This window comes from Micropterus salmoides, unplaced genomic scaffold, assembly GCF_014851395.1.
Source record: "Micropterus salmoides isolate LMB-PRFRI ecotype aquatic unplaced genomic scaffold, ASM1485139v1 Ms_hic_scaffold_9, whole genome shotgun sequence".
Lineage (NCBI taxonomy): Eukaryota > Metazoa > Chordata > Actinopteri > Centrarchiformes > Centrarchidae > Micropterus > Micropterus salmoides.
The window spans coordinates 15,137,421-15,269,219 of record NW_024044681.1 but is presented as its reverse complement, the minus strand read 5'-3'; the positions used below and the strand labels follow the sequence as shown (position 1 = coordinate 15,269,219).

The following is a 131,799-nucleotide window of genomic DNA, read 5'->3' as shown; positions in this document are numbered from 1 at the left end:
AGTAGAGGACAAGAGGAAAGGATGAGCTCATAAAGCTCATCGTTGACCTCTAGGCTATATGATGAAAGTCATTCACAACCTGCGGGTTGCCTACTACAAAGCTTTTCCAAAAAATGTGACTTCCTTTTTAACTATAGTATAATGTCACTCTGAGCTATATAGTATCATTATTTCAGTTCTCAGTGTATCTCACTTGCCAAAGCTTGTTAATGTGATTGTTTGGCTCTGACAGCTGCTGTTGAATTATTTGAGTGGAATGTGTCCAAAAGCATCAAGATGAATTTCAGTGAAAAACAATGTCGCCTACTGTGACCTCCTTACTGACCACCATTCATGTGTAAGAAGACAAAACTGATTTTAGTGGTGGAATGTAACTAAATACATTTACCCAATGACTATAGCCCACTTAAATAGCCAACAGCTCTAAGGTACTTTGCTCCAGTTTTAAAATTATCTGCTACAGTAGGCTATATGAAGTAGTTTAATAGTTTTACCTCCACTGGTTAAAATCAAAATGCTGCTGAAGTGTCAATGCAACCACAATAATAATATGTTCTGCTGCATAATGAGTACTTTTACCTTTAAAGGTCATTTAGCTGATGCTCATACTTGAATGCATGGCTTTTACTTGCAACACAGTGTTTTTAAATTATAGTATTTCTACTTTTACTTTTTCCACCACATTCAGATTCATATTTATGTGTCATATACAGTATCCTATAATGTTAATATTACAACCACAAGATCAGTATTTTCCTTGAAACAGTTTTGTGCATATTATATATAAAGTTTTTTATATAATCTGAATGTAAACATCTTTGTCACAAGGATGGTTGTGGACAATCATTTGTTAAAAGACTTGCTGTAATCATGACAAGGATACCCTGTTATTTTGAATTTTTGCTATTGATTCTAGGCTGATGTTACACAAATATCAAATCCAAATCACAATCAGGTTTATTGCCAAGTTTTTGCATACAAGGAATTTGTCAGTGGACGTGGTAGAGGATTTCACGAAGAATCCAGCCCCTCCCACACTATTTCCTGGGTACCTTAATCCTTCATGCAGCAGCTGAAGAAGTTCAACCTGCCAGGAAATGATGGCACACTTCTACACATCTTGCACATCTTTTGGGATTATTAGGTTGCACATTGCAAAAATTCTTTATACCTCACACTGTGAACTTTTGTACATTCAGTGGTCAATATTTAGCACATTATTGCACAAAACTGTTTTTTGTTATATATATTTTTATAATATGTTTTCAGATTTTATTGTCAGTTTTCTCTTGACGCTTCTTGACTTGCAGTACATGCTTACTATCTTTTTATTTAAATTTTCTCTTACTATGTTTATTGTTATGCATCAAAACAACAAGGCAGGCAGGTGAGTCGTATATTCGTAAGCAAAATAGAGGGTAAAGCAATTTGTACTGCCTTACCCTCCTGGTTGTGAATACAGAGCTGGGCTATGAAATGTTTTGCAGTTTGGTTTAATTTTACGTGTGCAGGATTTCGCAGAAACACAGCAGTGTGGTTGAGTTATGGGAACATTGCCAAAACCATAGGTGCTTCCTTTGCAACTGGCACAGCTGGCAGCAAAAAGACACTGCCTACTTCACCAAACCTATTTTCACCTAATTTCATTTTTAATTGTTTTCTTTGTTTATTATTTGATATACAAGCACCTCTGATATTTCTTTTTTTGTTGTTAGCCTACTATACAGTAGTAACATCTCTTCTCATCTATCACATACCAGAATGACTAAATTAATGAAAACCAACTCAAACCCATGATAATTTAAACTTCCCCTGATTGATATAAGAGAGGTCACTGGAATCCCCTAAGGACTTTATGAGTTTGTCTAACAGGTTGAGGGTAAAAACTCATAGCAACATTCTTTCTATCTTCTGAACAAATACAAATACGGGTTCCTGCAGCGACTGAGCTTCTGCTTGTAGAATTAAAAAAAAAAAAAAAAAACACAGATAAGGGTGAGTTGAATATGAAGACGATGTGATCAGTTTTAGCCAGTAGATGTCAGTGTTGGTGACAATCTGAAAAGAACTCACTGCTGTAAGTTTTCATGAAAATTAATGCACTGCGGTTTGACAGAAAACTTCACCTCTGTCTGTTTTTAAGAATCAAATTTTATTTTAGTCTGTTATCCACAGTATGATTTATGTTTATGTTTCAGACATATTTTAAATGTAATTCTTTAAATTTTAAAGATTTGTGAGTGAAGATTTTGATGAACTTTTAAAATTTAAAAACATAATCATAACAGTATTTTGCCAAAACACCAACTTTTAATGAGCTAATATAAACAAGTTTTCAGGGGTTTTTTTTCTTCAGATAATCAAATAATTAATAATAATCCAATAATTAAAAGCAGATAATCCATGTTTCAAGAAACAAGATAATTTTCTCAAGATAAAAGGAGCACGCGGACACATGGTTTTCACTTCAACAGATTTCTTCCACATACATAAACACATACTGAACACACTACAAAGTTTTTGTGAAGTACTATATTTCATTAGTTTTTTTGCTTTCCTCAAGTGTTTCCAATTTATCTAGTTTAAGACTCAACTGCATGCAAAATATTCTACTCAAAAACATTCAAAGTCAAAGAGCTTGCATTTACTCGATTCTTTATGGAAAAGGATTAACATGCAAAACATTTAGTTTATAAGATTAACTTAGAGAGAAAAGTCAATGCCAAATATTTTATCCCACTTGCCAGGAGGACTTTATATTGAACATGTATTTTTTTTAAGTATATTGAATATTAAATACAGATTAGTGCATTTCTCCTGTCACTAAACTATTGACTTGAGTTACTTTTACCTGTGACAGGCTACAGCAGACAGACAAATCTGCTTTTTAAAAGCTTTAAAAGCGAAAAGTGTTACTTTTTGGATCAGTCTTCAAACAGTGCCGGCTGGCTTTATTACATATGTTTGAGGTTTTTCCAATAACACCGCAATTTTTGACACATTTTGATGCAATAGCATCAGAAAATGTTTTGCTGAATTTAATGTTTCATGATATACTGATGGCAGCTAGTGATTAATAGCATTAATTAAATCACAATTGCAAACAGCATGGCTCATAAATAAAGGAGTGTCTCATGATGGATTAGAAGAAGAGATATCTAATTCTTTACTCACTCACCACCATCCACAGCTTGTTGGCATTAAAAAAAAAACATATTTAACTTATTTCCTGATGTGTATTTAGAAGTTTTCATCTCTGTTTTATGTTCTTGCATCACTGAATCTCAAGTAACATTTAATCAACAACTAGTAACATGTTTGTCGCCTGTCGGTCGCCTTCAGAGGCAGCCAAAATTCATTTCTAGATTATCCTCGAGTCATATCTGGATGCTCTGCTTTCATCCCCCAAGCTTCAAAGCCAACGCTACGCTCACTTCAAACAGCCATCACCGAGTGCCAATCAAATCCCGCTCAAGAAGACAACAAACACTACAGAAAATGTTAATCAACCCAGCTCAAGCATCACCAAAGTAAATAAAATAGATTGTAAACAGATGCCATAATTTGCAACATATGGATAAATAAGGCAGTATGTCATCTTTTTTTTTATTCAGTGGTTCAACCAGGGTCCAAACTCCATCCATCTCAAACCCTCTCTTATGAGTCAGTGACTTTACTGCATGCTGCTGCTTTTTCCAGCTCACAGTGGAAGTCCATAACCCAGGGTCTGGTTAATCCAGGGGTATAAATCACTTTACTCATGTTCCTGGGTTCAAACAGTCTGAGACCAGTAACCTTTTTACCTTTGTCTCTGCGGGATCAAATGCAACATTCAGCATGTTTAAAAGGTTTTTGTAAAAGATTTAATGGTTCGAAGTTTCCACTCCCTCAAATTTGGAAGGACTTATGCCATCAAATGGGATGGTGAAAGAGATGACAGGTCCAAATGGATCAATAAAATCACTCATTCAGTCACTGGGCACAGTCCAAAAGTATCAAAATGGAAAACTACCGAAGCAATTTGGTTTTCATGTCATGAACTGACGTCTTTCAGTGTGAGATGCAATAAATATTTGTGTAACTCATAAAACAGCCTAACAAAATCTCCTGCAGTACTGTCTTTGTATGAGACCTCTGATGAAAGAATAGCACAGATTTTTGAGTTGTCTTCACAGTTTATTGTATTTTTTTTTTTTAAATAAATTATTAGACAGTCAGTCAGTTAATTGCAGCTGTTGATTATGTGCTCATCGCTCTTTGCTCAGAATAAATAACCAACCACAACTTGTCCGGCGACCATCCCAGTGATGTAATGTCTAGAAACTGAAACAATGTGAATGTGTTTCACTAAACAATAAAGATATGTTGTTCTTTCAGTATTTCTTCCTCTTCACATTGTTGAGAGTGCCATCAGTGAGACATTGTTCTTCTGTGAAAAAAAATCTCTAACTGAGTCAAAAGCAATGTAAGGCTTTGTCTTGTGTATTGACTCAGAAATGTTCCATTAGTGCCATTGAGTCGATGGAGAAATCAGGTGGTTGCTCAATTATTGAAGTTCACTTCAAAGTGGAAAACAAGTTGGAAACAGGCAGTTTATCACTGTGGGTTTTAATTAACACAACTTAAAAAATCATGTGTTTGTTTGCCTTTTTGTTTGTTTTGATCAGTATCGTTCTTTATAAGTGGTTGACATAATAGGAAAAGTGAGAGATGCATCCTTCCTGTCTGAACTTTGGTAAATAGATTGGAGGCATGAGAAAATGTCAAGGCTCGACTGTGGTCAGAGTTGTGGAGCAGTGACTCATTCTCACTTTGATTGTGAGTGCATGTATGTTTGTGTGTTTGCGCGTGTGTGTATGAGAGAGAGAGAGAGAGAGATGTAGCACTTGTGTGTGGCGTGTTGTATGTAGCAGATGCAGCGATCTTTATCTCTCATTCATGGCGTCCAAGGAAATGTAGCGTGAACTGGTTAACAGTCACTTTCTCAGTATCTGCGTGGCATAGATGTGCTGATAATCACTGTCATGTCGCTCATGCAGCCACCTGCCGCCTTGTTCGTGGAAACTGAGGTGATGCTGAAGCATTGCCCAATAGTGCTCATGTTGCCCACGCGCTGTTCAGTTCACTGATTGCCTTTTAAATTCTACATTGTTACTCTGTGCATGCAGTGCTATTCAATAGGGTAGAAATGTAGGGTAAGCCTACTGCAACTTCGTGGTTTAGTGACAGAAGTTGTATTCTTTCGTAGATAAATCTCTTTTACATATTAAGTTTTTCATCTTCCTTAACCAAGTGTTGACTTAACACACATCTGGTTGTGTTCTAAACTAAATGTGGATGTGACTTTTACACACTGACACTCTCAGAGTTAAATGAACACTGACCATTTTGCTTCATAGCAACCTTAAAGATAGCACCTTTAAAGTCAAACCTCCTGTGTTAAGTAAAGACAGAGCTCTACTATGAGGTGGGATGGGCTGCCACCCGTGTTGTTTAAGGCACTTTGGATAAAAACGTTCACTAAAACACATGCAATACTCCAAATAAGTTGAAGCAAAGACTATATTTTTGGCCACATTGATCAGGAAAAGCTTATAGTCTGATTCACATCTGTCGTTGATGATCACAATATGAAACCACAGGCTTGGCAGAGAGACACGAGCTGTGGCCCTGCCAGCACTTTCACCACAAACTATCAAACTGCCACGCCGAGCCCCCTGCTATACACTACCTCACTGCACCCAGCGTCAATGCGTGTACTGAATACAGGACCCTGTAATCAACAAATTCTCCATATTCTCCCCCTCAGGTGCCTCGCCAACATCAAAGGAGGTAAAGGATGGTGTGGTATCTCTGTGTGCCTGTGCCTTCTACTGTATAAAACAGCCCGGCTTTGAGCCCCGAGACACAGGCGGGGAGCAGCCGAGGAAATTTAATTTCATGACTACCACATTGCTACCTGGCAGGTAGGGCTGTGGTTCATGCGTTTTGTAGGTTTTCGCCTGCACCCAGTTAAAAGATGATCACACCAAACACCAGGATCAGATATGAAAATCTCTGTACCAAAGTTTTTGTTACCATGGTGAAAATTTGGGAAATGAACAGTGTAGAACTCTCATAAAAGTAAAATTTACTCAAAGTAAAAATTGAAACAATGAAACCAATGAAATGAAACAAAAATATGCAAACAACAACACATTGCCTAATTCAAGCAATATTCTTTTGATAAACAAACTTACAAAATACAGCAAATAAAGTGAGATTACTTTTCTAATCTCAGATGACTGACAGTTCACTGATGGAAGTACAAGTGCACAAAAGCTTCTTATTCAGTTATTCTTGAGTTCATAACTTATATGAAATGTTTATAAATATATAATATTTCTTCTGGATTACAATTGTTATCTGTTTTTATGTTATTTGGTTTATATCACACTAGATTATATGTGTTTTTAATACTGATAAATGACAATTAAAATAACTTAATTTTCATTCACTTACACCAAAAAATGGGTGTTTAACATTGTTCAGCAGATAAGTAGATGGAAGTATAATGTTAATTAGTATTAAATAATTGAATAAAAATGTTCTCTAGAGTTTTGCTGCATTGTCTGTCGTCAGTGGAGTTTGCTGAATGATCACTGCTGCTCTTTGACACTTTGCTCCACATTAAAGTTACCGGAGTTAATTGCTGGAGCAAAGGCCCAGAGAGAGAAGCTGTGCACCAACTGTAAAATCCCTGGCACTGAACGCCAAGCCCCGAGCCAGTAACCTTGGTGTGCTTTTTGATCCTGACTTGAATTTCACATCAGAAAAATCACCAAAACAGTCTTTTATCTTCTCCGGAGTACAGCCAGCTACTGAAAGGCAGCTGCTTTTATCACCAGCTGACTACTGTAAGTCTTTCTCTTCTGGAAAACTCTAGATAAACTGCAAATGCAGGCACAGATGTTTCATTAGTGCCCATGCATTTTACATTTTAAGGATCTGTTATTGGTTTTCAAATCATTCAGTGGACTAATGGCCTAAACATGACCTGCTTTTAACTAATGTTCTCCCTAGATCATTTCCACTGCATCTGTGATTTCTGTTTAATATTTTTTTCTGAATCTCAACACATATTCTAACATTTATAGATTTCATTAATCAAACTGATTTATTCCATTTTAGCAATCTACTGTATTTCATTCACTTTATCTAACTTATTTTACTATTATTATTTCTTTATTTTGTTTTATCTCCATTCATCTTTTATTAATTTCTCTTTGAAGCACTTTCTGCAATCTTGCAGAAAAACATGCTTGATTTGACTTGATTATGATAAAACAATCCACAAAAGGTTCAGAAATACAAATGAATTATATGAAATATTGCAGGGAATTACAAAGGTTATAATTCATGATGATTTAATTTTCAGGAATGACATCCTTTTATTTTATGTCAGTCATGGCACCTGAATAGGCCTTCAACCAAAGCTTTTCCTTTTTGTTTCAAGGGTATTTTAGTGACATTCTGAACTGTAGTTGTTTGCCTATTGTTAAGATTTGATAGCAAATGTCAAATAATTTATGTCATGCTGCTCTGAGGTTGAGGCCAGGAGGTTGAAACAGATAATAGAAAATGTTTGAATGAGAATCTTTACACATCTTCATCGTCAACCGATAAGCGGTTGACGATGGATGGATGGATGAAATATAGATGTATGATTCTAATCTTGGATGTGACAACTTAAAGTCAGTGGAAATTTGAAGCCCCTTAAGATTTTGTTGTTTTCATGCATCTGTACAAGAAAATATGTACTGTGGATTAAATGGAATTATTACATTGATTGTAATATATTGATGTTACTGGTCTGTAACACTGATGTATACACTGCAAATCATTTTAAACTGATTCAATTTAAAAACCTAACTTTTCCTGCTGCCTTAAAACTGTTAGGTGAGTGAACTAAATCTGAATAATTAGTTTTAAAAAATGTAAAACCAATTGAGTTAACTTAACTTATCTAGAGAAATCAAACACATTGTTCAGTCATATTGTCAGACATTCTAGGCAGATTTCCTTTACATTTCCTCAGTTTTAAAGGTTCATTTCTTATTTTGATATGAACTTAACCTATCAACAAGGACCAGAGTTAACAGACATGTAACCAACTGTATTCACTCATCTCTTTCTGTGAGGAGGAACTGAATTTGGTACTAACCTTCATGAAACAACTGTGACTTATCTTAACATACTGTATTTATAAGACACACAGCAAGTTTCCGTCAAACTACAATAAAACAGAGATCTCTGCAGAGTTTTAACTCTCAAAAATGTGTGCTGGGAATCCAGCTAATTCCTATATTTATATATTCCTTTTACAGTATAGGCAGAAAGATCCAATTAGTTTTCTATTAATAGGTTTCAAAGTTTTTCCCTGTCCACTGTCAAAGTGCTGGCTCTTAGTTGGGTCTCTGTAAATAATATTACAAAGAATGCAGTCTAGACCTGCTCTGTATGAAAAGTGCAATGAAAACATTTCTGTTATTAATTGGCGATATATAAATAAAATTTAATTAAAACAGTGGTGCAATTTTTTCACCTTACAATCAATTCCATTCACAAGATGAGGTTACCGTTTGCAATACTGAAGTGGTAAAAAGACATTTTCCACAGGGGTGTCTGATCAACGCTGAGATCTTTCAGTGGTTGTGCAATTCTGTAGGCCTTTGTCCTTAAGAAACACATGTCAGTGTCTCCACAAAGCATCTACCGTAGACGTGAAGCGCTCTTTCAGCTGAAAGAGATGTGAAGAAATCAGACAAAACTGTTTGTCTGGGCGTAAACGTGTTATTTGTTGAGATGCTGGCGGTTAAATCTAAATGCCAGGCCCACCTCAAGCTAACGTACAGACAGCCACACACACACACCTACAAACACACAATAGCAAGACCCTCACACTCCCACAGAGACACACACACATACGCATGCACACATACATACTGTACATCTACACTCAACAACACACACACAGAAAAAGACACCACAGCTGAACTCTTTGACTATGTCTTCATCTTTGAATACCAGAACGTTCTCCATTAAACAATACACAGACATATTTTTTCAGATAGCTGTCCGTTGGTCACTCTTTGCATGATGAAATCTGAAACCACCGTGGATCATTAGCCCTGTGCTTTCATTGATATAACTTCATCAAACTGAGAAAACTGAAAAGTAAGGTGTCAATTAAATAACTATTTAATGCTTGGAAATCCATCTGACATAATAAGCATAAACAACACTTGATGATGATGATGATGATGATGATGATGATGATAAATGTATTGTGTGATGAACTACTGTGTATTATGGTAACATTCACAGTGAGGGATCACAAAGAAAGCTGGAGGGAACAACTTATATTTACCCAGACACATTGCACTGAGAACAAACGTTCCTTTGCAGCTTGTTCACAATCAAACAGCTTCACACATTCACACCTGGAAGCTGCCCAGTCTGATCTGATTTGACACTGAGCATTACTGTCACACAGCATAAAACCAACAGTGTCTGAGCACTGAGCAGCCACACATCATTGTCTGGAAAAGTTAGGTTTTCCTCGACCACTTTAAAACACACAATGTTGTCACTTACAGTAGACAAAGGCCAAAACAAGAGGAAAAGATGTATTGTGGATGTGGTCAATTTGTATAGCACCTTTCTTACAGGTAAGCGCAATTCAAAGTGCGTTAGAGGTGTCTGTCTGACAGACAAATACATACAGTAAAACCATTGGAGACTAACAGAATTAAAAATAATAATAAAAATACATTTATAAAAACAATCAAAAATTAAAAATAAAATAAAACAGTCATTAAGACAATACATTCATTTAAAAACAGGAACACAATGAAAAAGTTTAAGTTATAAGTTTACATTTTAAAATATCAGCTCCTCGGGCAAACTATTCCAGCAGTTCTGAGCATAAAAACTAAAAGTTGCCACACCAATGTATTTGTCCTGCACTTTGAAACAGAGGACATGAGGGGCCGTCTTGGTTCACAAGCAAGACCATGAATCAAAGTCAACAGGATAACTGACAATCAATGTAAAGACTTTAAATTGTTTTGTAACACTGAGTGAACGTGGTTTTAAACACGAGGAAGTTTCCAGTTTTTACACTTTTGGTTTGTTTTGCTTTTTGAAAAATGAGCGAATGCCCTCTTTTAGACACCTCCTGTTCCTCCAGTCTTTGTTTCATAGTTCATTTTTGTACATTTCTTTTATCAAATCTGTTTTTTTTAAATAACAAGCTAAGTTGTAAACCTCTTAACTCTTAAATTATGTTTTGACAGTGTTGTAGTTGTTGAATGAATGCCCTGACAGACACCTAAGCAGGAACTGTAGGTTTATGTGCAATGTATTTACACTAATTTGCACATCTTACAATTTTTTTTTACAGTACTCAACATAGTTCAAAGCCAGTGCTGGAGCCAACACTCTATCAGAGACTCATGAATATGTTGATGTCTAAATGTGCTTATGATTTAACAAGTAATTAGACCTATAGACCAAATCTAACAAAATCTTAGTCTGAATAAACTTTTCCATTGTATTTAAGTTTACTCACAAACATCCTAACTGCATCCAGAAACAGTTCTCCTTAGGGCACATTTTAATATAAAAACTTCAGTTATAAGGCATGTTGTTCAAATAAGCTTTCTAAATGCCTCCAAAAAGAAAGCTGCAAATTAAATAAATGATAAAAAGAGTTTATAAAAGTTTAAAAATGCAAACAGAGTTATATTAGAATCTGGCTTCTGATGTTTTCCCAGGGCAAACCTTTCTTTTTTTTTGTTAAGATGGTTTCATATATCACAGCCAAATGTTACTTTAATTACATGTTGTGACAGATGTAATTCATACAGTCAAAGTCACATCTCCATTCAATCAGGGCCAGTTAGCTGTGATGTAGTACATTTTTATCTTTCAGTACAGTCAATGAGAAAAGACCAGCTTTGCTTTTCCTTGATCCCACTGACTTTATTTCTGATGATGCAACCTCAAACCTCAGTCACTTTTCCCAGACAAATATATTTTGTCAATCACAAAACAGTTCAGCTACACACCAAAACCCCAAATAAAGGTTTGATGCAAAAATGTTAAAACCCTCAACAGCTATACATCACCACGGCATTCAAATTAGTGCCATATCATCCTAAATCTCACCAGAGGCCATGCCTCAAGAAATGTTTCCAATTGTTTCCTGTGTGTGTTTATAATAACCAGGAGACAGAACCGATGTGGAGATATGTGTGGTGACACATTTGTCGCCATCGCAACAGGGGCTCTATAATCTTCCCAATCAGGAAAACCAGAACAAATTGGGTTGTGCAGCGCTTCCAGTGTGCCATCACCATAAATCATCATCATGACCCTGTACATGTATAAGTACACTCTACAACAACAGGGCCTGGGAGAATAATGTTTGTTCCCAAGATTGGTCCACAAGTATTGGATGATATACTGTGAGAAGAGGCCCATTCATATCTATTTCTCACACACTTATTGTATGGTGAAAAGTATTTCACAACCATAGCTTACAGGATCTGCAGGGTTTGGCCCTTATCCTTTTTCATTACAGGGTTTGTTGGCTGTGAACAAGCAACACGCAAATCAGTGTGATTGTTTACTGTTACTGTGAGACAGCATGGAGCTATAAAAAAAACACCAACACAAATGCAATGAATGTCATGTAAACAACAAATAATATTACACTTTTTTTGTTTATGCAACTTTTTCAGAGGCTAAGAGTCTAGAGCCATGCTAGTAGCTCTTTGAGACTACACATGCTCATTCTAGCACAATGACAATGCTAACATGCAGATATTTAACAGGAATAATGTTTACTATGTTCACAAATTTAGTCTAGCGTGTTAGCATGTTTACATTTGTTTATAAGTACAGCTGAGACTGGAGGTAATATCATCAGTTTTACAGTTATTTGGCCATAAACCAAAGGATTAGAGAAACTGAAAAGTAAGAGGATCATGAAGGTTATTTGGATATATCCTCTGGGGAGCATGAATGTTTATACAAAGTTTTGTGCCAATCCATCAAGCAGATGTCAAAATATTTCTCAGGATAAATTAAAACTCTGATCTGTTGGTGGTGCTAAAATCATTATGATTAATCCTCTAGGGGCTGCTACAAAATGTCATGACAATCCATACTTTATAATAGTTGTCAAAACATTTCACTATAAACCAAAAACTTCAACCTGCTTGTGGCGTTGCCAGAAAAGTCAGGTGAAAGTAAAAAAGATTCCTCCTGTGGGGATCAAAAATTGAATATAAATGAAGGAGTACAAATGAATGAGGTAGAAGAACATTTTCTAGGTACTTGTTGTATTAATATGCAATGCTGTTAAGGAGAGATTTAGGAGATTAGAGAATTTCAGACAAAAAAAAAGAAAAGTTATTCCATAATCTCCAGATCAGTGTCACGTCTGTTTTTAATAATTACAGTCAAACAAGAAAGTACATTTTATTAATGAGATGAGCAAACATTCAGTTTATGCTGTTTTCAGTCATTTGTTTCCTCCAAATGTTTTATAAAATAAAAACTTTAATAGAGAATGAAATAATTAGCTTACAGAAGGAGAGATGAGAAGTGAAAGAGAAAAAGGCAAAGAGAAGTAGTAAATGGCAAACAAAAGAAAGAAAGCAAGAGGTTGAAGAAGAGAGGAAAGAAAAATACTGAGAGGAAGAGAGATGCAGAGAAGAGAGCCAGAAAGGACCAGTTCCAGTTGGTTATTCAATCTGTGTTCTCAGTCTCGGAGTCAAGTAAAAACCATCAAAGCTTGAGGTTTGGGGACTCAAAAGTCGGTTCAATCTCCAACCATTTCCCACAGCCTTTCAAAGTCTGCCAAACGTTTATTTGTTTTGGATTAATGTAATTAACCCCCCCTTTCCCGGTGTCGCACAGAAGAAGGGAGTCACAGTGAAAAGATTACAAGGCCTCTGTTTCTCATACATCCAGCCCAACCAACCCAGCACAGTGGCTCCAAGATTTCATATCAGTGGATTTTATTTTGCTTTAGGTTAACGTGTAAATCGCCCCGACAATTCTCATGAGCACATCAGCAAACACGTTGCACCCCGTGCAATAAAAGAATGAATTGCAGCATAGGAATAAAGAATATTGTGCAAATTCTCAGTTATTCTCCAGTTTTGTTGCTTTGTTTGTGAAAGTTAATATTTTGAAATGTATCAATACTGTTTTATTTAAGTTATTTACATCAAGTTTTTTTAGTGCAAATAAAGTTTTGATAATAAAATAATAACAACATTCTTGTAAAAGTAAAGTAACTTGACTCCTCTTAAGAGGAATTCTCCCCAGAAATAAATGTCTCAAACACTATCAGTGGCATACAGTAACCTGGTTACCATTATGTTGTGCCCCAAATTATAATATGAAGATTGTTATTTATGACCCTAATTGAATACAAAAATCTCAGCATGTCTCATGTGGAATTCATATGAAGAAAAAACCCCACTGTGAGGGTTTCTCACATACAAATAAGATTTCCAATTCTGCATTGCACCATAATCCAGCTCATCGTGCAGTGTTGAGTCATGTGAAAGTCTTTCGATTCAGAAACTAGAAATCCCGGCCAAGTATTGCCGTTGACCATATAATGCAAATTCTGAAATCACACGGTGTGTTTTAAGTGGGTTTTAAAGGTCCTTGACTTGGATCATAAAACTTACTCACTCAATAACAGTCTGTATAAAACTACATTTCAAGTATAAACTAGGTTTTCACAAACCAACTCATAAGCCTCTCCAAGCAGCCCAGAGCCATAACTCTTCTGGCGTCTATATTTTTCCATGTGACAGAAGTCACAGTAAAAATGATGTGTGAGTATGTAATACATTAGTGTTCCAGCTATAGTAAAATGTCCCATAAATCCTAAGGGGCTTCTCCTTTATATGCTACATGTCCCTTCATGGGCAGAGGAAGAAAAAAAAAATCTGAAAAGTATTATGAAGATTTGTCGATCAAACCCAGATGAGACCAAATAATTTTTGAAAGTCTGGTGCAATGAATAATGTGCTTTCTGATTTTGCATAACTTAGAATAATGAGAGGTTTTTCTTCAGGCTAAGAGATGCAAGTTGTGGTTTCACCATTTTAACGACAATTCACATGATGGAACTCAGACAGTCCCATTATTTTTACTTTTGAGAAGTCATAATGCAGATATTTAAAAAGAATTGTTTGATTAAAACAAATACTGTTTTTGTGAATCAACATCCAATCTCACAGTCAACTTGTCATCATCTGTAATTTTGGTTCTCCTCATCTCTTAAGTGCATTTTTAAGAGTTTTGCCAGCACTGAAGACAAAAAAGATGTTTTATTTTCTGTGAGGTACACTTAAACAGTCAAAAAGCAATTTCAACATTCAACAGAGAATAATGCAGGAGCTACAGCAGTAAACCTCACACCTTCAACTGACATTAATTTCCATTTTGTACCTCAAGAGGTCAGTCTAGCTCCCTGTGCCAGCAGCGGCTGACCACCTGACCAACACTGAAGCTTGAGAAACAGGCTGTTTTCAAAAGAAGCACAGCAGAAATCTGAAACTCTTTGTTACAATAAAATATTTATCAAAATCTGCATGTGTCAAGGCAAGGAAACAGAAACTAGTTTGTCTTTAGAAGTGCATGTCATTCAAATGCGGGAGCTTACCCCTTCTTCACTAAATGATAAATTTAGTGAAATTCACTAAATGATAAATTTAGACTAGACTTCTGACTACTAGGACAGCCTGGCAACTAAAACTGCTCCCGGGGCACACAAACCTGTCACCAGCAAAATAATGAAATGAAGGAAAAATCATAAAACACTTTGATACTGTTAAAAATACATATATAATGTATTATTATGTAGGTGATGTTACTACAAATTAAGAAAACATCCGGTCAAATTTGTGTACTTTAACTGAGTGTGATAACAAAACATCAATAGCAGAAACAGGTTTTGGAATCAAATCAGGATAATGGGATAAACATTTTCCTCTGATGTCCAACAAATGTACAGGCAAAAATCAATCCAAGAAAAAGCAGAGAAAGACACGTTTCCACCCACGGCATCTTTGAAAGACCTGAATGCAATGCATCCAAAAGACTTGTGACAGTTGGGGATGAAAGCTGCTTGTTTTTGTCTACAAATCTTTTGCTCTGATTATCCTTCCAAACTTCCGGCCCATTCAAACAGGCATTCTGGGAAATGTAGGAAAGGAGATTTTTCCTTTAATTTTCCTTCTGCTACCACTGCCTTCTTTAAACATGTATGTGGTTAAACTCTTTATTTAGAATTAAATGAAATGAAATAACTACATTTATTCAGTGCACTTGATGGAAATTACAGTTTTTACTGTTTCTGTTGATGAGTAGAATCAACTTGTGAGCTCTGGGATGCAAAAGCACTTAATAATCTGTGCCTTAATTTAAAAGACACCCATAAAATGCAAGCTTTCTGTGCTTTTCTTAAGGCAAACGAGTAAGCAGAAGTCCTCTCTTTGGGTCTTCCCTCCTATTTCCATGGCTGTTGCAAAAATGCCAGGATGTTTTCATTGTCCTGCACAATACTCCCTACATTTGACCTTGGCTTCAGATGAGGCTGTTGGTGCTCTGTGTGATGCTTAGGAAGCAGCAGAGAGAGCCAGAGGATTAACAGTTTTTTAAACTATAATGATAATGAGAATAATAACATTATTTATATAGTATCTTTAAAAAACAAAGTTACAATAAAAACATGTAATAAAAGCAAATAAGGTCCAGATCTTAAGATATGAACATGATAGAAGAATTAAACTAATTGCAACAAATATCATCAATTAAGAAAAAGCCATGTGATGAAAGTGAGTTAAGAAGTGATCTAAAGGAGGATGCCAGAGAATTTCAAGCAGTGATCAGGGAGTTAGCAGATCACAGATATAGGCAGGAGTCAGACCATTTCAATGCCTTAAAAACAAACAGGAAAAAGGGCAGCAAGGATTGTCATATTGCTTCTTATAGTACATGTTAAAAGCTTGGTAGCAGCAATTTGTATCAGAAAATATTTGTAATGTCAGGACATTTTTGGACATCAATTTTATGTCAGTGAGACAGGATATAATACAAGATGCCTCAGTGGTACTAGGCTTAATCGAGACAAAAAAAAATTGTGTCATCTTCGTCGTAATGGAAGTCAGTGTCATCTCCATGCATGATTTGCCCCATTTGCCCGTATATGGTAATTAAAAGGGGAACCAAAATAGATCCTTGGGGGACCCCGCAAAATAGAGGATCACAAGAGGAGGAGGCATCTCTAGTCCTTACAGAGAAGGACCTGTTCACTGATGCCAACATAGTTCTTCAGATGGCTGATTATGGTCTACTGTGTTAAAGGCTGAGTGAGGTCTAGGAGAAAAACAAAGAAAAAATAGATTAAAGATCAGTATTGGTGCAAGTAGGGAATGGAAACCAGAAAAAATTGTTTTAATGTTTAAATGTGTTATTTGTAAAATCTTTGATGAATATGGCACTTAATAATGGCTAAAATATCTTGACCAACTGTCTGAAATACATTGGGATGTATATGCTGCAGATGGTTACAGGAAACATGACAAGAAGATTCAGACCTGTAAAACTAACATGTCCCAGAATCTTCAGTGCAACTAGAAAATATACTTTCTCTTTTTTAGTTCTCACATTATTAACAGAGATCAAACCTGAATTTATGGTCACTCTCACCAACATACATCCCTCTTCCTTACCTTTGCCAGAATAACAGTATTTTAAATTCTCAAGTAAACCAGGGTAGAAACAGTGGCAGCTCCAGCTACTGGCTCTGCTCTACATGACGTAGAATCATATTTTCCTGAGTAAATCATCCTGATCAGCAGGATCAACTCTTTAATTGGTTTCTCTGTTCATATAAACACTCCACAGGGTGTGTTCATTCTCTGGTCTAAGCTTTTACTCATATCATTACAGTCCTGCAGAATCCTTTGCATCTCCAAATATCAGTTTCTCAAGAAGAGAGATGTTTTCCTTTTGACTCTGACTGTGGATTTTGACATTTTGCAATGTTTCATCAGTAGCCTGACTGATTAACTATTTTCTACATGTGGGAGACAGTGTGAAGTGTCAATCACTATAAGGACAGATTAATTTCTGTGAACAAATAATGCAATCTGAACAGATGCAAACAGCATCCAAATTTTTACTGTAATATTTTTTTTCCATTTCAGTTGACACATTGTGCCACACTGTTACACACACTTCATCCCAAGTAACTCAGTCATGTTTAGGCTCAGCATCAAGAATAGACATCAATAAACCAGTTTAGAAATCATACAAAACAATCGTCCTCATAACTTTAGATCTTCAGTCAGTATTCATTTTCACCAGATGTGTTGTGTTCTGATCTCATTTTCACCTGACTTATTGAAGTCTGGCACCTGAGGCAAATTGACAGCAGGTGGAAAATAAACTGAAGTAAGGGACTGTCTTGAAATGCATGCAAAATGGGAAAGAGACCTTTTTAATTATGTATGCTTTTTTATCAATGGGATTTGTTTTGTTTTTTCATTACTGACACTTCACACCAATTTTTGTTCCCATACACTTCAGGTGTAAATTCAAATGCATATATTATTTTGTTAAATAAACTAATATGGATACAGACAGTAGCTTAGTGTTTTATTCTTACCTGTTTTACATTTTTTGAAAATGTATCTTTTAGAAATTCAAGTTGTTTTTTTAGATGTTTTTATTAGCCTAAGACACAGGAGGATGTTTCTATGGGTTTGGTTAACTGACAGACTTTCTGACCACTAGCCTAAAATTGATTCTGGGGGACTTGTTGTTTGATGTATTTTTGTATTCCTGCTACTATGACAGCACACATTTCCAGGCCAACTTTAATCAAGTTTGATAGCAAAACAAATTTCAAAAGTCTAAAATATCAAGAGCTTGGACTTTTAAAATCATTACGCTAGCTACGTGGTTTTCATTGGACAGGACTGTGTTAAAAATGTGTTTCAATTCATCCTTGCATCTGATTAATGTTTAAGTGTGTGTGTGTGTGTGTGTGTGTGTGTGTGTGTGTCTGCACATACGTGGACATGTATTGTGTGTAGTGTGCAAACTAGTACATATGTTTGCTGCTTCCATGCAGATGTTTGTCTGCACATATGTATGCTCATACTGTGGGGCAGATCCTGAATCCTTGATCTTCAACTGCATGAACTGCCGTGGAAACACTCACAGACATACACACACACACTCACTATCACACACACACACACACACACACACACACACACACGCACATAGGCTCACACACCCACTCCCCAAACCTAAACAATGATCCATCATACAAATCCACATCCTCCTCTGGGCCACATCAGTCCCTTTGCTGCGGAAAAACTGATCCCAGAATCGGCTGCTAACTGTCAACTGCAGGACTCTAAGCCGCCCACTCACCACTAGAAAGAGACCACTGTGGACGCATGCATTTAATAGGCCTGCCATCAGAGTAAATGGAGGCTTAGTTTGATCTCTCCCTGGATTTGTGACGTTCCTCTTTTTCGAAAAACCCCAAGGAGAGCAAATACAATGGTGGATTTGTCGAGGCTATAATTCTGATTTTAGTTTGTTCCTTGTCATTGTAGGTGAATTGTCTGGCATGTCGCAGCTGTCATCGAGGTTTGTGTGTGGTGTGTGTGCTTGCATACATGTAGGTCTTCACTATTTCCTCTGAACACATGCAGCAATTAAAACTAGCTGTTGGAAAACATTCAGTGACTTTTGATCCAAGTAGAGATGTGAAAAACTGTGCCACCTGGTTTCCCATTAAATACACAAAATTAAAAAGTGATGTTCACAGAAAATACTCAAGATAGGATTTGATAAAACAAAGGTGAATGTACAAATCAGATGTTAGGATGTGTGTGTGTGTGTGTGTGTGTGTGTGTGTGTGTGTGTGTGTGTGTGTGTGTGGTCATCTTCAGCCACCACTACCATTGAGCTGCCCACTGCTTCAGTATGGACTTGGCCACCCACACTCTGCCCTGCTCTGCCATTTATATCAAACTCCACATAATGGACCATCTGGGGACTCTGCATGGCTAACGCATTAGCATCAAGCACCACAAATTCCTCTTTGTGCCAGTTCCAAAGTGATTTTTTTTTTTTACCATTTTGCAGCCTCTTGGCAGTTGAGTCGACCAACATGTAAAGGTGGACGCAGCTAAGACAAATGTTAAGATTTGGTTCAGTGACCATTTTAAACAACATGGTTTTCATGGGAAGTTGCAAACAGGGAATGAGCGTGAAGGCTGCAAGTGAGTTTATTCTAAACGTATTATAAATGTGTTATAGCTGTAGCTCTTACAAGGCCGGCTAACTATAATAAAAATGTATGAAAGAAAGTCAGCTGTTACAGCTAAAAGCCACTGTTCTTTACTGTAACCTAACAATTTGTCCTCTGCAAAGTACCTGAATTTTTACCTTTTTCTAAAGAGAGCTACACTGTTGCTTTACGTTACAGCTAAAGGAGGATGAGTGTGTCAGAAAAGAGCAGTCTCATTGTAAACTGTGCCACCACCATCACAAATTTTGTCAGTTTCAAATGGTCGCACCATTGAACGCAGAGGACTGTGTACTTCCTTTTTACCTAAATCCATCAGAGCCCAAAACCAATCAGGCAAAATCATGCAGAATCATAGAAACAACATAAAAAAATCTAATTTCAATGAGAAATTAAAAACTGAGCAGATCTCTGACATCAAACAGTAAATAACTGAGACCAAAGTAGAGGAGAGAAGCTCAACAGATGATCAGAATAAGGCTTTGATTATTGACGTCCTGTTTCATACAGTGTGCTGTGTTCTGGTAGATGAAGCTCTGGGCAGAACCTTCATCAGAGACAGAGTCGGGCCTCTCTGGCTGTGGTGAACACACTAACCACTAATATCAGGTTGGTTCAGCAGAGGAGAACAACAGCAAGGCCACACTAACCAGACAGCTGCAGCTTCCTGTATCACAATATGCTCGATGGGGGATTAGCCACTCAGCTAGCATAACAACAACAGCAACAACACTGAGGACAATAGTACAAATAATTATCATAATTACTGTAAGACCACTTTACAGCCACAGCTGCAACCATGGAAATACTGTGTATTATATAGAATTGCAGGGTTTTTAAAAAAAACACACACACACAAGTTATTATGGTGTTTTACAGAGACTAAAAAGATACAATAAACAAAACTAAACAATGTATCACATGAGGGTGATTTTATTAATGGAAAGTGGAAAACAAGAGTCTTCAGCCACACTTTAGGCTCTTTCAGGCTACACTGGGGCACAGTGGTGCTATGAGCTAACACGCGGATACATTTACAAAGTTCTCCATCTTAATTTTGCCTTTTGGCATGTTAACATTTGCAGCCAAGGTTAGTTTGATGTCTCATTAGTTTTGCAGGTACCAAAATGTTGGGCAAATTGATATTTTGACCTGATGGTAGCGCTAGATGAAAAGTCAGGGGGTTGCTAAGGTTATTACAATTTGTCACCTAAGGACCTTGAATATGTATCACAAATTTCACAGCAGTCCAGCCAGTGGATGCCAAGATATTCACTGAAAACCAAAAATGTCAACCTCATGGTGGCGCTAGAGGAAAAGTCAGTGGTTCACCAAAATCATGGACTGAAAAACAAATTACTATTCCTAGAACCACTTGTGTAGAGGAATTTCTGAGGAAGAATATTTCCCATCATGGGGGTCACGTAGATTTACATCAACTCCATGATTTTCTCCTTTAAATTTAAATTTAATTTAATTTAATTATGTTACTGTTGCTACTACTACTTAACAGAATTACAGTTTTCAAACCACACAAGACTTCTTCATTTTACAAGCTAAAATGAACTGTTTCCTTGCTTAAGTAAATCGGTGGGAAAAGATAGAACCATTTCACCGGTGACAATGTGTGATGGGGAAAAAAAGTTTGTTTCCATCAAGCCATGCTGCCGCTTTGTGGTTCAGTTTAGCTCAGTGTGTGAGCCTCCACAGTGTTCGCTGATTCAAATCTAATGTATCAAGCTTTAAATAGCAGGTTCCTTGCCTTAACTCAGGGAGATTACACTCTTTTCAGCATTTTCCTTTTTTCAGAAGTGTGTGTTTGAGGCGTTCTGTGGTAAGAGGCTTCATGTGCGCATCCTCGAGTGTGTCTCACGTGTGTACACGTATGCATGTTTCTGTCTTTTTGTAAATGTGTGTGTGTGTGTGTGTGTGTGTGTGTGTAGGTGTGAGCATGTGTGTGTGTGTAAGTGTGTGCGTGAGGAGCGAGGAGTGAATGACTTGGCTCCACATCAAAGGCCCCTGCGAGTCTCTGCATTAACGAGGCCCTTTGTTCCCTGCCTCCCAGATTACAGCACGTCTCTCCCCATGCTGCCAGTGAACAGAGTGTGTGTATGTTTGTGTGAGTGTGTGTGTGTGTGTGTGTGTGTGTGTGTGTGTGAGTGTGTGGGGGCACAGTAACCTGTAGACCAAAGGCCAAGGTCTGATCCTCCTCCTCCTCCTCCTCCTCCTCATTATTAGCATCTAATGTTACCAAAAAATTGATAATCCAAGGAAACTGGATGATTTTTTTTATTTCTGGAGTTACACGCTCTCATTGAAAATAAAAATGTTGTTATTGCTGTTTTATTGTCATACATTCAAATACCCCGTATCTATGTATCTTATTGTCGATCTCATTTTAGCGGTAAAGACAAAGCTACACAATGAACAAGAAATGCTGCAGCAACTGTCTGTCTGTTGTGGCTGCTGTGGCCCTTCTGCAATACATGCAAAGTGAACTCAATAATTATGGCATGAAAAGTTTTTTTCAAAATAGTAGATGTAGAAAATAAAAACAGCAGAAAACAAACAGTGATTAAACATTTGTAAATGATCAATGATTAGTGTCTTGTGTAACTATTCCCTATCCAGTACAAGCCACATGCTGAATCCTGACTTGGATGTTAGAGGAAAAGGGGATGAAAGAGAAAAAGTGTATTACTGGGTTTGTTTTCGTTGAGATGTATTCAACACTGAAAAAATTAATGCAATCTCTTTATAGAATTTTTAAATAAACTGAGTTTATTGTACATTTTCTGGATTACTTAGAAACATGTTCAAAATAAGTGTCATCTTATGTGCTTTGAAAATGAGGAAAGAAACTTCAAGATTCCGTTTGACTGAAATAACAGTCTACCCCCTTTGGGTGTGAACTCAAAGAATTGAAACAGTTGACACAATTTTAAGCAAGTTATCAGCAGCCTGTCACGGATTTTATTTCAAAAAATAATCTTCCAGCCACTAGGCCTGCCTTGAAATCTGATGCTTCAACTCGCAGATCACCTCACCTCACCTCAATCAGCTCAGCAACACACTGAGGCAAACATGTTTGTGTGGTGACACGGTGTGGCGCAGAAGCACTTTTGCTGCTATTTCCAGTCACTATCAGACCTGTTTTTCATAAGCCGGGGCATGATTTGTTAATGTACGTCTTTAAAAAGTTCACGAACTGAAGCAAGTCTGATTGAAGAGTGGAGTTGTTCCAACCACAGCTCGCTTGTTCTTTCCTCTGAGCACACAGGGAAGAAGAGAGCTGGCTCAGTGCAGGCATTTGAAGCTTTTTGTTACTAATAAAAGATATAGACAGTTCAAAATAAAAATGTTGATCTCCTCATACATGGTGACAGATAGCACAAAATGAAAAAAAAAGGATGGGACTTTAGAAGACAATCCTTGGAACAGTATTGGTGAAAATCAGTCAGGTCCTCAGTTGCCAAAGAAACGAACAGTTTAATAGTTTGGATCTTCAGTATTTTATTAGTTTTTTCCCATGTGTGCTTTAAATTTGGCCAAATCTGCCATCTAACTAGAAGAGCATGGTTTCTTGCAAAGATCCATTAGCATTTTTTCAATACAAATGTATTGGAAATGGATCCTTTGTTTTTAGTTTTATAATGTGATCTAGATTAGCACCATCACATGTCAAAAAACTATGTCGCTGTCTTATTAACTATATTTGGGATATTTTTGATGAAGTTGCTGAACTTACTTTTTTTATTTGTTTTACGTTGCCCAGGATAAGATCAAATGTGAGTTCATTACATTTCAGATCTTGCTGGACTCAAAGTCACAAATAAAGTGTTTGCATCTACGTCCACTGATCCTCTACTGAAGACCAGCGATGTGTTTTCAAAGCTCTTTTCCTCCACTGTTTATGTTTGTTGATTTCACCCCCAAAGCCCTCCGCAGATCTGTGATATCATCTCATAAATGTTTGATAAGGAGCTAACGAAGAGGTAAAGGGACTGCATTCTCAGAGGCAGACCCATTGAAATCCGCAAACACTCAGCAAACTAGAACTTGAACAAGCCTCATTATCCTGCACAAGATATCAAGTTCTGTCACTCTTTTCTCTCACTTGAAAATTCCTCTGTTTTCAGTATTCACACAGCTCAAATTGATCAGTTTGAAAGTGATAGAGAAAATGGTGATATAAGTACAGCCCTTCCTTCAAGCAGTTACCATAAGCTGTCCTTGAGCAAGGCACCCAACTTGCACCGTCTCCTGCAAAACCGCTCACTGGTCGACAACACAGGGACTGGCTCCTCTGTCTCAAGATGTAACCTTAATTCTTGAAAAAAAATAAAATAAAATGTGTCAGAGCTGCTACTCATGTTTCCACCTGTGTGTACCACTTCTCAAACAAGTGTGTGAAATTTTGAAATGATTCAAAGGTTAATCAGCCTCCTACAGAGACCCAACTTCATAGGAGCTATGTGGCATCACATTGGTGTACAACCTCTTTTTTAAATGAAAAACACAAATTTAGAGTGGTGTCTACATTTCAAATACAAACTTTCTCCATAGACATATCTCAAATAATAAAGAAGAGGACAAGCAGGACAAAATATCTGGTGAAGGACTTTAAGACATGTGATTAATTCTATTTTTTAAAATGCATAACCGTTGCACAGAACTTAAACATCTCTTCCTTAACTTTTTAATGATGTTTGCATGCAGATTGCTGGTTTTCTCGGTCCACTTAATATCTAAAAGCAATTAAAATAAAGTCAGTTGTAATATTTAATCTCACTAAACCCACTTTATTGTTGAAAACTTTGTGTTAGTGTAGATTAGTTTAGCGTGTCACAGCAGAAACTTAGACAAAAAATAAAACTGTTGAAAAGATTTGTTGAGCTTCCACATTGCTGGCTGGATGCTGCCCTAAAGGACATGGTTTTGATTGTAGGAAAACTACCAATAAAAAGCACACAAGTGGTTCCAGTTAAGAGCTGTTCGCTTGGATGTGGCTTAACCCCAATGAAAGGACATGATTTAATTACTCTGCAGCTTTAATGCGCCTGATGTTTCTTTAGAAAGCACAGTATATAATCTTTTTTTGAACTGTGATTCATCTTTGGAAAAAAAACACGTTAAAGGAGGAACATTTTCCCCACCAATGACTGAATCATTGAAATTGTCTTCTCATATTAAATGAGTCCTTTACACGCTGACAGTGCAGCTGATCTTTGTGTATTTTGCACTAAGTAGCATCATTCATCTGCATCTTCATCTTTTTTTTAACAAATGTTTGGGTTCATGAAAGAGCACAAGATGTACTGTAGATCCTGTTTCCCCTCATATTTCCTATCACCACTGTGAGGACTCCAACCTTTTTGGGCTTGTGACCCCTTAAATTGAAGCAAAGTCTACCGCACTCATCACGGGTTGCATATGTCAGCTGTGACCAGTTCAACCAAAGATTGTTTTATTTGAATAACTTTGAAAGGCTTGAGGAGATAAAATTATCCAGTAATTCACAAAAAAAGCAAAAGTAAACAATTTTGTGTGGCATAAATTTGTTTTTGCTATTGTCCTATCCTATTTTGTGACCATTCAGACCTTCTTGTTGGAAACCATGGTCTAATACTACAGCATATAAATTGTTTTAGCTGATAGCTATTAGCTATTAATCACTTTTTGTTTTAAGATTTTATGCTTGCTTTTCCTTTTGAATAGTAAATTAAATACCAAGAATACCCCATTTGCTTTCTTCATGTCTTTTAAATTTCAGCATTACTGCACAGTCAGGGTTGTTTTGCTCTGCTAGATTTCCATAAGCTTTAGATGAATAAAAATGTAAACATCTTTGCATCAAACACGTTTCCTTTATCAGAACAACCACAGTCTTTATCTTGCTCAGATATAGCACTCGTACCTGTGAAAAGTTTGCCTTCTGGGGCCACAGTAGCTAATGCATCCTTTTGTTTTCTGTGTGGGCTGCTATCTTTTCTATCTTCTCATGTTTCCTTATTTGGCCTTTCCTGCCAACACATGATTTCTGATGTCACAAGAGTTCAAGATAAAAGATGATGAGAAAGGATGCTCGGGGTGTACGTGAGTCACAAAAACTCTGGACTGAAAAGGCAGTGCGGTGTGAACTTAAAATACAACTCTGATCTGACAAGAATAATCTGACCATTCATAGCAAAGTGTGTGTGTGTGAGGAGAGAGTGAGTGGGTGTCTGTGTGTGTGTGAGAGAGAGAGAGAGACAGAGAGAGAGAGAGAGAGAGAGAGAGAGAGAGAGAGTTTGTAGGTCAGAGTGCCTCTTTCAAGGGGGAGTGTGTTCATTTCTTCCTTTGTTTTTTCTTTCAGTGTGAGAGAGACAAGCAGGCTGACTGCAGCCTACAGCTTTAGGTGAACCTGTGAACCCATATGATGAATGCGCAGACCATCAACACAGATATTCATGGGAAACTGTGTTAAGATCAGTGCGCTGCGGGCTCACATGGTGGCGTGGCCCGCGCAGGAGAGGTGCTGTCTCTCTGGAAAAACAGCTGTCTATATTTAATCAAGGCGAATAAACAAGGAGTTTAAACAACTCATTTATAATTTAGATTTGCATACATTAAAACTGCTCATTTTAATCTTTTTATTAATATGCATTGACAATATTGTATAAATATGCAGTTTTATGCAAATACCAGGCCCCTTTTCTGTTTGTATTTAATTCTGTTTCCCAGCTGTGGATCATCATTTTCATTCAAGGCAACCGACTCAGATTAAGTCACGTATTAAGTCACAGCATGGGAGTGTATAAATATTTCTCAATTAAAAACTCTGAAGACCGGCTATGCTACTGTATCAGCATTAAAAATGCATTGGCATTGGGAGGAAAATAGGGAAAGGCAAGTTACGAGTTGGATAAGAAATCAGAACTTCGAGTCTACATCTTTGAACTATGTTTTTTCGTCTTTCCCTCCCTCAATCGAGTAGTTGCAATAGCTAACAGTTTTTGCTGTTTTGGAGACTGTTACAAAATCTGGGGGATGTAAGGACCAGCCAAAAACATGCTGTGTATCTGTTATTGATGAGCATGCCGTGCCTTCTGATGTTTTTTTAACAAAATGTCCTACATTTTGCTATGTCTTGCCTGAGCTGCCACTTTTCTGTGCATACAAATGAGGAGTTTTGTTCCAAAATGTGAAAACTACCAACTGAACAGTGTGACAACAGCCGCTACAAAAGGACTGGCTGGGTTAGGAGTAAAACTCACAGTGCATAATTACCAAAGTTATTAACTAACTTGATGATGAAGATACCCCCACAAAACAGTAACATTTGATACCAGTAGTATCTTTGGCATTTTAAACAATGAAAATATTGGTTAAACTTTTATTAATAGCTGTATAGTAGCTATGAATCACTAGATGTAAGAAAATGTCAACTTTTAAATGCAGCACTCATGACAAGACACATGTTTAATGCGACCAAATCACAAGAAAGAGAGGGCAGGGTTTCACATACAAGAGGCAGCTGATCCATTGTCTCCATCACCACAGCTGACACAGACAGTACCAACTCACATTTTTTGTGTTTTATGTTGTGTGTTAATCTACATTTTACACAGCTACCTGAAAGGTTGCATGTTGAACAGCTGAAAACACTTAAATGTATTTAATGTTTATTTCTATAAAGTAAGTATACATTATGGAACAACGCTGCATACACAGTACTTTATTTGCTACACCAGTCCCTAGATGGACCGTGCAAACTGAGGATGCATTTGATGGGAGTGTAGCTGAAACAAAGGAACCTATTATTTGTAAATGTCATGATCCTACAATTAATAATTATGCATATTGTGTTATCCTTTAAATTAAAACCTTGGTGAATGTGCACTCATGTGACCAAATCTACAGTATGCTAGGAAACCATCTTTGGAAAAACTCATAAAGAGCAGCACTGATAATAATGAACTGGCTCGACATTAGAGAAGAAAATCCTCTTCCACACATTTGAATGTGAAAATGAGTTCAAAGTGCATCATTGTCATTTGAAGATAATAAGATCATTTTAAACCAGCTGGTGAGAAAAACAAGAGTACAGATTCTCCGCAAACTTTGCTTTAGGATTATGGCTGAGCTCCAAAGTAATGCAGTAGTAATTATCGTTTCAATATGTGAATAAGAAATAAAATCAGAGTAAAACATAATGAAAAGGCAACTCTAGATGCAGCTACTTTCATAAATATTCAGTAGTGGAGGAAAGATTCAGTTCCTTTACTTGAGTAAGTGCAATATCACACTGTAAAAACACAAAATGTAAACATCCTTGATTTAAAATGTTACCACTATACTACTTATAATACTTTTTAAGTTATTTTTGATACATTAATGTGCATGTTGTGTTTTACATTCAAATTAGCTTCACCTTGCGTAACTGCCAAGATGAAGCTAATTTGAATGTATTCATATACTCTTGGGTGATTTATTTTAGAAGCTCATCCTATTCTTTTTTAATGCAAAACCTTAACTATTGCTGTTAGATAAATATTGTGAAATTGTATGGTGTAATTGTATAAAATGGCATTAAATGGAAATACTCAAGAAAAGTACCTCAAATGTGTACTTTAGTACAGCACTGGAGTAAATGTACTGTGTAACGCAGCAGCCGTGTGCAGCCAGGGGACCGTGGATAGTGTGAACACGCCCCTGGAAGTCATGAATAATGCCTGTTCAGCCGAGCTCAGAGAGGTGATGTCTCTTTAAGAAGCTCTGCCGAAACAATCGTACAACCCCCCAACAAGTCATCGGACCTGTCAATCATCCGGTCGGCGCCCTTTGATGTCGGGACTCCTTGCTCTGTCTTGGGCTCAAATGAGCTGTTCGCTGTTGTAGGGAAACATTAGTCCTCTACCAACAACCAGCCGGGGGACGCCACAACTCAACTTTTTTTCTGTATGTCGTGGGGGTTTCTGCACTTTGGAGGCGCCCCAGACTGAGGAGATTTAACAGAAAAAAGTCCCTTGATTCTTCTCTTTATTTATACTTTTTTTTTTGCTATAGTTATTATTATTTCTCTAAAAGTGTATAATCTCGCAGGGGTGGGGGAGAAGTAGACATGCCTCAGCTCAGCAGCGGCGGCGGGGACGACCTGGGAGCGAATGATGAGATGATAGCGTTCAAAGACGAAGGGGAGCAAGAGGAGAAAATCCAAGAAAACGCGTTCACGGAGAGGGACCTGGCCGACCTGAAGTCCTCCCTGGTGAACGAGTCGGAAATAAATCAAAGTCCGAACGCAGCGGTAGGTGGCTCGGAGTGTGTGTGAGTGTTTAAAACACAGAGAGAGAGAGAGAGCGAGAGTGTGTGTATGTGTGTGTGTGTGTGTGTGTGTGTGTGTGTGTGTGTGTGTGTGTATGATGAAAAGGTTGTTTTATTTTACACGCTGCTGACAAGCGTTGAATGAAACTCAAAAAAAAAAAATTGTGAATGTGAATTTCCTTCAGGCTTACAGTAGTAACGTTCCCAGGCTACCAGAGGTTCACTACAGGACAAGTGATGCCGTATCGTAGCAGAATTTAAAAAAACATAAGCTAAAGTACGGTTAGGGTTTCTTTAAACATACACTCTTTGACACTCTACAATACTTGTGTGGTTGTTCTGTCTTCGGGGTGCATCGCCTTTTTCTTTACTTTTTATTTATGGAGTATGTGACTGAGTATGTTATCTGTTGTTGGTCCTATCCAGGCCGTCAGACGGGCACAGCAGGGCGAGCAGAGGGGCTTTCCGGAGAAACACCGGGAGCATCTCGACGTGGGTAAGAAGAAACATTCACACACTGTTCTCTCATCCTGTTCGAGTAGCCAACACTCTCTGAGAAAACAGCTGAGAAGCTACTGTGTCAACGTGAGGAGTATTTCTGTCACGGTGACACGTGTCGAATATTAAAGCCAACTTCATAGAGTTGTAATCAGGTGTACACTGCAAAATCTGTCCATCGTGTCGTAAATTCTCCAGCTTATCTCTCGGATCTATCATGCATGTCCTCAGTGTCTGTTTCAAATTAGCATGCCCCCAGAAAGATTCAAGTAAAAAATGGCCTGCTTTAAATGTCTTAATAAGTTATTTGGTGAAACATGGACTCTGAAAGTCTCTTGGCCTTATCAGGATGAGGTAAGGTCACTGTTCTGCAGCTCAAATCAACTTATATCAAACATTTTCAATATATTGTGGTCATACTGCTAATATGAGCTGCCCAGAGCTCATGTATCTAAATGCATTCTTGGATTTTTTGCAGTGTAGCTTATGCCAGACTTTGCCAAAAGTGGGGTCAACCAGGGTCCTTAAAAAGGTTTATTTGAACTTTTTTTGGTCTTAAATGTTGCCCCCCAAAGGTACAAAGAAATTTTACTTTTCCCTCCCTCAAGAAGGCACATATTGAAAATGTATGCATGGCAGTTTTAATTACAGGTGTCACTGTGGGCTTTACTCTATTTTGTTAACTCAATTCAGTCATTTCTTAAAGGAAAACGTTCTTTTGAGCAAAATCTTCCACATGTGAATCTGTGCTTTCAGATGGAAAAAAACATTACAGCTCTGAATGATGGTGATTGCAAAACTGCATTAGTTTTGTATTCTGTCACCTTGGTTCTGGCCACATTAAAAGTTGTGGCACATTCGCTTGCAAAGCTTGTAATGACAACGCTGGAACAGTAATAAAAAGTTTAGTGTGTGTCTGCGTGTTTCACATAGACCAGGTATACCCTAGTTATAACTGGCCCCACAGAGAGGCCTCTGATGCTTAATATGGGTGGTAGAGAGAGATAAATTAACACATAGGCTACAGGAGTTCACGCCTCTCAGGTTAGGTGACGGTTGTAACGCTTTTGTCTCCTGTCAGTGCTCATACAAGGATATAACATGTAGGAACCAGAACACTTGTAAATACTTGAGCTACTTTGTATGCACCTTTATTTTATTTTGTCAGGCTTTCCTTTTTGTTTTGAGGCATACAGCTAAATCTTAAAGCAGTGTTGTGGGAGTAAGTATCTGATTTTTATTTAATTTTAATCCTAATAAGGTGCATACAATGATTCATGCATAGCTTCTGTTATTCCATAAGCAATTGTAACTTATAATTTGAATCAAATTTACAATTATGCCATACTGACACACGTCCTCTCAGAGACCAAACCAAAGGAGTTTCGCTAGGAAATTATGAAAAAAGTGACAACTTCTACAAACTGGCATTATAAATGGTCCCAATAAAAGTGAATTTCAAACTCATTTGTTGTTTTTCATGTCTTCAGTGTCGAAGCACCAAGATGGAGGCATGTACAAGACTCCGACGTATCCGGGGTATCCGTTCCTGATGCTGCCTGACCCCTACCTCCCCAACAGCTCGGTTTCTCCATCTGTAAGTCCACTTCTGTTTTAATTCTCCTGCTGGCTTTAGAGCACTGGTCACTGTTTGTGTCCTCATTGTTTCTTGTGTCAGCAGCTGAGGGCAGGCTGAGGTCCTTATCTGCCCCTCTTTACATCTTACTTTGGACTCCAGTGCAAGTTTGTGCACTTCGGCTACTATTTGTATTCTTTGGCATCACGTCCAAATGCTGAACACATGGTTTTGTGCTTCAGGAGTGAAACATAGTTTTATTTGATTAACTTTTTAATAAAATTCTACGTTGGTGGTGATGCTCTTGCCATAGTAGCTAACCCCTGCTGAAGAAATAATCAGAAAGACAAAAACATACACTCAGGCATGGAAATATTTTGAGCCTGGTAGCTGCTTTTATTTTTGGCTGAAGCAAATAGACCCTTAGTTAGTAGCCAGAATTCAATAGTAATAAACAGAGACAGCATGGACATGAGAGACAATAAGTGATAGTGATTTTTGTTTCTGGCATAAACATTTCTTCTTTATATTTTTGCTTTTTACTTTGTTGTGCATCTAGTCCTGCAAATCAGCAAACCTCCACTCACATCAACCTATTGGATGGGATTGGTTTACTATGGCATCAGCTATAATATTTAAAACATTATACTTCTCACAAAAATAGCATTTTCTATCTCTATGTACAGGTTTCTTTACTGGCTCCTTTGTGGATAAATCAAATTTTCTGAGGGAGTTGAATTAAAGTAGATTAATCTCAGTTTCCTGCCTCTTTTTCTCACATTTGTGAAATACAAATAGTAGTTGGGCTACTCTTGGGTTTTTCTGCTGTTATGCTTCTTTTAGGTTATGAAACCATTTATTTCAGTACACTACTCGGACGAGCCTGTAGTTTAGTACAGTGATGGTTGATTTATGTTCGAAAGAGGCAAAAAGAAGCAGTGTCAGCGTGAGATCCCAGTCGCACATCTGCATCAGTCACAAACTTTACATGTGTTTTGATTTGCCTTTGAACTGCACTGTTTCCCCCCTCAACTGCCTTATGGAATAAAGCTGTATTTAGAATGTGCTTTCCCTCATGAGCCTCAAGAAGCAGAGCAGAAAAAGAGCTTGTTTTTGTTTATGCTTTTGCTGAAGTTGGAATATGATTGATGTCGTCATAGCGACTCGTTTCACACGACATTTTTCATCTGTTTGTGAATGACAAGAGGTTTGTTGCTGCCTTAATAACTGTTCTGAGTGTTAAACCGCTAAAACAAACACCAGAAAGACTCAGGGAGGGATTTGAAGTATGCAGTATCACTCATCTAGCCAGACAGCCCCTAAAAAATTAATCATAAAATCCCTTCAAGTCACCCGTAAGAACCAATATCCATGGATAGGCTGACTAATTGCACCAAACATGAGCGGTTGTGCTTAATTCATTTTTCACGTGCTGTGTAATCCTGTTGCCTGAATTAACCCCCTGCTCTAGCAGGCGAGACATTGCTAAACAGCAGCTGCCTATTTATGAGATCACATGTACTGTAGGCTGATCTAATGTGAGGCACAGTGAATTAGGAATTTGCTGTATCACAAAATGGCCAGAAAATGTGATTTGCTAATGACATCTTTTAAGTCTCTGAGAGTATTTTAGCCCACCGTCAGCCCAAGTCTGGGTCACGACCCAGCAGTTGGTCATGGGAGAATTTAAATAGGTCATTGAAGGGTCAAAAAATAATGACTATGACATCTCCTAGTAAAAATAAATCCATTAAAAATACCTCAAGATCCCCACATAAAAAAATTAAAGGTCTCGTCTATAAGAAAATAAACTTAAATTTCAATGTTATCGCTTCTGTGAAAGTTGCTTCTTTTCTCGACCACAGTTGCATTGCATAAAGTTAAATGAAATATCAAATAGAGCTTCAAAATAAATGTAGGGAACTCTTTTTATGCCCTCGCTTTGACAATAAATAGCTTTTGTACCCTCTCGTTGACCTTAAACTTTGAACTTTTAGAAAAAATCACTCGCCTGAGAAAAGGTAGCAGTGTGTTCTTACAGTGTTTTTGTTTTTTTTGGAAAGAAAATCTTAGACTATTCCTCCACCTTTTTGGTTCTTGGATTTACACGTAAAGGTACATTGTTTGTGAGAGAGGCAGGTCTGTTCATAAACCTCCACTGTGATTGAGAACATAATTGAATGAACTACTCGTACGAGAGAGCGTACTCGTATTTCCTTAAACATCTTTATACTCAACAACGTATAACACAGCACATCCGGCATCGTGTTAGACAAACACAGTGAGCGAGGGTGCTGGTATGTGTGGCTCATCAGTGTGTCTCCTCTTCTTTCACCCTCGTTTCACAGTCTTCTCTTCTCTTTCTCCAACCCTGGAGTGCCAACCGCAGAGCCTCTCAGAGATTGTTTTTGTTGAGGGTGGGATAGTGGGGTGGGTGGGGGGTTGGTGGTGGCAAGATAAAGAGCACTTTCTTTCCCCGTGTGTCTTCGAGACTCCACACAATGCTCACTTGTTGCTGCTTCCCTTGTAATTAGCCCGCTGGTTGTGAGGCGGTAGCGCCGAATCAGGCCCCGTCTACCTGCCACTTGAAAGGGTTGAGAACAGTGGTTTAGAGGGAGGGGGGGTGATGATTATGGATGGAAGAGATGGATCGGAAACTATAGGTCTGGGAGACCGTTTGGTATTTTCCTAGTGTTGTGGTGTTAATATAGGACAAGGCAACACAATGTTACATGTCTTGTGTGTGTCCATGTCTGACTGCTGTCTTTCTGCCTTTATATTATGATCTGAAAGTTTCCCTCTTTACTGCTAGTTTCTTATAGTCTTGGCAATTAGTTGTGAAGAAGCTTGTCCATTTTATGTTTTTAAAGAATCATTTCATTTGTTAAATGTCAGATAATATTGAAGATTTCCCAGAACACAATGTGACGCCATCAGATTGCATTTTTTTTATTTGAAAAGCCTTACAAAACCCAAAGATATTTAATTTAACAATGATGTAAAATGCAGCAAATACTCAAATTCAAAGAGATAGAAGTGATTAGTCGGTGGATAATACTTGGATAATAGATTACCTGCTTAAGTGATTTTATTTTAAGTATGTTTTTATATCATTGGAAACTGGAGATCTTTGAGTTGGTCAGACATCACAAGGCATTTGAAGATGTTACCATGGACATGGAAAATGTGAGGGATAGTTTTCTGATGTTATAGGCCAAATACTGATTCAAAATAAAATGTAGATTAATTGATAATAAGTTAATTATAGCCCTAATTCTGTTTCTATTATGCGAGGAAAAATCTTTCTTGGTTGTCCAAAATTGTGAATAATGTTTGCAACCAGTTTAAGAGGCAGTGACGGTAATCTTCCACAAGTCAGTGGGAGACATTCAGCATTTACCAGCTGAACAAAAACAAGGGCAATTTCTGAAAACCTCCGTGGGTTCCTGTAAACTGCTTTTAACTGTTTAAACTCATTATGAGAGCATCAGCTGAATGACTGCAAGTCAAATATTAATTGTAATATTTGTCTGTCTGTATCATTCCCTCCTCTCCCCTGGGTACACTGTGTGGGTTTATCTCTCGTTGTATAAGACTGATCAAATAATTTCAAGGTTTTTTCCCAGATTTTTCAAATTTGGTCATTCTACCTTTTGAAAAAAATATAGTTTTTAATTTTCATGTCCCATATTGAAGGATTGAATGAGAATCTGTCCAAGGACATCAAGCATTTGTCAAAGTTTGATCTCGACCATCGGGGGTCACGTTGCATTTCGGGCAGAAGCAAAAAACATCACAATTCCCAGTGCTTTTTGTTGTTCTGAAAACATATAATTTGTCATATTCACCCGAACCGTTTGAAAGAGACAAAAAGACGGATAAATGACACCCCTTATTGTTCTGGAATTAATGTGAACATAAAAAAACAAGCTCCTAATCTCTGTCGAGAAGTGAAGACTGCACACTGGAGAGTCTGCTGCAAAGTGTTTCCCCTCTTTCTTCCATTCAGCGATAATACTCCTATTACAGCATTTCATGGGACATTTCACTGTTGTTATATAAATGTAGATATCAGCTGTCCTTTCAGAGGAAGTGGCCAAACAGGGAGATTTGTGGGATTCGGAGATATGGCTAAACTCCCTCAGCTTGTTGTCTTTGGATAAAGCTTTATCCGGAGTGTGTTTGTGTGTGTTTGCTGTTTAAGTTCATTACACTAAGTAATTTGTATGTATCTAAGGCTCTGGCATGTTTTCTGTGTGTGTACATCTGCATGTTTTCTCGTCAAGTTTGTTGCCGTAGGCTTGTGCTATCCAGCGTTCATGGTGTGTTTTGTGTGCTAATGTTTGCTGTATGGTGTGTGTGTGTGGGTATGTGTTTGTATCCAAAGTTTGTGGATGCAGATGTGTGTGTGTGTGTGTGTGTGTGTGTGTGTGTGTGCGTGCGTGCGTTAGACCTTTCGCTGGCTGTGTGTATAATGCTGTGGGTTACCAGCAGACAGTGTTTTTGAAGGGATCATGAGTCTTTGTCATCTCGAGGAGTCAAACCCCCGCGGAGGAGGGATCTTCCTCACATCTTTCTCCCAACTCCTTTTGAGCTTTGCCTTTTCCACCTATTCATCTCTTTTCTTGCCTGTGTTGCCTTCTTCATCCAAGCTGATTCTAAGCATCTGTTTGCTCCAATTCACATTTTCTCACTGTGTTAGATAACTTCATGGTATTTGTGAACTATGAAAAAGGAGAAGGCCGGGAAGCGACAAAGCTCACTCACTTTGAGTTACAGGGTGGTATGTCAAGCAACTTACTGAATAATAGATTGTAAAGGTATTTTTTATGGTGAGTGGACAGAATGAGTCAATGGAAGAAGGAATAGAGGAAAGCAGAGAGGAGCTGGGAAAGGGGTAGATGAAGAACTGACTCTTAATAGATGTGCATCACGTGAGATTTTGGTTATTGCAATGTGCATTAATATCGGCTTACAATTAATCAAATGACCATACCTTCGTGCATACTTTTGCATTTACACAGATGACTAAGAGTAGTGTTTCCCCTAAAGTTTCTGATATTAGTGGGCAGAATTGGTTATTAACAGGAATGGTTAATAGATCAAACTTGATAAAGCACTTATTTATCTAATCATCATCTTCTATCGTTTCTCCCTTGCACCATTTCATGCAGATAAATGCCAGCATCGTGGGGTAGATTACTATTAATTGAACAATGAGTTAACAGTTGGCAGTTGGCTTCTATAACTCAAGGTGCACTTCCTGAAGCTGCCTCACAATAAAAGCCTATCAGTGTTATGCAAGTGGAAGGCTTTTAATGTGAGACACCATGTTACCATCACCTTTGCTGCAGTGGACAGCGGATCAGAAAACAGCAAGGGGTCTGTGGGTTAGATCAAAGTAAGAGCAGAAATAAAGTAGTAGTGGAAGTCACATTGCTGATTTTAGATGGTAATTGGTGGGTGTTTGGCTCAAAATTAGTAGGTGGCCCCCTTACTAAAACAAAAACAGGGGTTGTACATTTTTCTGAAGTGGCCAGTGATTTCCGCAGGAGTAATTGGTGGTTAATGGTTATATTTTGACAAGTATTTAGACTACATTTTAATCAATAACCATTACGACCATATTAGTTCAGCATGTCTGTCCATTGTTTAGCTTAAAAGAAGCACGGCTTTTTAAATTGAAGTTTGCATGTAGAGCAGCTTTAACATGTTTCTGTCAAAATAGATTTTGCCTCTGAAAGCCCAAAGAAGAGTGTTAATGTGATAAGGAGTGATGAAGCTGTCAGTGGAGTAACAGCTGATCGTTAGGACGCTTTTTTGTCGGACTGAGAGACACGGTCAATTTGTCCTGTTTGCAGGTTATTGTCTGAAACCTGACATGCAACCAAATCCTAGCTTCTTATATTTGGTTGTATGCAGTTTTATTCACCGTCAGAGAGGCTGTGAAACTCCCTCTGATGTGGAAGCTGTGGTCACACGAAGACGTCAACAAGCTCCGAAGGCAACACGCCGCTCTGAAACACTTTCCCGCTCACTGTACCTGGATACTAACTGTATAAACCAGTTCATTTGGGAACGCAGTGAAATTTTGTTTGTTTTAAAAATGCTGTTTGGCAGTATGTAAACTTAGTCACTGGAATTTACAAGTCGGCGTTAGCAGCTCAGTGTGCAGTGACATTGTCTTGTTTGGGGGAATTTCCTGCTCATTTGACATTTCGTTTCACAGACTAAAATTGAAAATTGACAGGAAGGCCGCTGACAGGCAGTTTACATTTTTGGGAAGGGTAGGGGTAAAACTTCGTCATTTCTAAGACTCTAAAAGTTCAGCTGCAGTGTGTTTTTTGAAAATTTGAAGTATCTCAGCTTTCAAAATGTCCCTTCATGGCTTTCTCTAAACCAAACCAGAATTTCCGAATCAAGCAAGGAAATAGCAGTTAATAATATTTACCCACTTCAAATGGCAGCTTGTTTGCTTTTTTTTATTTTTTGTGGGGGAATGTTAAAGTTTCATGTCTTTATAAACTTTTTCATGTGCCTCCTCCGCTTCCTCGTATCCATTCAGAAATCAGCTGCTATTGCTAACAAGTTCCCCTCCCCATCCCCTTTTCCACTTTCTTGTATCTCCCAAATAATACAAAGTCGATCCTCCAAGATCAAGGGAATGGCATGTGTGTGTGTGCAAGTCTCTAGGATCTTGCCACTTCCTTGTTTCCCATTGTATTGCGGTGTTGACAGGGGGGTTGTTCAGCCAGCCCCTAGTCTCTTGGTAAACAATGGCAGCAACACAGGCTGAGGCCTCCCTAATCCACCCTTCATACAGACCCAGGGGCTGGGATGAGCGGCACTGGGGCCTCCCTGCCTCTGACTGGCTACGATAAGGACCCCGCCACTCAGATTTAAGAGGCCTAAAAGAAAAGCAGCTTTCACTAGAAGGCAGCAAACGCTGGGGTCAGATGGAAATCTTGCATCTCCAAATGTCTGTTTTGTTTTTTCAGACTTCAGAAGTTTAAAGTAACATCCATGTTACTTTTCCATCCATGCTGTCAAAGTAAAAACAGTTTAGTTACAAAGCTGCTAATGTTGGAGTTTCCAATGTGCAAGAGCACTATAGGATAAAGGAACTGGCAGAGTCTCAACTTGCCATTGTTGTGATGTATGTAAGTGCAAGATTATGGCTGAATATAGTCTAAGATTATTGAGTGGAAGGAGGTTGATGATAGGACCACAAATCTCCATCGTTGCTCTCTGCCAAATGTACAAAAGTCCTTTTTCTGTGTTCCTTCCTTCCTTTACATAACCTTTGTTTTATATTGTCGTATCATTATTTTGCATTTGTCATATTAATAAAATATTAGACACAAATATGCATTTAAACTTTAAAAACCTTTCCTAACCTGAGGGGGAGCAGGGCTGTACCAGAGCATAATTTCCATTATCGATTAATCCGTAAATTATTTTCTTGATTGATTAACTGTTAATTGTTTTGTGTGTAGCATGAAGGAGCTACAAATTTCGTTTCGTTATGCAGCCTTGTGCTGTATAATGACTAATAAACAACCTTGTACCTTGTATTTGTTTGTCTATAAAATAACATGAAATGAGAGTAAAATTGTTTGTAAATTGTTTTGTCTGACCTGTAGTCCAAAACCCAAAGATATTCAGTTCACTATCTAGAAAACAAAGAAAAGCCACAAATAGTCACATTTGAGAAGCTGTAAGGCCAGACTTTTTTTGTTGTGTTGATCAACTAATCGATTGATGATTGTTTCAGCTCTAATCAGTGGTGAAACACCAATGAGGCCATTGATGTCTGCATTTTAACCAAAATCATTGCTAGAAGAGAAATGCTAAATGAGGGCTTTCTCCTGCAGGGAGCAACATCACAGATATACATTTAATTACTATATAACTGAGTATCTGCGTGTGTGGCCACAGGTTGGCAGGTTCAGTCATTCTCAGGTAGACTGAGGCCCCCGCTGCTTTGAAAAGAGACAGGAAATATGAGCAAGAGATAAAAATAGATAGATAGACTGTAAAGAGGCAGTTTAAAGAGGGAGGGCTAGAGCGGTAAAGAGAGCATTGTAGAGAGAGGGGGGAAGATTAAAATACAAATGACCATAAGAGCGTCCCCATCGCCCTGTCGGCTTTGAAGTGGTGGGCTGTGAAGGCACCTAAAGAGAAGCTGTTCAGAAGACTATTTCAAGAGGCGGAAATGTTTAAAAGAATATCAGAAGAGGAAAAAACCCTTCAGATGGCCCCGAGGTGTTTATACCTGTAATTATTCATCCACTTATTTCTTTCCGGCGCAGAGGAAAGGCGGTATGGGTGGGGGGGGGACTGTAGAGCTGTAAAAGACAGGTGTTGGCGAAGGAACTGTGGGCTTGTTTGATAATATTAACTCTGATTTTCTCATTTTACACATCCACACACAACAAATTGATTTTGATACCTTGCTGGAAAGAAAAGAGAACAAGACATTGAGACGGTTGGTGACCTAAACTTGGTGTTAGTGCTAGTGTTTCTCTAAATTAAGACCACATTTCCCATAATGCCTCCCACGCTTCCTGTCACCAAGAGGGTGCTAGAGGTCAAACATGGTGGAAGATGTTGTTTTTTTTCCATGTGCCTTTCACTTTAGCTGCCATCAACTCTAATAAGATTGAGCTCCATTTTAGTGGCACTCTTCCATTTTATTGTCGTAAATAGGGTTGCAGCTGTATACTGGTTCCACAGTATACCAACACTCCTTCTGTTTTCATTCCTTCAAGGAATTGTAACTGAAGATGCTGCTGTTGCTAATGACAATTATAAATATTGTGTAATACCATATACCGTGTGATATTTTGAGACAATTGTTGTACCATGAAAAGTGATCTCCCGTTGTTCCATAAAGAAGTATGTCGGGTTAACTCCGACCCGGTGTAATGGATCATGCGGTTCAGACAAAATTCAGATTATGATTTTTGATAATCAATTGATCATTTAAGTCATTAATCAAGTAAAATTGCCGCAAATGTACAGGTTCCAGCTCCTCAAATGTGAGAATAGGAGATAATTGGAATAGAAACATCCTCCACTGTGTCTGATTTAAACAGTGACAGTGATTTATTGAAAGTTTCATAAGAGACGCTGGGAGGGACAGAAACAGAGACAGGAAAAGACAGGGGGCAAGTTTCAAGAAGCAACTCATTGTTTAGGCTCCAGTGTTTGTCTGTGAGGTCTTCTTGAGGTGTGTGTGTGTGAGTGTGAGTGAGTGAGTTGCGGGATGTTTCACCCAGGTGAGTCACTGGCCTGTGGAGCGAAACCGTGCAGTTTCTCCTGTGTCGTTGTTTACAGAGTGAGCTGCCCTGGCATCCCAGATGGGTGTTCTCAGCTCGTAGTTAATCAGTGACAGCACTGTCTCCCCCACACACCAGTAGATATCCACATACAGCCTCTCATTCATGCTGCAAACATGGTTTGTTGATGATTTAAAAATGTGAAAACAATGACAAAGTCTGCTAAATCTGTAGCCCCATTACATCACCCGGAGACCTTTAGGTTCTGGATCTGAACAGGTAAGAACTGGAGAACTTTTAAATGCTGTGTTTTGTTTCCTAATTGCAAATTCTGCATTCATAACCTGACCATATCTAAGATGTCGTGTTTATAATGGGAGCTAGCTTAAAAAGTGCTGTTAAGCTTCAGCAATATTCAACAAAAATGATTTCATGCAGAGAGTTTGTCTAACATGATGAGGCATGGTATCAAAACTCAGCATTTTGAATGTCCTCAGTCAGAGTTATAATGCCCCACATTCAGCTAATGGTGACGTGTCTAATACCCAATCAGCAGTAGTAAGTAATTAATTGGAGCTAGCTAGTGTGGGATCTACTCTGTCTTGTTTTCACATTTGGACGCTGAGCTCCCCATACGAGCATGTCGCTGCTTTGTTTAGCTTCAGAGGCACAGCACAAAGTTTGTATGTTAGTGGGCCAAACTCACAACCTGTAAACATGTTGAGTCCCTCCTCCCTCTTGTGTTCCTGGTCAGCGAGGAGTTTCAAAGTAAACCGTCGAACAACCGGCTGCAACTGTCCGCCCATGAGCTCGCCTGTATCCACATAGAGCAGGTTAAATGGCATTTAAGGTGGAGATACTGGCTTTGGTTATTCAAAAGTGTGTGTACAATGTATTCAAAAAATAAAAAAAGATTTCAGCCTTGTGCGATCTAAATTTAGACACTTTTGCTAATATAGTAGAAAAAATAATGTTTCACTATCTTGATATGCATTGGTCATTTGTATGTAGATTTGAAAACACAGATTTTGTGCCTGCAGATGTATATCAGGGTTCAGAAAAAAAATCAGACAGTTGTCATCCCATGCACTGATGCAATGAGCATCCACTTTGTCTAAATCAAGGCAGCGCTTGATTCTTTCCTGTTTCCTTATTAAACACACAGCACATCCATTTTGTGTAAAATACAAAATTCATCTCTATTTCGTCCAGATCTGAAGCTGTACTCATTCTGCATTCACTCAACGTCTGGTTTTGTCTTCTTTGAAACATCAATGTCAATGGGAAATCCAATTCCTGACAGGTTTGCAGTTGTTTTTGTGGGAAATTGATTGATATTGATATTGATAACACTGTGTGGGTTTCTGTTAGAGTGAGAGAGGTTTTTTTAAACAAGTCATGTGACCTATAGGAATTAAAGTTTTGTTTCATTTCCTCTTTATTACTGTCAATAATCAGGCAGTTGAACAGTTTCACAAAGCAGTCACTCTCTCTCTAGATTAGTAGAGGTTCACACTCCACATATAGCAACACACACACACGTACGCACGCACAATCACCCTGTACTTCCCGAAAAAAGAAACCAAATCATGTGTAATACCAGATTTTTTTTCTAAGAGAAATTACCAAAATAAATCTCAAGGACATTAACATAACCAGGAATGTTCCTTAATGAGCTGTATGTTACATTATTTAAACTAATCTTACATAAAGATGAGTAATGAAGTTTAAATATCCACTGTATGAAATTTAAAGATCTACACAGCACTAAATAATTAGATTCACGAGAATATTATAAATACCCTAGATAAATGGTTCTTGCCAAAGTATCAACAGCACATTGTCAACTCTATAAAACGACCCAGGTCAAGATCAGCATGGAGACAAAGGTCAGATTTAGCTTCAAATGGGGTGAAAAGTTGAGTGTGTAACTTTGGTCATGGGGCCACATCTCTGCTTGTACATGCAGCAAACAAGTATGACTTGCATTATGCAAAACTGTGCAGGAGGAAGTTAAGACAAATTTAAAACGTTGAGACAGCAGAGAAGCTAAAAATATTTAACAAAATATAGAAAGAAGAATAAAAGAAAAGCAAATATTTGTCAATACCAAATATGCACTTCAGTTTGTCTTTACACAGTTTATCAGTACACTATAAACTGTACTGGACATTAGTCTACTAAAGCGACACATGGCATGTAGTGAGTTACCTCCACTTATGTTGACTTTAACATTTTATAAGCCTGTAGTCTCAGCCACACATGGTGTGTTTTCCCGTGTGCTGGCGCTTCTACTGTTTGCAAACAGTGTTGTCAGTGTGACGACCAGAAGTGATCGTACATGACAATTTGCCATGTGCTCTGCCTCTTTCATCTGTCCCTGTAAGGAAATTTTACAACCTGTTTACACTCTGTTTGCAGATGGATGTGTGTGTGTGTGTGTGTGTGTAGGATGGTACTTGTGATTGATTCTTGTGTGTGTCTACCTGTGTCGTTTAGTTGGTGGGTACTTATTGTTCTTCATTCTTGATTATTCCTGTACCAACAGTTACTTCCAAGGTTAGACATAGGGATGCATTCATCCCATCTACAGACTTCACATTCCCTATTTCCCACTGTCTTCTCTTTAGGTTTGAGAGAGCAATGTGCCTTTCTCACTTTTTTTCTTTCTCACTCTGTGCTGCTTTTGATAAGCATTAAAATATATTCTACTGTTGCTTGAACTGTGAGCTTTTCAGTGCAAGTGCCGTTTAAGTACAACAACAGAAACCCAACAGTCAACTATGAGATCAATCACTATCAACTATGAGAGTGTTTTGTAGGAAATATTAATCACTGCATTGTTTGTCTCAAGACATGTTCAAATTGCTTCTTCTGTCTGACCAATGGTCCAAAACTCAAAGATATGCTTTTTAATGTCAAAGAAGACCAAGAAAATATGCAAATATTCACATCTGAGAAACTGTAACCAAAGAATTTTTGGCCTTCTAATAATGATTAAAAACTTAATCAATCATCCATACAATTTCCAGCTTCCACCCAAAACCACATTCCCTCTTTGTAGTAGGGCTGGATATACTGAATTTAATGAATTATTGACAGCCAACAACCGTGTACTGTCATCACAGGTATAATGCAATTGAGAATAGAACCAGTGGCCTTACGGTAAACCAATCAGCCCAAAGTCCAAAACGGTTCAGACTTATAGTACTTAAAGGAATAGTTGGACATTTTGGCCAATGTGCTTATTTGCTTTCTGGCGGAGAGTTAGATGGGTACCACTCATGTTTATCCATTAAACATGAGTGGTACTTGTACTCATATTCTTGTAAAATACCAATTTCTCAGCTTTGAAAATTTGATAATTCATACCAATCTGTGTTTGATGTATAAGATCCTTTATGACAACGCTGCTCCTCTAAAACAATTTATCTCTTTGGGCTCTGAAACAACAACTCGAGCCACTAGATCTACAGTGCGAGGGGAATGCAGGATCCCTAAACGCAGGACAGCATTTGGAAACTCTGCTTTTTCTTGTGTGGCCGCTCGTCAGTGGAATATGTTACCTACAGAGTTGTTTAAAAGTACAAGTTCTTACACGTTCACACGCCAGGCAAAGAAATGGCTTTTATTAAATCAATTTTGTTCCCATATGTGACCAGATGTATGTATGTGTGTATATAAGTGTGTGCTCTAAGGTCTGTATATGAAAGGTGTGAACATTTCCTTTTGTACATTTTTATTTTGTCATTGTAAATCTTATTATTCATGTATGTTTTTTATGTATCTTAACTTAACATCAGCCTGCCCAGAGACTACGGGTGAAAATTAGCTCTTGAGCTAAAACCCGGTACAATGCATCTTCCCCTTTGAGGTTAATGTTTATTGTACGTTGTCTCTGTTTCTCTAAATAAATAAATGAAATAAATGAAATGAAAATAAGACTACAGCCAGCAGCCGTAAGTCCACAGATAACAAAATCTACCTACCAACCTACCTTGGCTAGCTGTTGAGCGGCATCAATCTTCCCATCTAACTCATTGCTTTAAGTCGTTGGTTTAAGTCATGCAGAGAAACCAGCACCAGGAAGAAAATTTAATGCACTTTAAATAGAAAATCTTCCATTAAATGGATAATTACAATTTAATTGCTATTGGTACGCCTTATGGGTCTTGTTGGTATGGTCCAAGTGACATGTCATAATAAACTGAGTGGTTTACCTGATTGCTGACTCAAAAACAGACAAGATAATCATTTTATCATGTGTGAGTTAACATCATGTGCGAGTAAACATCCATATTTGGTGTGTTGACATTAGTAATTGATGATGTTCTGTGATGACGTTTCCTCCAACACCACTCATCTCACCCTCCAAACCTCAGCCTCTGCTGCCGGCCTTTATCATCATTTTAATGTGCACTTTATTAAAATAGTGTTCATAAAAATAGTCGACGAAAAGAAACTCAAACCCTGTTCTCCTCCTCCTCCTCCTCCACCCTATGCCCGTGGCTCTGCCCAGACCAGCTGGAGCCTCCACAGCCGCATGAGGCAACCTAGCACACATGGCTGTGATCACACACACACACACACACACACACACACACACACACACACACACACACAAACAGCACACATGCAAACACAGGGGCACAAGTCTAATCCTCCCTCATATGATACTCATCTGTTCAGGGAAGGAAGCAGCCTCCGCCATCATTTATATACACACGTGACTCATAAACATACATACGGAAGTCTAGCACACCACTAATACTGTGCTTACGTAATTCTGTAGTCACACACACATTTACTACACAGAGAAACACACTTATGTACAGGACATACCCTCACCCTCACATACACTCACTATAGTGTTAACTTTATGCCTTCACTTCCTCCTTCCTCTTCATGCACTGACACACTAACATACATCATACACACACACAGCACAGCAGCAGCTTAACACACAGCATTGTTTAAAAACAAGTACCTACCATACGTTATGTTTCATTCTTTCTGTTTCTCTGGTGTAGTTAAGAGATCTTTTAGATTTAATTGTTAAACTTGTATGCATATTTTATGTTGCAATTTGCTTCTTGTCAATAACATTGTTGCTGTCTTTTACAACATGCTACATAGAGTATATATTTTAGCCATCAAATTACTTTAGATGATCCAGAGGAGATTTTGGAGCGACATGGTAGACTCACCACCACCACTCTCATCAAAACAGTCAAAGAGGCACATTTTGTTCTCATAGACACCTTGATTATATACTTGATGTTGCTTTTCCTTTATTTTGTTACCCTTCTGAAAAATGAGAAACAGTTTGTAGATAAAATAACCTGAAATTAGCATTAGTCTACTCATCAGACAAAAGTAATTACTCTGTTACTCAGCATAGCTCTGTCAAAGTGGTCTTAAAGTAAGTCTCCACACCCACACATCACATTTTTAAATTGAAGACATTGTGGTTTAACAACCATCCAGGCTAAAACTTAGGGGTATTTACTGACCATCAACAGCCCCGCAGTAAATGTACACAGCTCCCCAGAAGTCTTCACAGCAATGCTGCAGAACTCACACATCCTCCAACGTAAAACAACTAATTGAAGGCAAAGCTACATGGCAAGCTGGCAAGAAGACAAAACATGTAAATTACAAAGGCACATTTCTTGTCCGTGGAGCCCAAGCTAACATGTCTTGGTCTAGTATGTACAACAATGTACAGAGACAAAATTGTTATCAACCCTCCGACCAACTCTGTTAAGACAGCAAACCGGCCAAGAGGGTTACTGGGATTAGGAACTGCAATGCACTTGCTGGCTTTCAAATTGTAACCAATTACACCGCAAGTTACTAAATTAAGTGATCACATGTACTGTAAAGTGTTGCTAAGTAATGTGTTATTGCCCAACACAGGATATGAATGCTTGTGTTTGGTTAATCCAGAGTATTAAAACCTGGAAAACTCAAGGTACTTCACCACACAGATATAGAAATCCTCTAAATCCAATACTGCAACATTGGCCGCAATGACCCAATGAAACCTCTATTAAACGATGTAGGAAAACTTAACCAGTTTGTAAAATGATTGTATATATTACAAGTGCTTGTTATCTAAATCTAACACTACATTTCCCATAAACACCATACATACATAAATAATACTACTTGTTTTCACTGGTGTCCTCTTTGAAAGCTCTGACTGCGTAGGGAGGACCAGTGCCCTGTTCCTGCTCTGTGTTGTAAATCAGATTTCCCACAAGGCTTGTCGATGCCAAGCGTGTCAGTGACTGTGTTGTTAGTTTAAGGTAGTTACATCAGTGATGTTAAAATGACCATGTTGTGCCGTCAAAGCACAGCACACAGAAGGAGGAAAATGAGTCCCAGGTGAATGCGTTGCAGCTTACTGCCAGAGGTGTGTGTGCTATGATTTCTTCAGTCTGTGTAAACTCATGTGTTTTGGCACTGTATCCATGTGTTAATGCCATTTTTAAGCCAGAAAAGGGAGAGGGAGGAATTCCCTCTTCAACAGGTTTCCTCAGAAGGAGCTGCCATGCGTCAAATAGATTTCCTACCTTTGTTTTGCCCTGTTTTGTAGAGTAAGGAAAGACACCCATGACCACAATTTGTGGTCATGGGAACCTTTTCTGTTGGTCTTCTGAGAGAAAACCCTCAGGCTTTCAAGAGATGCAACACTCACGCACATACGGACACGTGATGAGAGCGTATTTTTCCCACTGGCCTTCAATCAACGATGGAGAGAGAACACAAAGACATAGACAAAATGTTGATCGTGCGTCAGGATTTCAGAGTTGATGGAAACAAGAGGCGAGGAAGAAGAGGTGGCCTTGAGGTGATGGAGGGGTGATGTTGTCTCGACAGAGGAAGGGAGGTGAAATGCTAAAAGGAAGACGGAAGGAATCGAAACAAGATGATTTAATGACACAAAATTGTTGTCACCGACATCCAAAACTTAATATGTTTTAGTTTGAGGAAGTTATGGAGTTCATAAAGCGTTTTTAATCAGTGTGTTGAGTTGTAGTTTTGTGAGAAGGTGTTGCAGTAAATCGGCCTGTGTGAGCATTTTTCAGGGCCAAACAAAAACTAGAGCAACTGTGATGTGCACTGCAATGCGGTCGGTGTGTGTGTATGTGTGTGTGTGTGTGTGTGTGTGTGTGGGCGTGCGTGCGTGACTGTGTAGGTGTTGCACAGTACAGGGCATGTATGTGGGAAACACTGTATGCACACCAAGGACAGATGAAAGGGAAGAGGTGGGTGGGCAGGAAGTGAAGAACAAAAGAAACACATCATCTGATTTATCAGACGGGTACAGATTGGGTTGATCAGATGGAGGAAAAAAAATGATGGAGAAGAAGGAGAAAGTGGATGCAAACAAGTCTGAGAGAATTTGAAAGAGGTATAGAGACTGATAAAATGAGAGAGGGGGAGAGAGAGAGAGAGAGAGAGAGAGAGAGAGAGAGAGAACAATGAAGGAAGAGAAGAGAGCTGCAGTAGCGGAAGGGAGTTAGCAGTAAACAATGAGAAGCGGTTACCGCGTTGTGCACCTGGTAAAACAAAACCACAGCCCCAGTTAACAAAGACACTGACACCTTAAGAACACCTTTAACCGTTTCACCACTGTACTCAAGGAAAAGAAACACAAATCCAGGGCTAATTCAAATCTCGAAAGTCAGTTTTTACTTTCAACAGTAGGAAGTGGATTTGTTAGAAGAAACCAAAGTGGGCAGCAGAGTTGTCACAGCCAAAATGAGTATTTTCATTTGTTTCTTTCCTTTCTTTTTTCTTTGCCTGTGCTGTGTGACTGGATGCTCTTTTTTGTAGTTTCTGTTGTTTATTACACAAATATTATCCTTTTATTAATATTGGATAGCAAACAAATCGTCTTGCCTCATTTTTAAATTTTGATTGTTATTGTTTATTAACTTTTTCAACCATGTTTCTTCTAAATTCATTCTTCACGTGCAGATAGTGTTGGCTCTCACCACCTTAAGGCGGAGATAAAGGGACATCATTTGAAATTTTATCACTAATGGTGCTGATAAAATTCCTGAAATACCTAAAATACATTGGCACAGACACCAATATTGTGATTTTGTAACACTGTTACAGTTTGTAACGATCTGTTTACATTCCTCTGTATGTGATGTAGAGTGAATATGGGCTTCAAATGTTGTACTTCTTTCTAATGTGAACAGACATTTTAAGGGGAGCGTTCAACAGGGTTGCTGGGGGCAGAAATCACAATTACTTTTTGAATAAGATGCATTAGTTTTGCATACGTGACATACCAAAATACCATTAGTAATATCAAACTGAGGTGTCAGTGTTAAGCCTTTTTTGTGTGTGTGTTGTTGGAGTGCAGCTTTGCCATTTTTGTGCTGTTGTTCTTTAGCAGAGTGCCCAGTTCACTCAAAATATGAAATTTAGGCATGCTAAAAATTGACTGTATTGACTAATTTCAATAAAATATAAATAACAGTCATATTGATCAAATACCAGGCTGTCTGGTTTCTATGAAGAGAAAGAGTTATCTTTAACACAATTTCTACGTGTCCCTCAGGGTTACTAGAAATTTGGGGAAAGTACAGTATGAAAAACAGCTTGTCTGGGAATTTTAATAGCTGAATTAACCTGTAATGTCACATTAACAGCATGCTATAGATCTTTTGAAGCACTAATCAAAACCATAAAAAGTCTATCAAACAATTTATCTGAGCTAGAAAAAGACTGGACAGAATCGATAGGAAAATAAACCCGAGCCTGTAGCATGCATGTCAGTATTTGCATGCCACCGTGTAGGCTTTCAGTTCACCTCTGTTACGCTGCTGAAATAATTTTCAGTTCACAATTATTGCGTTGGGTCATGTGAACCTCTAAAGGAGTCATTGAAAAGTTGTTGGTGAAGAGACAAACAATAAATATGACACATAAACTGTGTCATATTTGATGACATCCATCATCCTGCAGACGCGCCATTGATTGGGCTTTTCTTTCTTTCACTCAGAGGGAATGGGAGACAGACAGACATGCTGTCAGTCAGACAGACTCCATTGATGACGTTTTTATGGTCCCCTTGCTGAATCCCCCTTTAGACAGAAGCATATTTACAGCAGGCACAGGCACAGTCAGTCCATTGTCAGGACCCCAGAGGACTCGTTCGCCCCCCGCTGCGCTGCAGAGCAAGCCGACTGTCACTCCTCCCCAACTTTCCTTCTGTCTCGCATTCGTTCTTTTGCCCTTTGTCTCTCTCCTTCCCCTCATCTCCCGCTCTAATTTACTTTCTGTTTGCCTTTAAAAATGCGCCCAGGGTCTTAATGCTGCCAATTAAAGACAGCCATAACTCTGACACTGTCACAAACAAGCAGCGCAGCATGAGTGCCATCCAGGCTCCAGTTGATCCCCCTGCAGAGTCACATTAATCCCAGGCCAGTTAAGGGAATGCTGGTTTCAATTAAGCATCCATTAGCTAAACATCAAGTCAGTGGTATGCTGTTTTGATTAGAGGAAGCGAGGAAGAAGACTGTTGAATTTATTTTTCTTCTTCTTTTATTTCTTTTGTGAATTTCACCACAGGGAGCGAAAGTCCCCAAATGTCCCTGGAGAGTCCCCGCTGCCACCTAGTTTGATGAGAAGATGAGACATCCTCATGCAAAAAAATGGGACCTACATTAATCAGTGATTATTAGCATGAGGAATATATAAAGTAATAAATAATGACTATTAATAATTATTAAGACATTGTAGCCTCTATAGGAGTATCCATAGAGGATTCATCTTTTTTTGAATGACAAACTGAAAACTGATGTCCATTTTGAAACTAAAAACACAGAACAATGTTTTTTTCGTTAGACAGACATAACATTAGAAATATGCATATATGTATGTGTGTATATATATATATAAAGGAACTTAATAATAGTAATAAGAGACATGATGAGCATACAAGATTCCTATCTAACACATTCGTAGTATTTAAATTTTAAATGTTGTTTTTAGGATTACTTTAAATATGAACACAGGAACCGGTAAATGGTAATGCGCGTTACTTTTATTTAATTTTTTCCCAGAGTGACCTGGAGCTTTTATCTCTTCAATGATGGACTGTTGCATAAAATATAATCTGGATATTACACTGTCACTATTCTTTTTGCTTATGGCAAGATAAACATTATTAACAACTTCAATAGAGAGTAAAGAGTGTATTTAAGCGATATCTGAAGCTCGGTGAAAAGAGCGAGACTTAATATTTGCAATACAAAAATGTACTGAGGGCAAAATCATTACTCTGTTTTGACAATAAGGGTCTGAAGTGCATCTCTGTGTGTCTCTCTCTCTCTCTCTCTCTCTCTCTCTCTCTCTCTGTATGTGTGTCAAGTACGTCAAGCCTGTGTGTGTGTGTGTGTGTGTGTGTGTGTGTGTGTGTGTGTGTGTTCGTTGTGTACAGTTAGGCGAGGTTAAGCCTGTTGTGGTTTACCATGGAAAATAAAGGCCTCGAGTCTCATTGTCACCTGAACAACACACACACAAACACACACACACACATGTGTGCTGCTCCTCCCTTACCGTGTGCTGCTCTTCTGTTGGTGGAAAATTTTAAAGCTTCACTTACTCAACTGAATCTCCTTCTTTTTTTCCCCCCCTTTTACCACTTTAAATGGAGATGTTACTGTTTGCAAAAGCATCTGACCTACAATGGAAAAATAATTCAGACAGAAAATAGAACATACAGAAAATAGAAATAAAGAACAGAAACAGAAATACATAAATAAGGCAATAGAGTGATGTGTTTTAAATATATGATAAGAGAAATTACAATTTCAGCTTGAATCAGCAATTTTAAAAAAGTATTTTTAGGGGGGAGTCTAAAATCTAAGATGGTTCTGAATTCTTAATACGATAAATGATGGTATTTAAACATGCAACTGTAGATGATTCTGCCCTTGTTGTGGAAAGATCAGTTCTTTCTCAGACTTATCAACCAGGTAAGGAAGGCGGAGGAAACTCATACGGCCCAAATAAGCACATTCATCACCTGCCGTCATGGAAAGACGTCACATGTGAGTTAACATTTCCCAGGTGTTAAAGTGTTGCATGAAAGAACAGATGAGCAGAAGATCAAAACAGACATCTTGGAAAGAACCTTGTTGTACAACATGAAATTATCTTCTAACATGTTGGCTGCAGATGAGCTGCATCGTCATGAACCAGTCGTGGAAAAATAATGGAGTTTGATCAGTGAAGTAATGAGCTGAAAGCCTGTTCATGCTTCACAGTGGCATCACATGCAGTAGCTGGAGGGAGGAAACGAGGGAAGAAGTCCAGGATGGGAGCAGTGATCTCTGGTTTGGCCTCCATCGAGCTGTTTGGTTTTCTGGTTTCCAACCATGTTTCTTTTGGACTGAGATTAAACGAGTGAGGGAGAGAGGGAGACAGAGATAGAAAGGAACTTTTAGACTAAGAAACAGATACAGATAGACCAAGACAGGCAAGTTTGATAATTCAAGGAAGGAGTGGAGGTCAGAAAGAGCTTGTTTTATTGGTCATTTTTTGCTTAGCATGTATAATAATGCACCAAAAAGTGTACTGTAAGCTTAGTGTTACTTATTGCTGACTGACCCTAATGTGCAAGTTCTTGATTCTTGCACCGAAAACACCTTCAAACTAATAAAAGCTCAGTACTTCCACTAATCCTCTCAAATAGCATAGAATTGTAGATGTTTGCAAGACAGTCTCTTGTCAAGGTCCATTTAGTAGTTGTACTGGAGCTTTCAGTCATATCACATCATCTTGATCTTTCAAAGTGTAAACAAGCATGGGTGAATTGTGTGTTTTGTCAACTGCTGTTTCCAAGGAGAAGAATGAATGTTGAAACTTTGTAGATGTGAACTAAAGTTACCATCACAGATTAAGCAACCTTTGCCACCACAGCTGGAACATTGGTGTGAGGAAAATACTGTGAAAAAATGCGAACAAAAAAGTTTCAAGTCTCAGATCTCGAAACAAAGAGTTTGACAGTAGTGTATTCAGTATTTAGCAAAACAAATAAAATGGTGCTGTAACAATTATTGATTAACCAAATAGACAATCAACGATCATTTTATAATGACTGAATGTATTGTTCTAAGTTGTCCATCAATTAAAAATGGCATACATCTTAGCTGGTCAAATGTTCTCAGTTTTATACTTAAGCAAAAAGAAGATGTCCCCTTAGTCTCCAGCAACTCGCGATGGTGAGGCATCCTTAATATTTGACTTTTTTTTGATAATAGAACAAAGTATCCAAAATAACAAATAAGTTATTCATTTGTTGCAACACTAAAATGAAAAAAAAAAGTAGTGACAGTCACTGAAGACCAAAAAATCAGAGGACCTCCAACATGGTTGCCGAAGGCTGTGTTACGTCACCTGAAAGCTCTGTGGTTTGTGGATTATTAAATCATGTAAATATGCATCCTTGTTTTCGAGTGTTGTCTGTGCTGTGTGTTGAATCTTCTGCGGAGACTATCGCTTCCGTCGGAGGGCAGTTGGAGACTGGAGGCAAAGCGAGCCATAAGGGCTGCTGATGGTTAGCCGCTTGGCTCGGGTGGACAAGAGCTGAGAGAGCAGAGGCCCGGGAACAATTATGGCTTAGTAGGAGTAACAGAGCTGAGCCAGACAGCTGCTGGTTGTTCTCTGAATATGCAATATGTGTGTGTGTGTGTGTGTGTGTGTGTGTATGACTGTGTGTGTTCAAGGGGCGTCCAGAGGGAGCGGTGCTCTCACACGCAGCCACATATTTACATTACAAATCACAACTAAACAATTCAGCAGACCTCAGACGCAAACATCAGATGTTTTCATAGATGGGATGGATGGATGAGAACGATGGAGGGATGGGTAGAAGAATGCAGGGAAGACGATGTCCTGCCATAACAGGCAGCTGTTGGTTTCCATTTTTTTTATCAGACTCTTTAAAATTATGCAATGAATGCCAAGACTGCATTTGTTCAAATCAGTGACTAACGATTACTTTCACTATCGGTTCATCTGCTGACTATATTTTCATCAATTAATTGTAAGGTCTATAAAATGTCAGAAAAAAGAGAAAATGGCAATTAAAATTTGCCAAAGCCCAAGGAAATGTAAAACCCCCAAATATAAAATTTACTTTTATAGAAAAACAAGAAAAGAAGCAAAGAGTCACATTTAAAAAGCTGAAATCACTGAAATGTTTGGCTCAAAAGATTGTTGCTGATTTATTTTCTCACATAATTGACTAATCCTTTCTGCTCTTCATCCAGTTTTTGTCAAAGTTACATTATATTATATTACATTATATTATTTGTAAAGTCTGCACTTCATTGCCTCAGAATGATAATGCAACTCAGACAAAAGAAACGCCAGAGTTGAGATTCAGTATAATGGATTATACAAACAAGTTTCAAATGTTTGCTGACTGATTTTCATAGCTTACTGCAGTGAGTGAAAAACCAGTGGCTGTATGGAAAAATACATTCAGATGTCTAAAACACAACAGCATGGTTCCCCAAACATTTACTGTGAAGTAGCGTATTTGTTAAATTGGGCTAAAACATGCACAAATACTGACAGCAATTCAGGCTTAAGTTATCCAGGTATGGTAGTGTTTTATGACATAGGTCCCCTGTTTCCACAAAACATCATGCTTAGGGATAAATTAGTCTGTCTATGTGGGTGACTTGGCTAAAGAGAAGTCATAGCTGACAGCATTGCAAGGTTTTGCACTTTAACCTGTGACATGTGACTGCTGCTTCTTTTGTTTTGTTTGTGGAGTAAGCTTTACTGAAATCTTACAACGTCCTGAGACGGAAAATTGTGGGAGCGTCTGACACAGAAAATCATCTACGGCCTCAATTCCCACATGACACCCACAGGGAAAATTATCTGAGGATGTACACTTAAGGCACATAGAGTGAACTATGTTGTAGAACACCCCCATTTTTCTATTTTATTGAAATATAAGAAGTTCAAGTCCAGTGAAAAACCTTAAATGGTACAAAAGTAAGCCACAGTTACAGTGTTTACATCACCAAAATGACACATACTAACCAAAGAAGGTAAGACAAGGTTTAGGTCAGCAAAGCTGAGAAATAATGTAAATTTCAGAGACAGACAATTTTGAGAGATATACAATTAACAAAAATTTTGGTGACGTTTTTAACTTTGGCAGTTTGCTGCTTTGTCCTATTTAAGGTTTTCACTGGACTTGGACTTCTTATATTTCCAATTAAAACTACAACTGGGGGTGTTCTCAAACTTTTGACTGGTGTGTGTGTGTGTGTGTGTGTGTGTATGTATATGTATATGTATGTATGTGTGTATATATATATATATATATATATATATATATATATATGATATAATATAGCACAAGAAGAAGAAAAGAGTGAGCAGATGACAAAAGCTGATTTAAAGGCAGAGTCCCTAAGTAGAGCCAGCCACTTTATTTTGGGGTGATAATTACACACTGAGGGCAAGTCACCATGTTATTAGTACACATGATCGATAGCAGAATATCAACCCCCTCTGTTAGCCAACAGGGCAGCTTGGCAGGCTCTACCTAAACCACAGGCCTTCCCTGCTCTCTAGGGGACCCTCTTCCACAAACACACACACAATCACATGAAGAGGCATGCAAACTGAATCATAGATGCACACATTCCTAAAAAAGGGAAATAAATGGAAACATATACAAACACATGAACATGCACGTACGGTTCAAACACATAAATACATGGAAACACATGTACACACATGGTATGGCAGAGGGAACATTGTGCCCCAGTGATGGCGAGTGGTGACAGGCGGCCTCTCTGATACTGCTACACAGCACGGCCCCCTGGGCCTGTGCAAGTAGCTCTGTGGTGGAACGGACCAGCACTGGCTCTCCAAGGGTATTGGACAAGCTCCACATGTGGTCAGCTGGATGGTAGCGCCCTCGCTTCACTCTCCCAACGTACACAGATGACTCCAGCAGAGTTGTGCCATGTCAAAATCCTAAACACTCAACTCAGAGATCTCTGTCTTTTCTCTTTACAGTATTCTCATCTACAAGGCTCAGTGCTTACTTTAGCTTGATAGTATTCGTAGTTCCAAGGAGGGCTGTAGAAGCTAGCAGTAACATAGGTTAGTATAGGTTGATGTGAGAAAACAATGGTTAAATAGCATCAGTAATAACATTATAAACAGTACATTTCAAAGTTAATACATCATCTCTCGACCCATATCGAGGGCTCCGACCACCCCAGGATAAGAGACTGTCTGGTAGGACAAGCTAGAGTCTGCACAGTTAAACCTGGTGGGGAGTGTATCTCTTTTCTTCAACACCTCTTTGAGTTCCTGGAGATAAAAGCAGCTGGCGCAACATCAAATCAATAGGCCCATCAATGGGAACATCTCCCGAAGATTAAAGAGAAACTCGCTCAGAGACAGAGAGGGAAGGTAGGGTGCTAATATAGTGCAAGACCTAGCCAAGGGAAGGGGATTTAATTGATGTGTAGAAGGGAGATGGATGAAAAGGTGAGGGCTGACGGTGTTGTAATGGGGGCGGTGTATGTGTGGAGCTTCCTTTTGTGATCAGTTAACACACTTTTTTGTATCCATCCATTAGTAAAAGTCCATTTGTCTAAATATTTATCAATTCCAACATCTCAATTATTTATCCACCCTTTTTAAACACGCAGTAGTATATTTACCTGTGCATCATGCTTGTATCCTCATCTCTGTCTTCCTAAACCCTGTACAGCACTCCTTTGTAGTTTTTGGTTTTCTCTCCCTCCACATGCAGTTCTTGCCCGGTGTCCGCCCTACTTTCATTATTCTGTTTATCTGTTTTTCAGATTTACTGTGTTTGATCCATTAAAGGGCATCAAGCACATGTCTGCTAAACAACATTATCACCCCTCCAATGATAAGTAAGTTGCTCACCACATACTGTGAGTGCACATTCTGTTTTATGCAGAGGAGATTCAGATTAATTTGTTTATTTTTCCTTTACCATGACAACCTTTTGACTTGTCCAACACAGGTGTAACTAATAACAAAAATCATGGCTGAATACCATTTAGATATTCCAGTTCCAGTGCCGTGAAAATGTGTATGGTGGCCATCGCTAATGTTATTGGTTATACCTGAGCTTTTCCTGCCTTGACAAGCCAATATGTTTGCAGTGAAAATTGTACAATACAGGTACTAACACAACATGCTGCAGCAAGTTTTATAAGTTTTCATTGCTTCATTTGATAACTTCTTCAAGTTTGTAATCGAGCTTCAACAATTAGTCGACAGTCTTTGGTTCTAGCTTCTCTAATGTGACTAATGAAACAAACATTTTGAATACATCCCCTTGGGCTGAGGTTAATTAAAACATTTTGTAGACCGATTAATCCATTGAGAAAATAATTGGCAGATCATTCATTAAGGACATTAATCGTTAATTGCAAAAGGTCGATAGAAGGATTCACATATATCAGGAAGTTTGTCCTTGTCATTAGTGCCACACATTTTCAAACGATGGATATTTTATTTTGGAATTAATCTAATCTGTACCTGTCTAGGTAAATGCTGCGCATAAGTTGAGACCAGCCGTTCTTCTTTCATTGGGTTTTCTTAAGTTTGGTTACTTCTTGAGTTAGCTTACAGTCTGAGAAGAAGGATGTGAGTCTGTAACAGTAACTCACTTCCTCCCTTCAAGAAACAAAACAAAAACTCCAATCTGCTGCTCTGAAATTGATTACTCTCGGCTCTTTCCAACTCCTACCAGAACACACCAGAACCTTCTGTCCAGAAGTGAAACCCGATGAAACGCCATGTGCATCCCTTCAGAACAACTTGTCACAACCGCCAGCATTAGCCCCCACCCCATACAAACCCCACCTAAATGAGAGCAGCATGTTGGGGAGGGGATACAGTTAGGGAATGTACAAGGCATTCAAAAATATTCTTTCATAGCGGGTGAGACCGCAGGACTGGGCCTGCACTGAGCTGGTCTGTGTGGTTGTTGGCCGGGGTTTGTACGCTCTGTCTAAAGCCACATCACAGCCCTGAGCCCTGTGTAATGTGATCTGGATCGGCAAAGGAGGGTTCCCCCTTGGATTCAGAAGAACCGCCACTGAGGTGCAGTGCAGGGAAGGGCGGTCAGTGATGTAAGGCAGCACTTGGTAACAAACAATTATGGCTGCGGGTGTGGTGACTTCTTAACAGGCTGTTTTCTGCCACCATGATGGCGTGTGTTTCTGGGGCACTCGCTTTTGTTTCTCCATTACTAATTCTTGAATCTGTTTTCTTGTCTTCCCTAATCTATTTGTTGGCGTGGCGATGTTGCAGTGGATAAGACACATGTCTTCCCGCTGTGACACAATGTGTCCCTGAGTAAGACACTTAACTCCTAGTTGCTCCAGAGGAATGCGACCTCTGACATATACAGCAATTGTAAGTCGCTTTGGATAAAAGCGTCGGCTAAATGAGTAAATGTAAATGTGTTAGCAATTTTTGGTCCACATGATGTGACTTGGTGTCTAGGAGCCCAAGTTCAACATCAATCTCAAAACCTTTGCCAAATATTACTCCACTACACTAAAACCCCTCTTAAAATCACAGTGCAAAACTGCTTTTAGCCGATAACAGACATGCCACCAAACATTAGCTGAAGATACTATAGTTTAAAACTTTTGGATTTCATGGATGTCTTTGTATCATCTAGGATTCAAACTCTCAGTGCTAATGATGTTCCTCTCCTTCTCTGTTGTTGTCTTGTTCCATCCATCTTTCCCCTGTCAGTCCAGTCTGTCTCTCCACCCCCCCCCCCCCCCCCCCATCTTTTTCTGCTTTTTGTCTACTATGCAGTCGCTCTCTTTCTTCTTCTCTTTTTTATTCATTATCCCCTCCATCTCCCTCTGCACTCTTCGTCCCATTTATCTCTCTCTCTCTCTCTCTCTCTCTCTCTCTCTCTCTCGTTTCTCTTGCATTCCCTCTGCTTACTCAAAGTCTTGAAACAAACAAACAAGCAGCGGTTGGCTCGCGTCTCTCCTATCTATAATTCAAGCCAGTCAAACTACAGCGAGGATGTTTGCCAAGCGCATGAAGTGCATCTCTGTGCATCGTACGGAGGGAGAAAAAAGGAATATGTTTTACCATCATGGCTTGGACTCGATTCACAAAGAGCATCCCAGCATTGAAGTGAAAGATTAAAATTATGTTCATGGCACGTCTGCTTTTGTTTTGATTGAAAACACACCAGGGATGGGCGGGGACGATTAGAATAGGGAGGGTATTATGTGATCAAATTTGTGAGCAAGAGTCAAAGCCACTGTGCTTTGAGGATGAATTGAACATAAACTTTAACAGGTTTCCTCATAGAAAAAATAGATCTGCTTCTTTAAGAATTGTCTTAAATCACAATAAAATTTACCCGCAGTCAAACATAGATACAGTCTGTCAGTGCTTTAAAATCATCAAAGAAATCAAATGTATAAGAATATACTTTTTTTTAAAGAAGAGGTTTTTACTTCAGGGCTTTGGTGTCTTGCTCAAGGACACTGATGCAGCTGCGTAACAGTAACTGACTGAAGGTGTTATCCATCATACAGAAAGGCATCATATCCCCCCTGAGACCAAGCCAAACCACTTGTGGTAACAACCACTTATAACCATAAATGAGAGCTGTGAGGAAAACTGAAGCTGTTTTTCCAGGTGTTTGGACCAAAACTCTAGAGAATAGTTTTCAAGTTCACTTCTGGAGAAAGTGTAACGTTGAAAAACTTTTTGAGCCTTTCAAACACATGGAATGTACACATTCACAGAAGCAATTATGTGTGTCTTTTTAAAATTCTCTTCTGGTTTAACTGTGAAATCTTTGTGAAGTTTCTATCGGTTGAGTATAAGCAGCGTAAAATTCAGGCTCATTATGGACACAGCGTTGTGATCACAGCAGTGCTCATTTGGACAGGTCACCATGGTCACAGATGATTCTTGTACTCTGACTTCATTAACACATTTCAACTCCTGCCCTCTGTTTCACTCAGAGTGAGACTTTGTTTGACTCTTATCGTTTGATTGCAGCTCTATCACTGCAGCTCTATAATAGACTGTGCGTAGAAAGAGCTGGTTTGAAGGGTCAGATCTCACTTAGAACTATTATTGACAAATCAAAACCTTGTTACATAAAACCTAAACTATCTTTATGAATAAACTTAAAGTAAAATGTGTGTTTTTAATTTTTGTGTGAATTGACCCTTTAATAACTAAAATCTGCATTGTTTGTGTTCCATCCATATAAATAAAAATGAGTGGAGCTAACAGATCTAAGATCAAGAGCTGGGACTTTTTGCGGCCTTGTGGTCTGGGGGGATCTTATGGTTGCCATGGTTACGGCATGCCTGCTCTGTGTCCTCTCTGCTGCATGCCGTGTAGAGAGGGGACCAGCCCAGCAGGTGGGCCATCTGAGATAGAGAGAAGAAAAGCACAGTAGAAAAAAAGAGAGCGAGAGAGAGAGAGTGTGAGAGGAGAGCAGGGCCTGCTGGGAGGTGGGGCACACTACACATCCAGAGGTATTGCTCCAGCAGCTGGGGTAAAAGGAATTAATCAGACAGAATAAATTAGGACATGAAAGAAGATCCATCTATCCATCTCTTCTTCTCGTCTTGGTCTTCTTCTTGTCTCCCTTTGTGGTTCTTCAGTCTAGAGCTGAAAAAATTAGTCCATCAACAGAAAATTACATAATATGCATATGATGCATAATATGATTATTGATGTGTGAACATTTTGCTGGTTTTCTTAGTCATCTATGACAATATATTGAATTCAAGCAACATGATGACATCTTTCTTCCATCTCTATGTCTCCTATTACCAGTGATCCCTTCCTGAAGTGTTCTTTATCGACAGGAAAAGTACTTTTCCCCAAACCAAAAGCAGCACACAGCACAGATTCAGTTTTCAGCCTTGAGAGTTGGACATTCAGAACATTTGATTCAGAAATATATTTGTAAATCAACTGTACATATGAAAAGACTCAGCTGATCCTGGAGCCTGTTCTCTGTTCTGTGGAGACCTTCAATCTCTAAAACCTTTTAAGAATTTCAGGAAAATCTTTTAATAACTTTTTCACAATTCAAATGAGTGTTTAAAGGTACAATGTGTAATTCCTGGCCACATGCTCCAAACAAAGAGGAGGCAGCATTTCACCTCCTCCTTCACCCGAGCCAGGCTACTCTCGGAGCAATTCAGCTCCTCTACTCTTTTCTAATCACATGAAACATTAGAGTTTATCTTTTTAATAATCTCATAAATTGAGCTTTTTATGTGTGCCTGGATTAGCGGTTAGCATGGCTTCTTCTGAAACAATAAAGTTAAAAGGACCATCGCCTGGTGAGATAATCTGCATAATCTCTGTTTCGACACAGCTGACATATGTGGAATAAGTGCGTAATTTACAAAAAAACACTAACACTCAGTGATACTAAATCTTACACTTTGCACCTTTTTAAGGTTGAACTCTCTGAAGGACTGTTGCAGGGTCCGGAAAGTCACAGTTTTGTGAAGAATGAATTCAAAATAGATGGAAAAAGTAGGTGAAGCACGGGTCAGTGCAATTTAAAAAGAGAATTAAAGCCAGCTGTCAATTGTTGTTATTTTGGTCTTTAGTCATTTTGAAGTTAAAAAGCTTCAAAGGCTGCCACTTTGGGCATTTGCTGTCCTCTAAGATGAAGAATAGACTCTTGCAGTGTTTTGTGTCAGTCCTCTGTGCGGACACTGGTCATCAGTGATGATAAATAACCAGTCCTCTGGAGTGTTTGCTGTAACAACCGTAATCTTTGGAGAAGGATGGGCCTTAAAACTGAGTTGGACTGCTTGAACTTTCTGAGAGACGATGAAAGGAATGGCTCTCAGGAACGGCCTCAGGGCTCTGGTTCGTCCCTGATGTCATCTGATGACTTGCCTCTTCCGGAAAGTTTATATGTCTGTTGGTTTGTTTGTCTTCTGACTGGGTTTGGGTTTGATGTCCCTGCTTTTTCTACACCCCTTTACTCCTAAATTGTCTTTGTCGGTCAAATAGATAACACACAAATTGTCTTTGAAAAGTGTCAGGACAAAGGCTAAGTAGAGCTGAAACGATAAGCTGAATTGGTTCCAGGTTTCAGCTTCTCAGATGTTAGGATTTAATGCCTCTGTTATGTTTGATAGTAAACTAAATATGCTTGGGTTTTTGACTATTGGCTGAATAAAACAAGCAATTTAAATAGATCACCTTGAGCTGTGGGACATTTTCATGGGCATTTTTTAGATAATTTTCTGATATTTTCTAGTTGAATTGATTCATCAAGAAAATAACCGGCAGATTAATCAATGTGGAAAATTATCATTAGTTGCAGCTCTAGAGTTCATTCATTCAGTTTTTCTGTCAAGAGCAGCCTCAGCCATGCCACTGACACAAGTAAAGCAGGATAATCTAATGAAGATGGTGTTCACAGTCATTACTGTCAGTAGCTGCCTTGGTGAGTGTTGAGCAAGGAATGCACAGTGGCTTGGTTGTACTATCTCAACACAGCTGTACGACAGAGTGAGAGGTCAATGTGCTGAATAAAGATTACACAACAGACTTTCACACATCTGCTTTCAAGTATCCTTCAAAACAGTGTGGAAATTCAGTGACCTTATGACCTGCTTTAGTGTCAGGACTTTCAAAGTTTCTTTTACATTGGAGTACCAGTTCCTATTTTTGTGTTTTTTTAGAAGTGATATGGGAAAGAACTGGAGATTTGAGAGAAAAGTTACTTACAGATTGTATAAATGTTTTGACAGTGTTCTCGGAGAACTACTCACAGTCCTTCTGTGTATTTAGGCAGCCTCAGTTACATGTAATCCCAGACAGACTCGATCATGTTGAGATCGGGGCCCTGTGGGACCCATACCATCACTTCTTCTTGTTCTTCTTTATGCTGAAGCTAGTTCTTAAGGAACTTAATTCTTTCTGCTACAGCCAAATATTTAAGTCCAGAGCACCCACTGCAATTTCTCTGCACCGCAATTTTTCTGTGTTTTCATGCATTGTTGAGTTGTTTGGCTTTGTTTCTTTGTGGAGGTATAACTTTCTCACCGCACGTGTTTTATGAAGGCCACTTCTGATCAGACTTCTCCGGACAGTAGATGGATGTACCAGCTCTGAGCTGGTGGCACTGCTGGACATCTTCCTATTGTGAAGGGAAGGCAATTATTTAGCCAACCACAGCTTCTCCAGTCCTCAACGGAGCCCGTTTCTTTGTGCTTCTTTAATTGAGCTTGGACAGCACATCTGGAGACCCCTGTCTGCTATGAAATTTCTGCCTGGGAAAGACCTTGCTTGCAGTATTACTACCTTGTGTCTATTTGCTGTGCTCAGTCTTGCCATGGTGTATGATTTTTGACAGTAAACTGTCTTCAGCAACCTTACCATGTTGGCTGGGTTTGACTGCTCCTCACCCAGTTGTATTTTGCCTACACAGCTGTTTCTGTTTTAGTTAATTATTGTGTTACCTGACGATATGCCTACAAAATCCAAATATAGTGGTCACACCAATTATTGATTTGATTTAGATTTTTCTTCTCTTCATTCACTGTGCATTTTGTCAATTGATAAATATAATCTATTAACATCTCTACTTTTGAAAACATTCTTACTTTAAAGCATTCCACACCAGCCAAAAACTCCTCCACAGTACTGTAAAAACTGTTTGGGTTCGGGGATGTTAAGGCCATTCAGCACCCTCTGCCCCATAGGTATTTCTTTTTCATGGCCTTCTATGCTTCCATAACATGCAAACACCCAGGGATGAGATTATTTTGATACAAACATCAAAGCAGCAGATCAGACAGAAAGCACTGTGCACATGAGTAGAACCAGTGGCCCAGAGGGCATAAAACATGTAAGCTGATTGAGTTGTCTACTTCCCCAAAACTTGACTCAACAACAGTTGGCGTACATGTAGAGCCTGCCGTGTACGACCGCCTGGTCCACGCCATGATTGCTATAAAGTCACATTAACTTATTGACTGAATTTGTCCACATAGCAAATTGTGTATTTACTTTTTTATTTGAACCGTTTTCAAATAAAAAAGGGCTATCCCCGACTAAGGATTTACATAGTCGAATCAGAGTCTATTTCAAGAACTAAAAACGCTATAATATTCTTTATGTGGTTCATCAATAGTGATAAATGATCGTCCCGCGAGGTGCAGACAACTCGGCACAACACCGGGGAAGCTGGGGCTCCGTCTCTCTGCCATCAGGCTACACCCACACTTTAAGGGTCATTTCAATTTATTTACGCACTTTAAAAACATTTATTAAAAGCTTTTTTCTTTTTAAATGTTTATTTACAGCATTATATGTTGGAATTTATATAGCAATGGGCCAAAGTTGCAATGTATATTAACTTATTGGGAGAAAACTGGTAGTTCTATGTAAAATGAGACGCTGAGCACCCCCATATAGCCAAAATGGCTTGGCACAGCACATTATGATCCTCATTTGCTGCGAAGCTTCGACTATGAGATTGAATCTTTGACTATTCGGAGTCAGCCCTAAAAAATATATATATGGATGTTTTCTAGATCTGTCGGTAATAGATTGATCTTTAAGCCTTCCAAAACCACAAAATGGTGAAAAATGTCCAAGTTCTGGGAGACCTAAGGCTTTGTCTCAAATGTCTTATTTTGGCCAACCAACAGTTCAAAACTATTTGCCTTTGAATATCTTTGATATTCAATATAAAATGATATGAAACACATAGAAAAGCAGCAAATTCTTACATTTTAGAAGCTGGAACCTGCAGATATTTGGCATTTTTCCTTGATAAAATGAATGGAAAGATTAATTCATTAAAATTTTCTGTAGCCCTACTATTTGAATATTCAAATAATTGTTTCAGCTCTTAATTGTTTTACTTATTTCAGTAGCATTGCAGGACAGTTCCTGACTGTCTATAATAAATGTAAAGATTTTGCAGGGAAAAAACTAAACCAAACTTTCGCCTTGTGATTTTTTTATTGTGGTATTCGGTGGCCATATTTGTGTAATAAATAGGTACTGGCGCACAGGAAACGTGTCACTGCAGGGTTTTTTTTTTTATGTGTGGCGGCATTTCCCATTTGGGCACATGGTCTGGTATTTAGGCTGAGCTGGTGAGTGAAAGCTGTCCTCGGCAGCCGCACAGGAAAGGTTTCACAATGACTGAGCGATAGACGTTTTCAGTCATCTCAGCAGGGGGCCAGACCACATAACCTGCGGACGGCATCGCAATCACACTGGGGATCTTTAAGAAGAAGAAAACCAAAGGTCTGAGGCCTGTCAATTCTGTAGGTAGGAGGAGATTCAACCAAAGGTCACTCACGGTTGGGTTAAACTTTCATCCCAAACCGCAGCCAGCAGATAAAGCAGGTCAGATAAACACAGTTGTGGAAGTTTGACATTTCACACTGGAAACAACCAGCATATCTGAGAATAAATGCAAACACAAACGCCTTTTCCACCACGACGAGCCCTATTTGCCTTTTTGACTGTACTGTGATCAAACCACTAGAAATTTTTTTGCTTCTTCTAACCAGCTCCCACAAGACAGACAAATATGGATGTGGCCTGAAGCAGTTGTAGTATCTATTGTTTGAGTAAACCAGACCCTGGAGGAAGTGTGTGTCAAAGAGGATTTATGTCTTCTGTGGTCGCCTCATTTCCTCCCGTCTCCCTGTGTCAATATTTTTGTTTCGGATGATTGCCCAAATGTCACAAACAAGTTGTTAATTGTGGAACTTTCTGATTGAAATAAACAAGTACACCATTAATTAGCTCTCTTCAGGACCAATCATTAGAGGTCATTTTCTGCACAGTGAAACTGTCACCGCAGTCGGGAGGAGAAAGTTGCCTGCTTGTCTGTCTCCGTTCACTCATTAAGAGAGTGATAACTCATCTCTAAATGCCATCGCGCTGGTTGGATGTGATTTTGCACGCAGTCTCGACGATGGCCCAGAGCCAGCTGCAGCAGAGCCGAGTGGAGCTCAGAGGTTTTCTCACCACATTGAGCCTGAGCTATGATGTCAGATTAAGTGTGAAAAGTGAATCTCTCTGTACTCTTTGCTGTCTCCTTTCTCTCTTCCTCTCAAGTCTGGTCAATACTACCACTTACTGTATTAAAAGTACTACTGCTATCATGTCCACATGTGCTGCTGCTTTTGCAACTCTGTTATTATTTACACTAGCAGTGTTGGTAAATTGAACAATTAAAGATAGTATTATTATATGTATACATAATACATTATGCACAAAAAACTAGCCCTGTAGGAGAGCTAGTAAGCTCAAGGCTTGTACAAAGATCTGTCTTTACATTAATCATTAGTCAGAACAGATGGAAAAACAATTAGTCTTTCAACTGCAAGTCTGAAAATATGTATCAACCCTTAGAACTGTTTCTACGGTAGTAGTAGTAGTAGTAGTAGTAGTAGTAGTAGTAGTAGTAGTTGTAGTATTTGCTGATCTAAAACATGTAGATATGTTCCAAAGCCTTCTTCACACTGCCAGGAACAAAAATTTGGTGGTGAAATGCTGGAACAACTGCTAATTTATTTATTATTGCCTTAAAAGTTTGTATATATTGACTAAAAATATTGGAATCGGCTCATAAAATGTCTACCAACTTGAAATGTAAACGTCCCTGAGATTGCTGAAATGCCCAGATTCCCCCCTAAAATAACACGTGACCTCACTGTCCGCGCTGGTAACTAGCAGAAGAAGGAGGGTGTCACAGTTGTCCTAACAATTTTGATCCAAACAAAAATCATTCTCCTTATGAAAAATAGAAACGATTTGTAATTCTTTACTTCAGTCATTACATCCTTCCTGATCCACATTTGGGATCATGTGTCTGTCCTGGCGGCGGGGAATAAAAAAGTAAAGATGCTGAGTAAAAACTGAAAATCATTCTTGTCTGCAAACATTTCAGTTTATTGTGCATTGCATAGTAATATATACTCACACACAGACACACACAGTGTTTCTATCTGTTAGTTACAAGTAGTGGTTACTGATTCACCATTGCCACGACCCAGATGTTCCAGTGGTGTGTGGCAGCAGTGGACGATGGTGTGTGTGTGTGTGTGTGTGTGTGTGTGTGTGTGTGTGTGTGTGTGTGTGTGTGTGTATTTTCATGCACACCACTGGGCGTGTCCTTGCATACATGCATTCATGCATGTATATGAGCATTTGTGTGTGTGTGTGTGTGTGTGTGTAATTGGGGAGTGGGCGGGCTTGGTGGGGGGGTGGGGGGGTGTTTGGCCCTTTTTTTAAACATAGCTGCGTTGTTATGGTTGCCTGGGCTTTGATGTTACCCAAACCTCCAACTAAGAGGCTCTCATTTTGGGCTCCTGACTCTGGAGAAGGCAATGACTTCCAGATTGGGAGACCTACTCACCACTCAAGACTGACTGCTGGGGTGGGACTGGCTGTGGGGGGTCATGACGGGCAGAGCAGGTCACCATGGTGGTACTGGGCGCAGTGGTGGATGTACTGAACACAAGTGTAAATGTAAATCTACGCAGCGCTGGACTCTGATGCCAGGGTCTAGGGTTTGCATCCTGCGTCCCATGTGTTTGGTTAAAGTTGGGAAAAAATAATGGTTTCAGTTAAAAATGCATCTTCAAGTCTGCATTGACTTTTTCTATATTTTACGAAGCGCACAATCTTTTCCTGAATTGAACCATGTTTTTTTAAGTTGCCTGAACATAAGCATGAAAACATTTCCATTGGTTACTAAGGTCCATTTGTATTGCGTTGAACTTCTTCTCAGTATCAATACAGCAGCATTACATTTCTTACATAACTTCTTTACTAATTTACTAAAGTACTCTGATTGAAGAGTTACGTTATGAGACATGTTCCATTTCAGTGTTCAGTTCTTATGTAAACACAGCAAAATATTTGACAAAAAGTGAAAGTAACATCGTTATTTATAAAATGTGATTCATATTAATGACATAAAGCACGTTTAGACCAGGGCAAAATAGCAGGTCTTATTTATTAAGGGATAAAGGGGTGACATACCAACTCAAAGGAATTACTTAAATAGTTGAATTGGTAGATTTCCTTTTACATAAACTCATATTTTTTTTTTTTTAGGTCTTTCCATACAAAGCTGACGAGGTTTTCTGGCAAATAATCAACATTTTTCTTTTTCTTTTCAGAATCATATCAATCATCAGTGTTTCTTAGTCATACAAGAGAGTTTCACAATTGGTTTACCCAATGTCAAGCAGTTCAGGTGTTTCCCACAACTGTGCCTTTTTTATGTCACATACATTAATAAACCTTGCTCTTGGAAGTCGCTTCATAGTCGCCTCTTGCTCACATTGTTTCTTTCTCTTTCGGTGTATATGGTCTTTGTTTCTTTCATTCTCTCTTTTGCACTTTCTTTCTGCACGCAGGTGTGGGGAATTTTACCGCGCTTTTAGACTAGTGAATTTTTTCCCCCCTGTTTCACTCAAAACCCCAGCACCCATGTGTATTTACAGTGAATGTGTGTATAGAGGGGGGTTCAACATTGAAGCAGCTGACCCTGTCTTCTGACCTCACCTGTTTTCAGGTGTATTGTATTTAAAGCCTCTGACAAAAAAAACTCATTTGTATTTGATAAACACTACTGCCTCAGTGATGGCACTCCAGACTGTACCAGGCTTTGGACACAGCTACAGCTTTCTGTTTTATGTTAAAGTCCTGATTCTAGTCTATTTAGTTTGTCTCAGAAATACATTATGCATAAAAATGTCAGCAGTTACACATCAGCACATCTGGCCTGAATGTGTCACTCAGGTTTGACAAGGTGGGCTGAAGTGAAACATCAGAAGCAGCAGAGAAAGAATGTAGCTGAGGCTGCACATAAAGTATTGTACTATATACAATCAAAATCTCCACTTTGTGATAAAGGTTTAGATGTTCTGTGAGTATTTGACCTGTCGCATCTGTCTGGTCAGCGGGGTTGGTGTCAGCAGTTCAATGTGGCCGCAAACAAACTGAACTGATGCTTATTAGAAAACATTTCAAGAGAGTTAAAACTGTGTGAAAGTGAAAAGGGACACTTCATTTCAGAAGTCCTTTTGTCTGAGTTAGTAATTTTATTTCACTTTCATGGGCCAGGGGGTGAAAATTCCACAGTTGGAAACCTTTGACAACCAATTCTTGAAATATTTAAATGATAAAAAAACTGTACTCTATTAATAATCATTGTTACTTGAATTGTAGTTTTCATAGTCACTTTGAGCTTAGTTTTCAAAAATAGCAATAATGTAGAAACGATATTGGAGAGAATATTGTGAAGAATGTGAATAACCTCAAAACAGGAGATAATTTTATCCTCCAAATCATAAATTTATAATATTTTACAAGTTGCAACACAATTATTTACTAAAAGGAGCCATCAGTTTCATACAACTCAAACGGCACATTTGTTGTAATAGTTCATTCACAAATCGTAGAACTTAAAACATGATTTACAAACGGTTGTTTTCATTTGTCTTTGACGGATATTTTTTTTATTAAAGTGCAAACTCAATTCATTTGATGACAAAACATGACAACGTTGCTCTCAGATCTCTTTGTTAGAAAGCTCTTTCCTGCAAAGCAGTTTGATTGCAGCCACTTGAAAGGATTGCACAGAGCAAGGTGAAGCCACCGTCAATCCCCAGCGACTGTCCATATTTTAATTTTTTATTGTATTTCCGCCACACCAGGGCAAGGATGACTGTGAGAGAAAGAGAGTGAATTAGTGTTTTGAATGTGCCATCTCCGTGAAATTAGATTAAAGACATTAGACTCAAAAGCACTCTGGAGGGGGGGGGGACAAAAGAGAGGACGCTTTAATTTCCGCTTCAAATATAAAAAGACACGGATCTACTTAGTGTGTCATCTGAAAACTAAAGAATACATTAGAGGTGTTTTATCAGCAGAAGGTCCTCTAAATGAAGGCGTGTGTGCGTGCACGCATAAGCATGCAACTGCGTATCTTTGCGCGCATGTGTATGTGAAATGCATACGTACGTGTGTGTGTGTGTGTGGGTCAAGGTGGAGGGCCGCCATTACAAACAAGTGATGTCTGAGATCCCATTAACTCTTGTATTCAGCAGCAGATTTCTGTTCAAATAGGGTGAAGATAAAAGGCAGCAACAATATGCTGATAAATCAAAGGCCTTTCAAGTGAAATTAGACTACAGAGAGACTGAGGGCTACATTTACGATTTCCTGACGCACATAAAGAGGTGTTGATATCTAATTGGAATTTTTTAAGTAATCGCATCTTTGAAGTAATTACATCTTTGATGTAATCAACACACGGGAGATTTATTATTCAGCACTGCTGCAGTTGGTGTTGGCAGAGGGTTTCTTCATGTGCATAAACGCTATATTTTATGATCCTTTAAACAGAGTTGGTATATGAATGCATCAATTACCAATATGCTTTAAAGACATCTTAACCTATGAATATTCTTGTAGGCAAAGTTACATTTTCGTTCAATGTTTCTCTTGAAGTCATGACATCAGTTCCATACTATTTAATAACGGTATCTCCTGCAGAAAGGGTTTAAAGGAAGCTACCTCACTCAAATTGCTCACCACCTAAACATCACAATTGCAGTGATAACTTGAAAGTTTTAGGTTAGATGTGTCTAAATAATAAAATGATTATATAAAATTTAATTATTAATTGGAAACTGAATTTATTGATACATCATGATATATCTATTTCCCATAATCAGTGCATGTAGATCCTGCAGTAAAGCAGCTGTTTTATCACATTTGCTCCCCAGCTGTGCTTACTGCTTTTTGTGTCTCTGTAGTGCCACCAGTATGTTTTACAACTCAATTCTAGACAAAGTGGCTGATGCTGGTGTTGACCTTCAAAGACTTGATTTTCAACAGTGAACATAGATAGTGTGGGGGGGCGGGAATCAGGAATATGAGGGAATGTGGTGAGAAACTTTGTAGATTGCTTGGAGCTCCACCCATTTCCAGTCAGGCACACCTGGCTAGTCGCTGCAGAAAGGGTGTGACTGTCATGTTGTTAATTTCAGAAACTTTGTGTGAAGCAGATAATCCAAATGAGCATCTGAAAATACCTTTTCACCAGTTCAGATTGTCCTAACAACCTCCAATTAAAAAATAAATAACTCAAGGTTCAGTCGATACAGTTAATTTGTCCCATAAATGTATTCCCTGACGATTTATGTCAGTCTGCAAGGGTGGGTAACTCTACTCTTGTAAATTAAAGGGTGATTGAACTTTGCCCTCCAAACGCATCTGTGTGTGTTTTTTTGTGTGTGTGTGTGAGCGTGTGCACACGTGTACACCTTAACATATGTGTAACTCTTCTGGGGGGTTTTTTAAACAAAAAACATAGCTGTGTGTTTCTGTTTCAAAGATGCTGTTAGTGTTATTCGATCTTTTGCGAGTGTGTGTGTCCCAAACATGCATGTACACACTTGTCTGTTTCAGCTAAGGTAATTATGTGTAAGTTGTGTGAGTGTATGTGTGTGGTGGGGGATTTTTTTTAAATACAGAGGGGTTGATAATTATGGGTTAAATGAGTGCTCTTAGTCAGCCTCCCTGAGTGTGTGTAAAAAAAGGAAGGCGCAGCTAAAGCCACTTCAAGGCCGGCTAATTACCCCGAGGAAGAGAGGAAACATAAATGGACGATTTTGCGGCTATAATGTTACAGCAAAACGGCTACATCAACCTCAGCACGTGAAACGGAGCCACGGCTACTTTTGAAGACTCCTAACAGCCCTGCACAGATGTGTGTGTGTTTGCATCCATATGTACAAAATCTGTCGAAGTAAAACGTGTGTGTGCATATGTCTGTACATGCACTGTAGGTGAGCGTGATTTGAATTCACACTTCTGTATATTCTGTATGTGTGATGTGTGTCTGTGAATACCAATGTTTTTGCAGATCCATCGGTTCAGTCGGTGTACAATATAATAGTCTTTTTATGTAACATGTGAAAACAGTTTTTTACATTCAAGGTTCAGTCAGATTTTAATGTCATGTAACCTCATGCACGCATGCATTCTGATGGCGCTCACTGCTGATGCTAAAACCCAGTTTTGGGATTTTCCCTGCAAAATGTCATTGCAAATGCTGAAAATGTGAAATTGGATGATTTCCTTTTCCCTTGACAGAGCTATGTGAATCTGTGTGTTTGCAGAAATTAATTACAAAACCTTTTGATATGTGTTATATCAAATGATGATAAAGAGCAACAAAAGATGTATCTGAAAGCTGCAGACTCATAAGAGTCAGACAGGAGAGAAACTGCTGGGTATCTATGTGTCTGCCTTTAAGGATTGCAGGTAGAAAAGTGACTGTAATTTTAGGCATTAACTCTGGAATCAAGCCTGTCATATTCTGCAATCTGATATCAAATTTAGAATCTTGTATCCGATTAAACAATCATGCATTGGTGTCATGTTGGAGTTGCCTAATTACCAGTTTCTGATTTCTAAATAGCCCATCATGTCAACATCCAAATAAAACATTTTTTGAAAGCGCCAATACACCTGACTTAGTGCTGATTAATATAGAGAGACACATTAAATGGAGACACGCCAAAGAGTCGGTGGGGTTGAAGACATTAACATCACGTACCACTCCTGTACCCATTGTCATGGATAAAGTAATGATCTGTCGTATACAAAACACCTTAAACCCTGCTTAGCGTAGTGTTTAATAAAGTGTTACCATGAGAATGTCTACCAGGGACATTGGGATGGTTTTGTTGCCTTTGTTCTCATCCTGTAAGGTGACCAACAATCTTTGCATGTTCCTTAACCTGCAAGGCTCCTCCTCCATCTCCGAGTGCTTCTTCAGATTATTATGAATGCAGACCACCTTATATAAACCTCCCCACCACCTCCCCCGCACATCCCCTTCCCCTCAAACCTCCCACCCTTCGGCTCTCCGGTATAGAGGCAGTGCGTTTTGTTTTCATGTGTCTCGACATTAAAAGCGGTTTAGCAGTTTGATCTTAGCTCTACAGCCGGTCGTGTAGCATACACATGAGAGTCCGTGTGTGTGTGTGTGTGTTTTTGGCCAATGAGAGAGTTGGAGATTATGATGGATAGGAAAGGAGCTGTTGAAAGTGTGTGTGTGTGTGTGTGTGTGTGTGTGTGTGTGTGTGTGTGTGTGTGTGTGTTAATGTGGAGTGGAGCGTGTGGAAGCTCTGACTTTAAGTGATAAGGTATTCACTTTGTAACTCAGCAGGAGGCACAGCAAGTAGCACCAGATCTGCCCCTCTGTAGTGCTGATGTTACACACTTCACACACGCACGCAGACCTGTCCATCTCAGTGTACAAAATAAAATAACTTTTCTCAAACATATTCATAAACATGAAAATCAGCATCTTTGCCAAGCTTTCAGAGACTTAATACAGATTGGAGACGCACACACACACACAAATATATCAATGGATACATATCTGTCCACTCACAAACACACATTCACACTTGCACGGGAAGGCAGAGCATATTTATACTCGCCTCCCACAGAAACAATTACGGTGCCCAGTCAACACACACACACACACACACATACACACACACACTGGTTCAAACATATGCAGTGTAACTCCGTCCAAGGCTGCCTGGTTAGCTGCCTCCAACATTGCAAACCGCTGTGACATATCGTATGTCAGCCGGCATGCTGTGAGCATTAGCAATAACTGGATTTAACGCAAGTTATTGAAAGCCATTTGTAAACAGAAACATGAAAGAAAACAAGCTCGCACGCAGCCTCACTTGATCATCAAAGGCTTATCGATCAAAAGTACCTCCTCCTCCCTGCTTCACTGAAAACCAATGGGAGCGAAGTACGGCCCATCTGCCTGTTCCAAACCATGTTTAAAATGTCCAGCTTTCTTCCTTTCTATCTTTCATTCTTGTACATTTTTGTGTGTGTGTGTGTGTGCATGTGCGTGCGTATGTAATTCAGTTGGATTTTTGTATCGGCGAGCAAAATGCAAATGTCCACACAGGAGCAGAAAAATGCAGAAAATATTTTGAAAGAATGACATCGGCATCTTTGTGTGTCTGTGTTAATCCTGCATCTTGAAACCTCAGTGATTCAATCAAGAGAAAAAAAGAGATACAAATTGAGATTTTTCTAAATCTGAATCTTAATAGTACAGTTGCAAATCGTCATTAGTACTTGCAGTGAAAGTTGTTGTTTATTTCATTAAAGTATTTTAATCAGTCCTGCATCCTGGATTACCTCAAATATCTTTTCTTATTTTTAAAGGTTTACCCACTACTTTGTCTCTTATAACATTTCACTTAACAGATCTAGAAATAGGAAATGTGTCCCTTTGAAGGTGCAATTATTACCTAAGAAAAAAAAGGTGCTATATTATAGTAGTTGCTGCACTTGCAGGTTTACACTGCAATACATGATTGCAATGAGTGGGTGTAAAAAAAAAAAAAAGAAAGAAATAGAGGAAAGGAAGGTGAAGTGAAAGCCGCTACATTTTGAACCCCTGCCACCCAGTATCTCTACAATTCAGTCAGTGTGAAAAATCTAGGCAATTGCATAAAATAATTTTTATCTCAATTAATTTTGTGTCTTTGTGTCTTGTCAACAGTCCAATAAAGTGTCGGTGGTGCAGCAGTCTCACGGGATGCACCCGCTGACATCTCTCCTGCCCTACAGCAACGAGCACTTCAGCCCGAGTCCTCCACACCTGCCCACAGACATGAGCCAGAAGACAGGTGAGAACACACACACACACACACACACACACACAAACACACACACACACATATTCAAAAGACAGCATAGACGGGGAGACACACCAACTGTCATTACTTACGTTGAGTTCTTGTCAAAATACTGAATTATACACGTTTAAGAGGACACACATATATACACACACGCACACACACACACATAAACAGAGACATAATCCAGACAGCTGCTGAATTGTTGCTGAAATCCTCGTTCACATACACACTGCGATCTGTTTGTGTTGTCGACACATCATTCATCACATCGACACAACTGCAGCACACACAACCATTTTACCAGAAAAACACACACACATGAAATGTAATATAACAAATGTAATATAAGTCTCTTTCTTTCATACACACCCACCTCCCTCCTCTCTCCTCAAACATGGACACACACACACACACACACACACACATACTGAGGCACGCACACAGTGTGTGAAGTGGCAGCACCGGCTCTGTCAGCCTGTGGCGGTTCCATGGCTGCTCTGAAGTGGCCTTCTCATCTGAAGGGACCGCCAGCCACACACACACACACACATACACACACACGGATGGAAACAATTAGAGTGACAATCGCACAAGCCATCGCTGCAGCACACACAAGGTTCTCCTTAGCAAGCTCTGTACATACAAACACACTGTACTCTGTTTGAAAGTCACAAACAAACACACCCTGACATTTAAACACTGAAGGATTTTTGCCTTTCAAGCAGGGCTCAAAGGGTGGCAGTGTTGGTTGGTCCATCCATCTCGCTGTCTGTCTCACACTTTGCTCCAGTGCAAGATATCTCAACTACTGACCACATTACTGTTGAATTTGCTGAACTTGATTTTTTACATCAAAGTCTGTTTTTAAATCTCAGGGAGTACATCTGCATATGTTAAAAAAAAGTTTCAGAGGGAGCTGTGCAAAATCTGATAAATTGCTTGGTTGGTGCTGTAGACTACAAGTTTGAAAATGAAATAAATGTGGGGGTGTGGAGTTAGAAAGAAGTTGGTTCACCAGACCTCTGTAGCCCCCTCATCTCTGCTTGAGGCTAGCAGCTCGAGGCTGCAGCACCCGCTACTAGCATGACACAACAAATCTCTAATTGAACTGTCAAGTTGCTTTGTGGGTAATGTATCCATCAGGTTTTGGTGAACTCTGGCGTGTCCTGTCCACATGTTGAAGTGTCCTTGAGGAAGATGCTGAATGGCAAATTGCCCCCAAAGCCGTGTGTGTGTGTGTGACTGGGTGGATAAGAAGTAATTTACTGCAACACCTGTAAAACCAATACAAGACACCTGAAGATTCAACATAGCATTCTTTTTGTCTATCTGTTGCGGGACATTTCCTCAAGGTACAGTCTCTGTTACAAGCTAGTAGGTTCAGGAAAAGAGAGAATAATGCACATGTGCCGTGGGCCGCGCAGCAAGGGGGGTCAATCCTGAGAAAGAGAAGAGAAACTTTTTTGAGCATGTAAGCAATGAGTGGGGGCTGCCTTGGAACACTTTATCCACACGTTGAGTAGGTCCGCATTATGCACACATCTCCTGTATGAAAGGCGTATAAAAACACCTAAATCATTTGTGTGCTGTTTGTTCCACCCACTTGTTATTTTGTGTAATTAACATTGCAGCTCTAGCAACACACACATTTTATCACTCAAAAGCTTGTTGGACAAAAGCATTCTTCGAGGTGCAGTCACAAGTTGCTGCTCAGTTTACATGATGGATTACAAACACAGTGATGATGAAAACATACTGGTGATGGCTTGATTATATAATACTGGTAATGATGATCTAATTTAAACGAGAGTTAAATCAGAGGGCAGGCAGAGGTTTGCAGTAACTCTGTAGTGTCAATTTGATATAGCGAGAATTTGACAGTGCTAACCGCCATGAAATCGATCCATGATATGATAAGGGGAAATTCATTGGCTCTCCTGGGTTTTCCTCAGGAGTCTGAACGAGATAACTGAAGGATTCGGACAGTGATGATGACAACAACAGCGAGTGCTTGTTTTTTCATTTCAGAGAAAATTAGTAAACAGAAAGAGGTTGAGAGCAAAAGAAGAAAAAAATGTTGAACAAAAGTCTTTTCTTGGCTCTGATTAGATATTGGAGCGTGACCTCCGGCAATCTTCTTCCTCCTCCGTCTGGAAATCCCCTTTATCCTGCGAAAACACTCTCCTTGTCTGGTCTTAGAGTCTGGTGTGTGTGTGTGTGTGTGTGTGTGTGTGTGTGTGTGTGTGTGTGTGTGTGTGTGTGTGTGTGTGTGTGTGTGTGTGTGAGACACTGGCATAGTGACTCAGCCCTTAATGACAGACTGAGCCACCTGCTTCTAACCCCTTACACACACTCACACACACACACACACACACAGAGCTAACACCTGGCTGCTGCAAATAACCTTTCTCATATCATCTCACCTGAATTCTGACTACGTTTCCGTTCAGGAACATCATGCAGTGCACACAAACACACACACACACACACACACACACACACACCACCTTACCTCACTCCTCATATCATTCGTCACCTTGTCAGCAGGTAGGGGTTACCTCATCAGTGATGTCATTTTTCGTGCACACCTATCTTCTTCTCTGTCCTCAAACAGCTCTCATGCATCGCTGAGCTCAACATGGATCAATATACTGTAGTTGTATGCCTGTTGACAGAAATTCAGAGGATGAAAGCTGAAGTACGGAGAGCAGGCCCGAGGCACTTCATTTGCTGTTGTACTGGGTCTCTCTCGCAGGAGTGAAAATGTATAAAAACCAGTTCATCCGAAGAGGGATTTGAGAAAAGTCAGAAAAAAATAGAAAGCAATTGTTTGTTTGTTTTTTGCTTTTATCTCCTGCTAATCATCTCGTGACCTCTCCGATTTAGCTCGTGACCCCCAGGCTTGGGAATCACTTGTTTAGATGCTACTCGTCTATATAGAGCAATGTCTATCAGGGGCCTGTGCAATACAGAGTCATGCTTTTGCTTTGATTTGGTTGGAGAGAGGCTATGCTGGCCCTCAGGGACAAAGTCTGAGAACAGGCAAAGGCAAAACACTCAGCTGAGGCATTCAAAAGTCTGAATCATGCTTTCTATAAGGCTATCCAGTGGTAATATGAACGCAGATGCACCATTTGGTCTTTCTAATCAAAACATTTGGTACTGCATTTGAAAAGGTTTTTTTTCTTCAAAACTCGCGACAAAAAATGCTGGTATCTATGTGCGTTGTTGCTTCATCTTCATGTAGCCAGTCTCAGCCAGGTGCATGTTAACATAAGTGCAGCACTGTCCATGCAGTTTCTGAATTCATTTTGAACAATCTGGCTAGAAAATTTGTGTACCGTCTACTCGGTTGGTTGGTATGCCGTTTTTAGTGTATTCACATGTACTGTGGAGTAAGCTGTAATTTCAGTGTTTCTTTGCCACACATTTGCCATGTGACCATGTTTTAATATTTACATTCCACCGTGTTTGTTTGTACGAGAACCATGAATCACACTTTTACACTATTAGCTATTCATCAATGTTTCTGTGTGACCATCATCATCTTTTCTGGTCACCTGACAGTATCTGTGCATCCTCACACCATGTTAGGGCTCTTGACTCTTTTTAAATTCGCACCTTATTCACCCTCTCTTAGTGCTATCACCATCTAATCACTCCATCTTCACATTTATAGTGTAGAAAACTACCACCATTGTTTTTTTGTTTTGTTTTTTGCCTTTGCTGTTAAATCTGGCGTTACCTTTTGACAAGTAGCCAAGCATCATTTGGAGTTTATTATTACTTCTTCTTAATAGACACTCATCTAATTGTTCATTGTCTGTGAAAAATGTTCAGATTATAGTTAAACATTCCCTTTAGGTTCACCTTTATATACCTCTTAAAATCTATAAAAATGACCTCTTGCTCTGCCAGTTTTTTCTCTTAGCCTATAATTATACCACTCTAACATCACGGACAAGTAAAGGTTAAAGGAAATTCAGAGATGTTATTACCCTTTTTCTTGTTCTTTTTTTGTGGTCATGTACCTCTTTCCACATCACCACATCGATGATAGGTGGTGGTGACCTTTAGTATACCATCAGTTCATCATTTAACTCCTGTTACTCTGCAGTCAGAGGCATTATGTTGTCCTTCCTGTCCTTAATGTCATCATGTTGGTGACAGCCAATAATTTACTACGTTACCTGTGAACGCAGCCCCATAGTAGATGACAGCGGCTTACTATAAAGTCTTATAGTCTTATATATGTGCTCAAAGTTGACACCTCTCTTCCTTTAACCTCCTTTGTTCTCACTTGATTCTCACTGCACAGTTTACTTCCTGTGTTGTTTCCATTAGAACCCACTGTCTGTTTTAACTTCTGCTTAAAAAAACGTTACTGGAGGACCTTTAGTAGTATTTCAGCCCCCAGCCCCCCTCATTTTCCTATTTAATGTCCCCTTATAGTGAAAGCCGACATTAAAATAAAAATAAAGAAAAGGTTATGCGTATATTGTAACATCATCCTCTTAGCATGTAGCATTTCATTTATCAGACACAAATGATCTTCTTTCACTTAAGATTGGCGTTTGAAGTATACGGTACTCTAAGGCAAATCAATTTCACTCTTTCGGGCATCAGAAGCAACATAATAATTCAGCCCAGTGAAAATATATTGACTGAAAGTTTGGTAAAATAAAGATTTTCTTAATCCCAGCTCTAAATTTAGCTGCAGTGCAGTTTCAAAACATGACAGTGGAGGTACAGACTCACTAAGCCCCCCGCTTTACGTCATCACTTCACACCGATACTGCAAGAGACTTAGAATAAGAGACTTACAGAGACTGTGTCTGGGATGCAAGGATGCCAGTTCCTGTGGTACCCAGATAGCTTGTGTTCTCATGCAAGCTCACTAGTTAGCCCACAGCAGAGTAAAGGCTACCCTCTGATATCACTGTTATACCTGGCAACAGAGCAGGACAGCAGAGTGGAAAAAGTGGAATGGAGATTTACATTTTTTTTGCTATCAGAGAATAGTAAACATGTTGTATTTGTCTGGCAGATTAAACTTTATAGATGTATATAGATTTTTATAGTTCATTTTTACAGTTTTCAAACTTTGCAAAGTGTATATGTATTTTAGATTTGTTTATTACATTTATCTTAGATTTACCAAACTTTTAGATAATTGTAGTTAAGAAATAATCACTAATATAAGACTCTATAAGGCTGTAGTGTTGATCATGCGACCCAGCTGGTCCGTACAGTCAGTTCAGTAATTTCTTCAATCAGCCATAAGACCACATTCAACATGTTATTCAAAAGTAGTTCATCGCAGTCAATCCGGCACGTCATTTTGCTTTGAATGTTTCTCAGATATGACTGTTGGCTCGGACAATAGAGCATAAAATACAGATAGAAAAAGCAGAAATGAAACATGCCTGCTCGCTGTAATACTGTACTGTGCAAGATTAACACTTACTGTATAAGCTCGTATGGTCTTCAGATATTACTGTATGTGTGCTGCAAAAGAAGTGCAAACAGCATGCTTCAGTTACCTTAGCAGCATTTCTGCTATTTTAAAAGTATTACTTAAAGAATAAGGCTGGTGATATTCTTTATTTTCTTATTGTCGACAAATCCATTAAAAGACCAAAACCAAAAAAGGAAGTAATGCTCCTCACAAGTATTTTGTCTGTGTAGCTAAAGTCTGTTAGATCTTATTGCTTTGTGCCATTGTTGTCCAAAAACTATTAAAAACGCATCAACGAGCCACACTGTTGCACTGGTTAACATGACATTACCATGAACACAGACAGTTTATTTTGGGTCAAACCCACATAACACCATCCTGCTGCTGGAACTACTCACAAGAGCACCAAATGTGTAACCGCGGCTGAAAATTGTCCCGAACAAAATGCACTTTTTATCCCTGTTTGAGTAATGTTTTCTAAAAATTACATTATATCTCTAAGTAGGAATCAGTTGGATTGGTGCATTGAGAGGCGGAAAAATGCTTTGTTTGGATTTGTTAAAGAATATTTTTATATTTTCTTTTAGCTTAACATTGCTTAAGGCCATAGCTTTTGCATTTATAATCACATTAAAGTAACTACCTTCCTCAGTCATTTCTTGCATTTTAGTTAACTCTGCAGATGATTCTCAACTCTATGTGTTTAATTTTTGATAGCAATCATCACTTTATTTTTCTGCAAAGGGGTTGGACAAACAGAAATAAAGGATAAAACAAAGCACAAAACACACCAGTTGAATACAATTTGAACTCGAAGAGCACAAGTTAAAACAATCAAATGATAAGTCAGATTTTGACTTATAAAATCTATACAAATCATAAGATATTTATCCTGGCTGGATACGTGCTCATGTTACCTTTTTCTTTTACATTTTTAAATTGATGGTGAGAAAAAGGGAAACTGTGTACTGGAAATGAAATGTGATGAATAATTAAACAACAATTAAGAGTCATATTAGACATGGCTTTTATGATGTATAGTTTTACACTGTAAATAGTTTACTTTTACTATTACTGTGACTTTTGATGTTTGGTGTTAACAAAAGTAACTGTTCCTATACTTGAGTAAAATTTGTTAGCACTCATTACCGCCCTTACTGTAACAAAACACTACAAAGTTTCTTCTGGTCTTGGGCTCTTTTATGTACACCACACAGTCGGGCTGTCAAGTCATTTAAAGGCTCAGATGCTGCAGCACTTGCACTCTCAGTGGTTATAACCACCACAGCACATTATCAGTGCAGGAATACTATTTTCAGCTCCTCGCCTCTCGGTTTAACATGCACACGTTCTGATACTGAGCTCACTCAGAGCCGAGTTTGACTCAAATGGTTTCCCTTTTAAGTGTTTCCCTAGACGCTGACATGGAGACCGTGAGATAGTTGCTGTAGTTGTCATTAGACGGCCTCTTTGAAAGGGGCATTCCAAAGAAAACTGCCCCATTACTGCTGCTAATTTTCCCCTTCAGGTTTCCCAACAACAAACAGGGCTGATAGTGTCAGAGCTGAAGCAGAAACGTGACTTACTGAAACCAGCGTCATGTTTCCATCACACTGACGTGTTACAGATTAACGGTCAAAATAAAACTTGTGTACATTGTGTTTTAGGATTTCTGTTTTGATGTTAGCCCTACAGTCATTTCAGGGTATGTAGGTGGTTTGGAAAAAAGGACGTTAAGTTCACCATCTCGTTATTAAAAGAGGGATTAAGCTTCAAGGTACATTTATTTGTCATTCTACAACACAGGGCTGCAAAATGAAAGTTGTAGCATCCTCCATTCTACACACAGAGAACATATATACACATTTAAAATAGGATCAAAATAAAAACAATATATACAGTTAATTATATACAGTGCATATACTACACAAAATATAGAATGGCAATCTGCAAAAGCACCACAACAGAAAGATCCATGTCATTTATTTATGAGTGCAGAGGATGAGGTGGAGTTGAAGAGTCTGGTGGTGCGGCAACAGATACCTTTGTGTCTCTTGCCAGACTGCAGCAGGGTGAACAGGCTGTGGCTGGGGTAGGTTCTATCTTTTAGTATCATTTGGGCTCTGCACAAGCACCTCACCTTAGTGATATCACTGATGCTCAGGAGATGGGTACCAATGATCTTCTGAGCAGTTTAATCACCTGCTGCAGAGCCCTCAGGCCCTGGGCCGTGCATATCCAATGCCAGTTTGTGATGTTTCCAGTCAGGATGCTTTCCATTGCTCCTCTGTAAAAGTTAACAAGAACTTGGCACGGGAATTTTAAGTTTTTGTCATTATCTGATGTCTGATCCATGATGGTGGTGTTGCAAACTTCACAACAGAGTTCTCTCTTTGTCAGGGGTTGCAGTCATGGGTGTGTAGAGTGAAGATGAGGGGGGCTGATCACTAGAGTGGAGGAGGTGTGGTCACCAGTCCAAATTGTCTGGGGTCTGTTTGTCTGTGAATTAACATTGATTGTTATTAATGATGTAATTTGTCAGTATTAACAGTTAATGTCTATTTTTAACAGTTTAATGGGGCAATGTGTTGAATAATTTATCCTTTACAATATTAACATAGACAGAAAAATCTATACTAGCCTAAGGGCAGATTCAGACTGACGGTAGCCCTCTGGCAAAACAACAAATGGCCGATGATGGTGCATTGGGTGTGTTGGAACAAGGTATCTGTAAAAAGTCCAGTTTGTAGGCAGATGCTGTTTATACTTAATTTTAGAGGCAGGAGTACAACTCTTTTTAAGTTATCATGCAAGCAAAACGTTTTTCTGTTTCAAAGTCTGCAACTTTAAAGGTTTTGTCCATCGGTTAAACAAGGCAGATGGCTCAAACTACTACAATACCCATGAGCCTCCACTACCGTTGCTATGGAGAAACAGCCAGTCAGAGGCATGAATCGGCGCAGTAGAGGATTCAAAACTCTTTGTCTTTGAACTTGAGAACAAAACACAGCGCAATAGTGCACTGAATTCTTTCAAAAGCTGCAGGTTGTGTTTTCAGTTTCCTCAACAGAATAATCTTCTTCCCACCCTTTGGTGGTGCAGGTAAAAGAATTTAATGCTCAGATGTTTCTTACCGCAATGCACCTTGGGAGTCATAGTTAACTCACACCTTGAAAGTTTTATGTAACCTTGACCTTGTATCAAAATACCAGATATTTTCAAACTCAAACTTAATCTTTTGATGATTTAGCCAGGAGAGTTTTATGCCCATTAATTCACTCAGCTGTGATATTGTCAATACGAAAAATAAATGTCTCTTCTCACTTCAAAACTCTATAGACACGAAATGCTGCACTTATTTGATTGGCCGACGTAATTGTTGTTCTGTGTGTGTATGTTTGTTTGCTTCAGCACGTCGCTGCACCAACTCAGTGCTCTGGTGGAAATAAATTAGTATTTTCCGTGTTTTGTAGTGCAGTGCTGTCAGTCTGAACATAGCCTGAGGGTAAACCCAGTGTACACAATAAGAGGAATCTTTATGAGGTGTTGAAGAAGAAAACTCCTCCATGATATGAAACATGCAGAACTGTGATGGGAAGATGTTTCAGCAGGGGTCTGTAGCCAAAAGTTCCCTCTCTCTTTTTAAAGGCATTTCTATCACATGTCTATGTGATGTACTATATACAGAACTTCCAGGTGAAGCCCTCAGCTGCTTATGTTTGTCTGATGAACAAGCTTGTGGTGGCTTTTATAGCTAATTTTGTTAGCTGTGTTTAAATACCAGTTAGCTAGTTATTTCACTTATAATATCTGCTCAGCAGACCATTTCTGTCCAGGAGACAAATATGATTTATGCACTAGTGATACCATTTTTAAATGTTAATTGGTGTGCTCAATTGTTCTTGGTATTTAATTTAAAGATTAAACTTTTAGTTAGCTTTTAGTCTTCTAAAGTTTCAACTTGTCTGGTTTTGTGGAGGACTGAAGAGTTCAGTCAAGTTAATTTTATAACCTAAGCTACGTTATTAGTTATTAAAATAGGCAATACATGCAATAAAGGCCTGATAGATATATATGACTAATGGAAAAATGTTTGTTTGACAGGACAGCATAGGATTTTTTAAATTTAATTTAAACATTTACATTTTACATTTTATTCATTTAGCTGACGCTTTTATCTAAAGCGACTTACAATTGCTATACATGTCAGAGGTCACATGCCTCTAGAGCAACTAGGGGCCAAGTGTCTTGCTCAGGGACACAATGGTGGACAGGTCACCTGGGTCTCTCACACCATACGGTAGAGAAATAATCCAGGGGAGGCAGAGGTAAACGCGAGAATGCAAGCGGGAGAGACCATAAAAGTAATATTGGGGGGGTAAATTCTGGGAACGCACAAAAGGAAAGATAGGAGAGGGAAGGAAAAGAGTTGAGGTCTGTAATGAAGGAGGGACTACAAGGAGTAAGAGGGTCTGGGCAGTGGAAGGGCGGAGGGCTGTAAGAAAGGATGAGGGAGGAGAGGAGAATGGTGAAAAGGGCGTGGTGGGACAGACAGAGGAGGGTGAGACAGGTCGACTGACTCAGTCGCATTCCTGTCGTCCAGATTTATGGTGGCTCGGGGTCCTGAAACAGGCCTGGAGCCGCGGCCAAATTACAGTCATCTAGAGCATTCCTCTGCTGCAAACACAGGTTAGCAGCCGGGCTGCGCTAAGTGCTAGGTGCTGCCTGTTGACAAATGACTTCCTTTGAAGGGCACAAAGAGGGAGACAGGGAGAGACTGGATATTTACTGTATGAGGGCAGAGAGTCGAGCTGTCTGTGTTTCTTTTGTTGGAAAACAGTTTTGCTAAAAGTAGAGATGAAGAATGTGTGATGGTTTGTTTGTGTGCATGTTTGGGTGCCTGTAACTTGGGTTGAATAAACCAGTGAAACCAACTGGCGACATGAGCTCCCAGTGGAGGGTCGTGCACACACACACACACACACACGCACACACACACTAAATCTTCTCACACTAACACCCGTACACTCGCAGGCACACAATGTGACAGGATGGGAACACAACTGCGTGACCTGTGTTAAGGGCATCTTTGTATTTAATACCAGGTTCCCAGACTACTAATAGCGCTAATAGCCCATCTGACCTGGGGCCAGGACCAGGGACTGCTGACCTTACATAACGTGTGTGTGTGTCTGTGTGTGCGTTTTTGTTTAAGAGGCAAAAAGACAGGAATTGGAAGTGTACTTGTGGGTACTTGTGACGTCTTTAGTGACAAAATGCGAGTAAAAAGAGTGATTACAATTATGTTAATTTGTTTGTGTTTGTGTGTGTGTGTGTGTGTGTGTGTGTGTGTGTGTGTGTGTGTGTGTGTGTGTGTGTGTGTGTGTCCTCCAGGCGTTCACAGGCACCAGTCCCAGGACCTCTCAGGGTACTACTCCCTCCCTCCGGGCGGTGTCGGTCAGATCACTCCCTCCATGGGCTGGTGAGTTCCTCTCTCTCTCTCACACATACACACACACACACACACACACACACACACGCACACATATCTGTTCATGCTGTGACTCACTCAGTCCTTTGTGTACTTGTGATGACCTTGTTCTGACTCCCTATACTCCCCTCCCTAAATTAAAGGAATACACCAGGTCAATCTTTTACATGATAAGAACTGACATAGCTGTGAAACTAATAGACAGTTAATTGATTGGTAGGCAATTATTGTTTAATCCAAAATGCCAATAAGTAACTGGCTCCAGCCTTCAAATGTCTTTCCTGGTTTGGCTTGGCCTTCTCTGACAGTAAACTGAATATCTTTACATTTTGGACAACAAGCAATTTGAAGCCGTCACCTTTGGCCTTTGGGAAAGCGCTATGGACATTTTTCACTATTTTGACATTTCGAAGACCAAAAAATTAGAGGATTAATCAAGAAAATAATCTGCAGATAAATCGATAATGAAAATAATTGTTACTTGTAGACTTAAACTGAAGGCTTATTATTAGGATAACTAATTACAGTTGCTGTAATATGCAGCAGTTTTCTGAAAGTCTAGAAACATTACACAAAATGGCGTTTGTCCCAGCCCTACAAACAGTCCTTTGCTGTTTAGTCCAAACTCTGGTGTTTTTCTGAAACAGAATTCACACCATTAACCTGTATCTAATGTTACCTCTAACCCTCAAACATTCCTCTGCTAATCTACACAACTCACTTTGACCTACCCAAATACTCTCATCATCATTATCTCACAGCATGACATACAACACAACACAATCACATACACACTCTGACCCAGGTCAGTGTTACATACATCACCGTCTCACCTGGTGTCAGAGCAGTTAACCTAAGGCCCTTGTTGGCATGGAAACCGCCTCTGTGTTTAGGACTCACCTGTGGCCTTTGGTCAAAACAAAAGGAATGTGTTCAATTACAAAAGAAGTGCTGATATGTGAACAGTGTAAGAGACACTAAAAGTCTTTATCTATCTAGTCACAAGAAGAATACTGAGTACATGTTTTACTAACTAAAATCAAATTATCAATAAAGAACTTAATGTGGTTTAAAACTTGATTTTTTTGCCAGGAAATCATCTTTGGACTTGCTTAAGACAGTACCTTCACATCTAAATATGGAACTTGCAGTCTTCCTCTAGAAGTGGTGGATTCAGGGAAATGTTGGCAGGTTCAGGTCTGGTCTCGTCTTAAATAAAACTAGCAAAAGTCCCAAAATGAAACATCACAATTAGCTTGTTTTTGGCTTTCATCCACTACATTAGGAGGCAATGGCAGCAGTGTAGAAAGCTCTGTGGGGTGTCTGCATTGGCAACATCTGTTCCATATTGAATCATTTCATTCAGAGTTTCCATCAATTCTGATTGTGAGCTCGCAATGTCATGCTGGTTGATTGTGAACTTATAATGTCAGACTTTCATTGATTTATGGATCAACACAAATCCATTTATTACAACCTACAGTATCTGTGCCTGGACAAAATCCCCTGCAGAAACAGTTAAGGCTTACATAAAATGTCACAGAGATTTGAAACGGAAGCTTAAAACGTTGAGTGTGCATTTGCTTACGTGTGTTTTTTCATATTTCTGTAGGACGAGCTGTCTGTCCCCAGACATTTCTCAAGTCTGTGATTTACAGACGTTTTATCTTTTTCAGACAGTTCACTGTGGATTTTCACAAATATTATTAACAGCTAATCTCCTTTAACCCAGATTATCTTCTTGTTTTGGCCCCTTGTAGTGGGCTTCTTTGTTGAAGTAGGAGGAGGGGAGAACACAGAGAATGAGTGGTTAAATGTCAAACTGCTGTTTTCTGTTGTTTTGACTATTAGCCTGGTCTCTCCTCCTGTCCCTCCATGACCACCTCAATATGTCCCCCAGGCTTGTTGACTGGTTGGATAGTTGCCTCAGATCAGGAGGGGGTCAGAAATTATTTGAGATGTGTGTTTTATTGTTTGTAAGGATGCAGCTTTGCAATGGCGACCCCCATGGTGGGAGCATGAGTCTCACAAACATGCGTTATTAAATACAGAGTGTAATAAAATATATAAAGCCTCTGTGACATCTATTAAGCAAAGCAGAGTGAGACTTTAACACAGTCTCCTCCTGTCCCCTTAAGGAATAATGACTTGTAAAGGTTTATGTAAAGGATTATTCTCAAAAAGAACTATTTCGTACAATGTGTAATGTGTTTTCTGTTCACACAAAAAGTGACAGAAATAGTTCTGTGACAAAGGACAGCTGACCAATCACAGTGTAAGGTCGACGTGAATGGCGGATTGTTGCTTTTGGAAATTTAGAGAAATTGTAGGACACAGCCCTCCTAGTTCCGGTGTCCTAGAGGTTTGGGTATCAAAACCTATGTGACCGTCTAACCAGCAGTTCTGGTGGAGTATACGGCCGCTTTAAGTGACTTTAAATAATTAAAGTTGGCAATTAGAAAAAATATCGATAGAAAAAAAGATATCACATCACCATACAAATTTATTGCGGAAATATGTTATTTGCATATATATCTGACCTCCATCATTGCGCAGCTGAAATTGCAACTATCTGGAAGGTTGAAGATTAGGTGTGCCTAGAATGTCCAGTAACAAAATACCTGGAGAGAAGAAGAGCAGTCAGATGTATTTTTAAGGCCTTTAGTATCAGAACAAACAGTTGGGAACAAAGCATGAAAGATTTTCCCCTTAACATCATTAGCTGACATTTTCAAACTCAGTTCCTTTGACTGAACCTATCAGTTTGCAGGGTTGTAATTACTTTGTTGTCACTTGTACTCAAAGCGTAACCAAGAAAATTCTCAAGTCACTGACCAGCACAATAGAGCAGGTGGCCTAGTTTTTCATTTCATTCCCAGCATACCTCTGTCCAGCCATGCCTTTCACATGGGAGGCATTTTACTGAGTGTGGCATCACCGTCACTTAGGAGCTGCCGCCTGCAAGGATCTTGATGTATCTGTATGATGGTGTATTTGAGGGCTAGTTTTTTCTTTTTCTTTTTTGGCTATGTACCAAAAATAAATCAACATTGACTGATGGATTGATTAATTTATTTATGGATTCTGAGACCTGGTAGTGCTCAGCTTCCCGGCGAGATAAAAAGCAGGCCGACCGTTTAGTTTGAACTGCCTTTATCTGAACAACACTTGACTCGTGTTGTAGTGTGACCTCAGTTTAAAACAGGATTACAGCCTGAATGGTCCTCCAGGAGCAGAGCCCAGTGATCTCTGGATCTCTTCCGAGCTGGAAGGCCTCTGCTGCTGGGCTTCACTGTATGCGTAGCGCTGCCTCCTGGGGCTAAAGATTGGATTCAGTGGAGTTGAAGAGGAAAAGATGAGACGTGGAAGTGTGTGTGACGATAATGATGATTGTCAAAGTGGTTCAAATGCTGGATGTGGATTGGAGTGCGTGTGTCTGCATACGTTGAAACACGAGGATGAGTCAGTTGAAGGTGGTTGTATTGTAAATGTGGTTTTATACATATCAAAGGCTCTTGCTTACATCCCACCCCCACCCTCGACCTCCCATGGTGTGTGACTGTGTGTGTTTCTACTCCCGGTAAGCCAAGTATTGACACACAGCTGTCAACAGTGCTGATCCCGTGTCTCCACGGGGGATCACCGTGCATCGCAGCATTACAAGAGCTTCTCCAACAGATTCGTCTATAGCTGTGAAGTGTCTAAAGAAAATCAAGTATTAAATCCACGAGATTTTTGAAATGTGCTGGTGCTGATGTAAAAGATAAATACACTCATACAATAAAACACACTTAAACATACTCCTATATTTCTGCATATGCATAAGAAAGACTACAGAAGAGGTGAGAAGCTAAGGAAAAACAAATAATTGAATGAATAACGGGGGACAGAACATAAATGAAAAGAAATAAGAAAGAATTGTAAAGAAAATTAACCATTATTTTTTTAATTCCAGCTATCTAACAATCAACATTAGAGCAAGATGTTTTCAATGAAATGAATTTAGTTCTGTGTCACAGTAGAGTGATTTTAGAGTGCATAGACATTTAATGATGAAATTTCATTTAAATTAAGATTCTAGTAGAATTAAATTGACCTGAAGGGCTAAACGTCCCCCCAGCGATCAACAACATTTTACCTGTAAAGCTAAAAGGCACCAACTGTTGCCGTCTCTCCCCTCTGCTGTGCTGTGGCAGGCAGAGCCAGCCAGTCTATCCTGCCCTGTCTCCCTGTGGATTCAGGCAGCCCTACTCCTCCAACCTCTCCAGCGCCTCCTCCTACTCCAGGTACCGTAGCTGGCTGGTCGGACCAAGCCGGACTGAGCCAAGAAAGTAAAAGCAAAAACAACAAGCAAACGCTCTGCATCATCGACTTCTGTTTATAGCACATTCAAAATGCCTGAGCAGGAGCTGAGCAGGAGCTGTACATTCACCGTGGCAGACTCACGTTCAGCCTCTGTGTCAGCTTTCATTGGGCAGCTGCTGTAAAAGGTCCTATTGGAACCAGTGTGCTATAAACAGGACGAGTTCAATGTTTCGCCAACACAAGCTGAGCCGAGGCAAACTGAGTCAAGCCAAGCTAGTTGCTGCTGCAGAATACAAAAGGCTGACATGCATACACGCACAGAAACACACACTCTTCTCCACCTTGAGCACCATCAGGACATGAACTGCTTTTTCCTTGCTATCGCTTTTTATTATTTGTATGTGTTCCTGATCCATGACACTCATTAATAAAACAATTTGTTTAAAAAGCAGCAGAGCAGGCATTTTTGTTTTTCATGGAGGCACAGGAACACTAAAAACTGACTTTGCTGTGAGTTTGAGAGAGCTACAGCATCTTCATATTGTTCACCAAGGTGGTTTTTTTTGGTCTGTGTGTGTGTGTGTTTGCTTGAGCTGTGACTCTAATTTGACACATTTGATGCTTTTAAAGATGTAAGTCTATGCTTGCAACAGACACATACTTTCTCGCTGCAGCGCTTTGCCAGTTACTGAGGTTTTCTGCCGGGTCTCAGTCACACAGCATAGGTCAACCAACCTTTGTTATAGTTTATATTTAAACCTGTGTCTTCACCTAAACTTAAAAGCCAGTATACATTCAAGAAGCCAAAATGAGAAAATGGTCAGTTAATGCAAGTCAAAACTTAGTTGTAGACCTCTTTAATCTATTTTTCTTGTGATTATAAATCACATTATCTGGATCTTTTCTATCACACCCTTTAACATGATGCTCACGTATCCTCTATATTTACTATTCCCGAGCAGTAAGCATTACCTAGTCTTTATTTATCCATGTTGTTTATTATGTATTTCTGTTGCTAGTGCCTAAATTTGTCAAGTGCAGGAAACCCCATGTATGAGCTACAGGTTTAAACAAACATTCTGAATATTTTTTGAGTTAATATTTGACCCATACACTCACTCAGCTGCCATGAGCTGCCAGCAGCTGATACTTATTGCTGCTTCACTGTGAGTCAGACTCTATTTTGCCCCTTTTGTCTCCACAGTCTGTAAAGATGCTGAAATAACCTGTTTTTTTAGCCATAAAACATGTGTTCTTTTGTCTGAAAAACTTAGTAAATGAATAAATTTCCTGTCTTTTAGACTTCAGTTGATATATTTGGATCAAATAGTGGATGTTAAAATTAATTTTAGACAATTAAGATAAAAGTGAATTCAGAACCTTCTGGTCTACAAACCTCTCACTCAGTAATGCTAGGACGCCATCTAGTGGTGACAAATGCTCACAGCTTCAATAACACAAAGAACAGAATCACACATTTGTGTGCTGTGCTGTATCAACATTACCACCAGCTATCAGGTGTATATTTTTTTACTTTTTAAAGAGCTACCTATCTGTTCACACAGGCAGGAAGTTTAATTTCCAACCGTTGTGGACACTTGGGAGAACCTACAGATTTGTTCTTCGGGTTGACCCCAGTGAGGGAAAACGTTCACACATGTTCACTTTCCGCACTTAAATATAATAATAATATATTAAAATATCAACCTACAGGCTCTTCATGCTTTCAAGCCCATTGCTTACCAAAACTCCCGCTTTTGCTTTAATGCTCACCGTCCCCTCTGCCCCTGACTCAACACATTTCTCTGAACTGACTAAAGTATTTCTGTTGCTCTCTGTCTCATCTCTATCTGTCTTCCTCCACACTTCTCTCCTCCCCCTCCTTCTTTTTGTTCCATCTCCACCAGGTTCCCTCACTCTCTGATGTTGGGCCCATCAGGCATGCATCCTACAGGGATCCCCCACCCGGCCATAGTGCCCCCATCAGGCAAACAAGATCACGACCAGTATGACAGGGGCATGTACGTGTAAGTATTGTCTGCACCTTACGCCACGCTCATATTTCTGTTCAGTGTTTCCATTCTCTGTCTTTCACATCAGCCTTTTGTGTATTTTTATACTGTTTCATACTCGGTTCTTGAGTACTCAGATATTTGTCTGATATTTTAATTCTTGACTGAGAGAGGCAAAGATGTCCATTGTACATTAGGACATTTAAAGAAATGAGTATGTTGTAAAAATATAAAATATAAAATATAAAATATAAAAAATAGGAAAGCTTATCATATCAGCAGTGGTGTACATTGACTGTTTGAATTTTAATTAACCCAAACACCCAGTTTTCCTCTTTTATTTACCCTTAACGTATACATTTGAAATTTTGGGAAATATGTATATTTGCTGTCTTGCTGAGAGTTAGACACAATTAGATTTGCTTAAAACAAAGACTGGAAATGGGGAAACTGCTAGCCTGGCTCTATCCATTGGTTACAAAATGTGCCTACCAGCTCACTAATGAGCACATTGTATTTAGTTTGTTTAATCTGAAAAAACAAGTTATAGTGTTATAGAGGGTTATGTGCTGGACTTTTCTTTGGCCTGGTGCTGCTTCCTGGAGACCTAGAGTAAAAAGCCTCCCTATGTTGGGAAACCCCCCGCTGACATCCCTGGTCCAAATACTTAGGCAGGGGAATCAAACAAATGCAATATAACATGTTAATTGGTGAGCTGTAGAGGTGCTGGTAAGACATTTTTTTATTTTCAAACAGAGCCAGGCTAGCTGTTCTCCTGTTTCCAGTGTTTATGCTAAGCCAAGTTTCTCCTGGTTCTATCTAACATACATACATGACTGTGCTATCAATCGTCTCCAATGATCCTCTGTAAGAAAGTGAATGTGTATATCCCAAAATTTCAAGCTTTTGCTTTAAATTTGTGTATGTCTCTTTTGCCCCCCCCAGGAAGCCACATGTCGAGGCCAAGCGGGAGAAGGAGCCCAAGAAACCGGTCATCAAGAAACCCCTGAACGCCTTCATGCTCTACATGAAGGAGATGAGGGCGAAGGTCATTGCCGAGTGCACATTAAAGGAGAGTGCCGCCATCAACCAGATTCTGGGACGAAGGGTGAGGATCCACACACATTCACACAGCCAAACACACACACAGCTCAACGGAGACTAATCCTGTTTCCAGGTCAGTCTGTAATTTCACACATGAGGAACATGAGAGGACTATGGTAACGTGAACTCTGTTCCCCTCACATACTGATACTACTGACTTCATAACAACACACTGCTGACTGGTAGTACTGGGATCCTGAAGAACAATAAGACAGTGGAGTATTTTATACCATCTGCACAGTTCAGATGCAGATCATACCTTATCATACACTTCAGCTGGCAGACAAAGCTCTTCTCACAGTTGTCACAGGTCCTAACTCTAGATTTGCAACAAAGGGTGCATTTGCTCATAATGTGTAAAAGTACACATTTTGGTTTTCACCTTTTTTCTGTTCCTTTCTGTCCTCTCTAATGTCTCCAGAAAAAAAAGCCTTGTTTTTAGTGTGGTAAACATTTTATTTTGATGTTAAAGGATGGCAAATAACTTCCATCCATCCATTGTCAACCGCTTATCCTGCGTACAGGGTCACAGGGGGCAAATAACTTATGTGTGATAATTAGATCAAAATACTAACACAACTAATTTGTGTGTGTGTGTGTGTGTGTGTGTGTGTGTGTGTGTGTGTGTGTGTGTGTGTGTGCGCGTGTGTGTGTATGTTTGTTTGGTTGTTTGTTTCCAGTGGCATGCACTGACCCGGGAGGAACAGGCCAAGTACTACGAGTTGGCCAGGAAAGAGAGACAACTCCACATGCAGCTCTACCCGACCTGGTCTGCCAGGGATAACTACGTGAGTACACTCTTCATCTCTCCTCCTCTTTTCTAATCTTCCTCCATACTGATTGAAAAAAGAACTGCTTTTCTGAGCTGATTTTAATAGCTGATTTGAATAACGTAACCAGGGGGATGTAAAAGTTTTAAGTCGAGGAAGCGCTCTCATTTTATTATGGAAAACTGTGGAAAAGTCATGATTTTTATGCCGGGGTTGTAGTGGGAATCCTCTCTGGAGTGAAGAAGTCATTTGGTTGCTTTGATTACAATATTGAGCTTGTTGCAACTAAAAATGTTATAACATGAATGATAACTTTGTATAGTGTAATGGGTATATGTTATTACATTACTTAACAGTTATTACTTACTACAAAGGTGTGCTTTTGTAATTATTACATCAATGAAAAGAACCTAGATTATAAACATGATCAATTATTCTTAGAAGGTTTAATTTCATTGTTGACTCATGCCAAGGGAAATATTTAAAGGTAGGGTACTATACTTAAAGAACATAATTTCCCATTTAGACCGATTCACCACAGTTAAACAGTATACATTCCTTTGTGGTGAAATGGAGGGAAAAATGGAAAAACTAATACTTTGAGAAAATGAGAACTATTTATACTTTGATAAGTTATTATATTATGCAGTATTATATATTATAGACACGCCTCATCAAATGCTGAGTTTGACATTAAGCAGTTCCTGGCAGCATTTGAGAAAAGTATAAAATGTTGAAACCTGTGAAGAGTAAACCAGAAACCGGTCCAACCACTTGACTTCTTTTCTGTTTGGTTTGATTCCCTGTAAATAAAGCCAAGATGAAACAAAAATCTATTCACTAAACCAGAACTTGTTGAACTGGGTTTGATAATATTTGTTGTTTTCACCTCAGAGCTAAAACTTACTTCCCTTACTGGCTACTGTCTCAACAGCCTGCATGATTATTGTCTCTCATACCTGTCAGTCTAAAGTCATAAAACATAACATTTATGGCATGGAATTATTAAATAGGCCTCCCAGAATACAAAAGGAAGTCAAACCTGTGTGGTGCATGTGTTTTAGTCTTGATGTTTTGGGGATGTGCTGTATCTGGGCTGCTGTGTGCCTCTGACTTGTCAGTTTGCTGTTGAACTCTTGCAGGAGGCGGGCCTTAGCGGGGTCGCAGGGGAAAAGAGTAAAGCTGATTGGGTAGGGACACGTCTTATGGTGGATTTATGCCTCTGTGGTGGGAAAAAATGACTATGTGAAGAGCTGCATGAAAGGGGTTGTGGGTATTCCTGTGCAAAGTTTGCATGCACCTTCCCAAAATCTTAATGACTCACACACATCAGCCTCACAAACAACACGCAAGTAACAGCAGCGGCAAAAGCAGATCTGATTGGTCAGTTATGAATACCTTTTCACCAAGTCTTGCACGTTGCCATGGTTATCACTACTAGTCAGTTAAACTGTAAAACACTGAGTCACACAGAGGTATAAATCAACCCGTTTTGCTCAACTAACAGAGCAGGGGCGCATGGCTGGCCTCGCTGCCTTAGTTATATATTTATTTGTTATTTTGGGGGGCATCCCTTTAAAATTCAGCACCTTTTTATTAGTATAGCAAAACAATAATGACACATGTTATGGTTAAACAGAAACATAACCTTTTAACACGGCACTTCGTGGTGATTTTTACATTTAGTAGTCATTTGTTTTTCTAACAATGCTAGGCTTTAGAAAATCCTGTAATGTATGAATGTTTCTACCAGAAATCGATGAGGAAAATGTGTCAGGTGAATTAAAGGCTTTGGTTGTAACAGAGGCTGCTTTTCAGTCACTTTAGATACCTGTCAGAGTGGTAACCTGTTTATGCTTTTCTCTGCTCTACTGTCTTGTTTCTCTTTACCTGACTGAGCTGAACTCCGTAGATGGGCAGGCATGACATGCGGAGTTATGCTGACACTTTGCTTGTGCTGTGGTTTATAACACGTTTGTGACATCTGAAAGAGCGATTCATGTCACTAACGTGAACACTGATTCCGTTCTAATGTCATTTTTCATTTGGTTTTTATTTCATTTTAAAGGCTGTAGCTGACGGAGCTGCACGAGACGTTGCCAGTTTATTGAACCGATATTTCAAATTAAAAGTCCTACCCCCACACGTAGAGGGTTAATTTCTAAGCTCAATGTTCAAAAACATCCTGAACATCCATGATGAGCATTTTCTAAGCAACTCAGCAAGGCACATTGGACACTGTTTGATAAGTGCGTATAAACAAATGGTGGATTTCTGACAGATATCAGTATTTAACTATAGGGGCATTGGACTTCATGCTGTATGTCAAACATTTTCCCAACAATTTTGAATGACAGGAATGCATTACACTTTGACTATTAAAATTAAGTGTGTGATCATTCTGCAAAAGTTCTGCATTTCATTACAACTCCATGAGTGAAATGAAACCAAAAACAAATGATTTATGCAAAATATTCCTCACAGGGCAACAGAGTCCAACAGGCTCGGATGTGTAGAAAAGATCACCTTGTGTAATGACAACATTTATACAAGCATGCAGGGCTTCTTGGCTGTGTTTAAAATATTGTCTGCTGCATTTAAATAAACCCCCTTAATCCCCCATCTCGACCCCACACTCTTTCTGTGGTTAAAAAAAACAGTCACTGGTCCTACTCACAAAACAGGAAGCGAAGTTCCATATATCGCCCCCGCAGCTGTGGAGGGTTTCTCCTCCGAGTCCTAAATAAACCTACATGTAGTATATGGACACACGTACGCCCACAGACACAAAGCTTCAGTTGCAAGAAGAGTTGTTGTTGTAACCACATAGACAATGCTGACAGCGAGCCGAGGAGGGCAGACATCGAAGCGTAGGCGGTAGATCTCTCTCTACCCACATCCTTCATATCACCAAAATATGAGGCCTCACTTCACCATCACCAGATCTGTGTGAACAACTCTGATGTTTACCTCAACAGTCACATACTACAGTCTAGATAATGAAATATTAACCATCGATAACATTTTGACGACACATCTGGTTTTGCATGAATTGAGTGCACAATGACATTAGTAATGGAACATATTTTCTTGTTTGTCTTTTACTGTCTTGCTTTTTCCTTGCTTTTGTAGAGCATTTAAGATGGTTGCCTGACCTGGTTGCTGCTTTCAACTTTGCATTTGTTTTCATTTAAAATGGATTGACATTTCACATAAGAATCCTCCATTTTGCATATGGTGCAGATTTCTGTTGATAAAAGATTACAGTCTGAGACTACATTTCATCATGTACATGCACTGTGAACATCACTCTCAAAGGGGGATTGCACCCAAGGGTAGTAAACAAACATATTAAGCTAACTGGGAAAGCAAAGAGGAATCCAAAAATTCTTTATGGAGGCATTGCCAGACTAAGGAAACAGCTAATTGGGCTGATATTTTGTTTTTTCTTTCTCCCACAGGGCAAGAAAAAGAGGAGAAAAAGGGAGAAGCTTCAGGACTCCAATACAGGTAAACATCTAAATGACTTGCCTTTGTCTTGTCAGACAGATTTCATGATACCTTGTTTCAGTATAAGAAAAGAAATGGCCAGTGTCGACTCTACAGTATTTGAGAGAATTCAGTTGAGCTTGAATTTGCGTTGGCGCTCTGTAGCACATCTTGATGTCTTTGAGGCAGGATGTGTCTCTAACGTCAAACCACCCACCCACTCTGCTTTCCACGTAACCTGAATTATAAACATTGTGTACAAAACTTTTATGTCCTGATCTTTGCTGTTCACATTTAACATGTCAGACATCATGGCATTTTCCTTCACCAAAATTGAATGCAATCATCTCTTATCTTCACCAATTCAAACACACGAACACAAAAGTTCTCCACGTGTCCTTAGTGGATCACTTACTGTACATGAGTGCTCATGCTACCACTATAGTAGTAAAGATAGTATTAGCAGGTAGCGTCAAAAGTAAGAAAGTAACAACTTAGCAGTTCCAAAGCTAAATGATTCAAATGTCCTGCAGGCAATTCTGCTATTTCAGGTAAGAGATTCTTATAAAATATGGATGATACTTGATGTAAGAAGTCAGCTGGTAGCCACTAATGAATAAAGTGCCTCTCCTGAACTAAAGCTAAAAATCTATTGATTTCAATATTTTCCAATATCAGGCCCAACTTCAGCCTCAAACAGAGACATAATAAAGTGTATTTCTGGATTTCAAGAGTCTCGATCTCCTGAGATAAATCACTATATGACTACGTCTTTGCCAGAAAGTGAAAACCTTTTAAAATCCTGCACTAACAAGAGTGTCACAGCACGGCTGCCCTCTCTGAGTCTATCTGTATGTCTCTGTATGTCTTAACAGCCTATTTTCAGGATGTCTGACTTGGTTGTTCTGGTGGTTTAATGTTTTGCTGTGCTATAACCGGCTACTAACAGTTTGACTTGATGGCTCTCTCTGTACGGACAGCCCTGTTGGTGCCTTTTCCTGCCCTGATAAGCTCTTGTGTCTCTTCGTTCCTTTTGTTTATTTCTCTTCTCTCCTTTCCGTCTTCATCTCTGCTCTCTAACCTTCCTCTTCTCCTGTTCCTCTGTTTTTGCCTTTCCTCCTCCTCCTTGTTTTGTGCATGCTGTGCATTGTACTCAGACCCGGGCTCTCCTAAGAAATGCCGGGCTCGCTTCGGCCTCAACCAACAAACGGACTGGTGCGGTCCTTGCAGGTGTGTAACAAACATCCACCCCGACCCTCACCTTAGCACCTCATTGCTGTTGTCATCTCTCCTGCCATTTAACCATCAGTGCATTGCTTCCACATTTCTTAAAGGCGGAGCTGCTCTGGAGGTAGTAATAATCTTCTGAATTTGATCAAGTTCTCAATGCGTTATAATTTTAGTTATTTACCCTTTTGCCTTTTTATTGGTCTTACACAACCACTGAATGAAGTTACCAAGCTCCACCCACTGACAATTAACTCAACCAATGAGATTATAGCCGTTTTAAGACGAGCTCTGCCTCCAAATAATGTTTGAAAACTGAGCTTTAGCGCTGCATGCTGTCTGTCACTAACTTGCTGCTCTGCAAATTGAAGCATTGGTCATAAATATGTAGTTATACAGTAATAAAATTAATGCAATATAGACAATATGACAGATTACAATATATTTCCACTGTTGAAAAAAGCAAAACCTTTTTTAAAGCTACACCTGCAGCATAATAACCCTAACCCTTCTCTGCTGATTTTGAGTGGTATATCACTTAAACCTGTAACATCAGACTCCAAATTAGAAAAGGTTTACTGTCAGGATTTCTATTTCAGGATCAGTAATCATGTCAGGTGGTTTGGGTTCTGCACTGCTGTTATGCAGGTCCTGTAAAGTTAATGTTTAAGGGGAATAGCGGAGAGTGTTTGCCGAGTGGTTAGCTGGTACTCTAAACAGAAACATACCTACATGTCGTTCAAATATTTCTCTGCTTCCTCGCTAATCTTGTTTTAACCTTTTTATTACAGAATTAGAATCAATACAGCACAAAAATTAGTCCTTTTATTTTGTTCCTGGCAACTCACATGTTCTGACGGATTTATGAATTCACTTGAGTCTGTGCCGTAAAATGCCCAAAAGTCAGAGATCCCTACAGGGAAAAGCGTCCAACTTGTTATTGCAACTTTTAAATTCAAATTCAGTTCTGCTGGGACTACACAATATGAAGACAATAATGGAAAGTACAGTGTGTGAAGTGTCCCTTATATAAATATCAGCAATAACAACCGATTTGCAACATCTACATTTTAAAAGGTCAAACTTAAAATCATAAAATGTTTCAACTCTTTAGTTTAAGTTATTGTAGCTAAAGCCTTATTCTAATTCAGCAGCAACGGTTGAATTCATTAGACCGTGCTAGTATTGCATGCTTTCTCTGTAATAAAGCAGAAACATGCAAATAGTACAATATAAATCTCGAGAAACGGTCCTGGGAGGCTGTCACTGCCTCAGACTGCTATGTTCTAGTCGTAGCAGGATTATTATAAACGATAGCCGACATCTTCACTGCAGGAGTCAGGAATCTGTGTGGTTCTGCAGAAAAAGCTTCTACCACCGCAGCATTGTAGCAACCCCGTCGTCTTCCCCACCATCACGTCATGGAAATCTAAATGTGTGTGTGTGTGTTTCGGTTTGAGAGAACAAAGGGGGGTGAATGTGGTTAGAGCAAATCCTTATCACCACAGCTCAACTCACACACTCCCTGCAGCTTTGCATTTTGACGGTGTTCTCATGCCCATCTGCTTTCAACTTTCTCCATTCATGCGATGTGGTAACAGGCGCCTTTTGATGGTGAACTCTGACATTTAGAAATCACTTTCTATTGCACTCTTCCTCCTGCTCTCCCTCTCTCTCTCTCTCTCTCTCTAAATATGGCCTAGCGCCTTTCCTTGCGGTTAAACATGGTGACTCATATCATATTCTGGTAATGATCATGGGATCCTGTTAACTGCTTTGATGCTGCAGTTAGTGGTACACAAGTCTGCTTTTATGTATCACACCTCACAAAGCACTGCACATCAATGCTGTTTGCATAATGTCTGGAGCAGACCAGGAGAATAGTGTACCTGGGGTGGACAAAAAAACTGAAACACCTGACTGTATTATGCAGTTTCTATGCAATAAATACTATTTTTGTGATGTTTGTTTTTATGTTAAGGACACCGTCAACACCACAAGCCCAAGAGTTTTGTTCAACACATAGCACAAAAAATATTTTAAATATTAATTTAATATTAATTTGATTAGGATTTCCTTCTGTCAAATAATAAATGATTTATCTGTATACACTGACATTTGCATTACCCAGCAAAAATAGCTTACAAAATCCTTTCTTTTTGTGGAATACCACAGAATTTTGAAGACTGGAAGCAGGGAGTACACGTGACAACACATTTTAAAGCTCAGTAGTTAACATGTTATATCATTTGTTCAATGTAGTGGGAAGTACAAACCACAATTTAGGGTTTTAGGAGGAGTTAGGTAGTGTAACTTTATATTATCCATCCGTCTAGCACTTCTGTACAGAAATCTGGTTGCCTGGTCACAACAAAACTCAAGAAAGTCACAGTGTTTAACACAGTGTGTAACTTGCTCCGGCACATTACTCCCCCTAAAGCCAAAAATTGTTACTTTTACATTTCTGTTTGTGTACTTTTCAAACTAATGAGACACAACACATTAACCAGTGAGTTTTAGAGGCGCTGATAGGTATAATTATAAACTTTGGACAGAGCCAGGTGAGCTGTTTCTCCCTGCTGTGCTAAGTTAAGCTAAGCACCACAGGCTTTAGTTCCATAATCTGTACAGACATGAGGATATTGATTTTCTCATCTAATTCTCTGGGGGGGGAGTAGGCATATTTCACAAAATGTTGAAATAAAAAGCAATCTTTAATATTTTACATTAGCGTGACACCAACATTACAAAAATGTTTTGTTACTTTTTCCTTCTAAAAGTCCAGTAATTTGATACAATAACAATATTTTCAAAAACTAGGTTTGAAATGGGTTTGCAGTGTTTCGGACATTAACGTTTCATATACAGATGTACATAGACTGACACTGATCAATTTCAGTTGTTCATCATGACCATGTTCAGTATGACTGTCTCCCTGTTCATCGGTGTGAGTGATGCATCTTCACTGAAGCCTGCTGACATTTACCATCCACACTTTATTCACAGATAACTCTCTCTGACTGTCCCTAGGAGGAAAAAGAAGTGCATTCGCTACCTTCAAGGAGGAGGCTGCCCCAGCCCAACTTCTTCAGATCTAAGTGCTATAGACTCTCCCCCCTCCCCTTCCCCCGCCCGCCACCGTCTGTACCAGCACCAGCATCCCCCTTCCCCGGGCTGCTCCCCACCGCCCACCTCCCCATCAACACGTCTCCCCTTGTCTCCGCCAACACACACACGCTCACACACACGCCCACCCCTGCAGCAGTCTGCTGGCAAGCGCAGCGACCTCCGTCAGCCCACAACCAAACACACCCACTCACACCTGGAACTGTCCAGCAAGCAGATGCACAGCTCAACGACGGCGCTGTCAGCCGCCAAGGCTGCAGGACTTTCTCTCAAAGTGCTAACAGAGACTCTGTGATCGCTCCGGGCTGCTCACGTCCGTGACCCCGTTTCACCTCAGCTATCTTCAGAGCCATGAAGATCATGTTCCTCACCTGCCACCATTTCACATTTATCTATAGCCTGTGGTTGTTTTGTTTGATTTTAAAGTAATAGAAGTGACTGAGGGAAGCAAGGTGATGAAGGGGGACACATCCGTCACTCCCTGGTACCAGCATCCGCCCCACTAAATTATAGCAGAGTAAGATAATAGCTGTGTCTCAGTTCAGAGGCTGGATCCTCTAAATTCTGTTATTAGACAGAATCAGTCATTATTGAGGCCCAATTCTTTTGGAAATCTCCTTCAAATGTTCAATTCTTTAATCAAGCATCCAGGCAATCCTTGTCAACCTGGAAATATCACCTAACCATGTGTGGTTCAGGTGGTCACCAATCATTGGTAAAATGTTACCCACCTAGACATGTTAATAAGGTTAGTATTTACCATTAACCTAGTCATACTGTAAATTTGGTGATTCTTAACATGGGCCAGTTTGGTGTTTTGAAAGTATAAGATCAACATCCTGGTCGTGAACCTTGAAATAGTTTTACAAGTTAGCAAGGAACACTTCATTGTGAAGCAAAACTGTCATTTGGAAGGTAAGTGGACCACAAGACAAAAGCTTAAGGATCCACTTTTTGAGCCACATCCGTGGGAGGATCCAGCCTCTGAATTGGTGATTGAAACCCCGCCAGTCACCAGGACTTCCAGTTGTAAAGAGGCAAAAGTAATCTTTGTTTTAGTTGTTTTTTCGGCTCTATCTGCTGCAGCTAACCTCAACCTAAAGCCATTCGTTTTGCCTTCAGGACAGCTCTGCCTCTTGAGAACTAATCCTACAAATTAATCTCCTCAGCCCCTTGATGCTCATTTTTAAAGCTGACCCTGTGCTTTTGACGTCCATGACAATCACAATTAAACAAACCACATCAACACAGACCTAAAAGTTAGGCACAGGTAAGAGCTAATCTGGCATCAAGGTGAGAGCGTAGTTGCACAAGACTCTTCTTCAGGGCGTACATTGTTGTTACATATCGACTTTCCTTCACATTTAAGGATTTACATATCACCATCACAGCTATCACTCCGATCAACTTGACCACCACTATCAGTCAGACCAAACCAGAGGGGAGCAGAAACCAGCAACCAGCCAGCCTGACCAGCAGAACCTCAGCTCTAAAGAGGGACTGATTCATTATCGTTAGCTGCCATATTGCAAACAGTTCGACTTCCGTTTCATTCCATTTGCAAACAATTTATACTACTTGTGCAGCCCCTTTCACAAAGAAAACATGTTCAGCAGGTAAAAGTCCCACAATTATACATGACTGATTATCCCCAACTTCAAGTTACATTATTTCTTTTAGGCACTTTCAGGCTGTCAGTCTCGCTATATCAACAGTTACATTTTTGTTCCGTGTTCTCCTAATTTGTGGTATTTTTGTTTGACTCTTGATTTTTAAGGTCAGATGCTCTGCTTGTGGGGAAACCCTCAGAGAAAGACAAGAGGGTTTTGTTTGTTTTTAAGTCTCTTGGCGGTTTTCCTTTGACTGAACATTTTGCAGCTACGTAAACTTATCTGAGACCAAATGGGTACTATTATATTGCATTGTGTTGTAAAGTTTTATAAATGTTGGAATTCCCTATTATAATTAAACTTTTATATGTTTTTATGTAAAAAAAAAAAAAAAGAACAAAAAAAACCATTTTTTAGTTTGTACCATTTCTTAAAGCAATACATTTTTTGTCTTGTGGAGAATTTTACTTTTCATTTGGTCAAGTGTTACTGCAGCAGCATTCAAATGATATCTTGTGTTCTCAATCTGTGCATGTTCCAACTTAAATGTAACAAAAATAAGATTTTGATTAAAAAAAAAAAAAGGATTAATGTACTGTTCTGCTTGCAGCTTCAAACTCAGCTTCCAACAATGTGGACAAAGTGTAGGCTGAGCCTCTGTACAGCAAAACTGTTTTCCTCCAGCAGAGAGAGCTCTTGTGCTAGAAATAGCTTATTATTTTGAGGACGTCAGTGGCAACACCTTGAAGATGTCGTTTGTATTTTTTACGCCTCAAAACGCCTGATGTATTCCTTGTTTTTGTTTGATGTATTAAAGTGTTTCCAATATCTTGTCCACTGTCTACTGTAGATAAGATACTAGCACATATCAGGAACGATTTCAATGAGACAAATTACTTTTAAAAAGATCTAAAAACAAATTGTCTTAAAGGTCATGATCTTCAGCGCATGGTACCTTCAAAACAAAAATGACAAACAAGAACCTTTTTAAACGTTTTATTTACTCCTTCAATATATTTGATCATCCCAAAAGCCAGCATCAGTTTATCTGAGAAAGGTTTCCAATTCAATACAACATGAATTAGGAATGAGTAACCCAATGCTGTGATAACACACAAGTACTTCGAGTCCAAAGGGACATTACGCAAAACATCTTTCGACCTCAAACTTCACTTTTCCTTTAACAGCCATCCTCTCTGATCACGGTTTCACATAACAGATGCATTTACAGAGGGAAAAAGTAAAATATTCACACTTTCATTTCCATTGTCAAAAAAGCCATTTTATTCAATTAACCCTAAAAGAAAAAAACATGTCCAAGTAAAAAAGACAACCATAGCGACTGACAATAGGAAAAATATGGAAAGACTTCTAATCTTTAAGGGTACAAAGCATGAAACCAGGATTATTTTATGTAAATACACGTGTGCGGAAACAGAATAGCTTTTTTTAATTTAAATTAATGACAACACACAGGCAAGTTAAAATGGTCATGCTACTGGTATGCAGAAATTGATGGAAGGGGAGGAGGGGGTGAGTATGTGGCTCTAAATACACTAAATGTAAATATTGACAAGTATGAACAACGCCAGTGCAACCAGTTAGCAGGGACAATTCCTTTTCAGTGTGGTAGTGTTGGCAGGGTCTTCCCCTTTACTTCTCTTCACACCACTGGTTCTCTTTACGTACCTGTGGAGAGGAGGGACAAACCGGGTAAGTTTCCAAGAATAAGTGGACGGTAGGTGAACTGTCAAAAGCTGCGATCCCTTATACAGAATCAAAAGGTGTATTTGTGTAATTATATTGAGCATCAGTCCAAACTGATCAATTAATTTCCCGTTACTTATATAAGACCTTTGTGTTTTCTGACAGACAGGTGATGGATGGAACAATTACCTGGGCTTCCTCCTCCTCTGTGAAATCATTTTTGATGTTGAAAGTCTTCCTGATCTCTTCCGGGGTTTTGCCTTTGATCATGTTGGCCACCGTTTTGCAGGTGACATCTAACAGGCCTTTGATGTCCAAATAGTTGGCAGCCTAAAAAATAAAAAAAAGCACAACAGTGACATGAAGAGGAGGTGGCAGTGAGACTACAAGAACTGACTGACACATTCAAGGAAAATATCAACACTTGCAGGCAGATTAACAGCCAGCCAAGGGCGTTTTGATTTCATTTCAGAGACTACATTGCATGAAGTTACTGGTGATTTTCACTACTATAGTTTTCCCGACTGCTAAGGTTTAATGCTGAACGCAACTACAAGCATGTTACCTGGCCTTCAGACAAAAAACAGCAAGGAGCTGCACTGGTGTGGCCGTCACGTTTCAAGTACCAGTGCAACAAATTAATAACATTCCAAATACAGCTGGCGTTAACATGCAATGTGTATCCCATCTAGATAAGGAGGGCCATTAATGCAAGCAGAACGCATCGTGATCCGACTGCAATCAGATCAGTCAGACCACATGTGGAGGGTGTGATTGGATCTCAGCCAGGTGTGAATTCTCAAGAACAAAAATCCATCCAGCACATTAAAGGTCACTTATCTCCAGCTCTTGCTGCTAACTTAAGTAAGCTACAAGCAGTAGCACAAGTTAGCAAGACCCTCACAAAAAGTTATTTAAGAAAGACACTGTCCACGGCATTGCTTTCCACGACGTAGGCTGCACCAGGTTTGTTGACTGCCAGGTTCCCCAAGACAACTAGAAAGCGCATTATATCAGGTGAAAATTCAAAAGGCCTGTGGATCAGATGTCATTATCCAGATACAGATCACATAACTACCAAGTGTAAATGGGGCTTAATATGCAGGAAGACTAATTTGAGTAATAGATCCACAAATTTCAAGGCTTATCAGATGCCAAAACACAGCACAGCAGTTTCTATTACTAAGAGGCAGGATTTAACAACTCCGGAAAGTTGCAATGACGACAATCATTTTTTTCTTTTGAGCATCAAAGTAATCTACTAGGAACGGGTGTTTGCATGAGTTAGAAAATTAAACCTGGTTCAACTTTTTTTGCCAGACACCACCCACATTTGTTTTTTCACCACCGCAGTCGTTCCATTGAAATGAGAAGAGGTTGCTTAAGTTTTTCAGCTTATCTGTTTCATCAAGGCCTTCAGGAATTACAATGACCACAATTCATTACAAAACATCTGTGCTGCTTTGAAAATCAGATCGACTGATTTGTAAAAGATAGACTGTTATACTTCTGATGTCCAAGTCCTCACTCAAATTTAACATAGAAACGAGATTTGAAGCTTCTGTATATTTAAGTGTCTAACAGTAGAGTTTGCGGTATTAACCAATTATGTGACCATTTTAAACATGCTTTCGACAAACATGGTTATTAATAGTGTGCCATTGATTTCAATCATGTCTCCAAGTCCTGCTTCTGAGTAAGGCTACAGTTCAAAGCCATCAGGTTACACGCAAGACTAAGATCACTTAACATCAACTCCACTCCTGCTGTGGTCCAGTTAACTCACATCCCGTAATCCCACTGAACCGTACATACACCATTCGGTGGTCATTGACAAAGTCTTGTATTAATTTTCATATAGCACGGAAGCCCTCATTGAGCTACTTCACCCCCGCCTCTTCAGCATCCTCTAGCTTAGTGCATGTAAACACATTCAAAACAACCGGTGGGGGGGTTAATCAACGCAAGTGATGGACACTACTGACTTATGTTTCACTTCCTGGAAGCCCAAAGCTTGTCCAGCACCCATTTCCAAATCACTGCTTAGGTTACCTTTCACGTGCCCTGCCTGGTTTAGTCACATGCCGCACAGAGAAAATCCACAGGGAGTGTTTCTGACATGTGGTTTTTCACCTTACAACAGCCAAGCAACTTTTGTACCTCGATTAATGAAGAATGAAACAGATGACTGGAAAGTAGTGTCAACAGAAATACGCACAAAAACAACAAATACAAAACCTACAGGTAGGGGACAAAACAAGGCCAGAAAGCAAAGGAGTGTTGAAGTTAATGTCTTCAGAAATCAATTTGAAGAGTACCAGAACATGGGAGGCATCTGCATGTACGTTTTATGGGGACAAAATCTATTAATAAATTAACATTGTACAGTTCAGGGATAGGGTTTGGCATGCAATGGTTATAGTTACAGTTAGTGTCAACCACTAAGGAATGGATGTAGGTCAATGTGATGTAATTATAATGTAAACTGTATTTACCAGAATGAGTTCAAACAAGGTGCCTTGGTCCACTTTGAGGAACTCCTGGTCCCATACCGGAATGTCATCTGTCCTCTTCTCTTTGTTCTCATCATCCTCAGGAGGAGGGGGGTCATCTTTGTGATGAGTGCACCACTGAATCACCTGAGGGATACACACGCACAAAATTTTAACCAAAAGGTAACACATTACAGTGGTCATGACCAGTAAAATATATACTGTATGGCATCCATCAGCACCTCATTTCAAACTGGAGCACACACACATTCATTGCCCTTTGTCTAGAACTATGTGCCTAGTTTTTCTTTCTTATATTGCAACTCTAGTTATTAGAAATGTGTTTATGAAAATATAATTACTAAGCATGGGTTCCAGTTCGCCAACTGAGGTATGAGTAAAATAATATTAAAGACCCTCTTGTTTAAAAGAACCGCACAAGAGGCAAGAAGAAACAGGCTTTTACAGCCTTCAGCTTTACTGGCAAGAACAGGCAAAAGGGAACAAATAGCTTGACAGATGAGCAGTAAAAATTAGATCATCATCTTAACAGAACGTGAAGACAAACTCCATATACACTCAAGGCCTTTGCATCCTGTCTGTCATCCTCCTCCTCACGATCCGCCTGAATATTACTATCTGACCTGTTGAAAGTAGGCGGAGTTATGAAATGATACTTTTGACATATGTGAAAGAAAAAAAAAAAATCACAGAAAACATAACCTGTACCAAAAAAGATGGGCAAAGGTTTGTAAATGTGATTAACACAACTTGAGATAGAATTTAATTTTAAACATGACAATTTCAGGCAAAAAATGCTAACTGCAAGGTCCTTTTTTATTTGTCCACCTAGCAAAAACAGAGGAACTTTACAACAGAACTTCATTCTGCTGTCACAAAACATCAACAAAACCCTTTTCTTTTTATTTTCAACAAACAAACCGACTGGATACTGATCATCAGTGAGTGCATATGCACAGTTCAAAACATGTTTCCCTGTACAATGCCTGGTGTGTGTGTGAGAAATGTCTGAAATGAATTGTCCTTATGTACTTTATATATAGCTTTGGCAATATTCATGCCAATAAAGCTAATTTGAATTTGTGTGCGAGTTCTGTACCTTCTTGAGAATGGCAGCATTGACATTAGGAAGAGGAACTGGGTCATCATCTCCTTCATCATCCATACCCAAATCTGTCAAAGAATCAATTAGATAAATTGGTATTTATCCAAATTAAAATATATTCCCTAAATTAGTACAAAGGAGGAAACACAATATAGGTCGGGCCACGAGGTCACACAATCGACTCAGACGTTTGCAGATGATTTTTTAAAAAAGCTATACCTTCTAACATGGTCTTGATAGTGACTGACTGTTTGGCTATCTCAACATCCACCTCGAAGATTTCCCCATCAGAGCTCTGTAATTTTATTGTGGGCATTATCTGTAAAGAAGTAGAAAGAGAATTTGTATTATTAAACACATTTTTAAAAAGTGCAGTTAGCTACATTAACATTTGTACAAAAGGCGAATATCCCACAAAGTAAACTCACAATAAGTAACTGCTAACGCTGCAGCTAGCTAAGCTACTATTGACGTGAACGATTGTCAGTTCTCCCGCTAACGGTATAGTAACGTTACACAGCATTAATAGTTAACTAGTTATAGCAGTAACGATAAACCCGGTACATATGTACACATTTTAATGTTGTGCGTGCGTTGTAACTAGCAAAATAAACGCAATGGACAAGTGGTAACCGTTAAAGCGCTAACATTACCTCCAAGCTAACCAACGATACATTTAGCTAGCCACCTGTTAACACAAGCTCAACGACGGTAACGCTAATCAATTAGCTAGCTTGCTATTGGGTTCCTTTGACAACTGACAAAAGGGACGCTCATTCATGCATAAAACACAAGGTTAGCATGTTAAAAGGCTATAGCTACAATGCATACAATCCTCTAATGTCTGTTAAGCTAACCAGATTGCTAGCATTACCATGCACAATGCTAGCATCTTAGCTAAACGGTCTACGCTAGCGCCTTGCGATGTCAGTGAGGCCTCTTAGCTACCACGTCTAAGCTATTCAAACAAAGATGTAAACACAATGTAAAAAAAGAAAACTCAATTTCCAAAGGTGATAAAAATGTTTTTAAGCGTTGTGAAGCTACGTACCGTAAATGTTTTTACACGGTTCCAGAGGTGAAATTCCTCTGTAGTCAACAGCAGGGCCTGGCAGACGCTGAAGCACCGATAGCGGTCGGAAGTCTCTGGATCAACCTGGTAAGCGTGCCTGCCGCCCCGAGGCTGACGACCGTTTTGTCAGATGCGTGAGGGAAAAGAGGGGCGGCCGCATGAAGGCTGCTTTTCCTGTTTATCTAACTCTGTTTTAATTTTCTGTACATCAACATCTGACACACTTAATTATTAAAAGATGTTTGCCATTTTAACTGTTTTAGATGGCATTGTGGTTATTCAATAAAAAAAATACATGCATGCAATGTGCTTATCCACCACATCCAGTATACCTATATATTAATGGGGATGAATATGCGTTTAGATATATATATGTATTTAATTTTTTTAATAGTGATTAATTAATTGTATAACATGAATTGTTCTTATTTGTAGCTTTGGCAATATTGTTGTCTTACATTCATGCCAATAAAGTTAGATTGAATTTAATTGAATTGTATAGATAGATAGAAACATACATAAACGGCAGCTGTACAGTGTCTTTTTTATGTTGTTCAGAGTGATTACTGCAGATGGAATGAAAGATTTCTTGTAAATGTGTTTTCCTGGACAGTAGAACTTTATATAATCTGCCTGAGGGTAATAACTGGAAAGAGTGGTGGAGGGGGTGAGAGGGGTCCTCTGTGATCAGGGTGGCTTTCCTGATCACACAACAATTGTACAGTTCAGATACAGCCACATTGGTTCATTTTAATTTGAATAATTCTATAGCTACGTGCATTATAAAAATGCACATGTATAAATTATGATGACTTGCTATTTGTACTCAAGGCAGAATATATTGATCTGTTTTTAAAAATCCAGACTGGGCTATATCATTCCTATATCATCATTATTTCATTTCCTGAATGCAAAATGTCTATGCATGTAGGCCTACATACAAATGTGAAGGATCTGATGTGATCTCCTTTGGTTAATTTAAACACAGGATTAAAGACTTGGAACTAGATGCTATTAATTGTTGTTACTGCTTTTAAAATAACAAAATCATTTAAACCTATGAACTAAATGTACTTTTGGTGGTCTTAATGTTATACTGTTTATTTGTGTATCTTAAGAGTCTTTGTTGAATGTCCTTTGGTTGTTGTGGGTGTGTCTGGTGTGCTCTGTATATATGCTGCAGTCTTTCTTGAAAAAGCACCTAAATTTTAAGTCTAAATGCACAATGTGCCATCATACTATTACTGAACTGTATCCTTCAATCTAGGAAAAACTGGATTTTGTGTCAAGTTACCCTAAACTACCATGGAGTGGCGTTTCCTCCTTTATCGCAGATACTTTTGAGCTGTTTCTATGGTGCGTTCAAGTGCTCCTCAAAAGCTTTCATTCCCTAGTTCTCATAAATGCCACTTAATCTATTTCTAACTGTTGCATTACTCCTTTTTTTCTTTTAAATATACTAAATGTTAAAAGTGGGTTTTATTGTGTTATTTTGTTTTCAACATCAAGCAGCAAGCATCACTTTAGCTGCAGTGGGAAACGACAGACAACATGCACATTTGGAATCATATTTGTGTATGACAACATTAAATAGCCCCGCGACCCGATCCCAGATAAGCGGATGAAGATGGATGGATGGATGGAACATTAAATAGGAAAATACATTACATATAATATTATCTGGGCTTAAACAAAATGCCAATCATATCAATTCTACTGTAAGTTGTCATACAGTTCTCGTGTTTTTGGGTCATTCATTTGCGTTTTACTTATAATTGCAGTACTTATGATACAATTAAAAGCAATTGTTGCAAGGTAAACATAATCATATAGTCTAGCCTTCTAATAATTACACTTAACCTTAAAAGGGATCAAAAATACTGTTAATTTGGTGTCAATGCTTATTATTGTGTTCACGCTGACAATACTTATTTACTGGCAAGATGCTGCTAATGTTGGCATTAGTGTGAGCAGACAAAAATGTCTGCTTTTCTTGATAAGTTTACAAGGTACATTTCTTTGACACAACAGGTTGTAGCGAAATAGTGTTTGTAACTCCCTTTTGCAGACAATATACAGTAATATAAAAGCAATTATAAAATGGTAAACAGAAATAAACTATATTCAATGGAGCATTGCTGCAGATGAAATTAAGTTTAAGAGTCAGATAGTATTACCTGTCCGATAGTAGTAGTGGTAATACTAGTGTCCGATATTTACCGATACCTTTCTGATACTAACCAAGATGTCCCGATAACCTACTGTATTTAGCTGTAAGACAGATTACCATTACAGTAACTCCAAGAAGGTCATCAGTGGGCAAATCTCTCCAAAACACACATCCTGAACCAATTCCTCAGCCAGCTGCCAGGCAACCTCAAACCAGATGGCTGACCTACCCGCTGGTTGTTAAACTGGCCGACTTCCAGTTGGTTTAATTTGACATTAATTACAGGTCAAACAAAGGAACCTTGTAAGCCAGACCATACCACCAGTCATCATCTCATTCAGGTCAGGTTTTTTCAGTACTATAAAAAAGTAAAGACAACAGCACTTTCACATCAAGGAGCCACCTTCATCTTTATTATTCAAATGGTTTGGTTAATACAGACTCTGTAGTTCAGAGGGAGTCAGTGAGTTGATGTGGATGAACACTCCTTCCTATCATATACACCAAGCTGGGTGACTGCATAAGAAGAGTATTCCTCTAAAGTTGCACAAGGCAAGGAAAACATGTGTAAAACTTGCCTAATGGGGGCTTTTTATTTGTACTTTTTTTAAAAATCAAAAAAACAAAACAAAAACCATCTGTAGTGTGAAATAATTTTCATCTTTTGACATATGTTACATTTCTTAAGATTTACAAAAAGTGCAAACAGATGTTCAGATCTCCTAAATACAAGCCATGGCATGTGGGGTTCAAACAACCACATTTGAAGTAGCAAATTTTTGTCTTAGACCTCAGTGCCATCAGTCCAGCTACACAGGTACAGGATGAGGAATTTAAACATCACCGTTGTTTTACATAGTGGGGGAATTTTTCAATAAAGTCCTCAGCAATGAATTTTGAAATGACTATGGCACACACCTTTTGGTCCACTCAGACACACAGACATTGTTTTTTGCTAAATGCTTAAATAGGTCTTTGTGTGGATATACAACGTGCACTGCTGTGTAGCCCACCCAAGTCTCCCACCCTCCCCTTCCTCATTCATGTTGTTATCGGTTGAAGGTCATATATATCATGGCAATATTGGACCTGACTGTACAAGGGTCAAAGGTCAGAGTTTACAGGAAGTAATCTGGGGTGCGGCGAGTGACATGAGGTTCCCCTCTGCGTGGCGCAGGATCAAACTGCAAGCTGGTTGGAAGAAGAAACAAACTAATTAGATTTGTTGATTCATACGTATTTGTGAGCATAATCCTCAGAGCTATTTAGAATGAAGCATTCATGTCATGTTAAACAAATACTTTGCACATAATTGGAGTTTTGCAAAGCCTGTAGCACCATTTCAAGTATTAAACATTTGAGAGAGAAAAATATCCAGAGTTACATGCTCCAGTTCTCAGTGTTTTGTTATACTTACAATGAGTATTTGAGGGTGTCGTCTAATTCCATGATAGCTGCCTGGTTGCCACAGCGGTAGCAGTAGTTGGGAGCACTAAATATTGTCACCACATTCCTCTCATGGCACCAGTTGTAACCCTGGGGGAGGCAGATGCATTATTTACCAGAGATGTATAATTCAGAAAAGTGCTTCTGTAATGCTAATCTAAACTGAACATGTTTTGAACTCTGTATGACAGTGCTGTCTGGTGACTGTACGGTCTTCTGTAGCAGTGCTGGTCAGGAGAATTTTGTTGTTCTGATTATACTTTTCATCTTTATGTTAGTTCAGTTTTTGTTAAAACATTTTGAGAATTGTTGACTGTAGCTGTGAAGTCTATGTACAGTCCTGAACTATAGATAAATTCATATTTGTCTGTTAAAATTACAAACATTCATGACTTTTGCAAATCTAGTTTCCTGTCCTTAACTCCATCATCCCCAGCAGCAGCTGTACAGTAATTCTGCACACATACTTTATACAGACACGCACCTCCATAACCAGCTGGTGGGCACGAGACACCAGTGTGAGGCGGTTGGCGTGGTTAAACGTCTCAGAGATGTCCTGGCCGAAAGTGTAGCCGGCTCCTCGTGGGGAGATGCCCCAGCCGCCGCGGTCATCAGGGTCCGACCACAGCAGGTCGCACATGGGACCCTGCGGAAGACAAAGTGAAAGAGGAGCATGTTAGAAAGGAAACACAGACACAGTCCTGCTTGCTGAACAGCCACCATCATCACCACACTGCTTCCCTTTTGCTTTGACAGTTAAAATCCTGTAGTTTTCTGTTCATTTCATAATTTTATTGTGCTTCCGGCCATGAAGCAGCTCATAACTTTGCTTTTGAAAATTTGAAAACTTAAACACATTTAAGTATTATCTTTACCTCATGTGGCACTTCCTGTAAACGGTCCAGTGCTCTGATGTGATCCAAAGTATCTATGGACGGTGACAGGCCTCCATGAAGGCAGAAAATCTGGAAGGACAAGAGGAAAATGTCAGTATTAGTAGTAAATACAAGTACTTCTCTGTGACCATCAGCTTCTATATCCACCGCATCATTAAACCAATATTGCCTGAACTAGCAGCATTTCATTTCACAATGTAACATTAAACTCCCTCACAGCATAAAGTCATTCAGTAGTTGCTCAGTCCATATTTATCTGTGAAACCAACTGATGTGTATTCTCACCTGAGAGTCTACCAAGGCAGTGAGGGGGAGATAATCGAACAGATCTGTGAAGTACTTCCAAACGTTGGCGTTACCATATTTCCGTAGGCACTCGTCATAGAAGCCGTACACTTGTGTGATCTGTCTGCTCTCGTGGTTCCCTCTGAGGATTGTGATGCGTTCACGGTAGCGTACCTGAAACAGGGGAAGATGATTGTAATAAAAAAAAAAAAAAAAAAAAATTAAATAAATAAATAAATAATAAATAAATAAATAAATAAATAAATATATATATATATATATATATATATATATATATATATATAAAATTCAATTTCTGTTTTGGAACTAGTCAAATGTGCGAGGACTTTAAATTATAACTTACCTTAAGTGATACTAGTAAAGTGACGGTTTCTACGGAGTAGTACCCTCGGTCTACATAGTCTCCCATGAACAAATAGTTTGTGTCAGGAGATTTCCCTCCGATCTTGAACAGCTCCATGAGGTCATGGAACTGCCCGTGCACATCGCCACAGACTGTCACCGGACATCTCACCTCCTGGACGTTTGATTCCTTGGTCAGGATCTCCTTTGCCTGCAGGGAAGGGGTGGGGGGGAATTAAAAAAAAAAAAACAGTGAGTGAAAAACAGACACCAGAAAAAGTATATGCATAAATAAATTTAAAAAACTGCAGATAAGAAAATGTTCCAGTTAATATATTGTGTGCAGCTTTACTGTGTTTTGCTCATTGACATCCAAGTGATCCTGCACTGTATGCTCTATACACTGTAATTTTGACTGTCCTTAACTCTCCATCTTTATTTCCAGGAACAGACAATTTCCTGCCAACCTCTCTGCACAATTTCTCAACACAACCCCCAATATCTCCACCATCTCTCAAAGAAAAAAAACCCTAGCCTGCATGTGTTGTGTCTAGTTTCCTGTAGGCCTGCCTCGCAGCACTTGGAAAGACAGCTCTGGTTGCACTGCAGTATTTCCTAAAATCAATTACTGTGATGATCCAAAAGCAGCGAACAGAGTGGAAGACGCTCGCTGGTGTTTTTGGATCTCCAGATTGTTACTTTAGGAGGAGCCAGTTACACAACAGCCACTACACCCATAGTGGAACTGTCAAAAATGTTTTCCTTGGACACAGTTCATTGTACCCAAAATTCATCATGGTGTAGTCTTGATGCAGCCACATATGGCTCAGTATGTTGCCTGCAGCTAGTGTTTTTGTTAGAGGAAACACTTCCTGCTGATTCAGTGCAAAGAAGAGTCACATACAGATCAAACACAAAATATGCAGTGAGGATTTTGTTTTTCGGGATCAGCTGACGCAGGGTGGGGGGGTACTTGGCATCATTTGTCTTCCTCTGTGTGTCTAGTGACATATCTCCTTTTTCTTTACAATGTAGAAGTTTATCAAGAGCGTATCTGTGTCTATACATTCAAAAAGCTACGTGAACATTATTAACATCATTTCACTAATTATTAAACCGCTTTTACCGGCACTTTCGACATTTAAAAACAAGAACTAAAAACAGTGTAAGAGCTTTAACAGTACTAATATTTAATCCAGAGTCCCACAACGAGGCTGATTCCTGGAGTCAGTGTAGCTTGGCAGGTCTGACTAAGGGGCCAGTCGGCGGAAGGAGCTCTTTTAAAGAGCTTTGAAGCAACAAATCCTCGGGCTGATTGAGAAATACTCAGAGTTGAATGACCACCAGACATGGCTGACGTGCTATGCTGCATGGGTGATACAGAGCGAAGAGAGACAGAGTGAGGCATCTGCAAAATGGGCACATTTTGAACAGCCACCATCTTTTCATACTGTTATGAGCAGGGTGAATCAACATTGACAGACTGCTGAAGTTGGCCTGTCAACCTAACAGATGGGACAGAGAGAGACCAGGATGGGACTGCAGCGCTGCACATTGCTGACCTACATTACACACACACACACACACACACACACACAGCCTCCATGTGCCCATACTACCATGTGGCAGGAGGCCTTTAAATGACAGGGCTGTGGATGACAGATTGACCAGGGCCTTCTAACTCTAAACCAGAAAGAATACTCTACAGGCCTGTATTAAAGTGGAACAGCAATATATTTTCATCTTCAACTCTTCCCCCCTCCTCCACCTCAGTGCGCGAGATATGAGGAAAATAAACAAATATGGTCAGGGAAAATAAACAAACATGCCTTTTAAGTGGGTCAGGCCTGTCTGCCATCCTCTTTACTATTCACAGAAAGACGTGAAAATCTCTTTACAAAGAGAGAAAAGTTTTGCAGTATGAGAGTCCTACCTGAAGAGAGGCTATAAAGTCTTCGTGTTGTACGATACGAGAACCACATACAACATTATTTATCATTGGGTCGGACTTTATCGCGAGGATACACACGTGACAACGTCCGATTTTCAAAATAAGGTGTCTATAGAGGATGGAAATAAGATTAGTTGGATTATATTCACAGAAAGTATAAAATTTATTACATATGTCCTTTAAAAAGTAAATGAACACATGTAATTTACTTTACCGGACCCTCTCGGGCATCAGACCCACCCCCGTAGTCTTTTCAAATCCTATGGGAAACACTGAGTAAAAAGCACATTTTCACTATTTAATTTCTGCAATGGTAAAAAAAAAAAAAAAAAAAAAAAAAGGCAAAGTAAATAGAAAAAATGTCAATGTACTTGTTCGGTATTCTGCAAATTTTTTCATTATATTCGGTTTCGGACAGGAATTTTAATTTCAGTGCATCCCTAAACGAAAGACACTATATTGGGCTACTAAAGTAGTGGTAACTGTACTACTAGTGACTTAAATGTACTGTTGATGAATACACAAGATTTTTGTTGGAATCTTCCTGTCGAGCATTATTGCTACAGTATTTTGGGGTTTTGTTCAGGAATCTCTGATTAATAACTTTCCAGTTCCTCCTCTGTTTCAAACAAATAACAACTGCCCCTGCTATAAATATAGAGTCATCTGAAGTCATTTTATTTGACATTTTAGATCAGAGGTCTCTTGCCTTGGAAAAACGCAACTGACAACTAGGCCTGACAACAAGATATGAGTTATATTTTCCTCACTGTATGATGTACTGAACCACTGCTTTTATTATTACCCAGTTTGTATGGTCTTATTTCGCTACCCACTCAGAAGACTTTTAAGTCAAAACCCAGAAGTTAAATAAACCTCATTATCTGCCTTTACAGCAGGTTGTTGTAGTAATTCCATATACAAGTTGTTCATTCTTAACAATTCCACTGAAATCATCAGCAACATGGTTCACCTCACACTAAATATGACAGAAAACAATAAAACATCATCAATACAACAACACAAGACTGAGGTCCACCTGATTAAATATTACATAAAACCGGAAGTAGTAAACTAATTCAATGTGACTTGCTGTTTATGGTACCAAGATACCTTTTATTATAACTTGGATGTAGCAATTACCTCAAAATTAGTGTGTGAGAGACCTGTTTTTCCATGAGACTGCGGTCACAACATGTACCGTGGACGCCAGTCCAGCTGTGAATGAAAAGGATGACGGCAGACATTACATAAGCACCCCACCCAATGTACAGACCACACCTGTAGCAGAAATGCCACAGGGAGGGAACCTCGGCCCAGATTACAGTTATAACCAATACGTCAGACGCCACACAGTCAACAAACTGCTTAGCCAGAGTGAAGTGCGGAGAACTGAAGTCAGCATTTTCCCAGGCTGCCGCAATATAATCCCATTAAACTGTGTTGAACACGGCCAAAGGTTCTCCTGGAGACAACTTGGGGCAAATTAAGCTTGACGACTAGGCAAAACTACAGCCACAAACGATGACCTCAGTCGAGTCATTTATGGTAGCTAAAGGTTAAGCATCTGCCTAACAATAGCACTATAATCAGTGTGGAAATCAGCACCAGCAGCAGCCCAATGATGGCAGGCTGTGTCTATGTTTGTCCGCTTTTCTATGATAACAGTCTGTATTTTGCTGAGATGCATTTAACAACCTTCTGAAAATGTCAAATCATTTTGTAACGTGTTCATAAGAATCACTGCATTAATGCATACTTTCATCTGTGTTTTTGATATCCATTTGCACTGTTTTTGTGATATCACTATTACACTACACTATGTCAGACGTTGTTGTAGGAAAACAAACCATCATTTGGAACAGTCATTCTCACAGACTAATTTTTCTGAGTAACAGTGTGACCTCAGTTGGCAAACAAAGCTTTATTTTCTGCCTGACTAGACGCATTCAATTGGTTTTAAAATTGACAGAGGTCATACAGGGGTACGTCAGCTCCAGGAAGTGGGGCAACTATCACAACATGAATAAGTAATTACATAATTCTGACACAATTTAGATGGTCGTATGATATTAATATTTGAAGAGTCATTCAGAAATTAGAATTCCTCCATCTTTCTTTAGCAAATGACCCATTTACGCTAATGTACCGTTGCTGTGCTCTGTCTGTCTGCACCGTTTGCTGCCTTTTATAAATCTCTCATGTGTAAAGCACTTTGTAGATGATTTACCTAACTCAAGACAAGACAAATGAACTGTATCTAGTCTAAATGTATGGCAAACAATGCCTCAGGAAATCAAAAAAACAAAGAGGTAAAAAACACAGAGCTTGAACCTTAAAGACAAAAACAACATCTGAATGGTTATGTAACTCAAATGGATTATTTTTGAACGGAGGGGGAAAAACCTAAAAAAGTCACGAAAGGGATATTTCTCTCTCTGAGGCACATGTTACGCATTTCATTAAATTTACTCTGTAATTGGCAGGAACATAAAACCAATTCCGAGTGAACAGAGCATTGTCTGCAGTCCCCTAATTTAAACACGGCAACTAGAAAATGATCAGAACGACGTTGACACTACTCTGCAAACAAACAACAATTGCAGAAGACATCTAGAGCCTTAAAGGGGAAGGGGTGGGGGGGGTGGGGGGTGGGGGGGGGGGTGCTGTAATCTGTAAAAGATAAAGCTCCTAAATATTCTGTCTTCCCTGACAGCTAGACACATGACAGAAACTCTGGCATGTTCAGCCTTTTATGAGAAAGCTGGAAAGCAGACACGAAAAGATTACACAGCACATCTCATTCCTTTACACCCCCATACATCCCAAAACAGAGACGGCCGCTCTGAGTCACAGTGAATAGTGTTATCCTGAGTCACACACTCTGATCCCCTTAGCAACAATGGCTTTGGATATGTTAGTGACTAAAAATCAATCATATCCTCTGCTATTTTTAAATCAGGGACGATGTTGTGTAGGTGCATTGTGCTGAATATATTAACCAAACTCACAGGGGGGGCAGATAGATGCAGTTAGACAGTAGTTTGGAGCAGTAGAGCTCATTATGAGCTATGATACAGCCTCAGTCCTTTCGACTTCTTTTATGCCATCTTTGCTGCATTCAGGAGGAAACAGTGGAGAGCAACAGGAAAGAAAAACATTATTTGCGCACTTCCTGCATGTTGCTTGTGTTTTTTTTGTGGATTCATAACACAACTGTTCACGGGGCCTACAAATCAATCAGATTGTCTAGTCTTGCAAGGTGGACAAATGCAGCGATATGTCAAAGTATATCAGCTGGGGGGGGGCTGTTAAATAAAATTAAGTCTAATTAAAACTGAAATTTCCCTCCAGGAGGCACAACTGTCATCTTGTCATCATCCCAAGCTTCCTATATTAAGTAGAAGATGGCACAAAGGTAAATCTGATAAGCAAAATGCATATATGCCTGCCACAGCATTGACCACCATCACACTGCCTTATGGAGAGACTCCACAGCCCATTTTGGGATATCAACCCAAAGAGTAAGGAACTGAGATGAATAATGTACTTTAAACTACTAGAAGGACCATAACAGCTAAGCTGAAAATAGTGCGCCATTAACTTTCAGTGCACAGCACTCCAAACATGGTAATGTGCCTAGTTTTCAGTCCTTCTACAAGCTAAGAGGGATAGAGCTGCTCTAAAAAGACTTGGCAAAAGGCAATTAAAAAACATCTGTCCAAATATAACCTCTGTTATCAGAGTTAAGCTTAACAGCAATGGTGAAATTTATAGAAATCCAGACAAAAAGTGAATTAAACCACATCCACCACAAACTGAGGTCAGGTTTTGTCAGGATTTCCAGCACTGCCATCCAGTAACAGAGGTGTCAATTTCTCCAGCAGCGGGCGCCTAAATAGACCATGACATGAGGGAGCAACAATATAGTGCACTTTGGATAAGGGGTGTTGAAAACATACAATAAATAAGTTTAGGCAAAGCAAAAACAAAAACTGAAAGTAATTCAGGAAACAATAAACACCACATTTTGTTGATAGAAAACTGTGTTTATGAGTCTATGGGTGACATTTTTTTGTTGAGCCCAGACATCTAGAGCTGGAAACCAGCAAGTGGTCTGAGAGGTGAGGATGCTGAGGAGAGATTGGGGTTAAGCTCCAGCTCAGACCAGAGAAATCTGCAGAATCAGTTGACCAGTTGTCAGCCAATGCAGGAGCAGAGCAAAAACACGTACAGCTACGGACACTGTACATGATATGTTTTCGTTTGTATTCGCACGAACTGAATTAAGTTGAACAGTTAAATACAATTGAGTTCCTGGCTCAGAAACAAGTTACTTTCAGTTAAAGTGGCTAAAAGGTCAAAGGAACCTCTGTGACCACAAAAAGGTCAAAACATCAAATAAGTAGCATTATGACCAGTCAGTTGCCCACATTATTTACAGTATTAATGTAATTTGGCTGCATTAGCCTCTAGGTTTCTTTGTATTAATGACATGTGAAACAATGTCCACCAATGGTCCTAAAACATGGAGAAGTAAACCAGAAACTGCAGAGGATTAAAAGGGTTCAAAAGATAGAGTTAGCACTCATGATGATGAAGTTTGAAAATGTACTACTTTATTGCCTAATAAACAAGTCAGTCCCACCTCTTATTAACTAAAGAATTAAATATGAAGCTAGATGAAGGTCAGGGTCAGAGGTTTATTGCAACTTTCCTGACTATTACCTGTGAGAAATGCAAAGTAATCATGTAGCACACATGCATAGAGAATGACAAAACAACTTCGTTTCTGTTCAGCCAAATCATAACTGCACAGTAAGCTATAACCAGCCTTTTGGGGGCATCCATTTGTTGCACATTACATTTGGTGGATAAAGGATATGTAGTGGTTGTTTGATACCAACATATTCACTTCCCTTTCCCTTCCCTACCACGCACCCGCTTACATACAGACAACATGACACATAAAATGCAGTAATTAAGCAGTCAGTCCCAACTTGAGTGGGACACACTGACAGTCTGAATGAAGGGGGACTAACGTTATACTGTATATGTGCTATGTGACTTGAATTCACAGTATGGCTGCCCATTCCTGGCTGGTAAACCCGCAGTTACCGACAACATGTGCTCGCCATTCATTATTTTCAGACATGTCTGCCAGGGAACGATTCAAACGTCCCCAAAAAAAGACAACTAATATTAACAACTCGTGATTTTCAAATATAACGTTAAGCACAGCGCAGTGAAATGTAACACTATAGACGCCATTTTAAGAATGTCTAGAAGGCGTCGGTAAGGGGAGAGAAGAAGCTGATAGTAAGTTGGTCTTTTTTTTTTTTTAATATCTCACCTTTTCACATAGCGATTTAACTTGTCCCTCCGACAGCTGCTTGCACTCGTTGAGCTGCTCGATCCACTGATCAAGTTCCTTCGTAAACGCCTTTTCGTCCATTTCTGTGTGTTTTCGGGGTCGCTGCAGTTCGTTTGCCGATACGTTAGCTAATTTCGGTTAAGAGACGACTCCCCCCCCAAGATGTTCTTGTCTTTTCCAGAGCTTAAAGAACAACCAAAGGTGCTAACTTCGCTCTTATAAAAGACGCATGTAGCTACCAGGGCGCTATGATTTGACTGAATTAAACTGGAGTGAGGGAGGAAGGGAGAAACGTTATTTGGTGATCCACCCTGGAAAATAGTTTGTGTCAAGCTGCCTCTAATATACCACTGCAGTTCCGGTTGGGACCTTCTAAATAAAAGCATTGCTGCTGACGAACTCCTGATGTGAGTAATACAGGTCCCAAAAACCAGTGGTGGAAAGTAACTACAAAGTAGGCTACATTTACTCTGAAGTACAAATTAGAGGTACTTGTACTTTGCTTGAGAATTTTCTTTTCATGCCAGTTTCTACTTCTACTCCACTAGCCTACATGTCACCATTTTACTTTTTACTCCACCACATTTATCTGACAGCTTCAGTTACTACTTTTTTACACACAAAACATATGAAGAGTTTAAAAAATATGATAAATAATAATTTTGTTAAATTAAACTACCCAACATTTCATACAAGTCGGCTAAAAAGCTGAAATGATTACTTGATTGATAGAAATTTACTTGCCAACTATTTTGATGATTCTTTTTGTCAAGCAACAAACATAACCACACTTTTGACACTTGAGTATTTTTAAAACCAGGTACTTTTGTACTTTGACTCAAGTAGACATTTAAATTGAAGACTTCTACTTTTAGTGGAGTAATTTTTAGAGAGGGTACCTTTACTTTTACTCAAGTAGCCTACAGGATTTGTGTAGCCTACTTCGTCCTCCACTGCCTTTTTTGATCCTGGAGGATTGTAAAGTACGCCTACCTGATGGCAAGACGACCATAGATAAAACCTTTGCAAAGTAAATTTTATCAATATAAAAAAGGAGAGCAAATCACCTTCATCAAAATGGATGCAGCAGCCTTTCCCTGCCTATTTGTATAGGGGAGAAAAATACCAAAACAACTTCCGGTTGATTGTGTCCAGCTTTATGCAGCAGCAGCGCGCCGTCGGACACAAATAGCCACCGGAGACCGATGACTGCGACTGTGCCATTGGTTCATTGCGCTGCTTCCTCTGCAGTTTTACTGGCTCACCGTTTAGTAGAGAAGTTACCACAACACACCAGAGTGTATACATCATCGCTCACTGGGAGCATGTTGTGAATTTTTTGGTGTGGCCATGACGTCAGTGTTTCACATGCAGCCTAGATTAGATAAACAAAATAGAAGACAACAAATAATCCTTTTTACTGATACATGTGGGTCGATTATGTTGGGTTTACTTAGTTATGAATGAAAGTTATTTAATCATATGATATTTGTGACGTTTATATTGTGTATAAGCAAAATTAGCCATTGATCCCTTTCAGATAGCTCATAGTCCTAATGCCTGGTGGTATTTATTTCTCAGCCTGAAATTAAATCAATAAAAGACATGAATAAAATGGATAAAAGGGCCAAAACCAGAACCTGATCCTACTAACAAATGTTGTCTGGTTATCCAAAGCCATGAAGAGTATTACTCCTGTATACTAGATGGCATGTTTCTTCACTGCAGTGAACATGGACATTGTGTTTTATTTTCAGTCAACTCAACACACACTGTACTAGCACCAAATGTGTATTAATCCGCTGCTAAAAATAGTCCCTGCAATTACACAATTTTGTCCTGTTTGTGAAGAATTTGCTAAAAACAGTGCCCAGCTGTTTTGTTTGTTTTCTCTTGCTTGGTGGGTGTGTCAGAGGTGTTACCCAATCACCAGTGAGATGCACACACAACTGTGACAATCAGCTGTGCTTCACTGATCAGTCAAAGTTTATGTTATAAAGAAAACGACATGTGGCATGTTACTGTTTTAAAGGAATACTTTGACATTTTCAGAAATATTATTATTTGTTTTCTTATTAAAGTTTAGATGAGAAGATTGATACCATTCTCACTTAAGTAAGTCAACTTTGTGTAGATGGAGCCAGCAGATGCTTGTTTGGCTTAATGCAGTTGAGACTACGATAGTGTGCTGTAAGGGGTGCTGTGTATTTTGTTACCAATGGAGAGAGCAAGGCTAATTGCTCTTTCCAGTCTTTATGCTAAGTTATCCATCTGCTGGCTGTATCCTCCTATTTAAAATCCAGATATGACAGCGTAATTGAGCTTCTCATCTAACTCAAAGAGTTAGAGATGAACAAAGCGTTGTTCCCAAAAAATCTAATAATTCTTTTAAATTTGATACCGCTAAGGCGATTTCCTAAAATCCATCAGCTCTCACAGTGATGTGTACACTTTCACATTTTTATTTCCCCTGCATTGTGGAGGTATAAAATCAAAAAAAGAACATAAAGACTGCAACTGCAATCTGTTTTCTCCCTTGCTAGTTATTGATCACTCATCTGTTTCTTCACCAAGTACTGCGATTTATGCCTTCACAAATTACAGCCTTGTTATCTGTGCGTTTTGGAACAAAAACTGCTGTGTCATTCCAAGAAACGCTCATCTGCAGTCACCTATTCACATTTTAATTGGGTTCTCTCACATGACAAAAGGCCTAGTTTGATGACACCGTGAAGTAACGCGTGATCGTGGGAGTTGTCTCCATTGTTAAAAAAATCTATTTGACGTGACTCAGGCAGAATTCATGTTCATGGATGAGGTAATGTAATAAAGTTTTATACACGTTACATTTAGTCATAGCAAGAGGGTAAAGGGGGCATGACACCACTGATAGTCAACCAAATGTAATGCAATGTTAACTTGAATAAAATGATGGATTTCTCTGGGTTGGAACGTTGTTGGAAACATTTGGGATAATGTACACAACTGAACAAAATATATAACATAGGTTTAGTCATTTTTAGATGTTTTTAATATGGAGATTTTACTCAATATACCTTATTTTATGCATCAGTAACTATAACCCAATGATAGAAAAAAACATGGGCCATTCTGCATAATGAGTGCTTTTAATTTTCTTAGTTTAAGTATATTTACTGTATATACTAATACTACAACGAGTATTGTTACTTTTAGTTTTACTTTTCTTCCACCATTGCTTGTAGCAACAGGCTACCATAACTCAATGGGAGGGACCTGTGCCAGTGATGTGTCAGTGAGGCTATAAGTGGAGTTTGACAGAGGTCAAATTGTCACTCTCAAATGAATAACAATACACTGTCAAGGAAAGTAAGAATACATCAATCTCTACTGTGTGTGTGTGTGTGTGTGAGAGAGAGAGAGAGCTTAACTCAAACCCAGCTACAACATATTTCCTGGTTTACTTGGCCCACCATTTAAATTGCAAACCTCATATCTCTAACACAGCAAGACGGTGCAGATCAAACAAAAGCAGCGATCAAAGACTGAATCTGCTCTTCCTTTCAGGGTCGCTCAGACACCCATACAAGCATCACCTTAATTACTAATCATCATATCTTAAATTAAACCTGTTAGGGTCCTTTGTAAACAAGATGAAACACCAGGCAAGATGACAGGGTGACAAATGGTGAAGGCAGTGCGCAATGTGCTTAAACAGGAGGAAAGGTCGCTTTGTTTTACTCTTCCACTGCTGGTACACAACTAAGATAGGCAGGTTACTTTTAAAGTGTGCAGAATAATAATTGCTTGCAGATAACCCTCAAACATTAGGTCAAGAAGTAAAAAATACCTTCAAACTGTCTAGTTTAGTTTATAGTACAATTTTCTTGCAGATTACATTCATCATGTAATCGATGATCTATTATTCTTCAGCACCAGTGAGGGGGACGTTATCTCTCTGAAATCAAAATGAATACATCCTCGACTTTGGTTCAGCTCTATTTTAATATAAAATAAAATCTATTTTCTTCCTACAGAAATCACACAGTAGGATTTGTGTGTGCATCTCTCAGTAAGTTATTTTTGAAAAATCAGATACAAATGTGGCAGGCAGAACCAGGTGCTGCGGCACTGTGGATTTTTCTGTTGTCCCGATTGAGCCTCTTCTGCAACAACAAACCATGTAATTGAGCGCTCTCCTCATAGTTGAAAATCTGTGTTTGCAGGATCACTGTGAATACAGGCAACAATCTTCTGTTTTGCACAGACTAGACGAGAGGGGCATCAGCTGCATCCTTTAAAAAAAACTCTCTGGATCATGATAATCAGTTTCAGACTTTAATTTTAGATCATTCTTTTATTTATCTCCATTATCTAAATCATGTTTATCTTCATTATTTAAAAAAAAAATGGGATGATGCAGTTTTTTACGTTATATTCCACAGCTGTCTGGCTCATGAAAACCTTCCACTCAAGTTTCAGCTCTCGTTAACAATGACTCTGTAGCTCATTTTAGATCATGATAAGCATTGTCTGGATCGTTGTTTTCCACATTAACATTTCATTGATCACTTTGGAAGCTTGTGAACCTGGTTTCCCCGGCCAGCAGACCAGACAGGCGTCCAACCTGGCACACCCCAGCAGCTCAGTCACTCTTCTCATGTGAAATTAACTGTCTTTATTTACTTAATCTTTTTGTGAGGTTTCATCATTTGAAGTTTTCATGTTATGAAAGTGCATGTGTCTCTGTGCCTTTTGATTGCAGATCTATTCCTCTGATATCCTTTATTTACGTGTGTGGAATCTATAACTTTGCAAAATGTAAACAAATCTGAATAATAGGAAAAGACAGGTGGATTATACAATTCGTTAGCTTTCATCATTTAACCTAAAGGTTTTTTCTAGATATGGGATTGATGACATGTCAACCATCATCGCATAAAGAGGCAGGCAATAAAGATAGGCAACACAATACTGGAGTGTAATCCAAAGTGACACAAGTCTCAGCTACACTGTGGCAGGATGGAGCCACTCTGAGCTTCAACATGTCGTTAAGTATACACCAGGATATGTGATTCTTTCATCACCTGCAATCAGATGGCTGCAATTTATCAGTGGGCCTTAGTCTTTGTTGTTGTGCCTGCTATTTGGGTAGCTGCCGCTGCTGCTGTTCAAAATCTAAATTTAAATTCTGCATGTGTGCCGAGGAGGTTTGGATAAAAGCCCTTTTAATTCCATGCGAGCAGATGCAGACCGCATGTTTGATGCCGATGCCAAGCTATCGGGGATAAAATGGCAGAACCCTCTTGTAAACAACCTGGTCAGAGATATGTGTTGGTCTGTGATGTGGCCGAGGAATAGATCATGATAAATGTGTTGTTTTGGATAGTTGGGTGATGATACTGTTTGTAATATCAGAGGAGAGGAGGAGGAAAACAGGAAGGGGTGGGACAGAGAGACATCATCCCCCCCAAAAATCAACTGCTGGTTGTATAACAATAGCTTATCAGACATACAAAACATTACATCAGCAGGGGAACTGTAAAGTCATGTGATGATTACCCTCTGCATAACCTTGAGAAACTCCAAATCAGGAGAGACAGAGAGAGAGACTGATTGAAGAGATATAGCTACAGAGAGGAAGCTATTCAATTCAATAGTACTTTTAGTCATACAATGAACATAGCAGATTTTGAATATGAATGTATACATATGCAACAGATAAGAAAAGTTCACTTATTATCACTTTAGGGACATATAGCAATCCAGAAAATACAAAAATAATTAAGGATAAATGTCTTAAAGACAATGTGCCACATATATATACATTGTAGAGCACACATTGCATTATATTTTCCATGACTTTAAAATATTTTTCTTTTTAGGGCTAGGGTTTCATTGTAACCAAATGTTTTTTCCCCAAATTATGCACTTATATATCTCATCTTATTTTGTATTTTGGTGTAAATGTTAGTGATGTTTTCACATGTCAGACTAAATATAGAGATACAGATTTAAAACAAAAAAGGAGCAACAGCCTCTACCACTTTCTCGCTTTCTCTTTCCACCAATTAGCATGCAGTCTTTTGTCTCCAGGATACCTGAAACCATGACAACAGCAGGTTGCTGCTCTCATCTGATATCTTGAGCTCCATCTGGCGTTGACAAAGAGGAAGTTCAGGCTACTTATCCTCTACACACTGAGGAAAACTTTGGAAACAAGAGCAAGAAGCCTTGTTAGGGGAAATTTTACACACTGTCTCAGAGTTACAGTGAAGACAGGTCTCCTGAGCTGAGTGCTCTGCCTATATTCATATGAAATAAGCTTTGAAACATTGCTGCCTGAGCTCAAAATGTGTTGCCTCTCTCTGTCTGCATATTTTAGCCAATGTTGCATTTTGCTCTATGTGTGCATGTGGTGATTTCAGCATGTCCAAAGCTGTAGTAAATATTTTCAGTTTTGCGTTTTTATGATGCATCTGCAAAATTCTGTCTCATTTTGTCTTATTTTGTCGTGCTCTGTTTTTTCTTGCCCTGTTTTGCAGAAAATGAAACCACCACAGAACTTTGTGGTGAGTCAGACACTGCCCCTTTTCATGACGGAAACAATAATCCAAGCATTAGATGTGCAGAGCCCAAAGTCTTGATTGAGACTCTTAAAAAGAAAGAAGACAAGGTGCAACTTGCACAGTTTGTATTTGTGGTCTGGTGCTACGACAGCAGTAAACTGTACTTGTTTGTGTGTGTATCACCATTTAATATTACTCTCTGCCTTGGCTACTCTGTTGCTACCCAGGTTTGGGTGCAACTCTATTTCATGCCTCACAGATACATATAGTATAAACATATTGCTGCAAAAATCCCTGTTGTTGCATCAGTAATGAATTGCAACTCATAGTAATTGACCGTGGTAGATGTGCATTTGGGTTTGTGCCTCTTTAAAGCTCCATGTGTCTGTAACAACTATAATATAAACCTGTGTTTCTTTGATGACTAGCAGATAATTTTCTCTCCTTATCTTGTGGTCCACCATGAGACACAATGTTTTATACTGGAACACCAAAATTGAGACTTCTTGATAACAAGACTATGAGTCTGCAGCCACATGTGAGGACATTCGTGCTTTGAACAAAATGCCTGACCTACTTCGCCCACTCTCACCTGTTTCCACTTTCCCTCATGAGCCCTACAGATACTTAACTAGACCATTCCCACTCACTCCTTCCCAGATTATTAGTTAAGTTATGTTACCATGTGCTTCATGTCTTGGCGCTCTAGCCTCCGTACCTGTATTCTGTTCATCCATTATACCTGAACCTGTTACCTGCCTGTTTTGGACTTACCTTGCCTGCTCCTTGTCAGATTTGTTTGCCTGTTTGGACTGCCTTCTCTGATTTTGACCCTTGTCTGTCTTTTTGTGTTAAGTAATTGAACAGCATTTCGGTCCATCCTCTATATTCCTCTTGCACCAGTTGTGACAGAACAATGTGGTCAAAGATTCACTCAGCAGACAGTCACCAGTCCCGCCTGCCTTTTTCCTGCCATGACTGTGGAGTGCCACAAGAGGGTTTTTTTGGTGACAAGTCAGTTTTTTTTAGTGTCCCTCATGATCTACCTGAAGCAGGATCCTGAGTTTGCTCAGTTGGTAGCATTCTACAGGTGGAAGTCCCACATTAGCTGTACTCCGTACTCTACGTTAGGTTTCATTTTAAGTGGACCCAGAAGCAGACACAGAAGGAGCAGTTTGCACAGTCAGCAAATCTACAGCATGCTAGCCACAAGCCTTCAGCCCAGCCTGATAATTTCTAGTCTGCACCTCAGCCTGCTAGCATCCAGCCTGCTTTATTTATTTTATTTATTTATTAGTTTATTTGACAGGGACCGTGTACATTAATTAACATTGCTGCAAATCCACTAGAATTAGCCAAAAGGCTATTTTTCATCCGTTGTCCCTGGACAGATCTTAAAATTGTCTACCTAAAAAAAAACAACAATAAGAAGATTAAAGTGAACAATACAAATATAAAAGAGCAGTAAAACAGATATAACTCTTCAAATCCTGTTGATAAATACAGTGTACAAATTTGCTATAATACAGACATTAGGTTAAAAAAAAAGAAAAAAAGAAGCAGTCTCCTGTTTGCCTGGCTCCACTGCCTCACCTGCCTGTTCTCTCCCTCTCGCCATCCCCTCTCCCTCTAGCCAGCTGAATCAGTCCTGCAGCACTGTCACTGGTCATCTGCCTTTCCTGATCCCCAACCTCGTTGCCAGCCTCTAGAGTGGTCCAGGTTCAATCTCAGGACTGACCAGCAAAGTCTCTGAGTTTCTGGATAACTAGCCAGCTGAGTCTCTCAGCAAGAGCTCTCGGATGAAGATAGGTTGAGGCTACAAAATGGTCAGATAGGTTGAGGCTACAACCTATCTTTCAGAGGGGAAGAAAGTGAAGTTTAATCTGTTTAATAATTATTTTATCCTTATATTTCCTTATATTTCTTATATTCTCATTTTGTTCCTTATATTTCTTATATCCTTACTTAATCACCTATTCTGCAAGTACTGCTAAGGTTACATGAAATGTTTGTATTCTTATGTTTGGTTAGCATAATATGCTAAAAGGGAGTAAATGTAATGGGAATTCCAAACATATTGCATGTAACCCTGGACTCAGGGATACTCATCTGTGATGTGGCACTGAATCTGTGTAAACGTAACATTCAAAATATCTCTGTGTTATCCAGACTTCAGGGACAACGTGTCTCTGTGGGATGATATGATTGACTCTAAAGCTGGATAAATAACAGGCTCACTGAGCTCTACACACTCATTCGAGCATACATGTACACACGTATGTGTGTTGCTGTGAGTCCTTCTGCAGAAGACTTGAATAAAACTCACAGAAAGACAAGTGTTTGCCTGAGCTGTTTATTTAAACACTCTCATTCCCACCACAGTTGCTAGAATGCTGGTGTGCAGTCTGGTAGCTAGCTGGAAGCCAGAAGGCTGCGGGCTAGCATACTGAAGACTAGGCTAGCAGGCCAAATGAAACCTGGGGGCTAGGTTTCCAGAATGGCATAAGCAATGAATCCACATGGTAGATATTCCAAATGACCCTGGGAAACACAAGGACATTTGCTGAATGTTCAACACAGCCAGCTCGACACAGGTGGAAACACAGACATCAGGACACAGGAAGCAAAGCAAGACAAGGACAACTTCAAAACAAAATAGGGTACACAAATCCTCCAAACCGTGACAGCCTGTCCCCCACCTATCGCTGTCCTCCAGTCCTGAAAATTTTCACTCTCATACCATCCTCTGAAAAGGTTGTCTAATTTTGTCAGATCCAGTGACAGCATCATTTTAATCAATTTAAACCTCATCACTCCAACTGAAAGCACCATTGCCCTTCACAGATCCTAAAATTTGACCGAGACACTCTAACAGGCTGTCGGCTTGACCGACTGCCCGAACACTCCCCCAGTCAGCTGTGTAATTTAATTACCACTATCGCCCATGCAGATGTAAAAAGACATCGCAGCTCTAATGAGACAATTAGTCTGTACCATCTTAAAGCTTCGCTCCTAATTAGCCCTGATGGCCACAGTACACGTTAATGCAGCCCCGCCCTAACACTCAGAGTGGAATCTCCCTGTCGCCAGCGGGTTTCTGTGGAGACTAATGGATTATTATACTAAGAGTGATGAGTGAGGTAAAAAGGCCTGAGTGACTTCTCCGTCCACAAAACATGGGGGAAAGAAAGGGAGGGAAACAGACATTAAGGCACAATAAGGTTCAACCAACATACTTGTGACTGGTGAAAGAAATACTGATATTTTTCAAATGAAGACAGCACCTGTTCAGTTGTAGGGAAGACATAATGAAACAATTTACTGCATTGATAAAAAGCAGGCCTACCATGTAAATGAAAACTACAATAATTTCAAATCCATTGATCATTTTAGGTGTTACTGGGGAAGATCATAATAGAAATGGGCACAAATTACATTTCATTCTGAAATATAATATGACCAATTTTAACATCTATACATATTTCAATGCGCTTATACACAAACACAATGTATCATAATCCTGTTGTTAAAGCATGTGCTATAATAACCCTCCTTAAAATATACATATGTACTTAGTTGTACATAAAGTATGCTATTTCCCCATTTCTCTGCGCTTTCTATTAAAAGCACCTGAGCTCAGCAGTGATACTCTCCCCTTGCATATTTTGGCCTTTGTTCAGCCTCTGACAGACAAACACATATGGGGTCACCTTTTTCTCCACAAAGCAGCCACAGAGATAATTACAAAACAAATGATAACTACTTCAAGAAACGTATGCTTTTATAATGCTCCATAGTTGATTTAAAATCTGATCCATTACAATTAGTTTGTTAGTCCTCATTGACCTCCCTGTTCACTATTTCACATATGATAAAATCAG

General features: G+C 39.2%; 3 protein-coding genes across 14 annotated transcripts; 1 reads left to right on the top strand and 2 right to left on the bottom strand.

Moving 5' to 3' along the window:
- The first annotated feature begins 28,211 nt into the window (after window positions 1-28,211).
- On the top strand, window positions 28,212-103,322 carry tcf7 (transcription factor 7). Of its 12 annotated transcripts, none has more exons than XM_038708276.1 (13): window positions 28,212-28,694; window positions 29,138-29,207; window positions 30,700-30,806; window positions 73,758-73,884; window positions 84,749-84,836; window positions 89,042-89,176; window positions 91,058-91,177; window positions 92,108-92,270; window positions 92,947-93,054; window positions 94,179-94,226; window positions 96,498-96,546; window positions 97,683-97,755; window positions 100,783-103,322. In XM_038708276.1, the coding sequence occupies exons 1-13, from the start codon at window positions 28,512-28,514 to the stop codon at window positions 101,171-101,173; spliced, it is 1,662 nt and encodes a 553-aa protein (XP_038564204.1). In that variant the 5' UTR covers window positions 28,212-28,511; the 3' UTR covers window positions 101,174-103,322. The 12 variants fall into 12 exon arrangements, with proteins under 12 accessions (XP_038564204.1, XP_038564210.1, XP_038564206.1 ...); XM_038708282.1 differs by having other exon boundaries at window positions 100,759-100,925; XM_038708277.1 differs by having other exon boundaries at window positions 28,512-28,694; window positions 89,042-89,131.
- A 146-nt stretch (window positions 103,323-103,468) lies between these two features.
- skp1 (S-phase kinase-associated protein 1) lies at window positions 103,469-109,022 on the bottom strand. The gene is made up of 6 exons (XM_038708945.1): window positions 108,865-109,022; window positions 108,033-108,132; window positions 107,808-107,881; window positions 106,691-106,834; window positions 104,385-104,525; window positions 103,469-104,177 (listed from the first exon to the last, which is right to left on the bottom strand). The coding sequence occupies exons 2-6, from the start codon at window positions 108,127-108,129 to the stop codon at window positions 104,142-104,144; spliced, it is 492 nt and encodes a 163-aa protein (XP_038564873.1). The 5' UTR covers window positions 108,130-108,132; window positions 108,865-109,022; the 3' UTR covers window positions 103,469-104,141.
- Window positions 109,023-111,439: 2,417 nt separating this feature from the next.
- Window positions 111,440-121,686, bottom strand: ppp2cab (protein phosphatase 2 catalytic subunit alpha b). The gene is made up of 7 exons (XM_038709056.1): window positions 121,350-121,686; window positions 114,047-114,256; window positions 113,683-113,856; window positions 113,377-113,466; window positions 112,986-113,147; window positions 112,473-112,591; window positions 111,440-112,246 (listed from the first exon to the last, which is right to left on the bottom strand). The coding sequence occupies exons 1-7, from the start codon at window positions 121,449-121,451 to the stop codon at window positions 112,174-112,176; spliced, it is 930 nt and encodes a 309-aa protein (XP_038564984.1). The 5' UTR covers window positions 121,452-121,686; the 3' UTR covers window positions 111,440-112,173.
- Between the last annotated feature and the right edge of the window lie 10,113 nt (window positions 121,687-131,799).

Excerpts from the sequence above, each read along its gene's own strand:
- ppp2cab (XM_038709056.1), bottom strand. The coding sequence starts at position 121,451 with ATGGACGAAAAGGCGTTTACGAAGGAACTTGATCAGTGGATCGAGCAG. Across the intron at positions 114,257-121,349 it reads TTAAATCGCTATGTGAAAAG|GCAAAGGAGATCCTGACCAA; the intron begins GTGAGATATTAA and ends CCTTCCCTGCAG. Across the intron at positions 112,247-112,472 it reads GACACCCTCAAATACTCATT|CTTGCAGTTTGATCCTGCGC; the intron begins GTAAGTATAACA and ends TCTTCCAACCAG.
- tcf7 (XM_038708276.1), top strand. The coding sequence starts at position 28,512 with ATGCCTCAGCTCAGCAGCGGCGGCGGGGACGACCTGGGAGCGAATGAT. Across the intron at positions 30,807-73,757 it reads ACAGCTCGGTTTCTCCATCT|TCCAATAAAGTGTCGGTGGT; the intron begins GTAAGTCCACTT and ends TCTTGTCAACAG. Across the intron at positions 96,547-97,682 it reads GCTTCAGGACTCCAATACAG|ACCCGGGCTCTCCTAAGAAA; the intron begins GTAAACATCTAA and ends CATTGTACTCAG.
- skp1 (XM_038708945.1), bottom strand. The coding sequence starts at position 108,129 with ATGCCCACAATAAAATTACAGAGCTCTGATGGGGAAATCTTCGAGGTG. Across the intron at positions 106,835-107,807 it reads ATGCTGCCATTCTCAAGAAG|GTGATTCAGTGGTGCACTCA; the intron begins GTACAGAACTCG and ends TGTATCCCTCAG. Across the intron at positions 104,178-104,384 it reads CAGAGGAGGAGGAAGCCCAG|GTACGTAAAGAGAACCAGTG; the intron begins GTAATTGTTCCA and ends TCCTCTCCACAG.